The 122,500-nt window shown below is 34.3% G+C and overlaps 8 protein-coding genes, 1 non-coding gene and 5 pseudogenes across 11 annotated transcripts; 4 read left to right on the forward strand and 10 right to left on the reverse strand.

Moving 5' to 3' along the window:
- Positions 1–4,876: 4,876 nt before the first annotated feature.
- On the reverse strand, positions 4,877–7,986 carry LOC120178460 (annotated as a pseudogene).
- A 754-nt stretch (positions 7,987–8,740) lies between these two features.
- On the forward strand, positions 8,741–11,940 carry LOC120178450 (annotated as a pseudogene).
- Positions 11,941–13,462: 1,522 nt separating this feature from the next.
- Positions 13,463–32,294, reverse strand: LOC120178452 (glycerol kinase-like). The gene is made up of 4 exons (XM_039184292.1): positions 32,010–32,294; positions 31,642–31,863; positions 30,334–31,300; positions 13,463–13,927 (listed from the first exon to the last, which is right to left on the reverse strand). The coding sequence occupies exons 1-4, from the start codon at positions 32,138–32,140 to the stop codon at positions 13,682–13,684; spliced, it is 1,566 nt and encodes a 521-aa protein (XP_039040223.1). The 5' UTR covers positions 32,141–32,294; the 3' UTR covers positions 13,463–13,681.
- Positions 32,295–39,404: 7,110 nt separating this feature from the next.
- On the reverse strand, positions 39,405–40,170 carry LOC120178453. The gene has a single exon (XM_039184293.1). The coding sequence runs from the start codon at positions 39,911–39,913 to the stop codon at positions 39,413–39,415; it is 501 nt and encodes a 166-aa protein (XP_039040224.1). The 5' UTR covers positions 39,914–40,170; the 3' UTR covers positions 39,405–39,412.
- Positions 40,171–41,900: 1,730 nt separating this feature from the next.
- LOC120178451 (TNF receptor-associated factor homolog 1b-like) lies at positions 41,901–49,810 on the reverse strand. 3 transcript variants are annotated; one of them, XM_039184291.1, is made up of 13 exons: positions 49,695–49,810; positions 48,895–49,110; positions 48,118–48,229; positions 47,778–47,866; positions 47,608–47,676; positions 47,403–47,532; positions 46,741–46,899; positions 46,013–46,361; positions 45,513–45,625; positions 44,551–44,698; positions 43,823–44,286; positions 43,536–43,740; positions 41,901–43,439 (listed from the first exon to the last, which is right to left on the reverse strand). In XM_039184291.1, the coding sequence occupies exons 2-13, from the start codon at positions 49,064–49,066 to the stop codon at positions 42,108–42,110; spliced, it is 3,342 nt and encodes a 1,113-aa protein (XP_039040222.1). In that variant the 5' UTR covers positions 49,067–49,110; positions 49,695–49,810; the 3' UTR covers positions 41,901–42,107. The 3 variants fall into 3 exon arrangements, with proteins under 3 accessions (XP_039040222.1, XP_039040220.1, XP_039040221.1); XM_039184289.1 differs by having other exon boundaries at positions 48,892–49,110; XM_039184290.1 differs by lacking the exon at positions 49,695–49,810 and having other exon boundaries at positions 48,892–49,445.
- A 2,509-nt stretch (positions 49,811–52,319) lies between these two features.
- LOC120178478 (serine/threonine-protein kinase BLUS1-like) lies at positions 52,320–54,041 on the forward strand. The gene has a single exon (XM_039184310.1). It carries the CDS (start codon positions 52,359–52,361, stop codon positions 53,889–53,891), a length of 1,533 nt encoding a protein of 510 aa, XP_039040241.1. The 5' UTR covers positions 52,320–52,358; the 3' UTR covers positions 53,892–54,041.
- A 9,644-nt stretch (positions 54,042–63,685) lies between these two features.
- Positions 63,686–64,246, forward strand: LOC120178483 (transcriptional regulator SUPERMAN-like). Its single transcript, XM_039184313.1, has one exon. The coding sequence runs from the start codon at positions 63,686–63,688 to the stop codon at positions 64,244–64,246; it is 561 nt and encodes a 186-aa protein (XP_039040244.1).
- A 3,381-nt stretch (positions 64,247–67,627) lies between these two features.
- LOC120178467 lies at positions 67,628–70,268 on the forward strand (annotated as a pseudogene).
- A 5,948-nt stretch (positions 70,269–76,216) lies between these two features.
- LOC120178484 (AT-hook motif nuclear-localized protein 20-like) lies at positions 76,217–77,464 on the reverse strand. Its single transcript, XM_039184314.1, has one exon. The coding sequence runs from the start codon at positions 77,102–77,104 to the stop codon at positions 76,277–76,279; it is 828 nt and encodes a 275-aa protein (XP_039040245.1). The 5' UTR covers positions 77,105–77,464; the 3' UTR covers positions 76,217–76,276.
- A 2,574-nt stretch (positions 77,465–80,038) lies between these two features.
- LOC120178485 (bet1-like SNARE 1-2) lies at positions 80,039–83,195 on the reverse strand. The gene is made up of 6 exons (XM_039184315.1): positions 83,122–83,195; positions 81,884–82,040; positions 81,260–81,316; positions 81,121–81,180; positions 80,929–81,014; positions 80,039–80,313 (listed from the first exon to the last, which is right to left on the reverse strand). The coding sequence occupies exons 1-6, from the start codon at positions 83,133–83,135 to the stop codon at positions 80,289–80,291; spliced, it is 399 nt and encodes a 132-aa protein (XP_039040246.1). The 5' UTR covers positions 83,136–83,195; the 3' UTR covers positions 80,039–80,288.
- Positions 83,196–83,838: 643 nt separating this feature from the next.
- On the reverse strand, positions 83,839–86,066 carry LOC120178487 (annotated as a pseudogene).
- A 17,151-nt stretch (positions 86,067–103,217) lies between these two features.
- Positions 103,218–103,610, reverse strand: LOC120178486 (uncharacterized protein At4g14450, chloroplastic-like). Its single transcript, XM_039184316.1, has one exon. It carries the CDS (start codon positions 103,557–103,559, stop codon positions 103,233–103,235), a length of 327 nt encoding a protein of 108 aa, XP_039040247.1. The 5' UTR covers positions 103,560–103,610; the 3' UTR covers positions 103,218–103,232.
- Positions 103,611–106,666: 3,056 nt separating this feature from the next.
- LOC120178501 lies at positions 106,667–106,793 on the reverse strand. The gene has a single exon (XR_005521518.1). It is a non-coding gene; the product is annotated as a U11 spliceosomal RNA (small nuclear RNA).
- Positions 106,794–107,384: 591 nt separating this feature from the next.
- Positions 107,385–115,108, reverse strand: LOC120178468 (annotated as a pseudogene).
- Positions 115,109–122,500: the final 7,392 nt, after the last annotated feature.

The following is a 122,500-nucleotide window of genomic DNA, read 5'->3' on the forward strand; positions in this document are numbered from 1 at the left end:
ATCCAATTCCATTCTATTGAAGAAGAGATGATGAAGATGTAGGAAACATAACATTTTGTATCCATATCCTACACATATTCGAATATTTCAATATCATGAAACTTAGGCATCATATCCCAATTCTAGTAACATAATACAGATGTTCTTACTGCAGCTTCACCACATAAATCAACTGCTAAACAGAAAAAGAAACAGTAAATCATAGCAAATAAGAAACGATAAAATCATATGAAAATTCTGATGAATGCAGATGCAGAAAGAAGAAGAATAAAATTACAGGAAAAAAACCAAAGCTGAGAAGAAAGAAGCATGATCTATGGCGACCGACGATAAATATAATCCCTTTGGCAGCTTATTTATATAACGTGCACAGGAAACGAAGAAATGCTAATTAAAGAAGAGAAGAAATTGTTTTGAAGCTAAAGTGGGTGCCGCCATGGCCATGGATCAGCAATCTTGTTTGGAACTGCAAGTTGCAACAGGTTTGATGGAAATGAAGGTGGATTCCAAGCTTTTTGAAGGATTCTGCAGCATGAGGTACAGGTATGCCACGTTGATAAGTATATAATGACATCCCAAGTGACCAAAATAAACACATAACAGGGTAAAACTATCATAAAAGTTATCAGATTACATTTTGATTCATATACTCGGAAAATAAGTATATTAATCCCTTATATTATAATCATTAACAAATAGTCCGTCCGAAAGCATGATTGACTTTATAAAATTCTAGGAGTGTCGAAGTTATAAAATTTTCAACGGCGACAATAGATGACATTCAGGAGACGACTGTCTAGGGAAATGAACAGAAAGTTCGATGAATCATTCGTAAAATGTTTGTTTATTAAGATAAATAAATAAATATGAACAAAATTTTTATGTTAATTTAATAAACGAATGAACACAAATATTTGATTCGTTTACATTCAGAAACAAGCTCGTTTACCCATTCTTTTTCCTTTTATTTTTCACATTTTAAATATTGGTGAAGGGACTAAGCTGAACACTAGGTGAATTTTGGAGCTCAAACTGTGAAACCTAAGAGAATTAAGAATTAAAGTTGTAATTCCACCATTTTTCTTTGACTTGTGAATTAAAGTATAGGAAAGGGTGCGGATGGAACATGTTTGGAACACTAAATGAATTGAATATAAATATTTTAAAATAAATAATAAACAAAAAATATAAATGTGACATTAAAAATTTAAATGAACAAAAAATGATTATAATATCTTTAAAAATAAATAATAAACACAAATATAATATTATTGTTTAAACTCAATTATTTACATCCTACAACCGTGACTGCAGCCTCCTTGATTCATATGTGTGTGTATATATATATATAAGAGATTTTATCCACTAGGATATGGAATTGGATATTATTATTTTTTACTTTTATATTATTCGTAATATTTGGTATATGGATAATGAATTTGAATTTATATTTTTTATATTTCAATCTATTTTATTTATGTATATCCAAATCATATATTGAATTATTTATCTATTTTTACTTTTATAATTTTATTTCATTAGCTTACTAAATTCAGGTATTTAGCATATATAAAACAATAGATAATTCGTTTTAATTGATTAATTGTTTTTATAAATTTTGATTTAGAATTTTTTTAGTTATCTTTAGGAATAACAATAGGTCGGATTAGGTTTTTGTTCCACCTGAATTTCATCCGAAATCAAACTTGAATTTTCATATAAAAACATGCACCTTAAATCGAACCTATTTTTTTAAATAAAAAATAAAATCGATTTAAATTAGAACTCGTCAAGTCCGAATCAAAAATACATCCCTAATTATACGTCCATACGTGGGACAGTTTGATCGGTGACCTCAGCCGGAAGGGTATCTCGTCTAACCATTTTAGGGCCCAATTCTGTTGATCAAATTTACTTGATTTATTCAAATGGGCTTTCAATCTAATGTATGAACCTCAAGAAAATATAATGTTGAAAGTAGGGCCGTAAATATATCATGCAAATAGCAACGAGTTATTCGAGTTTGATTTGATTAAAGTTCAGTTAAATTTAAATTGAGTGAATTCGACTTGAATTCTTAACGAATCAAAGCAAACTACTTAATATCCGACTTGGAAAACTCACGAGCAACTCGAAAAATAGTATATTGAACTTTCAATGTTTAAATTAAATTATAAATAATATAACGTTTATATGTTGTATTTTTAATGCAAAATAAGATTTTCATGTACTTAAGGTTCAAGTTTGTGTTCGAGTTTGAGTTTCAATCGAGCTAAGTCTGAGAACGTTTCTAGTTCAAGTTTTTTCGAGCTCGGGTCGAGCTTCAATTTTTATTTTGAATTCAAGTCGAGTTTGTCAAATTTAAGCTCATGAGCTTTTGAGTCGAGATCAACTTTGAACTTTTCGAGTCGAATCGAGCATAACAATATTCGAACTTAACTAAACTCGTTAACAACCCTAATTGACTGTGTATCCTTATTTTAATAATACAGGGTGAATACAATGTAACACTTGTTAAGAATCTTTTTAACTATTGACAATACGCACACACTACAAACGTAACTATTCGAATTCAGATCCTCTAATAAAAACAATATTTTCTTTACAATCGAGACCAATCGATAAATTCAAATTATATTTAAAAACCTCATCTTTAATTTTGAAAATAAAATAAAATAAAGGTAATATGACTTTATGGAGCGTAGGAATCACTTTTGTTGTAATGCATACTCAAGATGTCTCTCATGTCTTTTGACCACTCTTAATTATTATTACAATTAGGTTTCTCCATATGATGTCATTTCTTATATTATTACAATTTGTTTATACTTTTTATTTTAAAAAATAATTAATTTGATTTTTAACGATAAATTTATTTTTAAATTGTTCGATATATATTATCTTATAAATTATACATTAAAAAGGTGAGGGAAGGGTTATGATTAATGGGGCAGTCATAAGGTGAAAAAAAGGAGTAAATTGAAAGCTTTACTTTGATAGGGGAATATCTCCCTCTCATGCAACTAGTAAAGTTAAAGCTCCTCCTAACCTTATATTCTTTGCAACTCTCCACAAGCAAAGCTAATTTAGAACACAAAAAAGAAAATCAACTGCAAAAAGATCAAACATAGCTTTTTTCTTCTTTAATTTCTTTTTTTAGACATGTTTTCGCACGATATGATTGAACTCGATTCGAATTATTGTTTTCCCGATGAATTAACAAATAGAGAAAAGGCTTAAGAGAGTTCAATGACCATTTTACAACAATTGGATAAATTTAATGATAATTTTATAATAATTCGATAAATTTAATGATTATTTGTAACATTCTGATGATTATTTTGTAATAGTTTGATATAGTGATCATTTTATAACTTTTGAAAGTTTAATGACTAAAAGATCGTTCAAGCATAATCCAGTGACCTTTGGAGTACTTTACCCAATGCTTATTATCACTTGAAAATCCAAAATTCTTTGGGAATATGGTGAATACACATACACACATATATCTGCAGGCATTCTTCTTAAGAACATCATATCAATAGCAAAGATTCCAGGGAAAATTCAAGAACAATCCCTCAAATTTGCTTCCAGTAAGCAAAAAACGCATTATGAAAAAATGGATCAAAACTAATCTGACATTTCAGTGCTTAAAAGCTTGAAAACACTAACAAGAACAGCAGCTACTGACCTAAGATTTTCATCAATGCAACAAAAAGAAAAGGAATATCAGGGTTTCAACCCTCTAATCGTCTGGTTAATCCATGCATTCACGACCCTCTTCTCCTGTCCTTAATATGGGATTGGATTCACGAGATATCTCAAGTTAGGGGGAATGAAGCCTGGTCCGAGATCATTTGAAACGAATCGTGAGACCCTTCGAAATGAATGATCTCGAACCAGACGACATTCTCCTCAACAGTTGAAGACTTCCAAGAGGAGGAAAGAAAATAGAGATGCAAGCAAAGGAACAATAGGCTGATCGATACTTTGATTTAGCCATGCAATGATTCTTCATTTTTATTTATTTTGGTGCTTAGAGGGGCCTTTTTATTCGTGAGGATGAGGATCTCATGATGTGGCTTAGATGACATAGAATCCCACTTTCTATCCCCATATCTTTGCTTTTTACACTGATTTCAAGTATTTTTTAACTTTGATGTTTGAATTTTGTAAGGTTTATATTCACGGTTCATGATCATTTCTCTTAATAATGTCATCTTTAACATTTGAACATTTATTCACTTATTACCGGGAATGTGATTCTTCCATTCCCTTAGGTATTGTTATATTATCGGTATTTTGGACTAAAATGCCCTTAATTTTTTTTTTCAAAATACAATTCTTATGTCGTTGAATAAAAAAATTCTACGAAGGTTAAATTGTAAATTTATCCTTAAACTATTTTAGATTTACAAAAAAGGTCCATAATTAGAATTTTATATGAAGTCCAGGGGTTAAAATAAAATTTTACCATTTCATTAAACATATTATCTTTTCAATTTTGTAAAAAAAATTATATAAATTTTATGAATTTAAAATTTTTAAAGAAATATATAAATTAATTATAGTAAAATTATAGTATAATTCAACTTGTTAAAAAACAAATATATAATAATGACAATTTGGTAAATATACATCCTAATAATCTTTTATTCCTTTAACCAAACACTGTAATCTTACATTCCTGCTAAACGAACCAAACACAATAATTTGCAACATTAGGTAATGTTATATTCCGGTAATCCTATTACCGCCGGTAATCTTACATTCCGTGAATCAAACGTTCCATAAAGTAATTATTTATTACTGGTTTTGAAAAATTGGTAGAATATTGGGGTCAAAGCAATTGCTTCTTTTAGCATCCTAATTCTCATTATTGTCCATATTGCATTTGATGATGAAAATCAAATAGCTTTTTCAGTAGTGGAAGGAGAGCAATCAAAGCAAGCTGTAGCTGTATAGTCACAAACTGACTTGTCCGACACCTTTGTTATTCAGATTGGCACGAGATATTAGGTTTGTAGATGGGCACTTGTGACTGTATATTGCATCCGATGGCAAGATCTCCATGCCAATCCATTATAGATAGACCAAGAGTAGACAAGGAGCGACCCAGGGGGTAATCTTTATCCCTCAATTGGGCTTCCAGGCTGCCCCCATAAGCAAGATCACCACGACCAGTCATAGCACCTCCAGTCATGACTACCTGGAACTGCTTATTAGAAATCAATTTGTCTTCAACTTTCACACCAGCCGACAGTGCATCACCCAAGAGAGTAACCGAGATTCCTGCTGTAGCCTTATTCTTCTTGAGATTACTAAACCTGGTATCGCTGCGCAGTGTATAGGCTAAGTCCTTTCCAACAGTCTGCATATAAAAACCCACTGAAGTTGCTTTACCTTCCCCATGCTTTAAATTTTAAAGAACTTGTCAATTCCATTTGGACATTGGCATCCCTTTTGTCCTTGGTAATCTGGCCAGAAAATGAAATAGGAAGTTTATCTTTACCAACAAGCAGTCTTTCCACATTAATACCTTCGTAACCTACATCATGATCCCAACCATGAGTATCTAGAACAGGCCTCACAAGCCATGGGTTGGATGAATGAAGGGAACGATAGCGATGAGTAGAATTATCAGAATCAAAAGAAGCAGGCAACGCTAAATCTGGCATGGGAGCCGGAACAGAAGAAGCACCACTGTTTTTCTTCTTCTGCATTTTCACCATACTCACTTGGCAGATCCTTAGCTGCAGCAGCCATTTTCTTCATCATCTTTCGCCGCTGTTTCTCTTCCTTCAGTTGCTTTTTCATAAGAAGTTTTCCCTATATTCTAACTCATCAAAATATGCCTTCTTCTGAGCTTTACTAAGCTTTGCTATTTGTGCTTTAGTCAACTGCTTCAAAGGTGGCAACTCATCATATTCCGGTTCTTCCTCAGAGTCTGAGGATTCATCCAAATCATCATCTAATCCATCCTCATCACCATACTGCTCTTCAGGCAGGTTAACTTGTGGTCTTGATTGAAGAAGTGATGAAAGAAGGAAAGGTAAAGGAGGTGCTCTTGTTCGAGTAGCAAAAGGCTTTCTTGTAGGAGTATCTTGCAACTTCAAAAGTGTATTTGCTTCGGCCAGAATTTTTGATGCAAAGGAAAGAAACAACAAATGAGGCTTCCAGACCTGCCCATTAGGTAATACTCTCTGACCTGCCCTATTTGTTCTACATGCAGAGTGATTCTCCACTAACGAAACAGGATTCATGAGCCGCATATCCCCAGCTGCCTGACGAATAGCCTGCTGGACAACATGAGAACGTTGAGTGACAAACATGTCATAACTAAAGCAGTACCATTTGGACCATCAGGTGGAGCAGAAGCTGCATGAGTCAAAACTACAATTGCATTAAACCATATAGATGGACCAAAGATCTCAGTGATGGTACGCAAGAGGGGCATATCACCAAAATCCCTGGTTTGCATGTCCAACCTATCAAGGTACAATACAATATCTGGAGGTGTTTTCTTAATGAAACTTTTAACAGAGTGAAGGATCTTCTCATTCTGGCATTGGTCAGACCAGGAAGGAAGAAGGCCTGGTGTATCAATTACACGGACCTTAATACCATGTACTGTGCCCACAACATCCTGAACGTTCTTTGTACCTGTCTGGAAAGCATCGGTACCAAACTTGACTTCATCAAATATTGAATTGATAGTAGCACTTTTACCAACTCCTGTCTTCCCAAGCACCATAATTGTACAGGAGAAATCCAGAGGTTCATTTCCAGCGGCCTCAAGCTGTTCTGCCATAGCACTTGCAAGGCCAAAGCTGAAGACACAGACACGGCCCCCATTTCTCCCCCAAAGCTGCTCAGCTAATCCAAGACTGTACAGAACCTGTGCCACAACAACATTATGGGGAGTCTGCCCAAGCCGATTTGCAAGCCGCAAAACTTAACCCTAATCAACTGTAGCTTTTCACGTGTCTCATCACTCTCCTCAGCCTCAACATTACCAGGATCTTCATTTGTTGTGAATGTGCCTGAGAGACACTTCCATTTCCACGAGGCTGCTGCACCACCCTGGGTGCAGGGTCCAATAGCGGAGCAGCACGCCCAAGGCCAGCAGGATGAGAAGGGGTAGCAGGATTTGTACATTTAACAGGTGTTGACGATACTGGAGCTGGTAGAATTTCACGTTCTCTAGACACATCCTAAACTCTTCAGTTTTGGAAGACAGAGAAGATCCTGGAGCATGTTGCACTTCCTGCTCTAGAGTCACTCTGGTGCTTTGCTTATCTTGACGATCTTTCTCTGCTTTCTTTTCAGATTTTTCGGTCAAAAAATGAATATCTTGAGCCATTTCATCAGGAAGCCAAGATCGAAAACCATCATGAAGCTCTGTTCTCATATCAGTTTTACCAACCTGAATCTGCTCATTCCTCTCACTTGTGGACTTTTCCGTATAAGATAAGTTTCCGGATGCAGAATCAACTGTCCCTTCCACAGGTTTACTTAGCTCAGAGCCTCAGACATCGTATTTTTCAGTTCATCAATCTCACCATTACGCTTTATGTCCCTTGCAACTGATGAATCTTTTGCTTCACCATTCATGTTATCCTCCACCTCCTCCGCAGCAGAAGTGTCACCTGCTTTTTCATTTTCATCCCCACCATCCAGTGAATCAAAATCAGATGTGGCACCTTTTACTTCCCTACTCTCTGTTCCCATATCTCCCATATCAACATTAGCTGACTTGTCATTCACAGTTTCAATGACTTTGTCATCTTGAAGCTTGAAAATCATGCCAGCTGAAGTATCAGCAGATTCCAGCACCTTTTGTTCTTGATAATTAGTAGCCATTACATCCTCTCTTGACTCCTCACCCTTAAACTTAGATCCTGATTTCACATCTTCCTCCACCCTATCACTTTACAAAAGTGTTCAACTTTCATCAGCCAATGTTCCCTCTAAATGTGCCTTATTGGTATTGTAACACCCCAACCCGCACCCGACCCGGATACGAGTCTGAGATATCACATTGACTTTTTAAAACAATATTTATATAAAATAACAGAACATTTGAACTTGTATTAATAAAATATAATCATATATTGTTGAATTATGTTTCATTATAACAAATTTGAAAAAATACGTTTTCATGAACAGTACTATATAGTATGAATAGTATTATATTGTATTAACAGTACCGTGAACAGTAATGTACAATATTTCCTGGCCACCATTCAATTCATCAGTCTTTCCTCCCATTTCAGTCCCTCCATAGTCAATCTTATCCAACACCACACAACCCGAACTCGAACTCGAACCCGACCCGACCCGAACACAACCTCTAAAAAATTCGACCCTAATTCGATTTTTTTAAAAAAATCCAACCCAATTGGGTCGAGTCGGGTCGAAACCTGTCAGATTCGGATCCTGTGCCTATCCCTAATACTACGTCATCAATGTAACAAAAATTAATGCCTGGGTCATTATTTTATGAAATAATTGATCATAAATTATTACAATATAATTTTTAAAAGTTTAATAGATAAAAGTAGAAGAAAATTAAAATAAAAGTGACCATCAGTGTAGTTTATCCAAAAAATAGAAATAAAATTTCTTTTACCCGACCTATTCTCAGCTCTCTTCAGTAAGCCTGCCGCCTCTGTGTCCCAGCCTCTTCCTCTCTTTGAATCAGCCCTCATCCGCCTTCTCTATTGTTGCTCTTTTTTAACTCAGGACATTAAAGAAAAGAGATGCAGCACGACGAGTGATATGGCAAGTAATAAGACACAAACACTGCAGTTTCATGTCCAAGTATAATTCTCCCCTCTATTTTCTCTTTAATCTTTTTTTGAGCTTTGATATGGGTACCATCTTTTTTAATGTTTTTTTTCTTTGCAGAATCTCTACTGGTATATTCTGTAGAAACCCTTATAACGTAACTGGGATCTGCAATCGTAGTTCCTGCCCTCTTGCAAATAGTCGCTATGCCACTATCCGTGACCATGATGGTAACTCATCCTTCTTTATTAATTGTATCTCTCAGAAAATTAGGGAAACGAGAAGAGGATTTTACTGGGTTAGGTTATATTAATGGTAATGCATTTTTGCTGCGTTAGTCTCTGTTCCGTCAGATACATACAATGTGTTAAATTCATTAAAATATATCTATTTCATCAGTTATCACAATTAAAATGAAGCATCGTGATTTTTGCGATTTGGCTGAATGATTGATTGCTAGAGAATGAGAGTGTCTGCCTGACTGGGTAGTCTGATTGCTGTATATTTGAATTTGAGCGTGATTAACTTGAATGGATTTTTCTGTCGTGCTCTTATGCAGGGGTCTTTTATTTATATATGAAGACTATAGAAAGAGCTCATAAACCCAATGATTTATGGGAAAGAGTGAAATTACCCAGAAATTATGAGAAGGCACTTGAAATTATTGACAAGCATCTGGTATTCCATCTCTTCTCATGTTTTACATTTCTACTAATTCATAATCCTTTTCTCTTAACTTTGCTTCTCTGTTGCTAAACATGCTTTTTTTTTTCTCTTGTCATTAAGATGTACTGGCCTAAGCTCCTTGTTCACAAAATAAAGCAGCGTCTCACAAAAATGACCCAGATGCGTATCCGCATGAGGAAACTTGCCTTGAAAACAAGGTTCCCATATGCTTTCACTTTTATTTATATATTGGTTTTGATGTTTGTCTGGAATTTAATAGATGAAAGTCATAGAAGAGAACTTTATTTCCTTGGAATTTACCTAAGGTGCTTGCTGAAAGCTTCCTTCCTAAACTTCATTTCCATTCATCATATCTTGTTTATTTGTTTGCCGTACTTTGCATTGGGCTGAACTTTGTGGGTTTTAGTGGGAGTTTTGTACCTTTCTTAAAAAATTAAGTGACGACGGCCAATTTTGCCACTATTCCATGGTTCAATATATAGTTTTGCTACAATTCTATTATTTTCTTTGGTTTTGGGAGAAAAAAAATGGAATTGGATATCCCCTTAATGTAAATGACCGATTTTCATTGATTCTGTCATTTTTTGTGTTAAAATATCAACTACTTGGAAGTATAGTGGCAAGATTTAATGACATTGAAGTAAAATGGCCGAGTTCAACTCTAACCCATGATATAGTCAACAGTGACTATTTTGGCCTTAATACCAAAACTTATTTTAATTGTCATTTATTTGTTTGTGCTGGATTTCTTTTTATCATTATTAGCTGTTATCACTTTTATATTTTCCCATAGGGAGAAGATCATGACTACACCCAGAAAGGAGAAGAAGAGAGGGATAGAAGGGAGGAAAAGGCTGAAAAGGCTGCAGTTCTGGATAAGGTTATAATCTGCTTAATTGCTTATCCTGATGTTTTAGCATCTCCAAATTGGTTTTAACTAATACCTCCACAGGCAATTGAGAAAGAGTTGCTTGCAAGGCTTGAAAATGGAATTTATGATGGCATATACAACCTCCCCTTCAATAAATTCCTCCAAACTCTTGACACAGATGAACTGCAGGCTGAGGATGAAAATGAAGAGGTTTGTGTTATGCTACATATTGTTGTATGGGACCTGAGTTTCTTTTCCCTTTCCTTTCTCACTGCTTGTTTTCTGGGAATAAGCAGGAATCTGAAGTTGAATACGTTGAGGGCAACTTTGAACTTGAAGAGGAAGATGACATAGAAGATTTGGGTATGAAGGATTATCACATTGGTGATGGTATGACTCTTGTCTGTGTTCTCAGTACTTGTACATGATGTGATATTGCATGCATAATATTAAAAATGAATGTTTATTACACCATGTTTGCTTTTTTCCTATCTTAGCTATTGTCTTTTGAAATGGTATGAGCTACATTTTTGTGACAATATTATCACACCAATTGCATACCATGTGCCTGAATAAGAAATTCTGCATATTCATTTCTGCTATGGTTGAAATTTTTATACAGATGAGTTAGCTAATGATGATGATGATGAAGAAGAAAATGCAATTGAAGAAAAGAGAGTGAGAAGTAAGCCTAAGTCTGCCCATGATAAGTCCGAGAAAGATGAGTTTGGTAAAAAGTTGAAAAAGAAACCAAGGATCCATGTTGAGGTAAGAATCCTTGTCTATATCCAACTCTGTTTTCTGCAATCATATATGTATTCTTTCATTTTTATATGTAGATATCCATGATTTTTTTAGACTGTATTTTATTCATGTGATAGTCTAACATCATTAATATCAATTAAGTGAAAAGCCCCCTCCCCCCTTCCCTTTTTTCTTTTTAAATAATGGTGATTCTATCTATATGTAGCTTGAGAACTTTCTTGTAAGCATTGTGCAAAAAGATTTATATGGCAGACTTTGATGTCTAATGATATTAGACCGTTTGTCACATCTGGAAAGAAACATTGTGTTGATTTCTGGTGCACTTGGAATCAGACAGATATGAGCAGTGCAAGTAATTTTGGTTCATGGCTAGTAATGATTACCGTTAAATTCTGTAGCTTGAGATACACTTTTTTACATACATTGTATATAGCATATTATTATTATTACACCAGATCCACCTGTTTTTTTGGTGTTTTTTTATGGAGTTCCCCTCCTAGTAAATGATACGTTCATTTTGGGATCACTGGCGATCCTGAACATATTTATAGAATATGGTTACTAAGGCCATTCGCATTGTATTTTGCATTTACCAGGTTGAACATGACGAGGGTGGTGAAAGGCAGAAAGTAAGCTTCTGAGTCGCAAGATCGATGGTATCATTCAACAAGTAGCATGAAGGGTAGATTACTTATAAGTAAAGAACGTGGAAAACGAATTAAACTCGAGGAGGCCTGCTGTAACAACCCCCCGCCCATAAACCTCTAATACCAACTTCGGTTAAAAGAACACTTAGGATAGAAGAATGAAGAAGTGGAGAAGAGTTTTTCATTGTTATTTTTTTGGGGTTTTAAAAATTTTGTTGACCTTATTGGAGTACTGGTTTGTTTGTTTAATGCAAAGGGATGTGGAATTTATTAATTACGCAGAGAGATTGTTAATTGCTTGCAATGCAGCTTTGCTTTTTATACTATTCTGTTCCTAGTTATCTAACCAGAATCTCTCTCAATTCCCTTTTCATAACGGCACAGCGCAGCATCCAGCAACCTCAATGAAGATTATCTACTTGATTTTTAGGGGGAAAATCTCCCTTTTTTCTTTCTTTTAACATAACAGATAATTTCTCTGTTATTTATGGATATTCTTATTTAGTAGGACAAAGGACAATATGCTCACTTTCCAGGAAATGTTAGGTTCCTTTGTGAATCAGTTTACGAGAATGTGATTCTTTTAAATGATAGTGAGAAATTGAAAGAATGTGATTCTTTTGAATAAATGGAAAACTAATATCATATAAGATTATGGCTAAACTAATTAATGCTTTGTTGGTAATAAATATTTTTAAAAAAGGTAAAACTAATTTCATATTCTTAACAAAATAATTATAGGCTTAATGACTACAACTTACAATCCATGCTTTTTCAAACATCAGCATGTGAAAGTTATTAAATTTTACGTCTTTTAACACATGTTTTGCCCCTTTACTGTAACTTAACTATCTGTTCAATTATACTTACATCATGTTGTCTAGAGTGAGCAAGACTCGATTTAATTTGAAAATTTTGCGACGTTAAAAACTTAATTCAATTTGTAGTTTTATAAGATGTATTAGACTCGAAAAAGTTTTAAATTCGAGTTGAATTATAAAATAAAATTCAAATAATTCAAAATTTGGTAATCAGTGGATTAATTTTTAAGTTCGAGTTGAATCCCTCAATTCTAAATGATATATGTACAATGCACATGGGAAAAAATGAATATATATATATATATATAATTATTTAAATTATAATCAAATAGTACCATAATATTATAAATATTTATTATTAAATCTAAATAGAAACTCGAACAACTCAACTTGACTTGATTCAAATTTCATAAACTCGACTCGATTAGAAAAAATTTCAAATAAAATTTAAGTTATGAAATAATACTCGTCAATTCGTTTAATTTAATATTTTTTAGCTCGATTCAAATACTCACCTCTAATTATGTTATCACACGAGTCCATTTGGATAACCTTAGACTCAAATTACAAGGCCTATAATAGAGTTAGGAATTCAAATTTAATGGTTTCTCCTCAACAAGACATTATTTCGAGAATTAAATCTTGTTTCAAACCTATAATGGAAATTTATTGGTTTCTGTTTTTTCTTGAAATCCAAATATAGTAAATTATTATTTTGTCCTCCACCCATTTTTACGGTTTTATTTTGGTCATCCAACTAGTTTTTTTTAAATCATACTTAATATTATGTTTCGGTCATCCGCTGTTCAACAATAAACGAGATTACTAATATGATTTTTTTTTATTGATAATGTAAAAGCATAATATAGATCACTTAAATATGATTAACAACACATAATTAAGATTTTGGCAGTCATAATAAGAGAGTTATGTTGAAAGGAAAATCACTGAAGTAAAGCAATGACTACAACAATATTACATTAATCATTTTATTATAATTTATTCAGTTGAATGCAGAACCATTGTTTTCTTGTCTGTAAAAAATCTACAGAAAATATTAGTGTTACAATGAAGTTGAAACAGAATTCAGTGTTGATGTATCAACTTTCGAGATCGGCCAAACCGAATGTTCTTTCGACAGCTTTGCACCAAGAATCGACCTTCTTCTTCCTCTTTTCTTCGCTTAACGTCGGGGAGAATGTGGTTGAGGCGTTGAGCTTATGACCCGAAGCAAAGAGTTCATCTTCTTTCCACACACCTACAGCTATTCCAGCAGCATATGCAGCACCAAGAGCAGTTGTTTCTATGTCAGCTGGTCTCACCACGGGGCTTCCCAACAAGTCGGCCTGCGATCGATCAACCACGATTAAAACACAAAATCAGATGATCGGATGAAGAGAGCATGAATGGTTCAGATAGTCTCTTTGATTTTATACACACACACAGAGGTATGCATTGCAATGCAGCTGAGATTCTAAGAAAAACTTCCTTGATTGCAAAACAGTACTGAGCCAAAATGTATAAACGATGCATCAAGAACCTATGTCATGGCCCAGGTTGAATGCTTACTGAAGATACTATTTTTTATCCATTTATTATTATTATTATTATTAGTATTTATTATTATTATTAATATTATTATTATATTATTATTATTAATAAATAATTACAACTGGACCGGCCCAGTTACAAGCCAACTAGAACCGGTCCAGCCAACCAGAAACCCTAAAAGGTTTCAGCTAGGGTTTCTAAACCCTAGCCACACGCCAGCCGCCTCTGATGCTTCCAGATCCCAGCCGCCGCCTCACTGCCAAGTGGTCCAATGGTCCACTGCCGACGCCTCCGCCGCTGCCACGTTCCGAATGAAGGCTCCAGAAGATCAACGACGGCCGTCCACGCCAAGGCTACGGGGTGAGTCACCACTGGTAGTCCGGTGACTCACCAAAGCCCTCTCTTCGGACCGGTCCGATGACCGCACCGGTGGTGGCTATAAAAGCCACCACCCACCTGCAAGACAAAAAGAGGGACAGAGACCGCAAGAAGAGAAAGAAACAGAAAGAAAAATACAGAGAAAAAAAAAATAATAATAACAACAACAACAACTACCAACGATCCCAGTCCACAACAGCAGAGCAAAAATAGAAAGAAAAGAGAGAAGAGAAGCTTACCAAGGAAGCTTTGACCACCACCGGAATCACTGAACATCGTCGGAAAATCAAAAATACCGAAGGTATATTTACAGATCTGCTCCGATTGGGAGCCATTTAAGGAAAAAGAACATCGGAACCGTCCTTAGGACGGTCCGATCTATCTACTAGTATAAGAATAATTTTTTTCGGCCACCGGATGCGGTGGCCGGCGGTGACATTCACGGCGGCACACGGTGGCCGACCGATGACCGGCTTCCCTCCGGTGAGGGAAGCTAGAGAGAAGGCAGAGAGTTTGAAACTCTCTCGGTTTAGAGAGAGAGAAGGAAATGAGGAATGAAATGGTTGGCCCTTCGGGCCAGCCGATATTGGACATTTATAGTCCTTCCCGAACGACGTCGTTTCGGGAAGGACTATGCGCGTAATTACAAAATAGTTAAATCCCTTCCGCAGTCCTTAGTACTTGTAAACTTTACATTTTAGTCACTAAATTGAATTTTTAATATTTTTTAGTTCAGTCTTCGAATTTTAAATTTATTCATTTTAGTCCTTTTTATTAAAATAATATATTTAGGATAAATAACAGATTTAATCCTTTAATTTTAATAAATAAAGTTTTCATCCCTAGTTCATATTTTTAATTAATTTTATTTTTAAATTTGATTTTTAAATAAATTCATTTTAGTCACTAAGTTATTAAAATTAGAAAATAAAATATTTAATCCCTATAATTTCAATTAATTAGGAATTAGATTTAATTTTATTCATAATTTAATTATTTTATATGTTTTCATTTTATTGTTTAAAATATATTATTTTAGTGATATTTTTATTTTATTATACTGTTAAATATTTTTATATATACATATAATAAATATTTTTGATATCGAAGAAAAGGACAGTCTTAATACAACTGGATGTCCTATTCTGATATTTTATAATTAAAAATTAAATAATATTATTTAAAAACTAATATTTATCAATATCAAAGAAAAGAGCTGTCTTAAGGCACCTAGAAGTTCTTTTCGGATATTTTTAAATAAATAAATATTTTTTTTACAATTTTAAAATTATAAGATTATAAATTAAATATATTTTTGATTTTTTAAATTTTTAATAATAGAGACAATTTATAATTAAAAAGTACCAATTTTGGGCGTTGTAGGGGTGCTAATCCTTCCCTAAACGTAACCGACCACGAATCCCTGTTTATTATTAAAAAGAACGAATTTTTGGTTATAAAACGCAGATCAGTTCATCTTTTAAATATGGTTTTCTTAAAAACTATTTTAAAAGAAAATTTTTAGGTATTCGACCTACCTGATTCAAAAGGTCGATGGCGACTCACCAATTATTTTCAAAATTATTTATTAACATCAATTTCCCCTCCAAATTATAATATTTCGTGCCCGGACGAAAACCGGTTACGACAGCTTGGCGACTCTGCTGGGGACTTGTCAAACTTCAAAATTAATTATAAATTGTCTCTATCAGTTAGAAATTAAAAATTAATATATTAATTTTTAATTCTTTTCTTTCAAATTTTTTATTATTTATTATTTTTATATATTATTATTTATTATTTTATTTATTTATTTTATTCAAGAATTAATTATTTTATTTGTTTGTTAGAGGTTTGAACATTTCTCCTCACACACAACACTTGCATTGCATAACATAAGCTTTCTAATCAAGCTTGTCCTTTTTTAAGTGGGAGTGAAAGCGACGTCTTCGTGAGAATTTATTCTCCGTGTCAGACCTAGCAAGTAACTTTCGGGGTTCATATGCTCTATGTCTTCGTGAGAATTTATTCTCCGTGTCAGGCATAGAGAAATGTGTCCCCTTGAATTGAACTCGATCCGCTTAAGTCTGTAATGGACTAGGATTGAGGGTTTGACAGCCCAAGGGGGCATCAACAAGGACAATTCGAGTACCTTTACTCCTAGAACTGAAAACCTGCATATAATAAACCCTAGAAACTCTCCCGATCTGAAACTATGCCGAAATTTTGTCAGTAGGTATACACAAAGGAGAAATAAGCTCTAGCTTTTAATTTATTTTATTTCATTTTCTTTTTCCTGAATAAATGCATGTGAACTAGAAATCGTGCAGTTAAATTAAATTTTCCAAACAAAGCATGGAACTAGAAAGCATGAGGTTAAGATTTATACATTGATATATAGTTTTTTTTTAGTTGGTACTAACTATTCTATTTTTTTTTCATGTATATTACATTGCTCTAATCCGTTCATATTGATTTCTTTTGTTTGCATTACATGATCATGGCATAACCAAAAGGTGTTGACTTAAAAGACTGTTCATCATATTGGAAAGAAATCGTAAATGGACAAAAAGTTTTATGATCAAACAAAATATGATGCGGCCAAAGAAAGACATCCTGAAGAAACTACGAGGATCGAGGGAAGTTCTGTACATAGAGAACCGGTTATATTAATACCAAAAGTATTAATCAAAGATCCTATCAGATTGATACCAAAAGCAATCTATGGTAAGAGCATCAGTCAGGGCATTCAGAGTAGTGGAGATTTTTATGAAACCCAAGCATATTATTTGAAGGACTTGAACGACCAAAACAAGAAATTGAGCACAGAAATGAAAACCATGCATGAAGATTTTCAAAAGATCAGTCAAGCCTTTCAAAATGCTAGCCTAGGAGGTACCCCAGAAGAATGGATAACAGGGGTCACCAAGCTGAAAAAGAGCTGCAACATATATGAAGATCTTGTTCAAGAACTTCTTGGACAGAAAAGATCTCTTACAAAGGAAAATGAGCAACTCCGAGAAGTGACACAGAAAATGAAAGAGAATGTCATGGAAGAGGTTACAGTCCAGACAAGCAATATGTCCCTTAAGTTGATAGACTAATTTGGCTTTGGAGAAGTTAGGAATGAAATATATCCCTATATGTAAAGTTTTGTTTTATGTACCGAAACTTTGCGTTCAATGAAATCTGTTCTAAGATGATCACTCTTGAGTAACACCTTTTCATACATGCATTTGTATTTTGCATTTGTACATTTTTACGTTTGTATTTACATTTACATTTTTAAATTTACATCATGCATTAAAACATATTTAATTAAATAATAATGTTTATTTATTTTCAATATCAAAGAAAAGGGCAGTCTTAATATAACTGGATGTCCTATTCTGGTATTTTAAATAATTTACATTTACATTTTACATTTGCATATTTACATTTGGCATTTTGCATTTGTATTGCACAATTTGTATTCTTATTATTACATTCACATATTTACATTTGCATTTAGCATCTTTGCATTTTTTATGTCATAATACATTAAAACATTCATTCATTAAAATAAGGATTTCAAATGAAGTGATCTTGGTTTTTCCTTGAAGCAAGAACGCTCAGCACGACACAAGAAAAATGTTTAAAGAAACTGAAGATAGGCTAGCCAAATTGAGATAAAGCAGAAAGAAATACAAGAGGAATTGAGGAGCAAGTTGGCACAAATCGAAGCTAATTCTCAGATCGATCTACTGAACAATATGAAAGAAATGATTGATAAGCATTTGACTGCTGGAAAGAGTCTTGTTAAAAACCCCACAAATTCTTTGGGTGTTACACCTGTTCATATTCCTGAGTTCACCTCTGTACCCCAGGAAATTCAATCACCGATTTACTTCGCTGTTAAGAACTCACAATATCAAGCTGAAGCTTCGTTCCCCGCTGATTGTCCTATTACTTCTGAGTTAAAGTCAGATAAATTTGTAATGAGGTCCTTGACTCAAATGAATTAGTTGAAAAGAAAAAACTCATCCAAAGATTGAAAAATGTAGAAGAGGGAATAAAATCTAAAGAGAGGGTTGAGTCATTTTATGGGTTTGAAGCCAAAGAGTTAAGTTTGGTCCCTGACCTAATTATCCCACCAAAGTTCAAGGTTCCAGATTTCGAGAAGTATAATGGGACCACATGCCCTTCATCTCATATCACCATGTACTGTCGTCGCATGACTGGCTATGTGAAGAATGAAAAGTTATTGATCCACTATTTTCAAGATAGTTTATCTGGACCTGCTTCCAAATGGTATAATCAGCTAAAACGTACTCAAATACGTTATTGGAAAGACTTAGCTCAAGCATTTTTGAGTCAATACAAGCACATGACTGATATGGCCCCTGATCGAACAATGTTGTAAAGCATGAATATGAAGTGTAATGAAAGCTTTCGATAATATTCACAACGATGGAAAGACGTTGCTTCTCAAGTACATCCACCATTGACTGAAAAAGAGTTCACTACTTTGTTCATTAGCACATTAAAATTTCCTTATGTTAATCACATGATAGGCTTGTCCCTAATAATTTCTCTGACATCATCATAATTGGAGAAATCATCAAAATGGCTATCAAGAATGGCAAGATAAGAGGCTCTGACAATACTAAAGTCAAGAAAGAAGCTGGGGTTAATACAGTGAGGTTTTATTCAGTTAAACATGGTGCCAAATCTTATAGAGTGATCAAGAAGAAAAAGAATGTGCAGGGATTTCAATTTCCTCCCTTCCACTGTTCGAGTGAAAAGTTGCATCCAAAAATGCTCTCAGCCAGATCAATTACTCCACAACTTGATCAATCACAGTGGCCGCCAAATGATAATTGGACCTATAAGGAAGTTCCTTGGATAAATCAAACTGGAATTCCAAATTGATCAGCTAAGGTTCCTGGTAACCTTAAGAGAAATTTCCCAGACCCTTTAGAGCAAGCAATTTAAAAATATAAGGTAAAAGAAGGGGTGAAGGTTCAATGTTCAGAAATTGTTTCTTCAACAGAAACTAATATAACCAAATCCTATGAAGAATATTGGGCACAAGAAAATGGGAAAAGAAATCAAAAGGCTCCCATGGATGTAATTTGAGATTGGCTTATAGGTCTAAGAAAGAATGAGGCAGATATAACCCAGAAGACATCTCAGATACCTATATCAGATTTTCCGAAAACCAATAAGGCAAGGGGAAACTTAAGGAGTCTGGTTAATACTACCCCAGTTATAGCTGAAATGAGCATTCAGAACCCCCTCAATAACATGAGAGCATTCATTTGTTCAGAACGATCAAAGAAAGTGATAGCCTCGCGAGCAAGAAAAACTCTAAAGGTATTTCAAGAATCTATCTCAGACATGTACCCTCATTTTGTTAAAGGTCAATACATTACACCAAGATTGGTGAAGGTGTCACCAAGTCCTTATGCTCATTGCTATGATCAAAATAGCTTCTGTAATTTTCACTTGGGAGTATCTGGACAGTCAATAGGGAATTGTTGGTCACTGTTAAAAGAAATTGAGACACTCGTTGATAAGGGAGTCTTGACACAAGAAATGATCAAGAAATGGGGGGCAAATAAGGATAAAGATCCTGGGCTAAGTACACACCCAACATTAGAGGAATAATGATGCATAAACAAGTGGAAATGTTATCTACCACTGTAGTACTTTCTATTTTCCGCATCTTGTTTGAATATGTTTTTTGTTCCTTTCTCCACTTGTTGTGCAATAAATAAATGTGTGTTACTTTTATGGTTATGAGCAAGGAATCAAGTTTTAATCTTGAGATTATTGAGTATCAAGTAGATTAAATATTCTTTTAAATTTTCAAGAGTTATAGATCTATTGGCAAGTGATAAAATTATATCTTCCATATCCCATCCAACACCAATTACTCGACCTTTACCAAAACCAAATCCTGACACTACATTTATCTGAGACTCTGCAGAAATGTCTCTACCTGTTTTGAGACACAAACTCTAGATGTTTACCTTCTCGGGTAGAGTCGGTTGATTGATGATACTACCTTCCACCATATACATGACTTTATAAGTCACACATTTGTCTTTTCGAACACAAAACCATCATAAATTAAAAGACCTCAAAAGAACCAAACTTTCAATTATCCGTGAATTTTACTGCAAGAAGAGACGAGATGAGGCATCAAGAACAAACTCATTGATGATAATTTCGAGTGATTAGGGCATACTCAAAGAAGAAGGGGAAAATGATTGATTGAAATAAATATATCATGCATTAATTACATTTTTTCATGTGAATAAAGTTAATCTTGAATATTCATCCCCCTGCGGATACCTCTTTTTACAAAGGTTTCTGTGTATGAAATGAGGAACGGCATTGTTTCATTTATCCTTTTATATATATATAAATATATCATTTGTTGTCCCCACTTGAGCCTGAATAATTTTTCTTCTGATTCAACCCTAACCAAGGATCACCCTCCACGTTAGGGGGCAAGGTGAAAGATATTTGCTCACAAGAATGAAGATTGTCAATACAGTTTTATTACGGAGACAAGTTTCCATGAAGTCATGAAAGTTTTGAACTACAAAGTATGTCAAATACAGAGTGCTTGAAAATCAATCCAATCAAGAATAATGGAAAACCTCCAAAATGCAAAAGGAAAAGGAGGTACTCAAAGCAAGTGAAGTATTATACTCATCCTGCAAAGAAAGAAGAAAAAAAAAAGAAAAAAAAAAAAAGAAAAAAATTGAATCAAGATGAGTGATTTATTGAGTCTCAAGTTACAAGGTTGATCAAGTACAAACAAGAAGAGCAAGAAATGCTAGAGATATGATAAAATGGAAATGAATCCAAAAATTGGCAGTCTAGAAGGATCCAGATGATGAAAAAATCCCCAACAAAACAGATCCAAGTTAAGCAAGGCAAGGTAATGGCATCAGAATGAATTGATCCTTGGTTTGATTACCCTTAAACACTTATTTGGGCCTTTTTATTCCTTTCTTTCGTAACCATAAGCCATGGCCTACGTTACGTACCCGAAAAGTCCATTTTAATCATACATGGATTTCTAAGTAAAAGAGAATATCTTTAGAATTCATTCCGCCTCTCAAGATTGATTTTTATTTGCAAAAATTGGTTTTTAAAATCTTTAATACATGATATGAAAAATGATAAAAGGGGGGTTCAAGATGTAAATTTTTAAATAACATCTTAGAACCAAAGGAGGATTCGAGTTGAAAACCTGAAAAGGCGGCTCGAATATTGAATGGTGCAACAACGACATAAGAGACGATCTTAAGCTCTTAATAAAGCACCACACATCTCAAAAAACGTTCCTGAGATTCTGGAAACGAGAAGCATCTCTACAAGATGAGTATAACAACCATTTCTTCAAGTTAGTGGAAGCCCGAAGCGACATACTGAACCAACTTGAAAGAACCTACTTTACCAAAATCAACCTACACCTCAAATCAGTCAATAATTTTGACACTTGCCATAGGACTATGATTTTTGAATGATTTAAAAGTGTAGTTGATTTATTTGATATTCATTAAACTCCTTGTTTATGATTCGATTATATTGTGAACCTGAAAGGGGTAATACTTTGCAAAATTCTTTCATTCTTCAATAAAGAAAGGAAAAAAAAAAACATTTTCAAACAGTACAGTCTCAAATGAGGAAGGTCCTTAAAGCAATTGTTACTTATTCTACCTCTGTTGTAGAAAAAGAATGAACGAAGCCAGAATAATGAAGCACTTCACATTTTTGAAGGCAAGTGGTCCAAGAAGCCAGAAAGTCTGGAGAATTGAACTTGTGACACTCTCCTATGACATTATTAGCAGCTCATCAAGAAAGATTATCGTTTATCTCATGCTGAGGGCAATAAGCATCACCGGATAGATTATTTTCCCCAACCATCAATTCATGTTCTCTAGAAGATTACATTATAGAACCATGAGCAAGTCACTACCTGCCCTCTGGTTATACCGTGATGCTGGCTCAAGTCTTGATACATCATTGCTATTTCTTCTATGCCGATCACTTTCTTTGTCAAGATGATACCCATTATGTCTTTCAGAAGATTGCTGAATTTGAATTTGAGGACTTATTGTACAGAATAAGACATTGGAACAAATTCGACATTTGTATGCTGTACAGGATTCCAAAAGTTGAGATAACCAGTTTTACCATCAACTAAACCTTTCCATAGTTAAGGAAGAGTGAGATATGGAAGTGTGTATTTTGGAGCAGCAGAAGAGACAGCTGTCGTAGCAGTCATTACAAGAAAATGCACCAACAAAAATCTTCTAGTTAATCATGATGATGTTTATGCTTCCGGTAAGATTGTTACACGGGATGCTACCGACAACAAGGTCGAATCCGCCAAATCTATTCATCAATTGCTCTAACCGATCACCATTCAGTTCTTGCACCTCTGTTTTCAAAGATATACTAAGACAATAGAAGGCGATCTTTGCAACACTGATTCCAGCAAAAAGAAACAAGACATTGATATCACTGGGAAACATGTCTCTAAACAGATCCTTATGTATGGTTTTTAAGGAAACCTAGAAGTATTTCCACCTCATCAGGTTCAAGTGGAGCAACTTTATTCCTTCCAACCCATACTAGATTCCATTTTCAGCACTCATCAAGAACAAACTTCTGGACACTCTAAGGTGGCTCATTGTCATAAGCTTCAAGAACCTTACAGATCCTTTCTGTCAATTTGGCACTTCCTGTACATGTTTATAAACAGTCCAACTTTGTTTTTGGATTCCAAGAAGGCCTCATTTCTTTGTCAATGGAAAAGCATCAGCACATGGAGGAAGCAGAATAAGAAAAACTCTGTTCTTAATTGGCAGATTATGAATATAGCCTATTTTCAGTGTGACAGCATGAAAATGCTTCGAATCTACAAATTCTGGCTTTACATCGAGTCAGTACTGTGATATCCCAGTCCAAACATTAAATGGAACAAATGAATTTGCTCATAGCATCTTCTGGAAGTGTTCTTTGAGTTATCTGATCTGGTTTGGCAAAACCAATCATTGAATTTAGAAGATGAATTTGTTCATAGCATCTTTTGGAAGTGTTCTTTGAGTTATCTAATCTGGTTGGACAGAACCAATCATTGAATTTGGAAGATGAATTTGCTCATAGTAGAAATAAGGAGACTCAATAGCATCTTCTGGAAGTGTTCTTTGAGTTATCTGATCTGTTTCGGTAGGAACCCCAGAACCGATCATTGGAATTGAAAGATGAACTGCATGATCATCTTCATTAAGAAGCTTCTTTTCAAGCTTCCTATGCTTCTTCCTTTTCCACAAATCATAGCCCAAGTTTCACCTTTGCTTGTAATTGGGATCATTGCATAATGGCTTCCTATCTTCTACCATAAGAAGTGCATCAGTAACCTTAGCCATTTGATCAGCACATATAAAATCTATCAATTCTGCAATTGATGAATCTGAACCACATCTCTCCATGGTTATTGAAGCCTCAGCCTCTGAGAATCCCATTTTTGTCAAGTATAACAGTTTACTCTCCTCATCAGAATCAGAATTCATGATTTCCTCGATATCAGAAGAACTATCAATATCTGTGAAATCATCCTGAAAGATCGCTTCATAATCAGATGAGTTGTTATCAGGATCAACATGTTGCATGGGTGCGAAATTTTGATATAGCTTGTACCATTGTATATGTAGTATTGCCATTGCATCAGATTACTGTTTGCATAAATTGGTTTCTCTCCCACAGAAAAGTATATTTCAGAGATGGCCTTCACTGAAAGATGATAAGCCGCTGTGTCAGCCTGGAACGGATTACCAAGCTATTTTTACTACTCTGTCTGATTAAATCCCTCTAGATTCAGAAAATGGTCACCTCATTCAGAAGACACATATCTCAGACATTTCCGTCAGAATGATTGAGTACTTCTTAAGTTTGCGACAACATAAAGAGAATTCCTCCAGTTACTTGACAACACTGCTGTTTAGTGACACCATAATGAGAGCATTCAAGATAAACAGATTTGGGGCACGAATAAATCTACAAGTACCTACAACAGTGCATTGTCAAAATTAGACCTCATGAGGGTCATGATATTCCAGTCAAACAGACATTAAGAATAAATCAGAAGCAGAATATTGGGGCATCTCGAAAGCCCATTTCAGACAGAAATGTTTCATGTGTGACATCTTGAGGGCTCATTTCCACCAGAAATAGAATATTGAGGCATTTTGAAGGCTCACAACAATATGAATATTTGGGCATTCTTGGAGGCTCATCTCAACAAGAAGTAATGTTGAGCATACTTTTAGCATCTGTATCAGCAAATGTTGGGACATTTTAAAGGTTCCTTCAGACAGATCCATGTGGGGCATTTTGAAGGCTCAGATTAACAAGAAGCAAATGTTGGGGCATGCTGAAAGCCCATTTCAATCAGAATCAAGAATGTCGATGCATTATGCACGCTTGTATTAGCCCATGTTGGGGCATGCTGAAGGCCCATATCATCATGTGTCAAGATCATTGACTTGAAAAAATATTTCCAATGAGACAGAAAGATATGAAGAATGAAAATGGTGAAACAGTGACAGTCGAACTGACTATATATAATTGCTTCGTTCATCAGGCAGTTACATTATGATCATGTTGTTGAACAAATGTTTACTCAGCAAGTATGTTTTCAAAAACCTAATCTTCTTAACCGTATGTCACATGACAGTGTGTTCTTTGATAAACTACATTACGGTTGCATGAATAAAGATGATCCCCAGGCAGACTACTCGATCCAGGGTTCAGTTCCTCAAGATCTCAGCATTCAATTTGGCCTTCTGTGTGTCGGTGATAATTGAAAATATTTCTTTGAGATTCCTAGCAAATAGTTTCAACCATACTATTGAGATTATGAAGCTGTTTTTCACATCAGTTTTTGCTTGCTTGATGACATTGAAAAAGGAGACTTGACTCTCACTTATATTACTGTTATTCCCGTTGTTATTTGGGATCATCATTGCTAGCCAAGATGAATTGAGTTTCCATCTATTTTGGGTTTTATCATGTGTGTTTCATCCCCAGCAGCAAGAATTCCACGAATATCTTTCCATACATAGCTCTTATAGTGGGTGTGTTTCTAATTCTTACAACGCTCATTACAGGAGAAAACGTGATCAATATCACACTTGCCCTTGCTCGAGATGATATCAAGATCAGTTGGTATCTTTTATTTAACTTGACACTAGCATATATCGTGAATTTGACCAACTTTTTGGTCATACCAACATCTCACTTATATCCCCACTGAGTTTTGTTCTCAAGTGATCTTGTGATATCATACAAAAACTTTGAACACAAGGCAAAGAGCTTCAATAATTGAGAAATCTGAGCAGAGTCCACAGAAAAGGATGAATGTGTTGTCAAATGTTTTACATCCCACAGAAAAGGATGAATGTGTTGTCAAGTGTTTTACATCTAAGCTGAAACCACATGAGATGAAGAATATGTTATCAAATGTTTTACGAACCAGTTATTCTGATGTTGAACCAATGTTGTGATCATATGGTTTCCATTTTTGATCCAAGATGAAGTTTGTCTTCTTCAACTTCAAGATTATAAGATGAGATATGATGAAGATTTTTTTTTCCGCAGATGGAGAGCTGAAATTTTAACCACAAGGAACCAATTAAATATGGAGACATGAAATGAATTGAGATAAATCCTCCTTGTGATATGTTTCAAGAGTCGAATCAGAACAAACTCTACTCTCCTAATTAATCCCTGCTGAGTCAGGCATATCTACATCTACACTCTTCAAAGATGATAGATTCTCTTTTTAAAGATAACAGATTCTCTTTTCAAAGATGAAAACTTTATGGGATTTCTACACAAGTCCAAGCAAAGAAAGTTGGTTTTATCCAAGACAAAATGGGGTATCAAGGTCATAGTTCTGATTACGACAAGAGTTCCACAAACGAAACAATTCTTCTGAGACTTTCATAAAGCAAAGAAGACATAAAGATACAAGTTGATCAGATGGTTCTTCAGAAATTCAAGCTTGATAGCATAAGTTGCTACACTGATATCCAGAGGTGAACCTGGCAATAAATGATGAAGTGGAGGAAAATCGAGTTCACCACTTTGAAGTCAAATGAAGATTGCATCACCATTCATGCATCATATTTAGACATTTTCAAAATAGGAACATTTTTATTCATTTTATCCATGTTGAATATTTGACAGGAATTTTCAAAGATTTTAGCAAAGATTCAAATTCATCATTTGGTGGATCATCATTACCAGAGAAGGTTCATAATGAGAAGAACTCATCTGAAGAAGGAAGAAGAAGTTCATAATGAGAAGAATTTGTTCAACCTTTTACCTGAATCCATCATTTGGTGGATCATCTTTTCCAGAGAAAGTTCATAATGAGAAGAACTCATCTGAAGAAGGAAGAAGAAGTTCATAATGAGAAGAATTTGTTCAACCTTTTACCTGAATCCATCATTTGGTGGATCATCTTTTCCAGAGAAAGTTCATAATGAGAAGAACTCATCTGAAGAAGGAAGAAGAAGTTCATAATGAGAAGAATTTGTTCAACCTTTTACCTGAATCCATCATTTGGTGGATCATCTTTTCCAGAGAAGGTTCATAATGAGAAGAACTCATCTGAAGAAGGAAGAAGAAGTTCATAATGAGAAGAATTTGTTCAACCTTTTACCTGAATCCATCATTTGGTGGATCATCTTTTCCAGAGAAAGTTCATAATGAGAAGAACTCATCTGAAGAAGGAAGAAGAAGTTCATAATGAGAAGAATTTGTTCAACCTTTTACCTGAATCCATCATTTGGTGGATCATCTTTTCCAGAGAAAGTTCATAATGAGAAGAACTCATCTGAAGAAGGAAGAAGAAGTTCATAATGAGAAGAATTTGTTCAACCTTTTACCTGAATCCATCATTTGGTGGATCATCATTACCAGAGAAGGTTCATAATGAGAAGAACTCATCTGAAGAAGGAAGAAGAAGTTCATAATGAGAAGAATTTGTTCAACCTTTTACCTGAATCCATCATTTGGTGGATCATCTTTTCCAGAGAAAGTTCATAATGAGAAGAACTCATCTGAAGAAGGAAGAAGAAGTTCATAATGAGAAGAATTTGTTCAACCTTTTACCTGAATCCATCATTTGGTGGATCATTTTTTTTTCCAGAGAAAGTTCATAATGAGAAGAACTCATCTGAAGAAGGAAGAAGAAGTTCATAATGAGAAGAACTTGTTCAACTTTTTGTTTAAATTCATCATTTGATGGATCAACATGGCCAAAGAAAGTTCATGAATGAGAAGAACTCATCTGAAGAAGGAAGAAGAAGTTCATAATGAGAAGAGCTTGTTCAACCTTTGTTTGATATCATCTGAAGAAAGAAGAGAAAGTTCATAATGAGAAGAACTCATCAAGAGTTTATTCAACCTTTTGAATGACTCTATCACAGAAAGGAGGTCATCATCATCCCCAGCAGAGAGTTCATAATAAGAAGAACTTATTTGGAGAGAGAGAAGAATTTACTCAATATCTCCATTATAATCAAAGTAAAGTCAAATGGATAAAAAATTTTATTATCTTTTCATCTTTGCCCTATTCTTGTTAACACAAGAATGAGCAAAGAGGGGCAGCTGAAGATACTATTTTTTATCCATTTTATTATTATTATTATTATTATTAGTATTTATTATTATTATTAATATTATATATTATTATTATTATTATTATTTAATAAATAATTACAACTGGACCGGCCCAGTTACAAGCCAACTAGAACCGGTCCAGCCAACCAGAAACCCTAAAAGGTTTCAGCTAGGGTTTCTAAACCCTAGCCACACGCCAGCCGCCTCTGATGCTTCCAGATCCCAGCCGCCGCCTCACTGCCAAGTGGTCCAATGGTCCACTGCCGACGCCTCCGCCGCTGCCACGTTCCGAATGAAGGCTCCAGAAGATCAACGACGGCCGTCCACGCCAAGGCTACGGGGTGAGTCACCACTGGTAGTCCGGTGACTCACCAAAGCCCTCTCTTCGGACCGGTCCGATGACCGCACCGGTGGTGGCTATAAAAGCCACCACCCACCTGCAAGACAAAAAGAGGGACAGAGACCGCAAGAAGAGAAAGAAACAGAAAGAAAAATACAGAGAAAAAAAAAATAATAACAACAACAACTACCAACGATCCCAGTCCACAACAGCAGAGCAAAAATAGAAAGAAAAGAGAAGAGAAGCTTACCAAGGAAGCTTTGACCACCACCGGAATCACTGAACATCGTCGGAAAATCAAAAATACCGAAGGTATATTTACAGATCTGCTCCGATTGGGAGCCATTTAAGGAAAAAGAACATCGGAACCGTCCTTAGGACGGTCCGATCTATCTACTAGTATAAGAATAATTTTTTTTCGGCCACCGGATGCGGTGGCCGGCGGTGACATTCACGGCGGCACACGGTGGCCGACCGATGACCGGCTTCCCTCCGGTGAGGGAAGCTAGAGAGAAGGCAGAGAGTTTGAAACTCTCTCGGTTTAGAGAGAGAGAAGGAAATGAGGAATGAAATGGTTGGCCCTTCGGGCCAGCCGATATTGGACATTTATAGTCCTTCCCGAACGACGTCGTTTCGGGAAGGACTATGCGCGTAATTACAAAATAGTTAAATCCCTTCCGCAGTCCTTAGTACTTGTAAACTTTACATTTTAGTCACTAAATTGAATTTTTAATATTTTTTAGTTCAGTCTTCGAATTTTAAATTTATTCATTTTAGTCCTTTTTATTAAAATAATATATTTAGGATAAATAACAGATTTAATCCTTTAATTTTAATAAATAAAGTTTTCATCCCTAGTTCATATTTTTTAATTAATTTTATTTTTAAATTTGATTTTTAAATAAATTCATTTTAGTCACTAAGTTATTAAAATTAGAAAATAAAATATTTAATCCCTATAATTTCAATTAATTAGGAATTAGATTTAATTTTATTCATAATTTAATTATTTTATATGTTTTCATTTTATTGTTTAAAATATATTATTTTAGTGATATTTTTATTTTATTATACCGTTAAATATTTTTATATATACATATAATAAATATTTTTGATATCGAAGAAAAGGACAGTCTTAATACAACTGGATGTCCTATTCTGATATTTTATAATTAAAAATTAAATAATATTATTTAAAAACTAATATTTATCAATATCAAAGAAAAGAGCTGTCTTAAGGCACCTAGAAGTTCTTTTCGGATATTTTTAAATAAATAAATATTTTTTTTTTACAATTTTAAAATTATAAGATTATAAATTAAATATATTTTTGATTTTTTAAATTTTTAATAATAGAGACAATTTATAATTAAAAAGTACCAATTTTGGGCGTTGTAGGGGTGCTAATCCTTCCCTAAACGTAACCGACCACGAATCCCTGTTTATTATTAAAAAGAACGAATTTTTGGTTATAAAACGCAGATCAGTTCATCTTTTAAATATGGTTTTCTTAAAAACTATTTTAAAAGAAAATTTTTAGGTATTCGACCTACCTGATTCAAAAGGTCGATGGCGACTCACCAATTATTTTCAAAATTATTTATTAACATCAATTTCCCCTCCAAATTATAATATTTCGTGCCCGGACGAAAACCGGTTACGACACTTACAATGTCGATCTGAAATTCGCATGCCAAACTGGAATGCTTAAATTCATTGACAGCAACAAGCCATATAAAAGCTAGTGAAAAGGAAAACAAGAAAACAACAGGTAAAGAGAGCTCTAACCTGAATTTGCATCAAGAGGTTGTTGACAGTGGCACCTCCATCCACCCTAAGCAAGAACTCTCCCTTTTCAGTCGTAACCTCACCCTTCTCCCCTGCATCTTTGTGCATTGAATCCAATACATCTTTCACTTGAAAACACATGCTTTCGAGCACCGCACGAGCAATGTGAGACTTGCTTGTAAACCTAGTGATTCCGATGCAAACTCCACGGGCATCATCTCGCCACCATGGAGCAAACAATCCATTAAAAGCAGGAACAAAGTAAACCCCACCTGTGGAATCGACTTCCGATGCCAAAGTTTCAATCTCACTTGCAGTGGAAATTATTCCAAGACTGTCTCTTAGCCACTGAACTGCAGCTCCAGCAATAGCAATAGATCCCTCTAAAGCATAGTTGGTCGGTGCTTTTGGACCAAGCTTGAATGCAAGCGTGGTTAGTAGCCCATGATTTGACTTAACAGGCTCAGTACCTGTGTTGAGCATGATGAAGGCACCAGTTCCATAAGTGCTTTTGGCCTCACCCTTTAGGCAAGCTTGACCAACCATTGCAGCATGCTGATCACCAAGACATCCTGCAATAGGAACATCAAAAGCAGGCCACCCTTTGCTGATTTTACCGATGAACTCGGCATTACTTACGATTTTCGGAAGAATTTCAGCTGGAATTCTGAGAGTTTTCAATGTGGTTTTATCCCAATCAAGGGTTTTGAGGTTCATGAGCATAGTACGTGATGCATTAGAGACATCGGTGACATGTAATCCGCCATTTACACCGCCTGTTAAGTTCCAGATTAACCATGTGTCTATAGTTCCAAACAAGGCATCCCCTTTTTCAATAGCAGCTTTAACCTCTTCCTTGTTCTCCATCAACCATAGCAGCTTCACTGCACTAAAATAAGTGCTTAAAGGCAAACCACATGATTCCACAAAATGTGTTCTCCCTCCTGGTAGTTCTTTCTCCAATTTCCTAATATGAAGATCAACTCAAACATCAATTACATACAACTCAAACTAGGCTATTGATAGCAAACTAAAGGAATTCATGATTACAGGAACCCAGGGAATATAAATCAAACCAATTCCAAGTATGAAAAACATTTCTCGCTTATGATTGAAACCTATCAATAATCCAAAACTTTAACAACCAATTCAAAAAAAAAACAAAAACAAAAAACTGAGCAACATCAAAGATAAGGAAGGAAATCGAGATGAAAATAGAACCAGTAAGCTTTCTTATCCCCAAAACAAGAAAACAGCCAACAAAGAGAAAAAAACTAACGAAGGAGATTGATATAAGAAAAGGATTACCTGCAAATGGAGCTGGTACGAACATCCATCCAAACGATGGCGTTATGGAGAGGACAACCAGTAGATTTGCTCCAAACAACAGTGGTTTCTCTTTGGTTGGTCAATCCAATGGCTTTGAGTCCACTGTCAACATTGTGTCCATCAGCAGTAGCCTTGTCCAGTGCCTTTCTGATGCACGATCTCACGCTCTCCAATATCTCCATTGGATCATGCTCCACCCATCTAACACCCCCCACGAAATTCCAGAAAAAAAAAACAAAAGAAAAGAAACGCCAATAAACACATCAACAAATTCAAATCTTCAAGCGATATCAACCATGCCCAAAATGAAAAAAAATCGATTTGGAAGTAAGTATTGAAAGGAGTACCCGGCTTCAGGATAGAACTGAGTGAACTCGATCTGGTGGGAACCGATGATTCGAGCAGAATTGTCATAGATTAAGAACCGGGTGCTGGTGGTGCCTTGGTCGATGGAGGCGATGTAAATTTCTCCCGGCATTTTTGTTCTTCTCGGTTGTCGGTCAACTTGGATGCAGAGATGGGTGGCTTTTATATATATTGGAATGGTCGTAGGTGATTATTATTTAATTTTCTAGGAAATTATTTCCTTATTTTCTCGGGAATGTGGCCGAAAGTTTATCCAAACATCTTTCAAATCCAAGAAGAAAGGAAATCATGTCATCTATAATTGTGGATAACCTCAAAGCGATTATGGCAGTGAAATTGAATACTAATTTCATAATCAGATTTGCAAAATGTTTCCTTTTATATTTGATTTTGGGTTTAACGGATTCTTCTTTTTGTTTTTATTTATCACAATGAATATACTAGAAATGAGTAATTCAAAGCACGAAGAGATGACACCTGTCGTCGACTTTAATTAGAAGGTAGTGTACACTACACGGTCCTCCCGTTTGGGATCAGAGAGGCCACGTGCGTGCCCTCTTCTTCAACTTGCATTTGAGTGTAGATCATTAAATTATTAACAAAGGTGGATGGTAATCTTTTAAGAAAATTAGATGAGGTCGTTAGAATGTTTACGAGTGAATTGAAATCTGTGAAAGAATTGGAATCTGTCAGGAATTAGAATCCAATTCTATATTCTGTTTGGTTCGCAGACATGTCAAATGAATTTGATTTCAGTAATGTAAAATGACAAAATTACCCTTCTTATTTTTTTTACTTTATTTTAGTTTGTTTTACAATTTACATATAGTAATATATTATAAAAAAAATTAAAAAATATTAAATTTTCATTTTATTGATTAATTATTCATTTTAATTAATTATAAAAATCATACTAATAAATATCATAAGTTAAAATCATCGCAATCAAAATATGTTAATAAGTTACCAAAAGATAGAGTAATATTTCGCTACATTCCAATCGGAGTATGTTAATTAGTTACCAAAAAATATAACAAAAACTATTTTTATTCAATATATGAATTAGAAACCCGACCCGACACGACACAAAATAATAAAAAATTATTTTTATTCAATAAAAACATTGACTTAATTGAAAAAATTATATATAGAGGGGTATTATTGTAATTATTCCTAAATATATAAGGTAAAATTATATATTTTTTTCGGGTCGGACCGATTTTTTTACCCTAAACCCGAACCCGACCCGACCCGAATATCACACTTAAAAAACCCGACCCGACCCGAATATATGAATTAGAAATCAGACCTGACTCGACCCGAAATAATAAAAAATTATTTTTATTCAATAAAAACAATGACTTAATTGGAAAAATATATATAGAGATGTGTATTATTATAATTATTCCTAAATATATAAGGTAAAATTATATATATTTTCGGGTCGAGTATTTTTCACCCTAAACCCGAACTCGACCCGAACCGAATATCACACTTAAAAAAACCGACCCGACCAAAATAAAGTTTCACCCGACCCGACCCGAATATATGAATTAGAAACCCGACCCGACCCGAAATAATAATAAAATATTTTTATTCAATATATAAATAAGTTACCAAAATATTGATGAAGGTAGTATGGTCAAATTTCAATTCCCTCCAACAAGGGAATTGAATTTCATCCATTCTTGGATGAAATTCACTTTCCCTCATTTGATAGAAAGTTGAAGCCATGGCAGATTCCAATTCCCTTGGAAAACTTGAACCAAACATGGGAAAGTGGTGTAATTGGATTCTAATTCCCCCCAATTCCAAGGGATTCCATCCAACCAAACGCCACCTTAATGTATTTTTTTATTTAATGCAACCGTTTGAAATATTTTTTTTAAAATTCAAAAGTATCCATACTTCTAGGTTCATGTGGATAGGGGAGTTCATCAATTTTTTCAAAAATCTCGATACTTTTGATATCAATTATTGATATTTTAAAAATTCATCAACTTTTTTAAATACTAAAGTCTTGATAACAGTCATCAAATCTAAAATTCTAAAGTATCGATATCCTCAATATCGGGTATTAATAATTTTCCTGAATAGGTATAAATACATATACATTAAACCGCTACCAATTTCATCATAATATGATATTTATTTTAAAAACAAATTCCACCCAAAGATAAGTAATATATTAAATTGCTACCGATTTCATTAAACACAATTTTAATATTAGGTGCAACCTAATATGTTGATAATCTTTAAGTAATTATTTACCTATTTTTTTATTGTCGGATTTCTAAGGCTCCATATGCTTAAACTTTGGTAAAATATTAGGCGCTACCTAATATGTTGATAATCTTTAAGTAATCAACATATTTTGTTATCGTCGGATTTCCAAGACCCTATCAGCTTAAAGTGGTAACATATTAGGCGTTACCTAATATGTTGATATTATTAATAATTTCCAAGGCCTCGTCAACTTAAACTTTGGTAACATATTAAACCCTACCTAATATGTTGATAATATTATCAAAAAAATAAATAATTTCCCTATTTTTTTATCGTCAGATTTCTAAAACTCAATCAGCTTAAACTTTAGTAACACTTTAGGCGCTACTTAATATGTTGATAGTATTATCAACAAAATAAGTAATTTACCTATTTTGTAATTGTCGGATTTCTAAGACTCCATCAACTTAAACTTTGGTAACATTTTAGGCTCTACCTAGTATGTTGATATTATTAATAACATAATAAGTAATTTACCTATTTTGTTATCGTTGGATTTTCTGATTGCATTTTTAACTGATCATCTATTTAACCGATCATATCGTTTTTCAACTATATTTTATCTGCCTCACAACAGAAGTTCCCTATTAAAATTTTTAATTTCCTAAGATAAAAAAAAGTTGTTAAATTTTAATAATTACAAGTGTTTTTTGATATATCGATTTCGAGCCTCATAAATGTTATAATTATGAACGTTTAATGTTAAATGATTGAGAATTATTTTAAACAAATATTATCTTATATTTATTATAAATTAATAAAAAATATTATTAGGCTCGAATGATTTCAGCAACCACCTAAAATTTTCAGCCTTGGATTTGGTGTAGCTGTTAACCAGCTTTTATTTATTCCTAATGAAATGTCTTTTTCACAGTTATAACTAATAAGGATCCTTTGTATGATTTTATTGTTTGGTCTTTGGTCGTTTGCCAACTTAACATTAAAATGGTACCTAATGATGTCCAGCTCAGTTGGTAGAGCATAAGGCTCTTAACCTTGGGGTCGTGGGATCGAGTCCCACGGTGGGCAATTCATAATTCGGAGGTCTCCTACGGAAGCTGCTCTCAATCTGATGTTGGGGGCAACCTATTATCATACCTCCCCCTTATCACATTACATATGGGAATAAGGGTCGGCTAATTTTATTTGATTTTTAATACGATATATTAAGTAAACTTATTGAGTGACATTAATGATTAAAAGAATAATATTTTTATTTGAGGTTTTGAGTTTGAACAGTTACGTCTGCAGGGTGTATGTTCATTGTCAATGACTAAAAATATTATGAACAAATAATACATTATAATCATCCCAAATTATTTAATAAATATATTAAATGAAACAATAAAAATAAATTAATATTATATGGTCGTTCGGACAGACAATTTACCTATAGATAAATACATAGAGGAAGTATTTTTTTTAATTAATTATTGACATCTAATTTATTGATCGATTAATTCAGATCGAATTTTTCAAAAATTCATAATAAAAATGACATTCTCAACGCAGTTTTGCACTATTAGCAAACATAGAAGAAACATTTTTAATACACATTTGAAACTGAAAGAAAGACTTCGACCCTCCAAATTACATGTGCAAGAGACCTATTTCCCAAGTCCAATGGAGAAGGCTAGGCCCCCAAAGTTGTTAAAATTATTGTAATTCTTTGTTTTTTGATAAATAAAAATCACAATTTAATCAATACTTTCAATATTTTTATGTTCTTTTTAAATGTTCCACCCACATTATAACCATTTGGTCCTTATGATATTTATAAATAATTATTTTCTTATATTTGAAATAAGCTCATCAAGTCCTTGGACAATGGAAATAAGTACCCAATATGTTAATATTACTATATAATATCAAAATAAATGTATATAATGTCACATGAATACTTATTTTTTATATTCTTATATAACATATAACATCTTAAAATAATTATATATATATGTTCTCAAAAGATGGCTAACTTCATATTTGATTTTGTTTCTTTGTCTATTTATGACATTTTTAGCTTAAATGAAAGATAAAAACTGAGCTTATAAAAGCCATTCATGAAAAGGAAAGACAATGCCTAGAGAAGTTGAATATATCTATGGTAGGAAAAACTAATAAAGGACACAAACAAATCCTTTTTGAATCAAGTGATTGGGTTTGAGTTCACATCTGGAAAGAACAATTTTCAACTCGATAAAAAGGATTTAGTTGGATCTCGAGGAGATGGACCTTTCCAAGTGTTACAATGTATCAATGAAAACACATATTGCATAGATTTACCAAGTGAGTATAGTGAAAGTTCTATATTTAATATGACTAATCTTTCTCCCTTTGGTGTTTCATATGGAGGTTAAATCCTTTTGAAGATGAGAATGATGCGAGTATCAAGGCTCATATTCAAGATCATAGATGTGATAGACTAACCTTTCCACAAGGCCCCATAACGAGGAATAATTTGTATGTCTTAATTCTATGTTGATTAGATGATGGAGATTAAAGATCATAGTGGTTTGTGGTTTTACGAATTTCAAATATAGGATTGAGTTTAAAGTGATTTAAGTCAAATCTAAATTGATAGAGTGGTAGAAGATAATGAGATGAATTCAATAATATATTGAATGATTAGAGAAGATGGTAGAGAATGATAATTGTAACATCGATGTGACATATGAAAAAAACTATAAAACTATTATCTTCAAATGAAGAAGATAACATAAAAAAATGGCATAGATGGCATATGGATTTTATATCATTAAAAAAGCTAACAATATCAACACATGTATTTGTCATATCACCTTTTCATTTATGATTTAACACCTCAATGATTAAAATGGGAGCAAATCAAAAGTTTAATGAGTAAAATGAATCTTTTTTAAATTTTAGTGACCAAAATAAGAGTGGGAAGAAAATTGAATGAACAAACTTGTAATTTACTCTTATTCTATATTGTTTAAAGGTAAAATTACACGGTTAAATCATTCCCTAATTTTACAAAAGTCATATACTTTGAATTGGAAAATAAATTATTAATATGATATTATAAGAAATATTATTCTATTAACCCATATCCATTCCCTCTTTTACTAGTAATGCAATTATTTAAAGCTTATTAACTTTGTTTTCCTTGTGATGGAAGTTAAAGACATTTTCTTTCACATTTATGTTCGAATTTATTTCACGGAAAATGACGTACGAAAAATAATTTGATCGACGGAAAATAACTTAATGATGAATAGAAAACAAGACCTTTTTCAATGCCAAGGCCAAGGTTAACCAGCATTTATATTTGAATTAAAAGCAATGCTAATTGTGAAGGAAGTGAGATGGTATACAGAGCAACTGCTCTACATGGAAAAAGCAAGTTATGGAACACCAAAAAGAAGTTAGATTGGTGGTTTAGCAAATCCAATTGCTCAAAGTTAACCAAAAATTTTAAGCCACAATCCCTTTCGACTAGAAATTTTGCCAACACTAATGAGTCATTTTCAGCTCAGAAAGTAATCTTTTGCTATTATATCACCATATATATATATATATATATATATATATATATATGGAGAAGATCCATTTATATTGTGTGAAACTCATTACTTTTATACGAAAATATAATCATCGGATGACTCTAAATAGGTGTCTGAGATTAAAACTTCGTGCATTAGTATTATCCTCTCTTTTGTAGCCATCCATTTAGATTCATCCGATGGTTATTTATATAGACACAAAAAATAATCAACACTATGTGCTTTACACTCCATTGGCATCCTATTCTTTTTTTTTCTTTGAGACCTTTTCATGATGATGCTTGCATAACTAAGCAAAAAACAAGTGTCTACATTTCATGCAAATGCACAATTTCCACCTTAAAAAAAAGCATCCCCTTAATGGCCCCGCTACTCACCTTTATCTTCATTTTTCACCTCTTAATGGAGGCAAAAGCCATTACTCTAAATTCACACATTACCAATAAACCAGACAATTTGAATGCACAAATCTTCACAAGGTTCAAAAGGTTTTGATAATGGTTACAGCAAACATAGAAAGAAATTATTCATCCAAGAGGGTAAACTATAGATGATAATGATTATAGCAAACATAGAAAGAAAGTGTTCATCCAAGAGGGTAAACTATAGATGCACCCGACCTATGTTAGCCCGCCACTCGTCCCGGTACATATCCCTATACAGATATCTGAATAAGGGTCAGACATGTTGGACACGATACTCCAACAAAAATAAACATATGTGCTACCTTTCCCCATCAGCTCAAAACAAAGTAGGACACCTACGCTCAGATTTATTGAATTGTTCACAAAAGTGAACTAGGAGTCTCTTTAATTTGTGAAAGATTACAACAAATAAGTTTTTTTTATACATGAAAAGGCTATAACTTACAGATATTTCACACATGATAACAAAACCGAAAAAAGCAACAAGTCTTGGCAACTCAAAGGAAACATGATATATATTATTTAGAGCAGTCACAGGAAACCAAGAGAGCAAACCCTTTTCTCCTTTAAAATTGGACGACTCACCGTAAACACAAAACAGCATCCGAAAAAACAGCATATGAAATGTAACACGCATGAAGAGAAGATGCTATAGCTTATCAACAATGAACCGGATGCTTACTTCAGATATATTTTTAACCAGGCTGAATGACTTTAATTATTTTTTTTGCAGTATACCATTTTTAGCTCAACGGTTGGTGCTGGTCCTTTCCTTCATGATAGAAGCTTAACGTTTGGCTTGCCTTGAATGTCAAGCTCTGAATTGCCATATAAACCAAACCAACAAAAATGTAGAAAATGGTTATGGTAGATCACAAATATGACCATGAACTAGCAGAAAACAAACAGAATAGCAAGATTGCATATCTATATTGCTTAAAACATAAGGAAATTAACGTGTTTAAGTGAACACACATTTCATTGTTGCACTTTAAATATAGCAAGATTAACATGGAAGATTCATTTGTTCTTTCTAAAGCTCAACAGCTATTTTTGATGATAAATAGACATCTCAAGCTACAGCTTCTAGGGAGAATCGAATAGCACATCAAAGTTATTTCAGAAAAAGAATACTAATAAAAAAATATTTCAACATATCTTCTTAAATTTATCTGTCTTAAGCTTTCCCCCTGCAGTAAGGTTCAGTTTTTCATTATAGAGTTTTGGCAGCTCAGAAGCTTTTTCTTCTTCATAACAATAGACAAATGTCTTAAAGAACAACTCATCCGGAATATCAAACATCCTCAACAACAATGCTTTTTCAAACAAGCCCTTTGACACAAGGTCTTTAACAAACAAACCCCTTGGAACAATTCTCTTCTCCATGCTCAATCCTAGCAAATTCGGTTGTTTAGCAACAAGTGAAGCCTGTAACCCCATTACATTTACAAGGAAATCCATCACTGCTTTAATTTTATCCTCAGAAGTAGCCATTACCGAGGGATTTCTCCTGAAAGCTTCTAAAATCTCTTTCTCAGACCAACCGCACTTTTTATAAACATCAAACTCTCTCTCCCAAGTGGATTTGCTCATCGAACCTAATACACAGACAGCTAAAACAAAATTAAACCTCTCAGGATAGAACCCCATTTTCTTTACTTTCTCTACATATTCTTTGAACAAAACCGGAGCAACACAGAGTGGAAAAGGAATCCAACGAAACCCTTTAGTTATGTTAAGTTCAGGCACTCCATTTTGCCTCAAAACATTGCAATTAGGCAAGATGTAAGAATCAACATCATATTTAAGAAAACGGGGCCGTGCAATTACAAAATCAAGGGCGTCATTATCCGATTTAAACAGATTGCGAAGGAAGTTAAATGAAGGGACAATTTTCTTCTCTAAGCTAATTTAAAAAATATATGGGTATTTAGATAAGAATCTGATAAGAACAGAGCTTGAGATGCCTCTTGACTTCAAAAACTTAATTTTTGGCAAAAGGGTTTTCTCAACATTAGAGGAAAGCAAACATGGCATCTTCCCGATAATGGTTGCAATTTAGGGGTTTCGAGAATTCACGGTCCTTTAAGAAGAAGAAGACAGAGTCGGGTTGATTTGGGGTTTCAAAGTTGACATGTTTGGAGGCTGATAAAGCAGATTCTGGGGACAAGTTTTCATGAGGTAAGGGACTGTAAATGATTGTTGATTTGAAGAGGTTGAGAATGAAAGTGATGGGTTGTTTTCAATAATGTATAAAAGATTTGTGGCATTTGAAAGCTTTGATCTTGATGAGTATCCTCCCATGGAGGATTGTTTTAGTGAGAAAACTCAACACGGGAAACTGAAAATTATGGTGAGAATAGTGAATGAGAAGATGGAGTCACGTCACCTGCTCTGGAGAGAAACTTTGTGCTATACCAAAGAGAAACACGTGATATGAATTCCAACTGAAGAAATCAACCTAGCTTCATTTATCTGATCAACGGCCGCCGGAAGTTCAAGCAAATACCTAGGCATTTGAAACATGATGGAAAACGTACTAACCTATCCCCAGGGTAAGTCGAATCCCCGCTGCCTCCTTGAAACAGAGATGTCCTAAACCGCTAGACGACGGGGGCATATTTGCCCGGTTCCTCAAGTTCAAATAAAACAAAGTATTTAGTCACCGCAATTCATTTTGATCATTAAGTTATTTTTTCTTTAAAGTTGAGATTAAAATACTTAATTCTAACTTAAAAAATTAATTTATGAGTTATTTAAATTTTATCTTACACATCAAATTTTATTTTAAATTCTTTAAATTATATTAAATTTATAAAATTACGAATCAAATATTAAAAAAAATCGATTTTTGAAGTTAAGTCAATTTTACTCGGCCCTGCCACATCCCCACGTGTTTCGCCATCTGTGCAACAATCAAGATCTAGAAAGAATCCTTCAAAAAAAAGGAAAGAAAAAGAATCACCTCGCTTTTCATATTGAATTGTCACATACTGTTTTGCCGATCGAGAGATTAAAGATTTCCTCCGGTTCGCCTCTCCGGAGACTTCAAGAGGAAGAAACGGAGATTGATGATCCAATACATGTGATTGGACAGAGTAACACGGTGGATTCAACACAAAATCTGTCTAAAAGCAGAGAGAATAATAATCCAAGACAGACCTGAGAGAAAATCGACCGTGATTACTCTGTCCAACCAAAGGAACTGGATCCGAACACAAAATCCTTCCATGAAGCAATTCTTTTGATCTGAAGAAGCCAAGCCAAGAGGAGATATCTGGTTTGGTGTTTAAAACGGGCTTTTTTCAATCTTGCCTTGCTCCTTACTAGAAAAAGGTATTTTTGCTTCATATTTTAATTATATTTTTCAGGGCATATTCGTTTTCAATGGTTAAAATATACTTCAAATCCCTATAGTTTTGTACGATTGATATTTAATCCCTGAAATTAAAGAGAACACAAATTTGGAATGTATTTCAATAATTTAAAAACCCCATAAACTGTCTAAATCTAACTAAGTCCAGAATTTGTTCACAATCTATTCATAGTATAAGAACTAATGGCATAATTTAACCCAATAAACTGTCTCGAGTTTTGACATTAATGCTAGGCAAGAATCTTAAGGAGAAACTGAAGCTGAAAAGAAATAGAAGAAAGCTATAATAAAACTGTAAACACTTGATGCAAAGAAGCAAATAACAATCTTCTACTAAAATGTATTTCCTTGAGAAAAGATTACAAACTCACTGCAAATCTAAGACCCAACAAATTTTCCTCAAATACATTATCAAATTGGCCGAGTAATCGAATCGGTTCGCAACTTCGGTCCTTGGTTACCCTTTCTTTAGCATCCATTGGAAGGTCGGAATACTGTATAGCCATTGACGTCACATGTCGGACTAAAATACTCTTGGCTGTAGTATGGGTAACTATCACCATATGCATTCCTCATCCCGAGTGAAGATAGATCGGAAAAGGCGGTTGGCCACTGGGTTGGGACCAATCCACCAATTTGTCCATTGGCATAAGGTAGGGGGCTGGCATGCAGAATAAAATCCCTCGGTGTATCAAAATGGTTGCCCGAGGAACCGCTGTAACCTTGTTGGAACCCATCGTCGTGGAAACTCCATGCTCGGTCAAACCTGCATTCACCACTCGAGGGTCCCATCTCACCTGACATGCCCAAATTGGATGGAAAAGAAAACTGCTGGTTTAATAAATGTGAGCGATAACCAAGAGAATGGAACCCTGATCCCGCCCTAACTGCTCCCCCAACATTGTGTTCCTCATCAAGCAAGTCGTTGATGATATCAAGATGTGGAAACTCATCTCCCAATACACCTTGAGTATGATGTTGGGATGTAGATGCTGGAAGCTCAGCAAAGATGCGCTCTCGGGTTACATTATGCTCGGAATTGTACAAGTCAAGATTTTGGATCTCACTAAGCAATGAAGGATTACTTCTACCACCATCCCTTCGATAACTCTCCAACCATTGGGGTGCATTTGGCAAAGTATCCTTAGTTGCCATGCCAAACGGAGAGCATGACTGGGCAGAATTCGGCTCCACCCGGTCAGAACTTTTGGGTATATAAACCGATGCAGATACCAAGGCAGCTGGTTGCAAGTATGCTGGTAGTGGGTTGACTACTGAGCTAGGGGAGTTGGGATGAGTGAAACCAGATGAACTAGAAGCAACATGGTTACCCATTATGGCATTTCTGTAAGATTGAGGCACATACCTAGTAGCAGGTGACGGGTCAGGACCTAAACGACCAGCTGCACTAACTGAACGAGCAAGAAAAGGGGTTGTTTGAACCATAGAAACAACAAGACCTGTTGGCCTAGGACGAGGAATTAGAGGAGCACTTGACGGCCTCGACACCACAGGCACTTGTGTGGTCATAGGTTTATCAGCCGGTTTTGGAGCTGCAGCCTTCTGAAACTCAGATTTTGATATACCAGCCATTTGGAATGATGTATTTGATGATGAAGGATGATCACGCTGTTGCAAGGTGTTCAGCATTGCCTTGCTAACTGGAATAGAATCCAAACTGCTGGCACTCCTGTACTCTGACCTAAACTGAGCAGAAGGTGGCAGATTTATCGGAAGGCCTCTCGGAGAGGATGGTATAGCAGCTATCTTCTCTTTTGGTTTTTCTAAATCAACTTCTTCCTATTACATTGAAAAGATAAATGATAATCATATATAACTGTAACAGTATCCCCAAGAGAACATTAAGAACTAAGAGATCAAATAGAAATATATCACCTTTGTAACAGAGTCCTCCTCAGTCCACTTTGTCTGATTCAACAAGGAGGAAGCAGCAGCCTCGGACTCAGATTCACCAGCCTTACTATTTTCAGAAACATCATTATGGTCCCTTGCATCAGGTGTAGGACAAGAAGTCTGACTATTAGTTTCCGCACTCCAACTACTGCCATCACTTGATATTTTGCTTTGGTGGTTCTTTCCTCTACAAATTTGAAAAGCCAGATTAGATAACTACCTTTTCTTCGCATCCAGGCACATGGAAAGAAACCTAAAAAACACTTTACCTGCTTGGTGATTTTTTATTTTGGTTGCTTGAAAATGAGTTCCATTTATAGTGCCCATTCATTATCACCGATGGTACTGAATCTGTTGAACATGTTGATGAACTATCATCCATTATAAATATGCTCCTGTTATCAGCTACTCCATTCGATACACATGATAGTACGGTTATGCCACTGCTACTGGCTTCTGTGGGAGGATGAGCTTCCGATGTATCAGTATCCCAGTTAACAGGACTAGCATCTCTGTCTTCTGAATCGGGCTGAAGAACTTCAGTAGCACCATCAACCAAGTCAGAAACATCACCCGGTACATCGGACTTTTCAGGCACTGGCTGCACCTCCGCAATTATAGAGGTTTCCTTATCATCATCTGGGTGGTTTCCTGGTTGCTTCTCCTTTTCTGCCACAATAGCCTTCTCCCTCCTTTTATCTTTTCCTTTACGATTGTTCCGTTTTTGCTTAGCCTACATAAACAGAAGAAATGTGTTGCATCAGAAGAAAAAGTGTGCTATCTACACTTAGTTCTTTCAAAATGGAACTAAAACAAATACACTTCAAATTGCTTCCGAAACTAAATTAGGGGATCTTTATGACAATCACCAGAAAATAAATTTGGGAAAATGTAAAGTTTATTTTATTTTCTTGCACTAAGGTGGTCCAAATCAAGTATGCATTCCAATATTTGCAAAGAGCCCACCATGGCCAAAGAAAAAATAAAGGATTTATACCTGCTTTTTCTTTGCCTTTTTCTCCTTTTCAGATGCTACTCGTTTGGTCTTCTGCTCACTTTCAGCTAGCCATGCAGCTTCTTCACGAATGAGTTCTTCTTGCCTTTGCAGAGCAACAGCTTCCTGGTAGGCAACTTCTATTTTGTTGCTGAATGTAAGCAAAGAATTAGTGAATAAATAAGGGTATAGATAAGTAAATATCATTAAAATCCTACTAAGATTGCAGCATAGACGTTTGGGATACAACTGAAATTAAGAATCTATCTCTCCAATATGCTGACCAAAAAGGTATATCTAAAGGAATCCAAAGCCATGATTAACTGCATCACCACCTGAATGTCCACAAAAATCCACCAGAAAATAAGATAATACGCCATGTGTTAGAGAAAACTTAAGTTTACAAAGACATTGACCTTTCACACAGGAGAATACATTGCATCTTGAGCATTCACAACTCCGGATAAGTGGATATAGGTATGCCTAGTGCAACAAAAAGCACAATCACAAGTCCCTTTTTTTCTGAAGTAAACTAATTTTGTAACAGGATCTGCAAGCTAAACTAAATTGTGAAGGGAGAGCAAATGAAGTCAGCAAAAGGAAAATTCTAATGACAAGTTCTGTAACAGCTCAAAATTAAAACAATGTATTATGCCATCAAAAAGTCAACTTATATTATTGAAAAATCAGTTAAAATTTGCATTTTTAGAAACAGAAGAAAATGTTTAGTAAAAAACAGGAGCCAACAAACCATTTAAGTTATATAGCAGCTCTTATCAAATATATACCCTCCATTTGTTAACGTGTCATCCCAGACCAAACAAGAAATACTAAACTGTACATGAATCATCTGTTTATAGAAGCATATAACTTATATGGTCGATCTTAGTTATAAGCATACATAACAGATTTCCACAAGAAATAGAAAATATCAGCAATCTATTATTTGTTAAAATGTATCAAACCTGAATATATGAGAAAGAACAAAAATTTCCACTGTCCTGTGACCCAATTCTATGAGATGCCTTTCATCATGTTCAATCGAATCCTTGTTGAAATCCTCTCCAGAATTTCCATCCTACACTAAATGAAAAGGTTTGCTGAGCAAGGAAGAAGATGAAACACTATTTTCTTAAAATAAAAAAACAAATACATATTCAAGTCGAGGGTAAAGGCTCTGTTCTTTGTTCCTGTAAAAAGAATAACAATATGACAAGCCCAGGGCTTGAATTATCTTTCTCAGAAAAGCATATGTGAACACAACAGTAGCTTTCAGAGAATAGAACGTGTCTGTTTATAGGCGTCAAGGACCCGATTCATGCATTTGGAAGAGAAGTTAAAAATTCCACTAAAAATGTTTTCAATAGTTAAGAAATTTCAAAAATGGAACATTGCAAACTACTCTTCTAGCTTAAACTGAATGTTCTTACTCATCGTAACCTACCATCAACATTTAGAACCTTACCTTTTTTCGGTTCTGAGGACCTTTTTCATCTTTTGGAGGTAATGGTTCCAAAACAGCCCTTTCTAGTAGTAGTAGCACATCATCCACTAATACAAACATATCTTTTTCCATGCAAACAATTGGAGCTGGCATTTCTTCAGCATCCAATAATTTTGACTTCGCTTTCTTTATCTTACTCCGTCCTTCAAGAGCCTTCAACCCACTATAGAGTGAATCCATTACCAAAGTAGATGTCACTTCCTTCTCTATAAAAAAGTGCTTCACAACTACTTTCAGAATCATATCTTTTTTCTCCCTGGACATTCTGCGCCTGGAATTTTGGTCTATCCCCAACCAGAAAGCACAAAAGCTGCAACAATTTCAAACAAATAGTTTAGAGAAAAAGGCAGCAAAAGGATAAATGTGATGACCCAACGAGAAACAAAATCATCAAATATAATCCAAAACATGCATAAGAACTCAAAATATTGATAATACGTGATAAAAAATAATTGAGTCCAAATTTAAATCCTATGGGCAAGTCAAGAAGGAATTTGATGCTACAACATAACAACAAAGAAAAATATAGGTAGAAAACCAGGCAAAGATAATAGGTACTACAGAAACCAATTCATAGGAACACATTCAAACATAACATACATTTCAAATAAAAGGCTGTACGCACAAACTGATATTAATTGACCTATGTGAGTAATAAGTCATTAAAGGTACTGAAAAAAATCATTTACCTTGACCACTTAGCTTTGTCCTCTATGAACTTCCCTAGATTGCTTCGTCTGTCATCCAAAAAGCGGTGACAAATTTGCTCTACATTTGTCAAGTATACCCTAACAAGTTCTCTCCTATACTGATGATCAAGGCAACGAAAAGGCTGGTCTACTTTTGCCCTGCAGATTCAAAATGAAATATTTAGTTTGCTCATCAAGAAGGAAAATATTAAAAATTAATAAATAATAATAGATCATATTACACAAATTAACACCACAAATCAACTTGTCTGTAACATACCAAGGCCTTAATTTCAGAATGAGGAAACAACTCCATGCAAGGAACCTTCTTATACTATACTGACTGATTACTAATCCAGCTTCTTCGTCAAAGATATAATACAATGGCAGAGTAAAACAATTATCAACCAAAAGTTTCACCCGAGTCTTATATTTTCTGAAAACTGGGATTGCAAAGAAGTCGTATTGATAAGCATGAAGAATGAAATTCAAAGTCTATATTTAAGTTATTGCTCATAAACAGCAAAAGGAAATTGGAAGGACTTACTTAACTACAAAGGCTATGCAATAAAGAAATGAAGATCAGAATGAAGGACCAGTTGCCTAAGCATTGAATGAAACACCGCATGCAGAAGTTTGTTTATCAAAAAGTTACTGAATACCTGATAACTTGAACTTGAGCTTTTATTATTAGTGTGTCAGATTCTATAAATCCATCATAAACTTTTGAGAGCTCCATAAATTTTTTCCACCCCCAGTCATGCTCTTTCTTCCAGAATCGATGTAAAGTATCTGCAATCCATAGCAAGTTGTTTAGAGATCACAATCTCTGTTAGTCCTACTTAAACAATATTTGAACCAACCAACCTGAATATTTTGATTTCTTTGGATCTTTATTCACAACAGCTATTGTAAACTGTGCAAAATGACTCCAACCTGTCTCAGAATAAAGAGAGACCACAGAATTTCAACAACATAATACAAGAGTATGATAATAAATCCAATAAAAAATTCACTGACATCCAACAATATCAAACCTGGAAGAAGCTTGTCATGATCAGCAACACAGAGAAACAATGAGAGATGATTGCAGACATCACAACCTTGTGGATAAATTAAAATGTACCTATCATTGGCAAACAGTTGAAGTCAAAACTAAGGAATTTGGTTGATAAAAACCCATGTGTTTCTTTTAAACCAACAACATAGACTAAAGTTTAAAATATTTATACCTTTTTTGTTTACAAGCAAATATACTCCACGTATAACTCCAAAATGATATGAAAGAACGGGAATTCCAAAAATGACAAATTATGAACTATGAATTTGACAAAGCAAAGTAGAAACATAACAGCCAATGATATACAAAGCCCATACCACTTGTAGCCGCCAACTTCAAATGCATTACTGCGAAGTTCTCTTTTGTTTATCTGCGAAAAATTTTCAATCTTCCATGTATACTTCCCATATAATTCAGAGGGTTTTGGCCCTATAAATAAGTAAATTCAGCTTAATGAGTTTTTATCATAAAATAGGAAGAATAGAAAAACATATTCAAAACTATTCATACTTAAAATGGCAATATAAAAAATTGTGGTTGAGAAAACCTGTTAACAATTATTCCCTAGTCAGCTTAATTTGAGCAATTTTAGTGCACTCAAATAGTTCACAACAAACACCATCTATTACCATGTTAGCCTATTCACCGCTTGTGTTATAATTATATGGTCTAAGACCATCAATGAGTTAGAATATTAATTTAATAGGTAAACAACAGTAAACAAGTTAAAGCCATCTATGTTAAAATTAATCTCCAGAAAATTTTGGCTCCATTTAACAAGCTTCACTAACCAAATTCATTAACTGTAACTACAATTCTAAGTAATTTATAGACATCAGAGACCCCCCTCAGTAGCATTCCAAAAAGCAAACAGTAACAACAGACCACCTAAAACTGAATGCAAGCCGATTTATTATCACGACACTACATGTTTTTTTATCGCTTGGTGTTTTCGACATTATAATGGAACAATTCAATCTAAAGGTTGAATTGACATTGTAATGCTTGACAATAAACAGACAAGCAAACAGACACATATTTTAAAGAATAAAGAGCATTCAAGTGAACATGAAAGGGATCCAAAAGCATACCACCATCGCCATTGTCAGAGTCCCAGTAAAACAGTGAGGTTGAAGGTGTTCCATTTTCTACCTGCTCAGAAGACCGCCATTCTGCCAACGCCTCCCCTGATAGGCAATTCTGCCTGCTTGAACTCCCCTCAGAATACCTTCCCACTCCACATTCGTCAGTTGCAACCCCAGCCATTTCGCACTTCAAGCTCCTCCTCACACAGCTTCAGCTCCGCTTGGCTATCCAATCAAAAACCCAGATAAGAAACCACTCAAAACAATTTAACCCATAAACCTCCCTTCGAAATGCAGAATAATTAGAAATATCGTTGCCATACAAGTTTCCACCGTTCTCCACAAAATTACCCCTTAAACCAACTGATACAGATAAGATTTGTATGCTATTGATATCAAAGTTCTACAAAAATTCAAACAATTAGCATAAAACCATATAAGCTTTCAAAGATGATCATTAACTTAATTAAACGAATTCAACTAGTACAATCACTGAAAACGGAATAAATACAACCCACCATTGAAATACAGGAAAAAATAAAACTCTCATTAGAAAACATTGATAAAATCAACACTCCAGCTTAACAATTCTTATGATACAATCCATAACACCCAAAGTAAAAGAATATAAAAATAAAACCCAATAACAAGAATCACAAACCCAGTTAAACCCCGGTAGATAATAACGATCACTATATTGAAAACCATAATAAAAATCAAACCCTAAAGATTAACAAAATAGTAACTAATTAAACGAAAATCAATAAGACACCGACTACATAGCATAAATCGAATGGTGAAAACGAAACTGTAAATGGAAGAGTCAACAGAGGGTTTCCACCCTTTCTTTTTTGGTGTTGAATGGGGGGCTTTGGCAGCTCCTTTGAGATTCTAGAGAGAGAAATGAGAAGAAAGGGAAGCAGTAAAAGAGAGAGAAGAAAAGCCAGCAAAATATAAACTTTTTATATTTATAGTAGTAATTTTTTCCCTAAATTGCTATTTGTTCATATTTTTTCTTTGGAATAGTGATAAAATATTTTACAAAATTAAAATAAAATTTACATCAAAGGAACTATTTGAAACACGATACTGTAAAATTTAAGTTCTATACCATATCTATGTGAATTTAATATAATATATTTGAATAATTTTAAATTCTAATATTTAAATTTAATATCAAATTATAGGTATTAAACCATAAAACAGGAAACAAATGATATTAATATAATTTCATTTAAGTAATATGTTTTTTCACCATCGATAACAATCTTATATGATTAACTATTTCATACTTTAATAGTGTAAAATAATTATTCCATAATTACACATTTAATCCTTATTATTTATGTTTTCTATCACTTTAATAATTTAATCCTTCAATCGATGATAACACATGTCCCCCATTGAATTAACTTGGAAAGTCAAATTAGGAATGGCAACGGGTCAGATTTGGGGCCATCCTCGACCCCGACCCGATCCCCGTCGGATTTTTTATTGGGACGCCCCGTCGTGGATTTTTTTTGCCCCATCCCCGAACCCGAAAATATTATATATATAATTAATATAAAAATATAAAATATTATATATATAATTAATATAAAATATATAAAATATTATATATATATATAATCGGGGCGGGGAGGGGATACCTTGCCCCGTCCCTGAACCCGACCCAAAAAAATCCTCGATACCCGACCCAATATCATTCAAACCCGATCCGACCCGAACTTGACCGGATTTCGAGTTTTCCTGTCGGGTTCAGGTAATTCTTCCATCCCTAAGCCAAATGCAGCATAACCATTATTTAAATAGGATTTGGCTTGCGAGTTTATGATAATAAAATTGTCATAATTTACTCAAATTCGCTTAAATTTAACACACGCTTTAAAAGTAATTATGAAAATAAACGTTGAACATATACTTCAATTAAAAATAAATTTAGACCCTTAAAGAAAAAAATGATATAATTTAACACTTATCTTGTATTGAAACCTTAAACTAAATAGAAATTGTTTTGATTTTCTTTCCTTTGAACTTGCAAAGAAACAAAAAGATTAGTAGGGATAGTATAAATCTCCCTTTTTACTTCTCACGGATATTAAAAATCATTTGACTAAGGATAAACTTACATTATAGTCTTTTAATTTTAAAATATTTTAATCTCGCACCTTTAACTTTTTATTTATTCATTTTAATTCTTAAATTTGATAATTTTTTAAGATGGTTAGGTACATTATTTGTAGAACTTGGCAATTGTTCCCATCTTTGTCCCTAAACTTAATTTATGTCTCGTGTTTGTTTTAATCCTTAATGGAATTCAAGTTCAATGGCCAGGTTAAAAAAAGTTATCAAATTCTGGGATTAATATGGACAAAAAAGGAATCAAGGACCAATATAAGAAAAAGTGAAAGTTCGATAACTATGGACCTTAAAATGTTTTGGATGAAGTTGAATAGAACGACAAAAATCAGGGATGAAATGTTGCTTTATCCCTTTCAATAACAACGGTGGGACCACAACGACACCATCTAATGTGATGAATTTATTTCCCTAAAAAGTTTTATATCTTTATATTTGATCTAAATCAAAATTTAAAAAAAAAATACTTCACTTAAAATACAATTTATTTTTTGAGATCAAAAGTTACACTAAAATCGATATAAATATTTATAATTTTATTTTTTATTAGGGAAAGCAAAAAAAATTGAAAAATATATTTAAAAAATATCATTGTAATTTCCTTTAAATATAGAATAAACTATGTATTTAATCACTCTCATATTCTCACGGTTCCATTTTGGTCATCAACTTTTAAATCATACTTAACGTTATGTTTTAGTTCTATTTTGATCACTCTTTGTTAAAAGACTAACATTGACGTTGATGTGTCACCATAAAATAATGTGACATTATCATTAAAAAATAAAAAAAAAATATCATATCACCAGTTTTGTTTATCTTTTATCGACAAATGAACGTAACATTCGATATGATTTTGAATTAAAAAAATTAGTTGAGTGACTAAACGGAATTACAAAAATGAACGAATGACTAAATAAGTAATGTATCATTAAAGATATAAGAGAATATTATACTATTATTTTAGATTGAGTTAAGTTATTTTTTTTTATTTGGTTTAAACTCGAAATTTACCCGAACTCAATTTTCGTTAAAAGAAAACAGATTCAAGTTTATAAAATCATATCAAATCTATCCTTTTTATTGAATGCTTGAAGTTGAAACCTGGGTTTCACTCTCTCTTTTGTCACAAAACAGATGAAAGTAGTTGTAAATTTCACATGCATCCATCCTTTAAATTCATTACGACAATGGCTTTCCTTTTCAATCCTCACAAGAAAACCGCTTAAAACCCTTTCTTCTCCCTCTCTCTTTTTGTCAAGAATCCTCCAAGAAAAAGAAAAACCCAGTCTCAAACTAACAACCAAAACAAGAAGAAAGAACTAACAACAATCATGGCGTATGAACAAGAAAGCCATCATCACCCCAAGGTTCAATTCCCGTTAGACCCGGATTCCTACAAGATCATCGACGAAATCGGCGTCGGTGTCAGCGCCGTAGTTTACAAAGCCGAATGCATTCCCTTGAATTCCACCGTCGTAGCCATCAAAGCCATCGATCTCGATCAGTTTAAGGTCGATTTTGACAAAATCCGACGTGAAACCAAGACCATGTCGTTACTTTCTCACCCCAACATCCTCAACGCTCATTGTTCCTTCACCGTCGGCCGCCGTCTCTGGGTGGTGATGCCCTTTATGTCCGGCGGTTCGCTACAGTCGATTATATCGTCTTGTTTTCCCGACGGCTTATCCGAGCAATGCATCGCCGTTGTCCTCAAAGAAACCCTCAATGCATTATCGTATCTTCACAACCAAGGTCATTTACATAGAGATATCAAAGCTGGCAACATCTTGATGGACTCGAACGGGTGCGTTAAGCTCGCAGATTTTGGGGTTTCAGCTTCTATTTATGAGTCGAATTCGGGTTACGGATCCGGTTCTTCGACGTCATCATCGTCGATGATGCTCAGCGACATGACTGGAACCCCGTATTGGATGGCCCCGGAGGTGATTCACTCGCATACAGGGTATAGTTACAAGGCCGATATATGGTCTTTCGGTATAACCGCGCTTGAATTAGCCCATGGGAGGCCACCTCTGTCCCATTTACCTCCTTGGAAATCCTTGATCATGAAGATCACCAAGCGTTTTCGGTTTTCGGATTATGAAAACAGCAGCGACAAGCACAAGAAAATCTCAAAAGCATTCAAGGACATGGTCGCCGCTTGTCTCGATCAAGATCCGTCGAAGCGACCTTCGACGGATAAGCTTCTGAGACACCCTTTCTTCAAGAGTTGTAAAGGGAACGAGTTTCTCGTGAAGCATGTGTTGCATGGATTGCCTAGCGTTGAAGAAAGGTTTAGGGTTAGCAAGATTCATAACAAGGCTAACATTGATGATGACATTGAAGAAGAATCAGGGTCTGAGCTTGTTAAACACAGGAGGATTAGTGGGTGGAATTTCAACGAAGACGTGTTCCAGCTTGACCCGGTGTTCCCGGGCGAGTCGTCGGTCGATGACTCTGTCGTGAAACAGGTTCGTTTTGGCGGTGAAACCATTATTTCGGAAAGGGTAGTATCCGAGTCGAGTAGCTTGAATTTGAACTCACCGGAGGGGCAATCGAGCTTGGTTAGTACACCGCCAAGCGAAGAACAACAACAATCCGATAACACCGTCAATGCGGAAACGATGGTGGGGGGACTAATGACATTGAAGAAGAGCTTGGATGATCAAAGGCAAAAGGTGACTGATTTGATCAACTTGTTTGGGGGTGAAGTGATCAACAAAGAAGATCAAACTATGCAATTGATCGAGAAACTGAGGCTGGAACTGGAAGCTGAAAGGCAAAAGAACTTTGAATTGGAGATGGAACTGGAGTTCCTCAAGTTTCAGGTTTCTGGTGCATCAAACACAGATGACAATGATTGAACAACTTTGGACAAATTAGTACATTTGCTCTAAAATTTTCAATCTAGTTTTAGTGTTGTTGTTTTTCTTGATTACTTGGAACCTGTTCTTTGTCTGGTTTTAGTGTATCGCATATCATGTATGAAGTTGGAATTGAGAGATTGTGGGATGTTTTAGTTACTTTCTTTATGCATAATTCTTTGTTGCGTGATACAAATTAACCTTTTAATAATTTTTATCAACTAAATAAGATATACGACTACGGATTGAAATAGTGAATTCTAAATTAACCTATCTATATATATTATTTTCGACCATCTTTTAATCGAACAATGTCATGTAATCACAAGAATATCAAATATATGAGTTCTTTATCTCTTTTAAGGAATATTTTAGTTTTATTCTATCTTCTCCGCATTCTCTCCTCGATTCAAATGATGAATTCAAAACCCAAATCTTAATTTTATCACTAACAATATAATCATTAATTCTTCATCTAAATCATAAAAGAAGAATCGCTATACAACTGCAAATATCCCTTTATATATATTACACATCAAGTTTCCCTTTTGTTTAAAGTTGTTGAAACCAGACCGAACCAACTTAATCATCCAAAAACTAAAAACAGGGGTAAAAAAAAACACCTGAATAGGGTACTCTATATACTTTGGGCCATTTCCCTTTCTAAAACTTTGGCCCATACCTATTGAATTATCAGCATTATCCAATTTAGTCCATCCACTAAACCTTACCGTGAAAACTGCAAAATGATCGTACTATTCCCCCATGGGAAATTGGAATCTGCCATCAAACAAGAGGTATGAAGAACGAATAGCAAGGGACCGTGATTCAGATTACAAAAGAAAAACACATTCAATCTCCATTCTGAATTCTCCCATCTGTCAGTCTTTCTCACTCCATAATCTCAATGTGTTCAACACTCATCTTTCCTGATTCTACTTTTCATCTGCTTTTTTAACCACAAACAAAAGTTGACGACACACAGGGCCGGCCCAATACACGTGCCAGATGGGCGACGGCCCAGGGCAGCATGTAGGGGGATGGGCATCAGTTTTATGCTGGTGGCGCATTAGAAGTTGGTCATCTTGGAATTTCTGGTGCAGTAAACACAGGTTTGTTTGTTAAAATACTTTCAGTTATCACTACTACTTTTGATCTTATGTTCTAAAATGTTACTTTTTCTTGTTGAAGTTTTATACGATATTTCAGTTGTTTTGTTATTTGACATTTCGGAATGCATTAATGCTTGTAACCTGATCTTGCAAACCTTGCCTTATTAGTTATTTCTACTTCCATGAGACATATATATTTTGATATACAAATTTCAGATATGAATTGGACCGGGTACTCTATAGAAAAATAATCAGCTAGTTTTATATGAGAACCAGTTTATGCACCCCAACCCCAAAGCATTAAACCCCCTACATGTAACACCCCCAACCCGTATCCGATCCGGATACGAGTCCGAAGTGTCTCATTGACTTTTCAAACATTTATTCGTATAAAATAGTGAGTAATTTAAAAACTTTGATAACATTTAACTTATTCAAAACCTTTACAAAATATATATCAGAGTTCATACAATTTATGTCTTTAGACTACATGCCAACTACACTCTATATACAGTACATATATTTTCTGATCTGACATTTGGTAAGGAAAACTGACCTGTCTTGCTCCGCATTACTTTTTACTCTTCTCGAAACCTACGTGTGAAACAATCACACGCTAAGTCGAAGACTTAGTGAGGCATAACGACTTATAATGCACTTCATAACATATATCAATACATGCATGTTCTGTTCTATCATGTTATACCAATTCCATGCATTCTTCGTATCATATAAAATCATATCAGATTAATTACAGTAAATACATACATACACATAATCATCATTAACAGTTTCATGTAATCACATACTTTTATTGTTAACCTTTCAATCAAACACTGTACACACACAACATCATATGGTTCACGTAACACATTTCAAACCACTTATAAACCCATCGTATACATATCACATTCAGTATTCTTGTTTAATCACTTTATTAGCCCATGTACACTAGTGAGAACTTAAGGTATGTGAGTACATTGAGGTTGTGCACACATATGCTGTCACCACAGCTCGATCAATGTCCCGAAGGACAGTCCATAGATTCCGAAGAACCTAGGTAATCAGTCCATATGTCCCGAAGGACATAGGTAAACAGTCCATATGTCCCGAAGAACATAGGTAAACAGTCCATATGTCCCGAAGAACATAGGTAAACCCTCGACCCTTGGCATGCCAACTATACCCTAGCTCTCATATCATATAACATGGGCATTATCATTTATAACAGTTCACATTACTTATTCATATGCTTTCTCTTATAAACACATATCTTTTCTTTTCAGCCACGTATCACATGTACGTGTAATCATTGATCTCATAATCACATGTTCCTTCTTTTCTGTCACATACCACATGTATGTGTAAACATATATCTAATATCATATGTTGCATGTAATCACATAGATCTTATCTCATAACATATACTTGTTTTCACATATATTTCATATCATTTCTTATACCATCACATAATCCATTTAACATACATAACATATCATGTAACATATAATAGAAATACCTATAAGTCATATCACTTAGAGCACATAAAAGAACAGATCAATTCATATAATCAAGCATACATACATGCATATTCAACTCATGCCTTTAATCATGAATTCATGTGTAACACTTCAGGAAATAGACTCATCGCAAGTCTTATTTCCATCGCACATCATATACTATTGAATATGCACTCACCTGGCCTCACTAGTCAATTCCAATCTCTTATCTTTCCCCTTGATCGATCTTACTTGTCAATGATTCCGGAACTTGGTTAGGCTCTGAATCTTTGCCTTGCTCTCCCACGTATGAAGAAGAAGAAAGGAGAAGAGAACTCTGGATGTTTATCCAAATTCCCACGTTTATATTACCTTAAAAAGAAATATAAAAATCTTTCTGGTCAAATGACCATTTAACCCTTAATTTCCTTTAATAATTACTAAATAACCTTCAATATATATTCAAATAATCATTGAACTATTTCATTCTTCTACTTTAGACATCAAATTCTGAAACTTTACAATTTGATCACTAACCCGGTATTGAGGATGTTACAAATCTCCCCTCCTTATAAGAAAATTCGTCCTCGAATTTTCACTGCACATCTTAATAGGAACATATCTTCTAATGTTCTTATGTTGCTTCCCTGACTTATTCTTTCTTGTCATCATCAGAAACTTACTTTTTAATCCTTTAGTTTTCCGACTATCTTTTTCGTTTATACCTTCATCTTCTGTTGTTTATCATAAACAATAACCAGTAATACCAATCCATTGTTGTGTTTTCTCTCATTCGATTATGCATTTTTCCTTTGACCTTTCTAAAATTCCATATAATGTCACTCATCACGTTGACAGTAACATTCATCTCATCACTCTATATCAAAATTGTCCTCTGTACTTCCATATTTATCGTATCTAATTCTTTTAAATCAATCCCTTTCATTTCTTTACTCCTTATTCCTTATACATAAATCACATATTTACTTTCATATTCACATACTCTTGTCTTATCACTTATACTCATCTTTATGTACCAATCTTCATTGCATCCTCATTACTCTGATAACCCATTTCTTATACATAACTTCATTCTTTATCATTTCTTATACTTGTATTTTCCTTCTTGAAGGTTCCATGCAAATACTTATCTCTGTTTCTACATCATATCTATCTGCTCAGAATATACAACTATATTCAAATTCACATCATAATCAATTAACTCCACTATATCTTTCCTCCAATCTTATAACTCTTGCACCTTTACTCTGACAGCTAGATAATAACTTTTGTTCAGTCTAGGGCACAAGCCCTCTTATACCAATCATATACATTCTTTCCAATCTAAATTATCTCAATATTCGCTTACTCAACTTATCAATTTCACCTCTATTCTCATACATCCTGAAATTTCTTTTACTCAAACTCAACATTCTGACTTCCTGTGTCCTATAATCTGATCATCGATATACATATTCTCAAACTCTTATCAATCCTCAGCTTTACTTAAATATACAAATTCTTACTTCCTTTTCCTTTACTATACCACATTACTATGATCCAAATATGCAACTGTATCCAGATCCATTGCGGATTTGGTTATCATATCCTGACAATATCTTAAAATCTTATAATTCCAGTACATTTTTATCACATACTCTAGTTAGCCAATGCTAACTCTTTCCATCTTAACTGCAAACCCTTATCATAAACATAATCTTGTTCATGCGCAATACTATCACTTCGTTTCAAACTCATAAGCTCTGACTTTATACATCTTATACACTTGTCACTGATGCACTTATCCTTGAGTTCTTCTATACGTACTCATCACGTCATTAGATCTTTTTAACATTCTTATGGTGACACCTATTCACCATATTCTATCTTATCCACATAATAACAAAACTACTCTATATCGTGTTTCCGATTCCAAACGATGAAAACTTTCTATCATTATTCAGATATGATTTCAGCTTTCTGAAATCAACTTTTGATCTTACTAGGCATTTCCTGAGGTATCCGCTCTTCATCCTGCCTGGCCAGGGTAGGTGAATAGCTATCACAATCAGGAATATCACCTTTCACTTACTTCGAAATTATCACGATCGGATTTTCTACTGTATTAAACTATTCTTATTCTATTAGCAAGACAACATATTCCTTACACTATCAGATCAGAAATTTTTCAATCTATGTTGGCATGTACACCTTTTATGACACTTTAGACTTCGGTTTATGCCGAGAATCGGCTAAACCTTAGCTCTGATACCATTAAATGTAACACCCCCAACCTGTATCCGATCCGGATACGAGTCCGAAGTGTCACATTGACTTTTCAAACATTTATTCGTATAAAATAGTGAGTAATTTAAAAACTTTGATAACATTTAACTTATTCAAAACGTTTACAAAATATATCAGAGTTCATACAATTTATGTCTTTAGACTACATGCCAACTACTCTATATACAGTACATATATTTCTGATCTGACATTTGGTAAGGAAAACTGACCTGTCTTGCTCCGCATTACTCTTTACTCTTCTCGAAACCTACGTGTGAAACAATCACACGCTAAGTCGAAGACTTAGTGAGGCATAACGACTTATAATGCACTTCATAACATATATCAATACATGCATATTCTGTTCTATCATGTTATACCAATTCCATGCATTCTTCGTATCATATAAAATCATATCAGATTAATTACAGTAAATACATATATACACATAATTCATCATTAACAGTTTATCATGTAATCACATACTTTTATTGTTAACCTTTTTAATCAAACACTGTACACACACAACATCATATGGTTCACGTAACACATTTCAAACCACTTATAAACCCATCGTATACATATCACATTCAGTATGCTTGTTTAATCACTTTATTAGCCCATGTACACTAGTGAGAACTTAAGGTATGTGAGTACATTGAGGTTGTACACACATATGCTGTCACCACAGCTCGATCAATGTCCCGAAGGACCAGTCCATAGATTCCGAAGAACCTAGGTAATCAGTCCATATGTCCCGAAGGACATAGGTAAACAGTCCATATGTCCCGAAGAACATAGGTAAACAGTCCATATGTCCCGAAGAACATAGGTAAACCCTCGACCCTTGGCATGCCAACTATACCCCTAGCTCTCATATCATATAACATGGGCATTATCATTTATAACAGTTCACATTACTTATTCATATGCTTTCTCTTATAAACACATATCTTTTCTTTTCAGTCACGTATCACATGTTCGTGTAATCATTGATCTCATAATCACATGTTCCTTCTTTTCTGTCACATACCACATGTATGTGTAAACATATATCTAATATCATATGTTGCATGTAATCACATAGATCTTATCTCATAACATATACTTGTTTTCACATATATATTTCATATCATTTCTTATACCATCACATAATCCATTTAACATACATAACATATCATGTAACATTATAATAGAAATACCTATAAGTCATATCACTTAGAGCACATAAAAGAATAGATCAATTCATATAATCAAGCATACATACATACATGCATATTCAACTCATGCCTTTAATCATGAATTCATGTGTAACACTTCAGGAAATAGACTCATCGCAAGTCTTATTTCCATCGCACATCATATACTATTGAATATGCACTCACCTGGCCTCACTAGTCAATTTCAATCTCTTATCTTTCCCCTTGATCGATCTTACTTGTCAATGATTCCGGAACTTGGTTAGGCTCTGAATCTTTGCCTTGCTCTCCCACGTATGAAGAAGAAGAAAGGAGAAGAGAACTCTGGATGTTTCTCCAAATTCCCACGTTTATATTACCTTAAAAAGAAATATAAAAATCTTTCTGGTCAAATGACCATTTAACCCTTAATTTCCTTTAATAATTACTAAATAACCTTCAATATATATTCAAATAATCATTGAACTATTTCATTCTTCTACTTTAGTCATCAAATTCTGAAACTTTACAATTTGATCACTAACCCGGTATTGAGGATGTTACACTACAACTTTAGTGAAACCTGTGGAATAACACTTAAAACGAAACGACATGACCAAACATTTCTTGTCATATAAGAAACATGAATTTAACTTTTTCTCAATTTGCAGCTGACTTGATTTCCTCACAAGTTAAAAGAAAACAGATTAAACGTTTTGCATCTGATGTGTTAAATGCTATCTTTCTGCAATAATTCCCTTTGGCACCATTTTCTTCTGGTTCCAAGTTGATTAAGTTCTTTAATGTTATTCAATGATTAGCCCATCTGAGGATTCTACAGGGATTGCTTCATTTGAGATGGGATACGAACGTTGGATGGAAGAACAAAATAAACTAATTTGTGAATTCAGGAGTGATTTGAACGCCCAGATAAGTGATATAGAGCTTAAAATGCTTCACCTAGTATTAATTCGTTGCCTCTTAAAATGCTTCCGATCTGAAAAACACAATATTGTCAAAAGTTGCCATGCAATGTTACATTCGTAGTTAATAAAACTTCACCTAGTATTTTTACAAAGTCTTGAATATTGATTATCGTAAAATAATAGAGGTTTTTGCTTCAAAAAATGCATGAAGGTATTGTTTTAGCTGATATTTGTAGCCTTGTAGATTTTGGTTTGTATTAATATTAATATTGTTCGACTATAATTTCTATTATATTTTTGTTTTAAAAAAATTATTTATGTTTGTCTATTATACGGTACAAGTATAGAGGCATACAATTATTATCTCGCACATGACTTATTGGACCGGCCCTGACGACACACATCTACATCTTTATTCTTATAATATATAATATTTCAGATTTTAGTTCGTGTGTCTGTTGTTGGTAATACTCGGGAGTAAAAAATATGTAATTTCATATTGGAATGAGAAGCGTTTCTAGATGAAAATTTTCCCTTTCCTTATTCGATGTAAAGTGATAAAGCCCTTGCACGTGAGCAGTGTCATCCTTATCGACAATTAGGGATGGCAAACGGGTACAGTTTTACGGATTTCGCACCGCATCCGCTCCAATTGGAGCGGGGATGGGTATAATTTTAACGGGTAATGGGCAAGTGTGGATTTATAAAGTGGTACCCGTCGTGGGTGGTGGGCGGGTAATGGGTTTGAGACATTACCCGCCCCGCATCCGCCCGCCCCACATCCGCCCACCTAGTTAAATATCTATTAAATTTTGGACCATTGAATTTAGGTGTAATTTTAGAGACTAATTTATAAATTTTAATGTGTATAATATAACATATAATTTAACCAAATATTAAGGATATTTAGTCTTTAATTTGGTCTTTAATTAGGGAAATATTCGGCTCTTTGATTAAACCCATAATCCTACTAACCACGTCACTTTCCATGTTCTTTAGCCCATGCTATCCATCCAAACATAAATTAGCCGTACTATATGCATTAACATCAAAAGCAACAGTTTCCATGTTCTTAGCCCCTCAAAACCCATATTAGGCACACTATGAGCATTAACATCGAAAGAAACTCAACAATCCAGCTCTGCGACTACATGCTCCCTACAATCTATCTCCATAACATTCGTAGAGTCACTCCTCTGACAAATTGAAGCATGCGTTGCTACCCCATCACGAACTGTCTGGGAACCAACTCCAACATCCCATTAGTTTGCTGTCAGGCGGGTCTAGATGGGTATGTCGCTAGTGGGTAGTGGGTGTGGGGATGGATTTGAAAATGTACCTGCGTGGGCGGGTGTGGATTTGAAAATTTGTACCCATCATGGGTGGTGGGCGGGTGGTGAATTGAAAAATATTAGGTGGGTATGGGGATGGGGAAGGGGGTATCCGCACCCGACCCACCCGTTTGCCATCCCTATCGACAATCAATCATATTCATATAAAGTGTTCTCTACCTATCCATTTAAGAAACTAAAATAAAGAGTGATCCCTTTGAAGCCGAGACACTAGCGTGGTTGTGATAGACTAGAACCCTAAAACTTAGTTAAACTGCAACAACATGTGCAAAGGGAAAGGGACGGTAAGCTGTTCACATACACTGTGGGTAAACACTGCAATTTGGGGTACAGAACCTAATAAAATGTACAACCATATTTAGAAAGGCAAAGGGATCAGCTGATTGGCTGCCAGTTCTTCAATAAATCTTCAGCTAAATGAGGCAGAATCTTTTGTTCAAACCGGTTTCTCTGTTGAAACTCCATCTCTTCCATCTCAAGAAATAAGGAAAAGGGAAAGGATGGGTGCACGGAGATTACCCTCCCTTTGAGATAAATCAAAGCTTTTCTGAATGACATGAAATGTGCACCCATTACTTCCGTTTTCAGCATGCAAAGCAAAGGTGGAGCAAAAGTTGAATTACTAATATTCTCCTTTTTATAGGCTTGAATATTCTATCTATCGAATGGAGTTGAGTCTAAAAATTTCAAGTTAGTCAGAGTTGCTTGTACTATTTTAGGATTTAAATTTTATTTAAAAAAATAGAGTCGAGTCAATTTTTTGAATTTATGTTTAAATTTAATTATAAATATTAATAATGTTATAGTTTGAATTAATCCAAATTATAATATTATTTGATAAATAAAATGTGATCTAGAATTATAAAATATATTTATAATTTTATTTTTTTTAAAAATTATTTTGAGGGAAAAGTATTGATGGGAGTGTAAAAGAGTGAATGAATTGATAATAAGAAATTTGCAACAACAAAAAAGTACAATAAAAAATCAAATTGAAAAAAAGTAAAGTTGAGGGACAAAATTATAAAAAATAATTATTAAAAATAGAAATTGAAGTTACATATTTTATCGTCCTGAAGGAGCGATTCAAATTTAATCAAAAATAAAGTTAAAATAACACATATTTAAACTTATCATTAAATTTTCATTTTTAAAATTTTTTAAGTCAAATCAAATGTATTAAGTTCGAGTTTGAATGAATGGTTTTTTTAATCTATTCTAGTTTTGCTCCGCTACCTATTTATGCTAATGATTTCGTGTCTTTCCTAGTTCCTACATATAGTAATAGTTCATGGCCTGTTTTCTCGTTACTTTAATCACCTTCTTCTCCGAGGTCGAGAAACCAAACTCCATTTCGTTGCCATATAATCTCAGCTATTAGCTTAGACTTTCATATTAGCTTAGACTTTCTTTTTTCCTTTCGATCTTCACTCGGTTATCAATGGAGAAGAGTTTTAGTAAAAGTTTGAGAGACCACCAAAGTGTCACCAATAAAGCCATCAATGGCGACAAGCTCAAGGATTCTTCATGGAACTGTAATAAGAATCTATGTGGGTTTCCATGGCAGCCGAGATCTTACACTTGTAGTTTCTGCAAGAGGGAATTTAGGTCGGCTCAAGCTTTGGGTGGCCACATGAATGTTCATAGGAGAGAAAGAGCTAGGTTATTGAGATACTCACCTCCTTCTTTTCTCAACGTTAACTCTAACCCTAACCCTAATTTCTCATATTCTTCTCCATCTTCACCATCTTATGGTTTCCCTTGTGAAATGAAGAAATGGGGTGGCGACGGTAGCTTCACCGGTCCTCTGAGTTCGAGGGGCTCGGATTCGACATACATGAAGGGTGCAAAATCATGTTTTGGAGTCAAACAATCCAACGATGATGGTTGCAGTGATAAGTTGACGAAGAATTCAAAGTTGAAGATGAAGATGATGAATGAGATTGTAATTAGTGATTCCGATGAAGATTTGGATTTGGAACTTCGATTGGGATGCTCTTAAATACATGTAAGAACATTATGTTTTAGGTATAATGCTTCAAAAATTAAATGTTTATCAATAGTATCAATCAAATTAATAATTATTAAATGTCGTCTAACAATAATCTTTGAATTAATGTTATGATGATATTTTATGATCTAATTTGGAAATAATGAGGATATAGTTTTTGAATTTATAAAAAATAAAAAAAATAATATATACTCATATATTCCAATACATATATTATTATACATTTTATTTTATCCAAAAAAATACATATATTAAATGACCCAACGAATGCGTTTGATGTAATTAGGTTATTAGAGATATGGACCGTCAAATTCAACATTAACAAATGTTGACCCAATTTGACTTTGACTTCATCTAATGCAAAATAATAATAATAATAATAAAAATAATAAATAAATAAGAAAGAGTTCTATGATTAATTATCAGTTGATTTAGAGAAATATAATGTTGTTTTGAATAAGATTAACAGTTTGAATTTTAATATTGCAAATAAAATAAATTGAATTAAGAGGATTTATATTAAACCTTTATAGTACTTAATTTTTACTAATGAACGAATAGATTAGATATAAGTAATTATAAAAATTTAGAAAAACAAAGATTTTATTTAATAAATATTTAAATTAAAAAAATATAAAATGTCATTTATATCCCCACCCCGTAATAGTTTCGCTTCTGCCAAAAACTAATTCAAATGACGTTAAATGTTATTAATATACATAGATCTATAACTAATGCATGTAATTTTATTGTTTTAAAGGGAGAATGCAATTGAATTTTAGTCACTTATGTCGTCGATTGTTGCCTTTTTATATTGAACCGTTCATTTATGTCAGTTCGATAACTTATGACTTAATAAAACGAACTAATTTTTAATTTAACCTTTGAACTTCAGATTAAATTAAATATATCCATTCAACATTGAACATGGACATAAACAATGTTAAACAAGGAAATCACATTTTTAGGACCATAAATCATGATATGTGAAGCTCTAATCAAAATAAGGCACCAAAAAGCAAAAGAAATTTATTGCAAGACAAGAACGCCTCCCCAGCAATTGACTTTCCCTAAAGAAGAGCCTTTAATCAAAGATTTCCGTGGACAATATCTGGTCTTCACACCCCCAATTTCAATTTGTTGTAAGAGGAAAGTCATTTTAAGTCTTTTTGTTCATTGTATTTGCCAAATTTGCATCATTATAGCACTGTGCATGAAATAATCTTGCAATAAAATAATAGGGATAAAGAAGATGAGGGATTTCTATGTTCAATTTATAAACGGACGAACTGATAATTACAATATGTTTCAGCCTAGATCGGAATAACTTTCAATATGATTTATATACAATAGGACTTAAACTAAAAACATTTGGATTGAGAGCTCACACATGACAATTATGTATGGTTGTGACTCAAATCTGCACGTTAAAGAATTCAAGACCTTAGCCTTACTAACACACAAGTTTGAGGATGTTATTGAAACATTTAAAAGTTAGGGAACTAATACGCAGGGACGGACCCAGGATTCCAACTTAAGGAGGGGGTAAAGTATAATTAATTATAAAAATGAGGGGCAAAGTATAATTAACCATAGAAATGAGGGACACAATCAAAATAAACTAAAATTTGGAGACCTAATTTAATATTTACTCATATTTTTTAATAACAAAAAATTAAGGGTAGTGGGCCTGCTTCGTCCCTCCTAATATCGAACAAAGATTGTTGTTTAAGGATGAATTTGAAACATTCAAAAGTTTGAGACACAATTTAAAACGAGTCATAGTTTAGAGATGTGATCAAAATGTTTAAAAATTTTATAGACTAATTTATAATGTAAGTTCTAATTTGGATATACGTGATGCAATCAACTCTTTTTCTCATATTAGTACTTAAATTTGTTTTCGATTTATATTGATGTATGAATTTATCAATTTTTTTATATTAATTTTTTGACGATATTAAAAGTAATGATGTGATATTCTTAAATTATATCACGTGATCATGAAAAATAAAGATATTAATAATTATAAAAAGTTTGTAAAAAATATAAAAGTATATACTAATTTTAAAATAGAATTTTGTAAGAAAAATATAAAAGATTATACATTTATTACATTACACGAAGATATCGGTAAAAAAAATAGATAAATTTAAATACTAACATGGATAAAAAAATTAAGAACCAATGTGTATAAAATAAACAAATTCAAGGACTAAACAAGGGATTAGGTATTTCAAGCATGGGTGTAATGAAAACGAGACGCAGGCTATCCTCAAAACAAACGTTCAATTGAATTAAAAAAATTAAAATTAAAGTTAAAATAAAATACATTTCCATTTACATGGGAAGTTCTACAGTGTCGTAAGTTTAAAAATTATTAAAATAAAATGTTACCGGTTTTGTTATCGTTTAAATAATAAACTCGATAAAAATTACCTAAATTTTTTTGATAATTACCTAAAATATTAAATTAATCCGGTCATTTCTTAAGCCTAATAATATTTTCGATATTTTTTTTTAAATTTTTGTAAAAAAACATCCAATAATAACAAAACGGATAGCGCGTAATAATATTTCTGATAATTTTTATCAATTTTATTATTTAACACAATAACAAAACCGATAACAATTTATTTTAACTATTATTTTAGTATGCCGCACCGGAGGTATCCCCATTTTACATACAAGAAAGACTGCAGAGATTAGATTGGTTTCCAGCAAAACGACAAAAAATAAATTAAATTTAAAAACAAACATATTAATTAAAACAAATCTTTTTTGGTAGGAGAAGGACGTTTTGGTTCAAAATGGCGTCTAAGTTCTCTTCATGTACGAAAGTGGGTCCCTCTTCTTCTGCTTCTTCTCCTTCCTCCTCACTCTCTCTCTTCCATGGAACCAAGGAGCTGCTTGTTTGAGGGAGGAAAAAAAACCCTCTGAAAGAGGACCCAAACCTAAACCAGAGACACACACAACTCTAAAACAGTGTTCTTTAGCGTGTCTTCGGTGTTGTTGTTTGCGCGGTTCAAAAGAAAACGAAAAGCTTTCGAATTTATATACACATTTAAAGTGATCGAATTCGGAACGTTAAACAAAGACTTAAGCTTTGGAGAGTTATCGAAATATGTGGCTTTTGGCTTTGCATGTCATAGAAAATCAAAAGATCCGAAAGGTGGTTTCTTTTTACTGCCCTTCTTCTGGTTTCTGAGTTTTCTTTTTTGTTTCTGATTTTCAGCCTGCATTTCTGGGGTTTATCGGACGAAATGGGTTGTTTTTTGTTTGGTTCCTGGTTTTTTTTCTCCTGCGTGGGGGCTGCTCTGATCATTAAATGACTTTTTGTTATAAATTCCATATTTTTCTGCGTTTTTCCATTGCAGGCAATGAGTATTGAGGTTTGGAATTACAATGTCATTGCTGCAGAGAGCTGTAAAGTGTTCCCTAATAGCTTGATGTCTGTATGAATAAATGGATTAAACGAAAGGGTAGAAACAGTTCATCTGGATGCAATGTTAAAGGCATTAGCTCCCGGGTTGTTGATTTCTTCGCTTCTGTTATCGGCATCCGCCACCGCCGGCTTTCCTCGATGTAATTGCGATGACTAGGGGAGTTTATGGAGCACCGATGGCATCTTAGAGACTCAAAGAGTGAGTGATTTCTTGATCGCCGTGGCGTATTTCTCGATCCCTGTCGAGCTGCTTTACTTTGTTAGCTGCTCGAAAGTGCCGTTCAAATGGGTCCTCTTTCAGTTCATTGCCTTCATCGTGCTCTGCGGATTGACCCATCTGCTCAATGGCTGGACCTATGGTCCCCATCCGTTTCAACTAATGTTGGCTCTCACCGTGTTCAAGATTCTCACGGCGTTGGTCTCGTGCGCCACCGCCATTACGCTCATCACGCTCATTCCCTTGCTTCTCAAGGTCAATGTGAGGGAGCTTATGCTACGGAAAAAGGCTCGGGACCTCGGCCGAGAAGTCGGTATGATAATGAAACAGAAGGAGATGAATCTGACTCATGAACTCAAAGCTAGAGACCATTCATATAACTTTACCATTCCGATTTTGGATCCGGATGTTTCGAGGATTAAACAAAGTGATGGAGTGAACATCCTTGATATTGAGTCAGCTCTGGCCACTGCAAGCAATGGAGAATCTAGTGAGCCAGGACCAGTGGCTGCAATTCGGATGCCAATGCTTCAAGTATCCAATTTTAAAGGGGGAACACCTGAGGTAGTGCAGACATGCTATGCGATATTGGTTTGTGTTCTTCCGAGCAAACAAAATAGGTCGTGGACCAACCAGGAACTAGAGATGGTTAAAGTAGTTGCTGATCAGGTAGCTGTTGCGCTCTCTCATGCTGCCGTTCTCGAAGAGAGTCTCAGCTCATGAAAGATCAATTGGTGGAGCAAAATTGAGCATTGCAATTGGAACGACAGAATGCTATGAGGGCAAGCCAAGTTAGGAATGCCTTTCAGAAGGTGATGAGTGATGGAATGAGGAGGCCAATGCACTCGATTTTAGGCTTGCTTTCGATGATGCAGGATGGAAATCTGAATAACGATCAACGTATTATCGTCGATTCAATGATGAAGACCAGTAATGTGCTATCGACATTGATAAACGATGTGATGGATATTTCAACGATGGATAGTGGAAGGTCCCCATTGGTGAAGAGATCTTTTTGATTACATTCCATGATAAAGGAAGCCGCTTGTCTTGCCAAGTGCTTGGCTGTTTATAGGGGTTTCGGCTTTTCAATTGAGGTTGATAAATCCCTGCCCGATCTCGTTTATGGTGATGATAGGAGAGTTTTTCAGGTGATACTGAATATGGTCGGGAGCCTATTGGATGGCAACAGCGAAGGCGGAACCGTAGTACTTCGGGTGTTCTTGGAGAATGGTAGTCAGGAACGGAATGACCAGAGACGGGCTGCATGGAGGCACAGCTCTCTGGATGGAGATGTACATATCAGGTTTGAAATTAGGATCGAAAATAGCAACTCTCAGTCAGAGGGCAGCTCGATTTCGGAGGTTAAGATCAGTGGGAAAAAAATTAACAGCCATAGAACCGAGGAACGGTTGAGTTTCAACGTTTGCCAAAAACTAGTGCAGGTAAGAATGCTAACTTGTTTGCCAAGTCTGCATCCGTTTTTCGATCACTAGCTTATTGCATGCTTGTTATGCGATACTTGTGCCATATAATGCTAAGGCTTTGATGCTTAGATCCATTAAGATTTGCTAGGCTAGAGGTGTTAATTGTTTTTACCACTGATTAATGTAAACCCGAATTTTACTCGGTGACGAAGCATTACTTATCGATTAACTTGTTTTTCGTGATTTAGAACAAATGTGTAGCTGATGCATGGGAACATCTGGGTAGTACAAAATCCTCAAGGTTCTGCACAAAGCATGGCACTCGTTATTCGGTTTCAAGTCCGACCATCCATCAGTATAACAATCAACGAGTCTGGAGAATCTTTAGACCAGCCGTGCTCCAACTCCCTTTTCAAAGGCTTGCAAGTTTTACTTGCCGACAACGACGACGTGAACCGTTCCGTGACTCGGAAACTTCTCGAGAAGTTGGGATGTAGTGTCTCCACCGTGTCATCCGGATTTGATTGCCTCAGTTCCATCGGGCCAGCCTCATCTCCTTTCCAAATCGTCTTTTTGGAGCTTCAGATGTCCGCGTTAGATGGATACGAACTTGCAATGAGAATCCGGAAATTCCGAAGCCGTAATCGGCCGTTGATCGTTGCCATGACCGCTAGCGCCGAAGAAGATATATGGGAAAAATGTTTGCAGATCGGAATTAACGGAGTCGTTCGGAAACCAGTGCTGTTACAAGAAATCGCCATCGAGCTTCGGAAAGTCTTGATGCAGGCCAACAAAGTTCAAGTCACAGAATCATACCGTGCTTACTTGCATCCAGATTCCGATCAAAATGGTACCCAAAGTTGGCTCCCGTTTTGCCTGTTCTCCCCGAATCAATGCGCTCGATTTCACGTTCGATTCACATAGATAGTTTTTCAGATCTAATCAAATTAACTCCTGTTAGAATCCTCTACAACACATCACTCTTGATAAAAACAGATTACATGCACAGCGCAAAGAACTAGATTAAAGATGAAAATTATTGCAGATCTTACAACAGTTTCTAAATCTCTCATATGCTACCATTATTCGGGTTTCGTATAGTATAAATGGTGCTCATATATGAACATGCATTCGATACGAAAGCGACAAAAACTACAAAAATCCAAGAATGCAGACAACTGAATTCAGAAGATATGATGAATCAATGGCGGCTTTGGGAAAGTGGGAATGATGTGGGAGAGAATGGGGACATTTATGGCCATAGCTTTTGGCGGTGTTTTCATTTGCTTTGCTTTCCAAATTCATGCACGAACACTTACACTTTTAGTACGTATAATATGGAGCCATTTTTTTAAAGGTCACAGTATTATCCTAAACTTACCTATTTAGTCCTTTCATGTCCTATTATCTTAGAATTGGATGTTTTACAATCGAGATGACGTATAGAATCATTTTGACCCACAAAAACAGGAACTGTCGCCCATCAACTTCCGTAAATTCCAAGTATTGTTTTCATGATTATGTAAAAGACAAATTCTGGGTTGCTTCACTAATGGGCTTTGTTTCCATTAGAGAAAAAAAAAACCCCTCCAAATAGATATGTTCATTTACTAGTTATAAGCAATCTATTAAGTATGAATAAGATTAAGGATTAAAATTTTAACGATGTGAATTGAGTAAACTGGATTGGAAATATATTATTATAATGATATTTTATAGTATTCGATTTAGATTAATTGATCTATAGAAATAGTAAATCTAAATAAATTCTTTTTATTGTTTTGGTGGTTATTTTTAAACTTTATCCATAATTCAATAAAACTCAAATCAAATACTATAATTTAAATTGATTTTTTTTGTTTTCTCAACTCTAATATTAAACCTATCTATTAGAGATCGTGACTTAAATTCTGTTATGATTTGATCCAAAACACTCGATGTGCAATCCGTTTGATGTATATATATATATATATAGAGAGAGAGAATATATAGTGAACCTTTATGGATCATAGGGTTTTTATCTTTTCTTTTGATTTTTGTTTAACCGGTGACGGTACTAATCTTAATATTAATTGTTGATTATGAGTGATTATTATTTTTCTTATTTATTTTTCTTACTAAGTTCTTTATTTTTATTGAGTTTTTTCAGTTTTAAATAAGAATCTCCGGTTTTGCGCTTTTTTTCTACTCTTATGGCATACTTTTTAAATAAGAATCTCTGTCTTCCTTATGATTTTTGGTACGTTTTTTGCATACCCCTTCGTCCGTGTTGGTGCTCGTACAAAAATCCTCAAAATATTTATTTTTTGATTAGTTTGTCGGTGGTCACATATTGTCAGATCCACTCTTTGGTAAAAGGTTGTTTGCTGGTATAATTAGAATTGTGGAGCGAAGAAACCTGCCAAATTGTTTAATTCTCTCACCACTCCTTTATCACTTTGTAAAGAGTCTCGTTTGATAAAGACAATGAATTTTATGAAGGTTACTGAATTCTTTTGATGTTAGACGTCATTCTCAATGAAAAGTTTCGCTTTTCTTCATATCTTTTCGTTTAATAATTTCGGTTTATGTATGAGTTTTTGTGTGATTATTATATAATTTTGATTTATTCCATTATTTTTATTAATGGACCTTGATGCACATCTAATTCATACTTCCATATCAGGTACTGTAGAGGCAAGGGCGACCCTCTCAACCTAGTTTACTTCATTAGCAAATATCAGGGTTTGAACCATTGACTTGGCTTACAAAATCTAATGTCTCAACTCACTAGACCAACTAATTGTCTATATAAAAAAATAAAGTAATTGATCTTTGAAAAAAAATATATAATTGACCCTATAAATATATAGGTGAAGTAATTATTTAAGGTGTGTGATTATAGAGAAACAATAAAACATTTAGAATATCATAAATCCTTTTGTATTTAGTTATTTTTGACATTTTAATGAATTTTTTCTATATAGTTTTTTTTTCATACTATATTTCCATTCATATATATATATATATATATATATATATATATATATATATATATATATATATATATATATATATATGTTTATATTTACGATTTTGTTGTTGTTACCTTTCGATTTTTGAATTTTCATAATATACGTTTAAGGAATTTCATTAGGTCATGTAATTACAAACAGAAACAGCTAAAATCATTATATAAGTTAAAATTACAAATTATTTTCTAAAGCCGGCAGTAAGCCCCAATTTGTGTTCGTATTTGCTTCATTGTTGACAAATTCAAAATAAAGATGGTGAGTTGTCCCTTTGATTAATTTATCACTATCTTCACCATATTCTCACAGCAGATATCAGAGTTCGAATTCATATAAGATATAATAATATTATTATTTTTAATTACTCGACTAATTAATGAATCTCTTGTATATGATATAAAATCCAAATTTTATTTAAATATAAATGACATATAAAGCATATACTATATACACCTAAATTGTCATTAATTAATAGGTGAATTTTCGAAGTCAAAGCCAACTGCCGGTGAACTGGAACACTTAATATTATATATATAATATAATATAAAATAGTGTAATTATCAGTGCTAATAAAATTTGCTGAAATATTGGAAAGCTACACAATTTCTAATTAATTATATTCAACGCTGTATTTTCAACTTCCAACTTCGCATCTTTGAATAATAAAATATAATAGTATTTTTATTAAAATATTGGATAGTTTCATGGTTTACGAAACTTATATAATGTTGCTAATAATAAATTTAATAATACATGCTTACCATGCAAGCCATTAATTACTTAACATTTGACAGTATTTTTATCAATGTTTGTTTTCTGTTTCCTGTTATGGATGTTTAATTTATTTTCAAAAACATTTACATTTTATAATTATTATTATAAAATAAATAAATTGTCTGCACTGCAAAAAGAATTATTTGTTAATAACAATTATGGGTTAATTAATTTATTAGATCTAAACAATAAACAAATATATGTGTACAGCTAAAGTGATTGTCTTAGGAACTTTTCAGCACTATTTATTTGATCATCAAGAAAATTAAGGACCAAATAAACATAAATTGTCAAATTCAAGACTAAAAAATAACTTCATCCCAAATTAAATTAGGTTAAAAAATTTTGACTCATAGGCTGCAAAAGGATGATGTGTACTCCACGACAAAGGGAATTGGTGCCATTCAATTTCAGCATCAAACATGGACTTCTCTTGAGTGATGTGTGCTATTACCCCACGACTTGGATCTTATTTTAGATTTAATCATTTGATTAAAAATATTAAAATATTTGGATGGTCCACATTTCATTAATGCAAAGACTTAATTAGTGGATCCCCTCTCAATTTACAATAAGCTAAGTTGGCCAAAAGAAACTCACTCTCCCTATGTGTGTGCAACAAGTGGTAGGGTGCCAACATTTGGAAAGGCAAATGGAACAGAAAGGAGAATATATATGTGTTTTAATTGGTCCTTTGGGTTATAAAATAATTAATTAAAATTGTTTTTTAATAATGTAATTATTGCATAAAGATGGGGTCCATTTGGTGTTGTGACTTTAGTGTTGGAATGATGTGCCCAAGTTGTTAAAATTAGGGTAACTTTTTTTATTAGGGATTATTAAGTGTGACATGTGAATTCATGTGAAGAGGGGCCTTCATGTTCTTTTTTACTTGTTCTTATATACCCTTATATGATCTCTTGAGTGTGTTAATAGGACATTATCTTAAAATATTTTGATTAGAGTCTTTTTATCATAGTGCATGCATTAGATGGAATATACAAGTTTTTTTATCATTTTAAATATGAAAAATTATTTCATACACCTATGACTGAAAAAATATTCCTTTCGTCCCAATAAATGTATCTATTATTGACTTTTTAAAAGTAAAAATTTTAAATTTTGACCATGATTATTTTAAATATTTTAAACAAAAATATATATTTAAAAACTACTTTATTTAAGGTTTTTAAAATATATTTTTCGTATTTTTTATCAATAATAAATTTTAAATAATAATGTGTCAAAGTTAAAAAAAGTTGACCAAAAAAGTCAATAATAGATATATTTAATGAGACAGAGAGAGTATATTTTATAAATGGGATTTTAATGTTGCCATGTGTCTTACTAACGGTTTAGGATTATAGAACTTAGGGTTTAGATTAAGATTTAATTTGCACAAAATATTGTCACATTAAAAATCTTACCAGAAAAATCTAGTGGGATAAAATATCAATTAAGAGAAAAAAATATAATTCATATTTACTTCTCCTTATGACAACTTCATATTTACTTATCTTTGGGGTCGTGGGATCGAGTCCCACGAAGGACATTTCATAATTCGGAGGTCTCCTACGGAAGTTGCTCTCAATCTGGCGTTGGAGGCAGCCTACTATCCTACCTCTCCCTTACCCCATTACATATAGGAATAATGTCAGCTAATTTAAAGATCATGAAAGAAACTTTAAGAAAATATTTTGATGCTTCATTATTTCAATTTAGTTATACATTCTGAATTATCTTGAAAAAAGTAATTAGTATTTTATCTCATGAAAGCAAATCGTATATCTTTTGAATATGTTAGGTCAATCATAGTCAAACACAATCTCAACTTACTTTGTGCATACAAATATTATTTCTACATGATTTAAAGATACATCAACTAATGTTCGAAGATCCAAAGATAATGATTTTATAGCACTTAAATAGTATTTTTGGAGCAACTAAGATACGATACTTATAAACCAATAGGTATACTTTAAGGTATTCAATTGGTCAATCTTATGTATTAAATCTCTCTACGATCCTTTCGATATATATTAATTTATAAATAAATTTGACATCTAAATATAAATTTATACAAATCTTTACTATTCTATATGTATTCATTCATTGATTAATATTTTTATAAACATATTTATTCAACATACATGATATTAATGACATGATTTAGCGTTTAATTTATCCCCAGTTAATAAGTTTTGGATGTTTTCGAGCATTGTTTAATTAAGATTTAATTAGGTTAGATGTCAAAATCAACAAATTAATCAAAGTCATTAGAAGATAACTGTTTTGAGTGAAGCAAATCACCTTTGTTTGATATCAATAGGGGAATTTGGGAGAGTTGGGAAAACAATTTGTTTATTAATTCAGTTTAGACAACAATTTGTTGAACAGATCAGCAATACATTTTTGGAATTATTTGTAATACGTGACCTAATCATTGATTTTTAAAATAAAGATTAAATAATAAAATATTTATGCACCAAATGAAATGAAGTTATGTCGTCAATTTATTATATGCCAATTTGAATCTTACGTGTTTAAAAATAATTCGTATAAGTTTTGAACTATAATTTAATATAAAAGTTGCAAGTTACTTAAAAGAGCCATGATGAAGAATGGAGGGAAGTAAAGGGGTGGTGTAATTATGAAATAAAAGAAATGGCAAAGACACAAGAGCCATACTCCCAATGGAAGAAGGTCAGGCATGTGGGGCTGTTAAAGCCAATGCCCAACCTGCCTGATTCATCAGGAGCCATTGCAGCTCCCTTCAAGCTAATGAACAAAGATAATAATGTTTAAGGTCTAAACCCTGAACCTTAAGTAATATAGATGGTATAGATGTACTTTGTTTATAATTTTTTTTTTTTCACAGTCGATGTAAGAGATAATAATCATATAAGATTGCAGCATGGTGTTTGTAAAGTTGCACAGAATAAACAATTTGAAAGAAAGCAGTCTGTAAGATCATATTTTATGTATTATTGCAAACACAAAAGCATAGGGAAAGAGAGTTTAATATACAATGAGATCGCCCATAGGTGTTTATCTTTAAATCTCTCTATCTTTAAATACAAATTGCACAAACCCTAAATTAAGTCTCACTCTCTAATTTTATATATGGAAGATGGTACTTCCAATTTACTAGTAAGGTGCTCTCCCATGCGCCCAAGAATAGGGTTCGTGACCTAGTTGCCCTCCATTGGAGAGTAGGTTAGGAGGCAAGTTGTATATTGGAAGTGAAGATGGATCCGGCATACCCGTGTGTGGGGCGCCACTACTTCCGATTGCCGGTGGTGAATCGGTTCCACCCCCGCCTTGGATCTGTCCTCCGTGGCCGGCGCTGACGACTTCTTCCTCGTCTTCCAAAGGCAATCTTTCGTAAGTTGCGTTGGAAAACGTCGCTGAGATGACCATAACCGGACCGGCAGCGATAAGTGAACCTACAACGCTTCCTCCAACGACTTGTCCTTGACCTCCGGCTAGGTATACGGTGAGCCCCGTCGAGCCGGGAGGAGCCGGTCCGGGGAGAAAAGCCCCGGTTAGAGACAAAATTTCGAACCTTCCATGAAGAGCAACCACCGCACCGGGTGCTGCTGGTTGTCGTAGGGTAACATTTGCAACCGAGCCACTGCCGCTAAGCACGCAAACACCGCGTTGTCGTCTCCGAGCGAATTGTGCTATGCTTTCGGCTACATCGGTACCGCTTGCTACTTCCATGACATGACTACGGAGCGCGTTGGGGCTGTCCCTGGTCACGAAAATAGGCGGTTTAGGCTTGTTTTTGGAGCCCGGAGGACGGCCTCGAGGTCTACGATTACTTACCTCGACCGCTCCTTCTCTAGGCTCATCGCCGGTGTCTCTATCTTCATCCTCAACACCTCTTCCATCGCTCCTATTTTTGCTTGCGTCGTTCGTGGAGATTTCGATGTCACGTTTGTTTAAAGCTGGTGAGTTGCCTGCCGGGTCCATGCCCGGCAGACTCACCTGATTAGCCCACCAAGGATTCGCCAGTGTTACGAAAATCGAATTCAAACACACAAAGAAGAACACAAACACAGGAACCGGGAATCAAAGTTTTTCAAAAGAGTTTGAGATCAGAGAGCTAAATTCAACAAGAAGAAAAATAGGGTTTGAAGCATAAAACAAAGTTGTAGGAAAAAAGAGAATTAGATGCAAATCTCAAACTGGGAATCAAGTAAAGCTAGAAGAGAACCAAATTAAGCCGTGTGATGAAGATAAATCAAAAAGATCAACGACCCAGAATTTGTTTGATGAAAATCAAAGAACCCTTGATAGCATCAAACACAAAGAAAGAGAGGAGAGAGAGAAAGAATAAACTAAAGCAGTGAGATATATTAAAAATTTGCAGTATTTAAAAGAAGTGAAGGAGGAAAAAGAAATATTATTACAAAAACTTAAGACAAGATTGGATCAAATGTTCTTTTCTCCCTTGTCTAGGTTGAAAACTGTGTTGTGTTTTCATTTAGGGTGTTATTAGGTACGTGTGTTATTTTCTTTTATAATTTTAATATAATAATTTATTTAAGTTCAATCAAATTAAAAAAATTTAGATGGATTCGGCTCATAACGTCATCCTTGGTTCCAGTCAATAAGATCTATCCATCTCATTTTTTGTCCAATGTGAATCTTCACTTATTTCCTACATATAAATAATGAATGAGTAGTTATTTAGAAGTTATTTTGAGATGAATGAATATTTATTGTCCATAACCATAAATGACGTGGTGAACCGACTCCATATGATAATTTCTCACTGAATTAACTATTTATTTTAAATTAAATGATATAGAATTTGATATCTCATATAAGATTTAAATTTTGAGTTTAAAAAATTATTTTAAAAGAGTTTTATCTTTTATTTATGACTCGGCTTCGTATTTAATCAAAATTTATTCGAGTATCGAACACTAAGAGTTTTCTTTACTATTATTTTTCATCTCTATACTCTTAAACTATTATACAATATAAAAATTCTTTAAAATGGTAATAGATCCGATGATATATAGAGGAAAATGATATTTTTATAAATTAGAATTGTGTAGTCATTGTATTTTTTTAAATGGATAATATATTATAAGCTCTTTTTAAAATATTATTAAACAAAGATTATTTAATGAATTGTTATTATATAAGAATTTAGAATTAGAAATGATAATTTATATAATTGTGTTCTATGTTTTTATTAAAATATGTTGTTCTCAAGTTTAATATATTTTATATTTATATAAACTATAATGCACCAAAATTATATTATATATTTTTCTAATATCATGTTTTTATTATGTTCATATTATATCCAAATATTTATCTATATTATATTTTGAGTTTCTAAATGATTAATATTACAAGTTAATCATATATCAATTCAATCGCACAATGATCGAAATATTTATTTTTTAAATGATAATAATATTATTATATTATAAATTTCTTTTTTAATACTTTTATATAATTTTTAAATAAATGTTTTAAAATTGTTATTTAAATATCAAACATGCAATTTTGTATAAAACTTTTACCCTTTCATCGGTGATCATTCAATATAAAATTTGATAAATATATTTTTATATAAAATATTTTCATGCTTAACCCTAACTAAATCTGGTAAAATATATTATTAGGATGAAATTAAAGCTTTCTTTTAGTATCAACAACCAGTTGGTCTAGTGGGATGAGGCACTAGGTCCCTTAAGCAAGGTCAGGGGTTCGAATCCTGGCTTTTGCGAATGGAGCAAATTAGGTTGGGAGTGTCGCCCTCACCTCTGTAGTACCCGATCTGGATTAATCGATCAGATACCAGTATTTAATTAAAAAAAACTTTCTTTTAGTGTTTGGTAATATAATGGTTAAAATGAGGTGTGCTTGGTTGGAAATTAGGGTTTCGTGGGGTGGCGTGCGCGTGGGAAGGTGGGGTGCACGTCGTTTTCTGCAGCAAGGAAGCAAATGAGGGTTTGTAAAATAATGACTAATTACATTAAATATTTCTAAACTAATCATTTAACTTTAAAAATATTTTATTTACGTATTTAAAACATCAATGAATTTTTTATTAATTTAATCATTAGTTTAATTACTGTTTATTAAATTTTAGTCTAAACATGTTATGATGTATATTTAAAATAATAATCCCATTAAGTGGAATAAAGAAATTAGATACTTTGGGGTTTTATTTTATTGAGCAAATTGCAAAGTGTTTTATTATTGGATATGAGATGTATTTTCTTTTTGGTTGACACCACAAGGGTAATCTCATATGATCATGGTTTCTTTTGTATAATGGGCACCAATGGCTTGCTAGCAAATTTCATTTATTGATTAGACTGCTCAAACTAGATATGGTTTTTAGTCAAATATAATTATTAATTTTAAATATCTAAATTAAAAATAATTATAATACAACATAGTTAGCACTTGATTAATCAGTAATATTAATCCAATCACAGGCTCAATAATTATAAAAATATTATTAAGAGTGTCAACATCAAGAAAAAAACCAAAGAGTAACCAAATTTATTATATTAACCAAATATTAACAACGATCTGTCATTACGCCTTTAAAAATTATGAAAGGACCAAAAAGATGATCAAAATATAGTTTAAGAGACATTAAATATTAACTATTTGTTAACGAGACACAACAATAATTTTGTTATATTGCAATACAATTAGTGACTAAAATAAAAATGTACCCAAACTTTAACGTCCACGACCGTAATCTACCCACCGAAAAGAGGAAAGAGGATTCACTTCTATTTTCTTTTCCATACCGTATGGAAGTGTATACTTTGACGGTACATTGACATGAAATTAATAAGCTTTTAAAATAAACTCCTCCAATATGTTATTATTAAAATTAGAAGAATAAATAGAGTTTATATAAATCCCAATCCTTTCCGTTTACTCTGTTTCTTTCACATTTTTTTTTTTTTTTTTGCATTTTAGGTCAAAAAATTGTCTGCTGAAATCAACATTACAAAATTCACACGTGGGGGTTGCCTTAAACAAGTTGCAAAATGATTTGGAATTTCTTACCGGAAGCGGTATCGGAATCTCGAGAAAACAAATAGGATTTTGGAGCATTGACTGATGTTGTTGTAGATAGACCGACTCGACCTCTAAGAATTGTGGTTCTTCAACCACGGACATACCGAAGCATCCTGCATACAGAAAACTGTCAGCAACATCAAAAGCTTCATTCAAGACATACTCATAATGTTCATGTCTTGTATGTAAAGCCCAAATCAAGAAGAAAAACACGTTTTCCTAGTGATTTTTAAGGAAAAGGGGAGAGTTTTGTTTCGGCACATATACGGTCGTAATCAAATAGGCAAGAATGCGTCAACCGAACTACAGGGATGAGGCAATGAACTCGTATTCAAGTCTTCAGTTGACACTAACCCCGGGTTCAATCCTTCGACATACCCTACCCCCTACCCCCAGTCAAAAAAATAAATTAGGCAAGAATGTACCGAGAATTTTGCGGAGTTGATGATGCCATTTCAGGTGAAAATCGTTCAGGATCATACAACATTCAAAGATGCCATTTATCACGTGGAAAACGAAAAAGGCTCCAACTCGTTAAATTTCGTTACTGACTAGCTATAACTAGACACAAGTAAGTTCAACTAATCATGCAATCAACTTTATTACCTTAAATCGTTGTTAAGATAAAACATCTTTAAAGCAGATAAAGCGAAAAAATGCCTACGTTAAAGCACAAAGCGTGAGAATTCACAATCATCAGTAATGAACTAAATATGCCATTCATTTACCTAAAGAGATAGTATATAACTAAGAAAGAAACCACAAAGCCTGCCACCAGTTTACACATTCTCCTGCTGGACTTCTTCTCAAACACCTATAGAGCAGCAGTCTCATACTATTAAGCCAATTTTTATCAGCAACAGAAATCGAAATTAAACAAACATGAAGCCAAAGTAGAAGAGCAGATCTTGCTTAGATACCTTCTTAAACCGATCCATGGTGCCAGACATTACGCCCCTTGAAGCATCCATGCTATTTCCCTGATTTATACCAAACACCATTAAAAGCAAGACTTTTTCACAAAGTTCAAGTTTAGACATAGCAAATACAACTACATACCATACGGTCAAGCAAACGATTATGACTCTCCACTTCATCATGTATATCACCTGTTAACTGTAAAGAATTTATGCATATTGGTAGTTAGTCAAAAGAGTGTAAAACATTTAATATCAGGGCATTTTCCCCCATCTGCTTGGTTTTAGTGAATACAAATTAATAGGAAGTCCAATGTATTTATCCAATACATACATTCCCCAGGCATTTTCATGCTTGAGAATCTATATTTAGTAGCCCACAAAATGACAGACAATGCACAATGTCGATTTTCTGAACAAATCTGCTTGAGCTCTCAAGAAAGGAAACCTAGCAAAGGGATTTATGAAGCTGGCTTATGAATTTTTTCTTCTTCTAAATTTTATTGTACTACTACTCTTTTGAGCATTTAAAGCCGGCTTATTATGCATGCTAATGCTATTGCTATTGCTATTGCTACATAAGGGAACTCATAGTCGGACATGTCCTAAATGCAAATCCCATAAAAGTCAAGAGTCTAACTACGTCCACAAGACCATTCACCAAACCTTGAAAAGAATGCAAAGGTTTAGATAGATATTCTTAGTAATTAACAAGTTGCGACTAATCAATAGAACAGCAAGGTGAACTCTCTTCGAAAGAACATACTCTTTTTAGAAAAGCAACTCTGTCATGCAAGCTCCCTATAGCTTTGTCATTGTCATGGTCCTTAATGTCATTAGAGAAAGATGAAGAAGCCCTGAGACCACCTTCTTCAAGATTATCTAGGCCATCAAACAGAGCTGATTTTGAAGAGCGGTGATCCCTGTACAAAAGATACACAGCCATAACTTAGAAAAACTGAATCGAAATAACAAATAAAAGTATCAAATGAATCTATAAAAAAATCTGTAAGAGAATATGCAGAGTTGATTATATCATATACAAAATAAGTGCATATAGTACTAGTACTAACTTGTGGTGCAAAAAATGAAGCTGTCAGCATAATTGCAAAAATATAAGGTGAAAAAGAACACCATCGATGTAACCAAATAACAAACAAAAAAGTTAGTGATATCATGTCCATCCAAAAGATAAAACAACACTGAAGAAACAATGTGGGAATCTTGATAAGGGGTACTAACATCTAAAAAAAGTTTAAGAATACAACAAGTCTCAACTATGACCAACTTTTCACAACATTTCCAAGATTAACACTTCATTGATGAATGATTGACCGGGAAGAAACTTCAAATGAAACATCAAAGGTCAACTACAAAGATCAAATCAACCATGAGTTCTCTTAGTTGCAAAAATTCAAGCAGAAACTCATCCTAGTATTGCAATTCTTATCATAGCCAAGTAATTCAATGAATCAACTAAACATACCGATTTCTTAAAGGATTGTGAGAGGATTATTCCTAGACGCCATGTAATAATCCCTAAAATCTAAGGGATCAAACCAAACTAATAATAAAATGCAAAGCTGAAATATGAAAATCATTCAGGAAAGGAGAAAAGACCATTTCTGTTACTAATTTCGTGGAGTTCCAACATTGTCGAGTGATTCATCATTTTAATGTCTAAACTAATCCAAGAAACTATAAAAACCTAGCAAATCCAACGGGATTAAATCTAAATGAACCTTGGAAATCACCAAAACCTAATGGATCAAACCAAGTTACAATCGAAAGCAAAGCTGAAATCCTTAAAAAAAAGACCATTTCCATCACTAACTTCAAAAGGTTCCAACACACGAAGAATTCATCAATTTAATGTTAAAAATACTCCAATAAATTAGAAAAAAGAGAGAACATAACAAATTCAATGTGATAAAATCTAAACACAAAATTAGCTGCAAACAAATCGAATCAAATACATATATATATATATATACAGAACCAAACCTTCTATAATTCATCTCTTCAAAATTTCACTTTTCCTTCTCCGGTTCTGGTTCTAATAATTTCACCGAGGGAATTTTTTTTTCTGTTGAACGTGGTGGTAAGTTCCCGCTTTATAGTCCTTGAAAAGCCCAACTATATAAGTATCGAAGCCCATATTTTGTACGGTCATTTGGATCAATGTGATATTTTCGATAGAATTTTATATTCAATAATCATGTAATTATGTTTAAATTAATGATATTATCTTAAGTCGATAATATGATATCATCAATATATAATAAATTATTAGTTTAACCTGTTTAAAATTTTAAATTGTGTATTACTTCTCTTCCATTCCTTGAATATATTGGAGATCGGAATGAATCCCCATTGCTGGTTTTCAGGCATTGGATAATCCAATTTTGTAGTTCGGTTCACACAAGAAGGCCCAACCCCCAACCTCATAAATAAATAAAGCATGCAACTTCCAGGAGTGCTTAAAACCAATGATGCTATGCTTCATGCATGGTTCAGGCGCCTTCATTGTCTCCTTCCATACTTTATGGGACAGCATGCTACTTTGATGCTAACTTCTCAGGAACACCATTTTTATAGTTAATGTCAAGCCTTTCGTGTAATCGAGTAGAGTCAAATGCCGAACCAAAAACAACTAGGAATACAATGAAATGTCTATATCGACTAAAAACATCATTCGTGCACCATTAGTCCTCACAATGGTAATCCAAACAAAACTACAAGTCACTGCATTATCATGTGACCCAATCGATTTCATTAGTCTGTGGTATACGGGGACACAGGTAAGCGTAAGAAACCAGTAAAGAATGAACAGAAAGAACATATTTCCATACCTAAAATACTTCAGGCTTCGATTACAAAACGCCTTTCATGTGTAAGTATTTTGTTGAACCTCCGTCCGTCTTCACGTGACTACGAGGATCAAGAAAAAATACCCTACATGGCTCTACATGTATTCATAGTAATTTCAACAATGTAATCAATTGAGATAAGAAGTTCCACATTGCAATTGCCACTCCACGCAGTCCTCGAAATCGAAACTGCTGGCACAATCCAACAATGCGTTTTGCTGATGTTCATAACGACATATATAATTCAACCCGACGAGAAGCTCACAGATGGCTGCTTCTGTCTTTTCTCTATTGGCAAAATACAATGTCTGGAGAAGGAGAACGTTCGTCCGAGTAACGATTTGCTGCTGCTCGAAGTTCCGCTCGCTTTGCCATCGGATCATGTTATGTGCCAGTGGAGCAAGCCAGCTTAATATCCCGTCCAGAGTTTCTTTCCAATCATGAGCCAACGGAGCATCATATATCGCCATATTCTTGACATAGGACTTGAGATTAGTCCTCAAAGACAGTCTCAAACTTGTTGGCAACATCTGATACAAATCGTCTCGAGCTTCTTCACCAACCAAATGAGGGTACCGCAGCAACTTCTCGATGACAATTATTACATTAGCATAGTGCAAGGCAAGAGCCGAACCTCCAATGGTGGATGGTGTAGCATATGAAGCTAACCTACTTTTAGGACCAAATTGTGCATTACTCAACACACCACAATTGGATTGCCTGTGATTTCCATTCAGAGTATCATTATGTTGGGGCAAACAAAAGGGAGGAGATCGATTCAGCCGCTCTCTCTTCAGCCTGTCATTTGCAACACTACAACAACCCGAAATCCGTCTGCTTTGGTCATCATAATCAATGCTCCGATCATCATCATCAACGTACCTCAAAGCTGAACTACTCAAACTAAGGCAATCAACGAAAAGTCTCCCGGGAGTAGTTCCACAAGGAAAACTGAAATCCTCCATCCTACACAACCCGATTTCACCCTTTCGTGAATCGATCCCTCGATGCTTTGAACTCACTCCCCTTTTCTCCAACACACCCGTGGATATTTCCCCGGTTGATCACTCCCAACACCACTACTTTTACTAAGAGCCCGTTTCGACTGCCTAGAAACAACTTCTACTCTATCCGAAAACCGCCCAATCCTCCCACATTCACCATCTTTTCCTAAAGCAGATTCCCCAAAAACAGAAAGAATCCTAGCAAAAATAGTACAAACAGTCCTAGCCAACAGCTCGACAACTTTATCAAATGTCTGGTTCCAAAGTGAAACATCCTTAAGATGCCTAACATCTTGTCTCTGCCAAATCAGTTTCTGCTCGAAAGCTCTCTTACTTTCCTCATGAGGGTTTGCTTGAAACTTCTTAGTACTCTGTTCCAACTCATTCAGAACCTCCATTTCATTATACAACTTTGCAGTCAAAGTAACATACCTTTCCAGTTTTCTAACCATTCCCTCCATGTCTTTAACTAAAAAACGCAATTCTCTAACATCAATAACCCCATTCATAATATCTCGAAAACATGTTCGAAACCTTGCAAAGCTGGTTCATTACATCTTTTGCCTAGTCTAGACACAACATTAGCAACCCTGTTCAATTCATCTAGTTTTTCATCTAAAGCAAGGGAAAGAAGGTAATCCTCATCAGGCGAAATTAACTTGGAAATGCCTGGGGATTTCAAGATCTCGGATTTGAGCTTTGAGATCTCGGGTTCAGACAAAGATTTGTGGAAGTGAACGGTTTTGGACATGACACTGGCGACTTCAAAAGACAAGATTCCGATTGTTTCGTGTTTTTTGGATGTCGGATTGCTTTGGGTGCTCTTTTTTCTGGAAGTGTGGTCGAGGAGGAAGGCGTGTTTGAGATTTGAACTTACCTGATTTCCTATTTTGAGTATCCAAGTTTCTGCTACCATTGTTGAAGAAGCTTTGTGCTGCTGTGAATAAAGATTCAGACTTTGGGGGTTTCAAGAGGTTTGAACAAAACGATTTCGTTTGAGAATTCAAAATGGGGTTTTTGCAAACAGAAGAATCGAAGAAAAAGGAGAAGACTTTGCTCTTTTAAGTTTCATTCGAAAAAGACCAGATGAATGTGGTCTGGGAGTTTTGAAAGTATTACTTAAGTTCGCCATTGCACATTCAATCATCCCTCTGGTTTTACCATACTGTCCCTACTTAAAAAAAATATGTGCACCCCTAATTATAATTAAGCTTAAAAAATAAAAAAAGGTTTTTTTTAATAGTATTGAATTATTACTAGATAATATTCTTTTAGAATATTTCTTAATTGTTAACAATGTACGTATATCATGTAAACATAATTGGTTGAATTTGAGACATCTAAAAAGAATAATATTTTCTATTATTATTAAGATCGTTCAATGAGTTCAACAAAATAAAACGTTAAATCCTTTAAATAATATTAAAAACGAAATAAAAGTTATTCTGAAATTTTGAATTAAACAAACTAAAATGGAACAAAGTCCATCCAAACCAACAAATCTAAAGAGTAGTTTAACTCAATTATAACAAAAATATTACAATGGTTTTCAAACATAGAGCCAAGAGAGTACATGCAAAAGAATAAAGGCAAGTGCATTAGATTTGTCATAGATGATTAGTTAGGGTTTTTTTAGGTAAAAAAAAAGTAGACTTGATATAAAAATAGGTGTCCAAATTAATCTTTTTTTTCTATTTAGGTCCCTAAACTATTTTTCGATCAATCTAAATGTCTAATGTTACAAACGTTATCATTTTAAGAGTCCAAACCGTAGCAATTGTTAAAAAATTTAATTAAGTAGCACATATCATATTCTGATAATTTTGAAGATTTTATTTTTTCAAATAAATTATTATATTTTAAAAAAATTAAAAAAATTCAATCTCTAAACAATTTTTACTTTATTACTATTAAAAAAATGTGAAAAAAATCATAAACAAGTAGAAATTGTCAAAAGTTAACAAATAGTGGGACTTGTTTTGTATACTTAGCCTTAGGGCAACCAAAACTAGCCACATGGGGTTAGCCAACATAACCAAAACAAGTCAATTAAGAAAGGCTTCCCATGTTTCTTCCACTAATATAATCATGTCTACCTGTGGGCTTAATCTGTCTTTTTGGGTGAAGTAAACCATTCATTTAGTTATATTCAAATGATTATTTTGATCATTAAATTTTTAAAAATTACAAAATGATCATTAAATTTATGGAGTTATTATAAAATAATCATTATAAAGTTACATTAAATGTAAAAAATAGATGAAATTAATGATAATTTTATAACATTTTGATAAATTTGATAACCAAGTCGATTATTTAAACATAATTTACTGATTTCTAATGTAATTTACCTTTATTTTTTCTAAAGTGTTGGCTCCTTGTTTTTGACCTTAAGGGGGTGTTTGGTTCAAGGAATGTGGAATTCCCATGGGATGGGAATCCCACATTCCCATGTTTGGTTGGTTGGGAATCTCATTTCAGGTAATGTTTTATTACCAATAGTAGATTTTTTGTGGTATATTACCGGGAATGTCATTACCTCTCTTCCCTTAGGTATTGTAACATTACCGGCGTTTTGAACTAAAATGCCCTTAATTTTTTTATTTTTTTTTTCAAAAATATCATTCTTCTGTCATTGAATAATAAAAATTCTACGAAGGTTAAATTAAAAATTTATCCTTAAATTATTTTAGATTTATAAAAAAATCTATAATTAAAATTTTATATGAAGTTCAGGGGTTAAAAAAATTTACCCTTTCATTAAACCTTTTTTATATTTTTAATTTTGTAAAAAAATTATATAAATATTATGAATTTAATTTTTTAAAGAAAATATATAAATATTTTACAATTTGTATTATTATACAAATATATAATAAGGACAATTTGGTTAAATATATATTTCAATAATCTTTTATTTCTTTAACCAAACACGGTAATTTTACATTCCTGCTAAACCAACCAAACACAAAATACAACATTCCCAGTAATCTTATTCCCTGGTAATCTTTTATTCCCACTGGTAATCTTACATTCCGTGAACCAAACGCACCCTAAAGTTCAGAATCAATGTTGCTTTTTGAAAGGGAAAAAAAAGTACAGCCAGCTGCTGTTGTTTTTTTTCTATCTGTACTTTGTTGGGAATTGTTGCTGGGGTCCCAAGAGGAATATCAAGTTGAAATTGGTCCACTTCCTTCTATTCGATCATTTGTATATTCGTATCGTAATCATGTTTAAAAATTATATATTCATATAAAATTTACATTTAATTCGTGTCGAATAAATTTCGATCCTATTACATTGACCTAAAATTTAAATTTAAATTTCAATATTTACTATCATTCTTTAGGATACCATAGGTTTAACCAGAGATCAGCAGGCTCCTGATCTCCCTTGATTAAATAGAATAATTACTATTTAGGTCCCTCAAATTTTATTGGCAGTTCGAAAATCCAATCAATAGGGGGGACCCTTCTTTTTCAACCTACCCATTCAACGTAAGAAGAAAACAAAATTTAGTGGAGAAGATACGTTACGTACTCTCCACTGCTTTTCACCTGTAAGTTTGTGTTTGGATTTGGTCTCTCTTTATATGTGTAAGGAATAATATAAATGGAGAATGTATCTAAACATTTTGAAGCAAAAAATTAATATTTGGATGTCCCTTTCGTTTACGTAAGATTTATATTTTTGAATAATTTTTTATTCGAGAGTCCGATCGAAGACAAATCGATACATATAGGCAGAGGCGGGGTTAGACATGCACAATGTGCACGACAGAACAGGGCTCCGGAATAGCAAGGGCATCAAAAAGTTCACAATAAAGTTATTGATATTACCGTAGATGATTAAACTATAAAAAAGGAGCCAAAAAAGCTTTGTTCGAAGGAAGATATGAGAAATTTTAATAATTAGTACTATGCTACAGCGGTAAAATTTATCTCATTTTTTTAGTCTAATTCACTTTACGAAAAATGGCATCTTTTTAAGAATTTGCACATGACCTCTAACTTCTTAGCCCGACCCTGCATATAGGTGTCCATTTTTGAGTGGATCATCCTCAATGAAGCCAAAGTTATCGGAGAATTTGGGTTCATATAATAATCAAAAATGAGAAAATCGCCTCAGTGACCAAAAAAAAGTTATAATATACGATTTTAACCAACTTTTTTTGGATTTGCCAAAATGACCAACAAAATCGCAACGCGAAATAAAAATCGCAACGCGATCCCCAGAATCGCAAATCAGTTTCCAAAATCGCAACGCGATTCTTGAAAATCGCAACGCGATCCCCAGAATCGCAAATCAGTTTCCAAAATCGCAACGCGAATATGAAAATCGCAACGCGAACATATAAATCGCAACGCGTATCCGTAAATCGCAACGTGTATCCGTAAATCGCAACGCGTATGGGTAAATCGCAATGCGTATCCGTATATCGCAACGCGTATCCGTAAATCGCAACGATAATACATAAAATCGCAACGCGTATCCGTAAATCGCAACGCGATATTTAAAGCGCCATTATAATCGCTACGCGTATTTTATTTTCAAATTACAAAAAGAATATTAAGACAAAATCCCGTAATCGCAACTCATAACCTAAAACCTAAAATCACAACTCAGTCCCATCTCCATCTCTCACTCTCTACGGCGAAGAAATTCGTCCCCATCTCCGAAGATTTCCGTCCCCATCTCCGGCGAAATCCCTCACAACCATTCACGGTCAGAAATCCCTCACAATATTCAGAAATGGAAAATCAACCTCCGAGGGTTAGTTTTTTTAATTATTTTTATTTTGAAATGTTTGCATTATTGTAGGTTTTTCATATTGAAACTGATGATAAGTTTACTGGTCATTTCAATAATAGATTAACCATTTCACTTAGATTTCATTTCGCGTTACGATTCTGTCGTTGCGATTTTCATTTCGCGTTGCTATTCTCTCGTTCCGATTTTCAAGTTAGTATTTGTCTTTGTCTTTGTTCTGTCTTTTGGTTGAAGTAATGCAATCCATTCAAGTTTCAATTTGCAGAAGAGTCGCAACGAGATAAATGAAAATCGCAACGAGAGAATGACTGTCGCAACGAGAGAAATGAAAATCGCAACGCGAAATGAAAATCGCAACGAGAGAATCGCAACGCGAAACCAAAATCGCATTGCGATTTTCATTTCGCGTTGCGATTCTCTCGTTGCGATTTTCATTTCGCGTTGCGATTCTCTCGTTGCGATTGTCATCTCGCGTTGCGATTCTCTCGTTGCGATTTTCATTTCAACCAAAAGACAAAACAGTGTTGCAAATTTTAGTTTCAAGAATAAACTACTACTTTTTATGTTTATTGTTTTTGGTATATCTTCACAGTGTAGTTTTTGGTATATCTAACTTGGTATGTTTATTGTTTTTGTAGAAATTTTTTTCGGCTCAATTGACCTTGAGAAATAAAGTCAGCCTGGCCACTACAATTGCAAAGAAGCTTTCACCTGCTCAAAGACAATTGTTTGAGGAAACCTGCTTCGGGCCATGGCTGAGAGTACAGCATCCGGGTGGAGATGCTAATTTGACCATTTGTGGCTTCAGACCATGACATCAAATCTACCCGACAGTATACAACGTGGTGAGGAAGAGATATGGTTTCATTTTCCACCAGCGTATACTTGTTTTGGGCGGAAGGAGTTCTGCTTAATCACTGGTCTACGATTCGGACACGATGATGTAGGCCGGTACACTCGTCATATCGCCCGCCCATCATGGTTATCCCGGGTTTTTCCGGATGAGTCAATGGAGAAGCCGAACCTACATGTCGACGACCTGAAGAAATTGTTTAATAAGAAAGCTGGTTTCACTCGGATGGATGACGTCGATGTTGTCCGAGTATGCCTTCTACTACTTGTGTATGCCGGCTTTTTAGGCAGAGAGGCCAGACAACCTATTCATCGGGAGCTAATAATATTGGTAGAGGACCTGAATGCATGGAATCTGTTTCCGTGGGGTTCGTATATATGGAAAGCTACCTGGACTAAGTTGTCGTCTGCCTTTGATGACCGCAAAAGTTTGCGGGGCGATGGGTCCAAATACACTTTGTCAGGCTTTGTTTGGGCCTTTAAGGTAAGAATTTCTATATAATGTTTCTAAAATTATAATTAATTATTTAACAATTACTAATTTTGTTATTATATTGTTTGTAGATTTGGATATTCGAGGCTTTCCCCAGCATGCGTACATATGCAATAAAAACGTCAAATGATATTCCCAGGGCTATTTCCTGGAAGAGGAAAACTCTGTTGGATTGGGAAGACTTAATACCATATGCCACAATAAATAATGTAAGTTAACACAAATACTTTCATATATATATAAACAAGTTATTAATAGTAGACGTTTAACTTTGTTTGAGTTTTTATATTTTAGGAGGCTAACATTCCATTACAAAGACTGACACCCACGGAGGAAGAGCTTGCCACTGATTGGTGGCAAGCTAGTCAGAATTTTTTTGATGGCACGGATGATGAGCAGCATCCACTTCCTCCAATTCGAGAGCCATCACCTCACCTAGAGCCATCACCCGATCGACCCGACTATACACCTCTAGAACGAGAGCCATCACCTATCCCGTCACATCATCGAGCCTCTTCTCCACCATCACCTCATGATAGGCGACCGGCAAAGATGCCACGACTCCTATCTCCCTGTTCTCCACCTCCACCTCAACGGGATGAGTCAAGGGAGTTACGTGATGAGGTCAATGCCTTGCGTGAGGAGATCGGTACTCTACGCGATAACGATGGTGCATGGCGTGTGGAGGTGTCAACTTTACGTGGTGAGGTTGCCGCTCTACGTGAGATGATAGTATCGTTGCAGAATGAGGTTCATACTCTACGCAACGAGGTAAGTTTAAGATTTTCCATATTTAACTTAATGATAAATTTACTCGTAATTTCACTTAGATTAGCCATTTCACTTAGATTGCTTAGTAAATTTATTCGGTTGCTGCCAATTCTGCTAAACTGTGTATTCTTTAACACTGTGAAATAGTATTTGTCTTTGTTTTGTCTTTTGGTTGAAAGTAAATTTGTTCGGTTGCTGCCAATTCTGCTAAACTGTGTATTCTTTAACACTGTGAAATAGTATTTGTCTTTGTTTTGTCTTTTGGTTGAAAGTAAATTTGTTCGGTTGCTGCCAATTCTGCTAAACTGTGTATTCTATAACACTGTGAAATAGTATTTGTCTTTGTTTTGTCTTTTGGTTGAAAGTAAATTTGTTCAGTTGCTGCCAATTCTGCTAAACTGTGTATTCTTTAACACTGTGAAATAGTATTTGTCTTTGTTTTGTCTTTTGGTTGAAAGTAAATTTATCCATTCAAGTTTCAATTTGCAGAAGAAGAAATAGTTTACTTTCGCAACACGAAACTTAAAATCGCAACGCGAAACCAAAATCGCAACGCGAAATGAAAATCGCAACGACAGAATCGCAACGCGAAACCAAAATCGCAACGACAAGATCGCAACGCGAAACCAAAATCGCATTGCGATTTTCATTTCGCGTTGCGATTCTTTCGTTGCGATTTTCATTTCGCATTGCGATTCTGTCGTTGCGATTTTCATTTCGCGTTGCGATTTTGGTTTCGCGTTGCGATTTTAAGTTTCGTGTTGCGAAAGTAAACTATTTCTTCTTCTGCAAATTGAAACTTGAATGGATAAATTTACTTTCAACCAAAAGACAAAACAAAGACAAATACTAACTTCAGGGTATTAGTTTGAAACATATTTTTCTTTGTTATCTGATGCATTTTGTGAACTATGATAGAATAATGACTTGGGTGAATACAATGCAAGTTTGAAACATATTTGTCTTTGTTTTCACTGTTTAAATATCATGTCTGTTTATTTACTGATTTTTGTATTTAATTATTTAGCGGCCCGATAGAGTGGATGCTTTACGTCGGGTTATGCTTGCACGACGGAGTTCACGCATCAGACAGCGTGCACGTGCTATTAAGTCTCCGTACACCCCAATAGTGCGAAGACACCGCAAGAAGAAGCCCGACTCGCCTGTCATCCCTCAAGAGTCCACTCCTATCGTTGAAGAGGCCCCCCTATCATTCCTCGAGAGTCCCCTCCCACCGTTCAAGAGGCCACTGTCATCATTGAAGAGGTCCCTCCCACCATTCAAGAGCCCGATTCACATGGCGTCATATGTAGGCTTCTTGAGAAACCCTCTGACGTGCCGGACATGATGGATTCAAGTTGGCTCTTGTATGAGTTACCGGCCAGTACCATACCGGTATCTGAAGAGGAGAGGGAACAACTACCGGACACAATTCTGGATAACACCCTTTGGGCTAAGACCGCTGTTGATTTTATCTACATGAGCGGAGCCAGGGGTGTTTCACTGACATATGCAAGCTCACCGATGATATCTATTTGTTGCTTGATCGGTCTTGGTGGGGCGTATTATTAGGGGTCGAAGACAATGGCTATTTCGATGGGGGGGTAAGTCTTATATTTTTCTTATATTTCAATTTGATTAATTTTTTTTTAAATTTATGTAAGTCACTAATATATGTCTTTTTTTGTAAAACAGCATTTCGATGCGTGGGTGACACGTCTTCTAATAATAAGAAACTTAAGAAAAATAAAAATATACGATATACAATTATGCCGACGTCTTTTCACGCCGTTCACTTGAAGAATGCACGAAATGAATCATTTGATTTGGGCAATGGACAAGCTAAACTTTATCCTGCATGGTGGGAGGTCGATAAGGTTAGTATTTATTTTAGATTGAGTTTAAAGGTTTTATAAAATAAGTGCGCAAATGAATGAATTATTACTTATGATTGCAGGTGTTTATCCCTGTTTTGGAACGTAAACATTGGATTCTCGTCGAGCTTCAGCTCCCATCCCTTAAGACAATAGTGTATGACAGCATGATAAATTACATATCATTGGCTGATTTAAGAGATGTTATTAAGGGATGGAGCTCTCATTTGGCTAAATTCTTGGATGCGATCAATTATTGGACTCGTTCTGGAAACAAGAAGCCAAAGAAGCTCAATATTACAGTTATTAGAGACGAGACCGCGCCACAACAAACGAGCGGAGCCAGAGGAGATTGTGGTCCTCTCGTATGCTTGGCGTTGGAGCGTTTGACGACGGGAAGCATCAAGTATCTACCTCCCACCGATAGAGATAGAGCTGCAGTAGGCTTGTGGTTTCGGCATTATATGGCTAAATCGATATATACGAGACGCTGCCTACCTGCATCCGCGTTATAAAAATGTCAATAAACAATTGGTAAGTTTATATACTTTTGGTTTGAAAATGTTTGGTTAAGTACCTAGAATTCAATAATTTGCTGTTTGTAGGTTTTAGATGTGTAGAAAGTGTTGTTTGAGCAAATGTTTGGTTTCTGCAGGTTAATCTCAGAAGTGAACTGCGTGAAAATGATGTATGGCTGCAAAAGTTGATTCAATAGTTTAATTGATTGTTTTTTGATTGTTTAATTGATTTGTAAAAGTTGATTCAATAGTAGATGATCGGAAATAAGAATTATTGCTTATTTTTTGATTGTTTAATTGATTTGTAAAAGATGATTTGTAAAAGTTGATTTGTGTAATTGATGCGAATATAATTCTTATTTGTGCTTGTTTAATTGATTGAAATGTAATGGTTGATTTTGTTGATTTCAATCTGCATTATGTTGAAGGCAAAATTGACTATCGCAATGCGAAATGAAAATCGCAATGCGAAATGAAAATCGCAACGAGAGAATCGCAATGCGAAATGAAAATCGCAATGCGGAAATGAAAATCGCAACGAGAGAATCGCAATGCGATTTTCATTTCGCATTGCGATTCTCTCGTTGCGATTGTAATTTCCGTGTTGCGATAGTCAAATGCATGCCTAATAGTGATAACAACTGAATAACAAGAGTTGGTTAAGTCAAAATGGTTGGCCTGAGTCATTAATTCAACTGAAAATGTTAAAAGTTCACACATAAAATCCACATAATACAACGTTTGCATTTAAAAATCACCTAAGTTAACAGTCCCAAAAGGTGAAGCCAATTGTGATTGGGATTTTGAAGATGGTTGCCTTTTGCTTGACACCATATGAGCTTTGGATTTTGATGAGGATCCATATTTTGGTAGAGGAAAAGATGATTTTGATGGCACTGGTGATCCACATGTCAACCTTGTATGACCACTTTCCTTGCACCGACTACATGTCGATCTCTTCTTCTCTTCACCCTTAGACGGTATACGATCGTGACTTTTTGGTCGGCCAGGTAGCCTTCTGTCCATGGCTGGTGGCAAAACTGTTTGTAAGTCATCTGGTATGTCCCACTCAGAAGGATGTGGAATAGGGTAGACAATCTCGGCATAAGTCTGTCGATAAACTTCTGTAGTGTAGCAATCCATAGCGTATGCGCTTGAATCATCTTGGTTTAAATGAAGAGCAACTTTTATAACATGGCCACACGGATAACCAGATGTTTGCCATTTCATACAACTACACGTCTTTGCATTTAGATCGACTAGCCCATTTAAGTTATTATCCAGTACTTGAAACAAAGTGTTTGAACATGGTTCAACTCTCCATGACGTTGACTTCACAACACGTTTCGTTATCTTTTTTTCAGTCCATGGTGTAACACGATGTTCCAATGTTCCTGTAAATTTAAATAAACAATACTTAGTAAAATATATAAATATGATAAGTTACGAATTCAAAGAAATAATACCTGCATGGTTTCTTTTCTTGTAGTACCACTGTTGAATAGAGGCTCGAAAAAACTCCATTAACATAGTAATGGGTAATTTCCGGGAATGACGACTTAGAGCGTTGATTGATTCTGCACTATTAGACGTCATGAAACCATATCTTGCTCCAAGTTGATGTACTCTTGACCATCTTTCAAACCCGACATCTTCTAGTGTTTGAGCACACTGAGGCAAAACACGTCTTAAACAATTTATATGCTTATTGAAATCCACTTCCCGATAAGCTTTTACAGCCTTCCAGTATGTCCATTTGTGCTTTTTTATACCAGCAGACCTTGATTTTAGATTTCTATACAAATGAACACCACAAAGTCCATGAAAAGCATCTGGGAAACACCTTCTAACAGCGTTGTCAATTGAGTTTGCCCTATCGGATATGATTGTCAGATTGCTAATAGGACCTATGCAATCCCTAAGATGCCCCATAAACCATGTCCATGAATCAGAGGTTTCAGATTTGCCAACCCCGTAAGCTATTGGCAATATCCCATTGTTAGCATCCATGGCTACTGCTAATAAGTTTACTCCAAGGTATCGACCTTTCAAATGTGCTCCGTCAACTATAATAACTGGGCGCATGCAAGTAATAAACGAACGAATCTACAAAATAATATACACAAGAAATATAATCATTTAAATGTGAAATGCATGTAACTAACAAAAATGAGTCAACAAAATTATATTGATTTACTAACCGTAGCACCAATGGCGATAAACAGCAACTCAAAGCGTCCATCTCTATCTGTTTTGATATGAGTTACCGACCCAGGATTTTTCAGCTTTAAATTGTGACAATAAGCCGGCAGTTGGGCAAACGATGCTTCTGGCGACCCCCTCAACAATTCCAAGGCATAACATTTGGCTCTCCAAGCTTGAGAATATGATATACTAATCTTGAACCGAGCATTCATGTCAGTCATAATTTCATGTCCCCGATATACCCTGCCATTCAAAACATTAACTCAGCCAGAAAACCACCCAACACCTTTTTGTTTGCCTGTCTATGGTGAGGAAAAACTTGGGTTCTTGAACATGTATGTTTATCAATAAAAGTCCTAACTTGAAACATTTTGCAATCTTTTATTCTCTTTGCAATCAATAAAATCATTACACACATGGTCTGTTTCTTCTTCTGAAACATCATCAAAATCCGTGTATTGACCAATATCAAAGTCCGGATATTGACCAAGACCAAATTTCGAATACTGACTAGTACTCACAATTTTTTCTGTTGGCTCATCATCGTCTAACTGGTCAATACGAAAACCGGAATTTGGTGCTGAAAGTTGATTGGGATTTGGATTAGAGAAAGGTTGTGGGTTTTGAGAAAAACTTAGTTGATTACTACCCGCTACTGACCCAACAATACTACTTCTAGGTTCAACAACATACAATGTAACATCATCTTGTGAAACACTAATGTAAGCAATGAATCGTTCAACATCTTCATTGTCGGTTAACAAATAAACTTTACCATTTCTCTGATAAGATAGCCTAAATCCACTTAGGGGCTCTAAATTCAATTTATTTGAAACACGTAGCATTAGAGTTTCATAAGTTAACTTTTGTAAAGACAATTTTAGTTGAAGATTCATGGGTAAAGGCATATATTGTAAAACACCATGAACATTATCCCATGACCCTCCAAAACACAAATCTATCCAAACATGATCAACATTAGATGATTTCATGGTTGTAAATTAATTTACTAAACAGACGAGCTGCGAAACTAAAACCTGTTGCCGGATTGGGAAGGATGTCGTTGGATATAGGAACGGATGTCGCCGGAGAGAGTGATAGATGGAGATGGAATGAGTTGCGATTTAGGGATTTAGTTTATGATTTCAGTGTTATATACCCAAAATTTCAGTGTTGTGATTTACAGATTCTCGTTGCGATTTACGGATTATCGTTGCGATTTACAGATTCTCGTTGCGATTTACGGATTATCGTTGCGATTTACAGATTCTCGTTGCGATTTACGGACTATCGTTGCGATTTACGGATACGCGTTGCGATATACGGATACGCATTGCGATTTACGGATACGCGTTGCGATATACGGATACACGTTGCGATTTATGTGTTCGCGTTGCGATTTTCATATTCGCGTTGCGATTTTGGAAAATCGCAATGCGAATTTGTACTATCGCATTGCGATTTTCAAGAATCGCGTTGCGATTTTGGAAACTGATTTGCGATTCTGGGGATCGCGTTGCGATTTTTATTTCGCGTTGCGATTTTGTTGGTCATTTTGGCAAATCCAAAAAAAGTTGGTTAAAATCGTATATTATAACTTTTTTTTGGTCACTGAGGCGATTTTCTCTAATAAAAAGTCTATCAAATTGTAAACTCTTTTTAGTAATTAATCAAAATTTAAAGGTCCTTTTCCTTAATAAACGTATCTTTCTCGGAAAAAATGTCACTTTCTTGATCGACGTTGTGTTTCAAGGTAGAATTAGGGTAAGAATTTCAGTGTCTTGTCATTAAAAAGGAGTGTGTGTTTGGTCTCTTTGTTAGGGATTGGGTTAGAATTTAGATCTTGAATATTTGGATAAGGCTATGAGAGTAAATATGACATTAATTTATTGATTAAACGTATTGTGTAAAATAATAATGTAATAGAATATTTTTATTAACGTATTATTTTCAATCAATAACTGAATGTCATCGAAGAAATAAATTTTCGAGATGTTATTTTAAAAATCAAATATTTTATAGTGTTATTTTTTTATAGATATCGTTAATTTTATTAAAAATAAAAAATATTCAAATTATAATGAAAGTTTACAACCACATCTGCAAATTAAATATATAATAAAAATATTTTCCTAAACACAAGAAAACTAACTACTTAAGATCATACAAGGATCATACAAGTAAAATGTTAAAAAAAACTTAATCAAATAAAGTCGAACAAGAGATAAATACAAATAGATCTGGCTGTATCGAAAAACGGACTATAAAATAGAATAAAACTATTGAAAGACCACCGACATACCATGAATTAGAATCGAGCGATGTGAAAATACCATCCACGAAAACAAATAACATATCCAAATTCAATCCGAGAGTTCAAAGTAGAGAAAAATTATCATGATAACAAATAAGCGTCATCTTGATCAGTTGTAGCAATATCAAATCCAACCTTGAAAAAATAAACAAAAACAACGGTCAAACAACTGAAAACATGTCATAGAGACAAAGAAAAACGTGCGATAAAAATAAAAGAATACATGCCAAAAAAGTAGAATTATTAAGAATAAAAAACAAAAAAATAAAGATATACTATAATAAAACAAAGGAAGAGTAATGAATATCGACAGACAGTCGACAACAGATATCAATAGTTTAAATCGATCATTTTTACTGCACTAATTTCATATATATTTTTTCAAGCATTACTTCAAATCAATAGTTCTTTATACACAAGTAATTCTAGAGTATTCAAACTTTTGTCATTTTTAGAAAATAAATACTTTTTTTTTATTTTAAATTTTATTTTTATTTATTTTATAAAAATGAAAGATAGAAGCTGTTTTTAAGCCAGCCTTTTGAAAGAATAAAAATGTACATGGGTGATCGTACCAAAACACAGTTCATGCGTGACCAAAAACTATTCCTCCAATGACAAACATAAGAAAATTCCCAAAATCTCAAATTTAAATAATCACATTCACCTCCAATTCATTTCTCTCATAAGAAACAGTAGAAGCAATCCATGGAAGAAACAAACACCACCACCTCCTACGAAGCTCTTATTAATCACTTGTTCGACGATGATTTATTTCATGCAGATATCGCATCGGTATCTTCGATTCTGTTTACGATTTGTAATGTTTATATAATATGTGTGTACAAATTTTCACGCTTATGCTTGATGCAGGTAAATTCATCAATTTTCTTTCCAGAAGAATCCATAGGAGCTCAATTGTTCCATGATGAAAATGGATCAGTTCATGAATCGGCTAAAGATCCGAATCCTGGCAACACTGCAGCTCACTGCAGCTCACTGGAGCGTCGGCCATGGTTGAAAGAATCCGATCCAGCAAATTCCGGTAAGTTGTGGTCGGCTATTGAAATTATGGTCTCGAATACGATTCCGGTTGCATTGTGTTCATGGTGGTTGTAAAGTGATCCTATCGTGATTAATAATTAATACACCATGCATGCATTTCTTTCTCAGGTAATGAAAAAGTACAGCCAAAACCCAAGCTACAATATACTCCAATGGTTGGTCCTCTCATTCATTGTTCCAATCTTCGTTTTCCTTTAAGTATTCGTATTTTATACTTGTGTCGATCGAACACATCGTTATCGATGAAAAACAGAGGAAAATCAATGTTATTGGTGTCGGACATGTACTCGTGTCCGACGTTCATGTCTATCACATAGCTTATATTGACTTGTTTCTTGTTTCAGAAGAAAAAGAAGCAACATTACATTAAAGAGAGAACATTGTACCAGAAAGTAATGGAGGAAGTGGCGAACAAAACTCGTGACGCTTTCCTTAAACATTATGGTGATGATTCGGTTCATATTCGATTCCAACAGGTAAAGTCTAATTTATTTGCCGAATTTAAGTGTATATCCAATCATCTGGTCTGTGATGTTTCAATCTCTTTTACCAGCTATGGAAGTCGAAAATGACAAGTAAAAAGGTTAAACTAGGTCATCTCGCCGGAAAGTTACGAACTGCAGGCGTTGCAAGCCGTGTCGATGATCTTAATTATCCGCGGTACGAAAGGGTGGACGAATGTGGGAGGGGAAATGGGAGTTTCAGTAAAGAAAAGGACCCTCAGCTGGTATGCCTGCAATTCAATTAATGTTCTATACACCTTTGTTAAAGTAATTGATGCCCTCATCAATTTACTTAGCATCGTCTAATTTCCGTGTTCCGGTCCACGAGTCGTGTTTTCAGGCACCTTCACGGACGACTGCATCGATTCCACTGCAAGGACAATCCATACAATTCCAATTCTTCCCGGCTGATCAAGATGGCAATGGAAGAATTTCGAAATCAGCTGCACATAGGAAACATCGAGAAGTTGGTTCTTCCAAGGTATGTACATGTATATATATGCATATGCATATGCATAAGACTGAACTATACTGTGGGCTTGATTGTGATGTGTTTGCTTTAATGTAGCAGCAACAACCAAGTAGACCATGGCTTGAAAATGCTGGTATAGTACTCTAACCTGAAATGCATAACTCAATTATATATATATTCATTCATTCATGCTTTGATCATTTGCAGGTTCCGAAGAACCGAACCCGAAAAAACTCAATCCGCGAAATCCGGCAAAGGTTGATCAGACAATGTTCTCATATGACCAACTTTTATTTCCTATGTTACTCCAACTCATATCCGACACCCTCGTATCTGATATGCATATCTAGATACGAGTAACCTACGACGACATCGATGTTTTCGGTTTGTTGTGACCCTCACTATGCTGTTATCTTATTTACAGAAGCAACAACTGCATCAACCTTGGTTGAAACAAAATGAGAGTGGTGGATTCAAGCACCAACAAGATGAGGAAAGGGATAGTATTTTACAGTGCTTTTTAGATCAAATGGTTTGTGTATTCGAAACTTAACATTGATTTAAACATGTTCATACCGAATACATACCCGTACCCGACACTTACATATACGATGTTTCTGCAGCTAGATTGACAGAGCAGGATGATTTGCTTCAATGCAATGGATAAGCTATTTATGAAGGTAAGTTTTGACACTATATTATATACTTACTGCATCTTTTTTTTTTGATAAAAAAAATTAGCCGACCCTTTTTCCCATATGTAATGAGGTAAGGGGAGATAAGATAGTAGGCTGCCCCCAACACCAAGTTGGGAGTCCGTGGGAGACCTCCAAATTATGAATTGTCTACCATGTGACTCGATCCCATGACCCAAGGTTAAGAGCCTTGTGGTTTACCAACTGAGCTGGAGTGCAATTTTTTTGATGATGTTTTTATTGATTTTTCTCTCTTTTTCTTTTGCAGTATTTCAAAGGAAATCTCAAGAACAATGTGATGAACATGTAATTGTGGTTTAATTTGAGATTCTATTAGATTCAGACTATAAATTATCTATTAATTTTAGGCATTGAAGGGTAATAATCAAAGCACTGAAATTTGGTCCATTTGGATGTGATTTGTGAGAGGGATTTGATTATGATTCTGACAAAATTAATGCTGCAAGCTGGATTTCCCCAAATGCTCCCAAAGGGCATGTGCTGTGTGTTGCCTTTGTAGGGCTATCATTCAGCTTTCATTATATTATTCTTTTGGTAACTCAACTTCAAATCATTTTAATTTGATTAATCAATTTTTGAATTGTTCTACTATTGATAATTCGGACGTTAAATAAAAAATAACATTATGACATGATATGTTTTTTGGGGTGAGCGTTTGATCGAATCAAGTTAGAAATTTTCAAGTTATTCGTGTCGACGTATTTTATAACTGAAATTTAATTTAAAAATTTTTCGAGTCGAATGAATTTATAAAATTTGAGTTGAGTTGTTCGAGTTTCTGATTAAATTTAATTATAAATAGTTATAATATTATGATACTATTTGATTCCAATTTAAATGGTTTTCTATAACTATATACAATACATACATATATATATATATATATATATATATATTTCATTCCAAATTAAATAATTTATAAAATAAATCACAAATTTTAGATGAACATAAGTTAAAAAAGGAAGGTTTTTTAGATATACATAAGTTAAAAAAGGAAGGTTGAAGACGATGTAATTGACTAAAATTATTGTCTAAGACTAAAAAGATTAATGACGATAATTACAATTATTGCTCAATACTTGAAACGACAAAGAAAAAAAGTCATTTTTAAGATAATTAAAAGGGTAAATTACACGTTTAGTAACTGAATAAAAATGACATCGTCTTGATATAAGTAATCACGTCATAACGTCATTTAATTATTGAACAATAGAGTGACAAAAATTTCAATATGTAAAGTTCAGTGAATAAATTAAAAATATTAAAAGTACAATAAATGAAATAAGAGATAAATAAAATTTAGTTACCAAACATGTAGCTTATCCTAATTAAAATTTAAAGGTAATAGTTTCTGTATAATTTATAGAACATTACTGCCTTGATCATTCAAACCGGATCTGGTCATATTAATAATAAAACCGGAAAAACAAATACTAGTCCATCCCCATTTTACCCTTTGAATTGAAATATCATTTTCGTTTGTTACCTTTCACTTTCCATCATTTTCTCACTTCCCAAGCAGGAAAACAGTAAAATAAACGAAATTAATGGAAAGATACAAAACTGTGTTTAATCAATACTTTTGAACGTTAAAGGAAGTATAATAATATGAACAGATTGTACAAAAGTGGTGACTTGCTCACGCCGTTAGATCTAACTACAGTTTCTTTCCGTCTTCGTATACACAACTAAACCGGCACAAACGACGGCACCAACTGTGCCGGCTCATAACAAAACGGCGCCGCTGGATGCTGCCACATCTTCAACACAAGCTTCTCAGGCTCCGTTTTCCGGCTCTGTCGCGGAGGCTGTTCCTGAAGCGGTGACTCTTCCATCCGATCAATCGAGGGAGGGGAAGAAGCGAGCGGAGATAAGAGAGGGATCGCAATGTTCCAGCTCGAAACCGGACTTATTTGTAAGGAAGCCGGAGCCCGACGTTGAAGTCGGCTGGGCTGCCGCCTATATCCAGCGTTGACAGCGGTGGTTTTCTTTGTCGCAGTTGACATGGATGGCATTCTGGGGTTTCAGGCGATAGTCAATGGTTTCTTCGTGATTGATTAGAGACAGAAATTATGGCAGTTTACAAATTGTTGCTTAGCTTTTGGAGGGCTTTTATAGGAAGAAGGGGGCAAGTGGAACGCACGTGTAAAGGATAAGCTTAGCTGGAAGTTTACCCTTTACATATGGCTTGGATTTGGCGCTTCCTTTTTTTTCCTTGACTTTGACTGTTTTTTAGTATATTCCATTTATTATCCCCATGGTTTTTTTAAAATAATTATATTCTTAACCTTTTATGTAATTTATTTTCTAAATTAAGAAATTAAATTAATTAAAATAGATTTTTTATCAAATTAATCATTAAATATTAATATATATTATAATTCATATGATATATTATAGTTTTGTCACATAGACTTTATATATATATATAAAATAAAATTTTATTCAAAATTAATAAATTTATAAAATATTACTTGACAATATGATATGTGATTTTAATTATAAAATTAATAAATTTAATAATTAATGTCGATAAAAATCCAAATTGATAAAATTTTATATTATAGAAATATACTTGAATATAAAAAATAATATTTTAAATTTGAGAGCTCATGATACTTTTATTGTATTCATCGGTCAAAAACTTCTCTTCTAAACAACAACAAAAAGATGACGTGGGTGGTTGAGCTGACCCCACAGCTCGCAACTAAATACCATGGGTGGGGTACGGTCAGTGTTTTCCACGCGCCGCTGGATTTGGACCACCCAACGCTTACGGGGACCACATAGAGCAATAATGCTTCATATAAACATTTGCTCCAAATAATTTCATAATGGTTTATTTTGAATTTCACCCCTCTAATTTGTAAAAATAAAAATTTAATACCTTATTTTTTGGCATAATGTTAAAAATACCCCTAATGTTTGAATAAATAATAATTTTGATCCTTATTCTTTTTTTGGAACATTTTGGCCCTAACGTTTCGTTTTGGAGAAAAATGTTCATCCATGGATGGAAACAGTTAGTTAACAAACATTTAACAATTTAAAATATGAGTTTTTATTCTAAAATTAAACATTAAGAGTCAAAATAGTTTAAAAAAGAATAAGATTAAAGTGACTATTCGATCAAACGTTAGGGGCCAAAATATTACAAAAAAAATATGGGCCAAAATAATTATTTTGATAAAATTAAGGGTTAATTTTGACATTATACCTTTTTCAGTATAATCGTCTTACATTGGACCAATTGATCGATTCAACTAAATTTAGATAATGCAAAGGTCTTGGAGCTATTGTGTAAACTAAAGTTTATACAAGAATGTCTATTTTAATTTCATGTGTTCTATTTAGAGTTTAAGAATAATTATTTTAAGTTTTAAGGTTTATAATGTAAGACTTATATTTATAATTTAGGGTTCAAATAGACAAGAGTGTGTAAACTTTAGTTTACACAACTAGGGTATAAAAAAGCACTTCTAAATTTATCATTTTTCATAAAGCATAATGACAGAACTATAATAATTTAAATCAAAAGATAAACTTCTTAGTTTGATAAAGTAGAGGGATGAAATTCAAATTAGACATTTTCTATACATGCATACCATATTTGGGGTCAATCTAACGGTTAGGACATCAGTTACGTGGTCAATTGCAAGCCTCGTCTGACTGACACGTTACTGGTAGATTTTATTTTTGGGCGAATCATGAATGGACTGAGTTATTTCATTTATTTAATTTCTAATATTTGGTGCATAAAGACATAAATAGTAAAGAAATTGTTGACATTCTTTGAGGTTCTAGGTTCGAGTATCAACAATACTCAAGCGATATAAGTTATCTTTGCATATATATTATCTTGTATTTATCTTAAATTAATAAAAATTCTAATATTTGTTAGATTACATAAACTTTTATAAAATTAAAATAAACTAATTTAAATTTTATTATCAAATTTAGGTGGAATTTACTCAAGGGTAGGACCGCCATTTCAGAATATTTCAAAGGGCATTTTTGATAAGATATTCTACAACTTTATTTATTTATTTATTTATTTATTATTTTTCCTTTTTTTCATTAATAAAATTAGTTTTATGCTATGATTTTTTTGGTAAATAACGAGAAAAAACATTCTACTGCTCTATCCTAAGACGATATCATCATGCAAGAGGGGAATAATCGATGATTATTCTTTCCACATCGTCGAAGCTTGCGCTCCTAGCCAGTTTGTCTGCAACCTTGTTTCTATTTCGGTGTACATGTTGTATGGGAATCTCTCACCTCCGGTTAATAATTCCTTGTATATGTGATGAAACTATGGTAAGCGAAGCTTGATTATTGGCATTTCCTTTCAGTATCCTTACAGCATTTAAGATGTCCACTTCCAGTATTAGGTGTCTGATCCCCATATCCCAGGTGCATACAAATCCAACGTATATTCCTCACAGCTTGGCCTCCAGCGTTGAACCAATTCCCAAGAACTTCTTAAACCCGAGTTTCCACGGGCCAGCCTGGTCTCTTACTACTCCGCATGCCGTCTTACCATCTTCCTTCCTCCGGGTTACATCTGTGTTTACTTTGTGCCACCCGTCCGGTAGTGGCTGCCAGACTTGTGGACCTGTGCTTGTAACCACTGACGTTGGGTCTGATTGCTCTTCTCTTTTTATTTCGCGGATAGTCATGGATACTAGTCTACTTCGATCGAGGATGCTAGCGTCGTTCTCCGTCGGATTGTTGAAGGCGATTGAATTTCTGGACAGCTAGACATTCCATGTAATGGATCCAAATAGAAGGTCCCACTCCTTACTCTCCTCTGAGGTTTATGCTATGACTTTAATACAGTCAAAAGATACTATTGAATGTTGATTTTGAATGGTAAAAAAAAAAGATTTTAATAATTTCTTTTCTTTTTTAAATAATGGGTTGAGAAAAACATGCTATTAAAATAGAAAAGGAGACAATAATTAATTGCCATTTGATAACAACAACAAAAATTTATAAAAATGAGCTTCATGTTCCATTTCCAATGGACTTGACTATACTATGAAGAAGCCCCTCGTAATAACAATTTTTATATTTTAGTCCCTCACTTAGTTACATGGCATCAGCATTGGACTGGAAATGGAGGGTCGGCCGAGCGAGCCAACCCTATTGGACTCCACAAATTGTGTCGGCCATATGTCTTGATAGCCATACAGCACCCACCAAACGAGGGTGGGCGTGGCATATTTAGCCAACCGACCCTTTTAATTTTTCCATTGTTGTTTTTCAAGCTACTATATAGGCGAAGCCCTTACCATTCTTGAACTCTTCACTACATGTGGGAGCTTGTAGGATATATGTTACCATCTCATTAGGAGCCCGGTATCACATTTTGAAAAGACGAGGGACATTAATCTTATATTAGAAAAGAAAAGAGATGTTTAAAGATTATAAACGATAACATTGTAGTATTAGAGTGACCCTTGGACTAACTAACTTCACGTTGAGCCGGTAAATAAGGTAGCCGGAGTGGACAACTGTGATGATGACATATCACAAAAGCGTCACGAGATCGAATAGGAAGAATGTCACGCCTTGGAGGGACGAGAGACACTAATCCCATATCAAAAATAAAAAGAGAGGTTCTAAGCTTTATAAGCGATGATGTTATACATTCTATCAGACATGTCTTTTAGGAAGAAAATAATAATCTTGTAACACAGCAGCTGAAAACTACGGATACAGAGAGAGAGGTTTTGAGTTTCAAGGCAACATTATGTTAGAAACGATACTCGGTTTAGGGACGACAAACTAATCTGATGAAAAGTCATCTCCGTTGGCAATGGAAAATAGTGTGATACATGCTATACAAATTTGATGATGCCATTGCATTGATTGTGATAAAGATTTGGTTCTAGACTGCAAACTATGATGGATATACAAGTTTGTTAAAACACAAAAACAAACTCGACACCATACGCCATCGAGCAGTAGAAAGCATGTAGATGACCATTGCTTTTAGAGAAGTTCTCTTCTAATCTACAAGCTTTTAGGAATTTATGTAACACATTGCCTGTGCTTGAAGAAAATAAGAATCCTTGTATTTCCTGCCACTCCCAATGTGAATCCCGTTGCGGATCCAGTCGTCTCGATGTACCCAAGCATCCCGACCAAAATCTAGGACTCCAAGGATCTGTAATAATCACGGTAGAATCAAACATTTGAAGTAATCTCATTTTCTCATTTATCAACAACGGTATACATACAGAGTGATCTAACCACTCAATCTCGTTTAATAAAAGCAGAAACCTGCTTTTAGCTTCACGTCTGGTACTAATCCATGTAAAATATTAAAAACATCACACTTATGAGGATATTGCTTAAGCAAAGTCAATGACCAAATGCATTTACATTGTGCCAGAAACAAAAAGAACCCGGACGTGGAAGAAGAAAAAGGAGGGAGATGACTTACTGCTCCGCCTTTCCAAGCCACAAAAGTTGGGTTTGTTCTTGATTGCAAAACCTATTTCACATGTGAGATCCAAGCAGACCAAAATCATCATCCTTAGTTGAATGAAGAAATAGCAAACTATACGCAAGCAACACCGAACCACAATATTTTTCCTCAAGTTGAAATACAAAAAAAACTTAGTTAATCTAAATATCACCGACTGATGATATAATCTTATTGCCACTGAACAGGAATATTAAAATTAAATTCATCTAATAGCAAGATAGACAATATACTCGGATTCTAACCATGTCAACAATCTGACGCAGAAGACAGACATCACAAAAGTGAAGATTAAAATTTGGTGAGACTTACCTCAACAGTATGAATTGCTTCATTTGAAGGAATGGTATGCAAGACTCTGCAAGTATATAAAAGAAGAAATCAGGATAAAATAAACACAGCATTTTGAATATTACTAAGAAAAGGATCAAATTTTGGAGAATAGAAGTATCATCTTGTAAGGTATCTGCTAACCAAGGAACAAATTATAAGCATACGGGACAACTAATAAGCATCAAGTCCCACACACATTCAAAAACAATATTAAATTATCCTAGTAATTCCTGAGATGATTTTTTTTAATAAAAAAACAGATAAAAGATGCTTTAACTAAAGTTTCTATGAAGATAGTATGCATTATTACCACTTGACAGTCGATGCACTTATGCATTCTTAGTCAACAGTGCCACTATAGAGAACTAGGTATTTGACCTAGCCCAAGTACTCTTCAAACTTCATACTTTACGATGTAGGCTTCAAATAAACCAACTAAATCTGATTTACTATTATTTATTGAGCAGGCCATCACTGCATATATTAACTGCTATATGCTCAAAGTAATGCAAAAAGGGGGAAGAAAGAGAAACCGACCTCTCCTCCACAGCAGGAATGAGCCCATCTGTTAAAGCGACTCCACCAATCTGAAGTACAAAACCAGTTAAAAGTTCGATTCATAAATATGAAAGCGTAACACATGGTCTACATTCTTAAGTGTCTCACCAATTGTATGCTACAAAACAATTTTCTTTGCAAGTCTATGCGACCTGTCAAATGAAAATAAAAATCTAATAGTTAGGTTGGGATGGGGTATCATAGGTTATTAGAACATGCTGAACTAGCACTATGCAAAAACCTACCAGTTGAAAGAATGCTACTGGTTATGGCTTCCGCTAGGCCAACCTTCTCTTCTTTCTTAGTTCATCGGAAAAATGGATAGTTATCCCCATTTGTAACCAGCATTATTGCTAGGATAAAGACCATCTGGCATGTCAGATCTCTTGGGAATTCCATATGCCATGTTTCTCCAGCATATCTTCATAGTCATGAAACCTGGTGAAGCACACAATCAAAATAACCCTAAAGGAATAATTCAAAACTACTTCCAGAGAAGAGAGCAATATTGAACGAGCATTACTACCAAGAACGGGGTGGAGGAGGATATAAATCAGGAATCAAAGTGTTGGGTAGAACAAACCCATAGGAGGAACCTGTTTAAAACAAACTATCAGTGGTAAATCCTTCGGAGAGAAGAAAGAACGATGTCTAAGTTAAAACATACATCAGAGCAGTTAGCCTTGTCTTATGAGATCCTGCAGGCATGGCATCCTCATAAGAATGAACTACAGCAACAGCATCAAGTTCACCCTCCTGTGAAACAGCACATTGAGAAAGTACAATAAGAAATTTACACAGCAAAGAAACCTAAGAATACCAGGTACAGAGCCAAATGGTTCACCTTGATTTCACAATAGGACTCCTTTAGCCTGTTCAGCATCAATAGATCTATAGGCTTTGTCAATGTCAGTACGAATTTGACAAGAAGGGGGAAGAAAGAGAGACCGACCTCTCCTCCACAGCAGGAATGAGCCCTCTGTTAAAGCCACTCCACCAATCTGAAGTACAAAACCAAGTTAAAAGTTCGATTATAAAATATGAAAGCGTAACACATGGTCTACATTTCTTAAGTGTCTCACCAATTGTATGCTACAAAACATTTTCTTTGCAGTCTATGCGACCTGTCAAATGAAAATAAAAATCTAAATAGTTAGGTGGGATGGGGTATCATAGGTTATTAGAACATGCTGAACTAGCACTATGCAAAAACCTACCAGTTGAAAGAATGCTACTGGTTATGGCTTCCGCTAGGCCAACCTTCTCTTCTTTCTTAGGTTTCATCGGAAAAATGGATATTATCCCACATTTGTAAACCAGCATTATTGCTAGGATAAAGACCATCTGGCATGTCAGATCTTCTTGGGAATTCCATATGCCATGTTTCTTCCAGCATATCTTCATAGTCATGAAACCTGGTGAAGCACATAATCAATAACCCTAAAGGAAATAATTCAAAACTACTTCCAGAGAAGAGAGCAATATTGAACGAGCATTACTAACAAGAACGGGGTGGAGGAGGATATAAAATCAGGAATCAAAAGTGTTGGGTAGAACAAACCCATAGGAGGAACCTGTTTAAAACAAACTATCAGTGGTAAATCCTTCGGAGAGAAGAAAGAAAACGATGTCTAAGTTAAAACATACATTCAGAGCAGTTAGCCTCGTCTTATGAGATCCTGCAGGCATGGCATCCTCATAAGAATGAACTACAGCAACAGCATCAAGTTCACCCTCCTGTGAAACAGCACATTGAGAAAGTACAATAAGAATATTACACAGCAAAGAAACCTAAGAATACCAGGTACAGGAGCCAAATGGTTCACCTTGATTTCACAATAGGACTCCTTTAGCCTGTTCAGCATCAATAGATCTATAGGCTTTGTCAAAATGTCAGTACGAATTTGTGGCCATGTCTGATGGTGCCTCTGGGTCCAAAGAAGACATCTTGATATATCCTGGAAAAGTAAATAAAAATGAGAAATCACCAACGAAAAGAAACAAATGATATCTTTTAGTTTAATCTGAGGAAGAAAAGTTTTAGATGAACCTATAAGATAATGGGCATAAACAGATTTGACCAAACAAATATTCAATGATGAAGATTCAACTCTGAATGGAGAAAGCAGAGGGACAGAAAGAATTATGAATTCAAACCTCTCACCAAAGGGTAAAGTCTTCTCTGTATTAGGTAGAGCCACTCCATCCTGCAGAAAATAAGAGTTCTCAATAGCGTAAGACCGCAGCTCTCAAGTCTCAAATTAGTCATTTCCCAGTTATGCTACACTAATAGGACCAAGCTCAAAACAAATAAATTTCTAATTTGTGAGTAGTGTAGTCCCTTCAACCGAAGAAAAAGAATGAATCTACACAAATAATAAAAGAGATCTACTTATATGTGAACCAGTTACCTCAATGCAAATGACTGATGACACTTGAGCACCCAAATTTACAACACATGCTGTGATAGTCCGTTCCCAAAACTGCTGCCAGGCCTTCCTGAGATCATCATATTGATGCAAATATTTCAAAACAAAGATTAATTCTACTTAGAGAGCTTCTACTGGTAGAGCTGAATAAAAGAAAATCTCGTGAAATAATCAGTAAGACTAAGAAAAACTAATTTATCAAGACAGGATACCTTTTATCAGCAAGGTTCTTTGTTTATAAATTTGACTACTATGTGACAGAGACAAATCTTTGTAGATGTGTAAGAAGCCATACACATTCACAGATTGCAAATGAGTCAAAGAAGCTCAAGAAGGCACTTGTGTTCAATTCACATCGTTCTCATGAAGGAAAACAAAAGATCCATAATGGAGGGCCTCTATCATACCATGACAAACTTATAGCACACAGCCCATATATCCATCAAAGACATGTGAGTAAAAGCTAATCATACAAGACACATTGGTCGTCACTCTAAAAGATTTCTGACTTGCCAAAGTATCTGGCAAGTGCCAGTACTAACAACAGTAATTACGAAGTGCTAACTGTGCTGCACATCATTTGGTTTAATGCTGGTATTGGAACATGATTTATATTTACATATAATAAGTATGAGATGGATTTTTCACCTGGTGTACAACTGCTGAGCTAAAACGCAAGTCTCCCAGTAAAATAGATAAGATCTCCTTTATCTCTGCTTGTAACAGCCCACAAAATTTGAAGTTACCAAATATTCTATATAACCTAGCATTTAATTTCAGTTGCAAGAGATATAAGAGATAAATTAAATCAGACAGAGGAATGATCTTATTGACACATGCATAAACAGAATCTGGAATTTTTACCACAAGACATAGTACAGAATAAAAGGGATGAGATTAGCTACAATTAGAAAACGATAATCAATTTTATATACCACGATTATCGAAGTCTCTGGAACAACAAGAATAGCAGAATATAAGGTCCTTTCTTGGTGAGGGATATGCAATTTCTCTAACAAGATCCAGTCCCATAGAGCATGCAGATCTTCAAGGACCGCAAGATAAAAAGTAATTTTAAGAAGGTAATTATCGTTCTTTTTAAACAACCGTACACGTATCTCAATAGTTGGGTTCTTTTATCACAGTGTAAACAAAAATTGAGCAGGTTCAAGATGATGAATATTTAATTGCGGAAATGTGAATGTATGAATGTTGACAAGCATAGTGACAGCACCTGCTGCATGGGGTAGTGTTGCGAAATATTCAGATGACCTCTACGAATAAGACGTCTCAAGGAATATGGCTCAGAGGGAGGTATCCTTAGTGCTTCCTCACCAAATATGACCTCCCTGAACTTCTGTTCAACCAAAGTTTCCTTTGACTCGGTACCTTCATTTTGGACCGAGGACTCAGGTACCACACTTTATCCGATGAACTTTCTGCAACCCACCCATGTATAAGAAGCTGAAAGTAAAACTAAAGAAGTTGAACTTACAAAGGAAAATATTAAGAGCCACACTATCCGAAGAAACTGTCTAGAATTAGAAAAAATCAAGATGCACCACCAATACTCCATAGATCCACTCAAACAAGAAAAAGTGAGAATTTGACACAAGGCAAAAAATTTGGAATTTCTAATCACCCTGTGGCATTGATGACTTTAGGTCTTTCACATGTATATCAGTCCAAGTGAAGGTTCCATCTTTCCTGTTATTTGAGGATTATACCCATCAACACGTCCCATCTGCACATTAGCTTAAGTGGTTCAGTACTACCGCTACTACAATCTCCAATACGCCAATATATAGCTACCACCAGGTGTCATACTTAACTTCAGCTTAAAACCCTACCTTTCGCGGAACAGAAGTATTGGCAACCTCTTCATCAAGGAAAGGTATCTTCAACAACGATGCAATCTTTCCAACAAACATGAATTCAAACACTGGATTACCACATAAACAAGTAGAATAAAAAAACAAGAAAAAAAAAGTGAGACACATTCATGATCACTACATCATATGCTTTTTCACGCTCCATATGCTGCGCTGTGGTAACTTGAGAATTAAGCAACTGAAAACCCAAAAATCAATGAAAAGAATCAAAATTTTCATTCAAACAAACCCGAATGGAAAACAAGGGAAATGGTGAACAAGAGATAGTTAAGAAAAGAGGGGGAACCTGATCTTGAACATTTAACCTGGAGAACTGGTCAGTACGGCGAGCAATGCAATGAGGAACGCTGAAAGGAGAGTCTTGCTTAGCAAACCCTACTCTAATATTTGCAGAGCCTAACCAATATTAACAAGCAAATTAGTCCCATTTCCTAGTCGTAGGAATTTAAAAAATGGAGTGGAATCGTAAAACGAGAAAAAGGAAGACCTGGATGATGACGACGAGATTGGAGCCACGTTCAGCGAGGAGTTGAGAAGGAACAACTGTTTCAAATAATACTGCAAAAACCCAAACGATTAGTATAACAAAAGAAAAAGACGAAAATTTTCGAAAAAATATGAAAATTTATGGAAAGATATTAGGGTTTGATGGGGTTTTTCCTTTTACCATGAGAAATTAAAGGAACTGTAAGAATGAGCTTTTGTTCTCTTGTATTGTATTCGAAGAAATTTCAACTTGATTACTTCACTCTGAAACCCACTGCGAGATTTCCCAGTGTTTCTATTTCGTAGTGCAAGACCCTATAAACGGTGCCGTTTTAACGTTCTTCACATGACGCCAGATACAAAAAACATGATTTAAAATATTTATAAGATATCAAATAAAAGTTAATAATATATTTTTTTTCCAATTCTTTCTTTTTATTTTTAAATTTTTTAAGATTTTTTTCCTTGATGGTCTTGATATTAATAAAATATTATTCAAAAAATAAAATTATTCTATAGCCTCTCGACCTTCTCGTTGACCTTATTATTTAGTCTAAATACCATTTTTTATCTTTTGAGAGGATTGATGATTTGTTCATTGGGATCCCTATTTTCAATTATTTAACGATGAATGTTTAGCATTTTTATAAATATTATATTTAAATTTGAAATTTTAAATATAACAATCATAATTTAATAATTAAAATAGTTTAATTCGTGATTAAATATGAAAATATATCTCGAAAGATCAACTATGAACCAGGCTTTAAAACCAGATTTAATGATGAAAATTGAGAAAGCAATAATTGACGGAAAGCCCCCACTTTACTTTATACGGTTTACAACGCATTTAATATCATAGTGACTGTTCTATGTGGCCATACCTCGGTTAATGGTCCATTATTTTAGTCCCGGCTTTCTCACTGTCCTCCTACAGGACAATGTGGTGGTCTCCAAGTACTACATCAAAATCAATGGATCGATGTACCCCCGACTCCTGGTGCTCTGGTCATTAACATCGGAGATCTCCTACAGGCAAGTCGATGTTACTCCGACTCTTCATTTATCTTAAAGCACTCAATTGACACGACCAATTTTTCGTTTCAGCTTATATCGAATGACGGATTTACAAGTGTGAATCATAGAGTTTTGACAAACTCTGTAAGTCCTAGAGTATCAGTGGCAAGCTTCTTCACCACTGCTCTTCTGGCTGACTCGAGATTATACGGACCTATTGAGGAATTATTATCAGAAAACAACCCTCCAAAATACAGGGAAACCACTGTGAAAGCCTATATTACGTACTTCAACTCGAAAGGCCTTAGTGGTGCTTCACCTTGCCATATTTCAAGCTCTCCGAACTCGGCCATGGAGATCGAAAACAGCGTCTGGATCTTCAAAAATAGTTATGGACAAATGATGGTCTAATTGTCTATGTTTCTTATTTATAAACCTAAGCAGTAAGCAGCGTGTGACCTTTCTTTAAGTCTTCTTTGGCTTGTAGCTAAAAACTTGTAAAATGCATAATTTTCTATGAAGTTGAAATGATGGGATTGGTTAAAGTAAAGTTGAGTTTTCAGCAATAGTTGCCATATATTTGTGTTGAGTTAATCGAATGACGAAATTGGCCAAGAGGGGGTGAATTGGCAATAAAAAATTTGTGGAAGCTTTTGCAGAAAATTGAAAGTAATTGCATAGCGATTTACAGTGGTTCGACTTTCTCAAACAAAGTCTACGTCCACTACCTTAGCTATCCACACTAAGGATTTTCCAACAAATTCACTAATTTTGTTCTTTCTTTGAGGCCAAAGAGATAACCTTACAATTCCCTCAAGAGTATACCCCAACTCTTGAGAACACTCTTTTCTCAAAGAGAAGATTACAAATTTGCAAACTTACAAGAAAACCTCACAAGGTAAGATGTTTGCACAATTCTAGAACAAAGAAAAGAACACTCAAAGATGAATACAATTGAGCACAAAAAGTGTTCTTGAAAGCAAAATAAATATTGAATGAAAATAGGCTTGAAATGCTCAAACTTGATGTTTTGATGCTTTCTCTTGATTCTCTCTTGATTCTAGTTGCTTGAGTTTCTTGTTTTTTGATCAATGGCTTCTAAGCTGCTTAAATACACCTTGGATCACTTCTGAACGTGGGGATGATAGAGAGAGATATTATAGCCGTTTTAGTGTGAAAACATTTAATAAAACAGCTGGAGCGTGGGAGAATCGGTTCCCCTCATAGGGAATTGGTTCCCTAAGTGTAAAATTCAATATTTCGACCGTTGTACAAGGGGGGAATCGGTACCCCCTTGGGGGGAATCGGTTCCCTCCGAGCATTCTGGAAATCTCGAAGCCAAACCATTCAGGGGGGAATCGGTTCCTCCTATGGGGGGAATCGGTTCCCTCTGAGCAATCTGTAATTTTTGGCTTTGAATTGGTTCGAAATACTTTGTAAAATTATTTTGAAATTGTTTATGATTAAAACTTAATTTTACACTTAAGTAAGGATTAAAAGTGATTTTTGAAATATTGGAGTAATTTGATATTCGAATAGTTAATCGAATATACTTAGAAAATCATTTGGAAAATCTTAAATCCATTTAACTTAATTTGTATATCGAATATTAAAATGTTTCAACAATCTCCCCCTTTTTGATATAACAAAATTTTAGTAATTTTAAGATTTTTTGAAATCAAGTTTTGAAATTACTCCCCCTTACTTTAACACTTCTTCAATTTATCATGTAAAATATTTAACATATTCTTCTCCCCCTTTTTGTTAAATCAAAAAGACATTGTAAAACAAGGTTTGAAATTATTTAGCCAATTGATTTATTAATTATAAGCTTAAGCTGCTAAGATCACAATCAAAAGAGAGGTAGCCATTAGTTTAATAATCAATATTCATAAATATGTGATATGGCAAAATTGGTCATATTGCTAATGATGATGTAAATGATGCAAAAACGAATAAAACACACCAAACATATAGTTCACACTATCCATAAATCCAAAATCCAACAATCCACAAAATCAAACAATTCAAAATGTTGAAACAATTCATTTTGTTCAAAGTTTTAAAGTAAAACAAAATCAAGCATCCGGATCGGTAGGAGGAAACGGGCTCGCATAGCAGCCATTTCATGAGTTAGTTCATTGATACGAGCGTTGGTAGATTCATTGTTTGCACGCATCTCCCGAAGAATCTCTAATTGTTGAGCTCCCATTGTGGATAAATGAGGCTCTATAGAGGAAAAGTGCGAGTCCATGGTAGCGTATCGGAAATCGAATGTCCCATAAAGGATTGAAAATATAGAGGCATTTGATGTTGTGTGCTTGCTCCTCGGGCTGCTCTTCGGGCTGATCAGGCACATCTTCGGCTTCATCAATATCTCGCATTAGTTGCTCAAGCTCGGGATCTTCGTCAGCTTCGGGTGGAGCTTGTGAAGAACTAGCTCCCGGAGTAGAAGATCGAACCCATTCACCGGTTTCTTGTTCTTTACCCATCCCGCTCTCGTTAAGGAAAGAAGATTTATTTGTTTCTTAAGAGGAAAAACAGCATCTAGACCGACTCTAAGCCCAGCTTTGGAAAACAGATTACTAAAAAAGCAACCGTAAACTAGAGACGAACAGTGTTTCTTGTTAGGAACAAGATTTACGGTTTCAACAATTTCAGCAAAAATAATCTGAGGTAGGTTAATTTTAATACGGTTTTCGAAACAATGTAACCACCAAAGATCCAAAGCTCTAAGAGTAGAATAACGACCTCCGGATGGTCGAAACCACCAAGAAATCATTAGATGAAGAAAACGCTCATGTAGGTATAAGACACTCGCACTATCTCTTCTTTTATAACGAGAACCTAAAATTTGTTTTTCATTCGAAATACCATCATTATCTAATCCAAATGTATTGGCTATATATGCAGGGTCAATATATAAGAATTGTCCTAGGAGGTAGGAACGAATTCCTATGGTTTCTAACACATACTGCATTAGAGTAGAATATACGAACAAGTTGATGGTAAACGATGGGTTCAAGATCAAATAGTTTATCAAATTTCCATTCTTGTAAAATGGGAAGATATTTAAAATCGATAGCTAACATAGCTTGACGAGAAGGAATACGTTCTTCCCGGATTTTGTAAGAATCGAAATATTGATAATACCAAAATCGGTGATTCTAGACCCAGGATGATTAAAACACGAATTTTGAATAGTCAAGTTAGGATCAGTGGGATTGGGATTAGAAATTGGAATAGAAGGAGGATTTGGAGGTGGATTTGGTTGATGACTAGAACGACTAGATGAAGACCTAGGACGTTTAGGATTTGACATGGTGAAGGAAATCGGAATAGATAGAATAACCTGCAATTTTAAAACACATGTATGCAACTCAATTAATCCCAAAACTCAATTGAGTCCTCAATATTTCAAGGTTCTCTAAATCAATCCTAATGGGCAAAGTTTTGAGAAACTTTTGAAAAATATGGTTTTGAGAAACAATATATATAGTTTTCATAATAACAACATAATTTAATCAAAACACAATAATTTGAAAAATAACATTTTTTTTTATTTCGAAAATTAAAAAATTTGAAAAATTCTTGTGTTTTGATGAAATTAGTTGTAACATCTAGTTTCTAATCACTAAATAATCAATGCCGATCACTATTTCAACCTAGAACTAATTGAAACTAATCCTATGTTCAAAAATAATGAAATAAAGAGTTTAGAAAAATTTACCTTGAAAGATGAAGATTGAGGGATTTAGATGTTGTTTGCACGACTTTAATGATTTCAACAGGTTTAGAAGATGATATTTGAAGTAAATTCGATTAATATCGTCGATTTGAGACAAAATGGAGATTTGAGGGTTGTAGGAGATGAAGAACGGCGGAAGAGAGGGAGAGAAGAGGGTTTTGGGATTTTGGGGGTGTTCTGCCCGATTTTAACAGAACCCCAGGGGGGTATCGATTCCCCTGTGGGGGGAATCGGTTCCCCTTCAAAGGGGAATCGGTTCCCTCAGGGGGGATCGATTCCCTCTGCACCAAAATGCTAAAATCCGATTTTTTAAGCACAAAATGCTAAATTAATCTTTCTAGTGGTATTGGCAACTCATATATCAAAAATTAATTATGTTCAAACAATTAAATTAATCTTTAATCGATTTTTGAACATAAAATTAATTTTCACTAAGAATCACAAACTCCCCTAACTAATAGCAAGAATGCAATCAAAAATTATTATAAGCATTTTCAAGATTTATTAAAAGTGCTAAAATTATTTTAAACACTAAGTGAAGATAGGTTGGTCAAACCTAATTCTCTCCTAAGTGTCCAAAATCTTTCCTTTTCTAAGGGTTTTGTAAAGATATCCGCTAATTGGTGCAAAGTATCAACAAATTCTAGAACTACATCTTCCTTAGTGACATGGTCTCTAATGAGTGATGTCTTATTTCATGTGCTTAGTTCTAGAGTGTTGGATGGGATTTTTAGTGAGACAAATAGCACTAGTATTGTCAAACTTGATAGGAATGGTACCTACTTCAATTCCATAATCAAAAAGTTGTTGTTTCATCCATAAACTTGTGCACAGCAACTACCGGCTGAAATGTATTCCGCTTCAGTGGTAGATAATGCAACACAAATTTGTTTCTTTGAAAACCAAGAAATCAACATATTTCCAAGGAATTGACAAGTACCGGAGATGCTTTTCCTATCTAATTTGCATCCTCCATAATCCGCATCAGAAAAAGCATGCAAGCTAAAGCTAGAGTCTCTAGGATACCAAAGTCCTAAACTAGGAGTGTCCTTAAGGTATCTAAAGATTCTCTAACAGCTAGTAAATGTGATTCTTTAGGACATGATTGAAACCTAGCACACAAGCAAACACTAAACATAATATCCGGTCTACTTGCGGTTAGATAAAGCAATGAGCCAATCATGGATCTATATAATTTAACATCCACACATTTACTCCTTCATCTAAGTCAAGCTTTGTTGAAGAGCTCATTGGAGTGTTATGAGGTTTCCCATTTTCAAGTCCAAACTTCTTGAGCATATCTTTGACATAGCTTGATTAATGAGATGCCATCTTTTCTTTGCTTGATTTGGAGTCCCAAGAAAAATGAGAGCTCCCCCATCATGCTCATCTCAAACTCACTTTGCATTAGCTTAGAAAATTCTTGACAAGAACATCATTAGTAGAACCAAATATTATATCATCACATAAATTTGAACTACTAATAAATCTTTACCTTTTCTCTTTAAAAACAATGTAGTGTCAACCTTTCCTTTTAAAAAACCTTTTTCAATTAAAAAATTTGACAATCTTTCATACCAAGCTCTAGGAGCTTGTTTTAAACCATAAAGAGCTTTTGTCAATTTTAAAACATGATCCGGAAAATTTGAATCTTCAAAACTGGAGGTTGTTCCACGTACACTTCTTCTTTTATAAAACCATTTAAAAATGCACTTTTAACATCCATTTGATATAATTTAAATTCATTGAAACATGCAAATGCTAATAACATTCTAATGCTTCCATCCTAGCTACGGGAGCGTATGTTTCATCATAGTCTATGCCTTCTTGAGTATAGCCTTGAGCAACAAGTCTAGCCTTGTTCCTCACTATATTACCACTTTCATCAAGTTTATTTCTAAAAACCCATCTAGTACCTACAGTAGATTTATTACTAGGCCTTTCAACTAATGTCCATACTTTACTTCTCTCAAATTGATTTAATTCTTCTTGCATAGCCATAATCCAATGTCATCTTTTAATGCTTCTTTGATGTTCTTAGGCTATGCATGAAATAAATGCAACAAATTACAGATTTTCTAAGAGAATATCGAGTAGTTACCTCTTTTGATGGATCACCTATAATTTCACCATCCTTGACATAGTTGTACTCTCTTGGAAAAGATACTTCCCTTTCTTCAATGGTTGGATTCTCGAGGGGATCATGAGTTTCCTCATCTTTTTTTTCCTTTGATGATGATTCTCCAACGTCATGTCTAACGTCATTGCTTGTACATACCTACATCATCATTAACAGAAGAATCCTTCCTCGGAAGGGGATTATCATCGAAAACAACATGTATAGACTCTTCTACAACTAAAGTTCTTTATTAATACACGATAAGCTTTAGAATTTAAGGAATAACCAAAAAATTCCTTCATCACTTTTAGCATCAAATTTACCAAGATTTTCTTTATCGTGTTTAAAACAAAACATTTACATCCAAAAGGATGAAAGTAGCTAATGTTAGGCTTTTTTTTGACAATTTCATATGGAGTTTTCTTTAAAATTGGCCTAATCATTACTCGATTTACAACATAACAAGCGGTATTTGTGGCTTCCGCCCAAAAATATTTGGCAAATTATTTTCACAAAGCATGGTTCTAGCCATTTCTTCTAAAGTTCAATTTTTTTCTCAACAACAACATTTTGTTGAGGGGTTCTAGGTGCTGAAAAATTGTGGCTAATACCATTAGAATTACAAAACTCAATAAATCCAATTTTCAAATTCAGTTCCATGATCACTTCTAACACTAGTGATAGAGTAACCTTTTTCATTTTGGATTATTTTTGAAAATGTGATGAAATTTTCTAATGCTTCATCTTTAGTACTTAAGAATAGAACCCAAGTGTATCTAGAATAGTCATCTACCAAGACAAATGCATATTGTTTCCTCCCAAGCTAGTAGTTCTAGTTGGCCCAAAAAGATCTAAATGGATCAATTGTAATACTCTACTAGTTGATACTCATTAATAGATTTAAAAGAAACGCGCTTTTGTTTCCTTTAGCACAAGCATCACAGATTTTATCATTATCAAAATTTAGCTTAGGCAACCCTCGAACTAAATCACCTTGAATTAGCCGTTGCAAAACACTCATACTAGCATGTCCTAGTCTCCTATGCCATAACCAACTATCATGTTCATCCTTAGCAACTAGGCACAAATTAGTCATATCAATAGAATCTAAATGCACCATGTAAATGTTTCCTATTCTATGACCAACAAGCATAATCGATTAGATGCAATGTCAATAACTTTACAACCATTAATTTCAAACAAGACATTGAATCCCTTATCGCATAATTGACTAACTCAATAGATTATGCTTTAATCCATTCACATATAAAACATTTTTAATTTGTATGGAAGAGGTATTACCTATGTACCAATACCTTCAATGTGACCTTTTGAATTATCACCAAAAGTCACTTCTCCTCCATTTTTGACGTTAAGCTCAATGAACGGCTTTTGTCTCCGGTCATATGTCTTGAGCATCCACTATCAAGGTACCATGAATTTGAATTTGTTTCCTGTGCCTTGTAGCAATGCTCCTTTCCCTACAAACATAGATTAATTTGATTTTTGGTACCCAAATTCTTTGGGTCCATATTCATTAGTTTCCAAAATCCTAGTCCCCTTAGGTATCCATTTGTGAGGATATCTTTATCTTAGTAGTAATGAGTCCTTTAGGAACTCATATATTCTAAAGATTTTGTTCCAACTTATCAAAAGAAGTTTTAAGATCATAAATTTTCTTTTGATGATCATCATTGACCTTTGAAAGTAAATTTTGCAAATCTAATTTTTCTTTCAAACTCTTCTAGTTTGATTTGCAAATCTTTGATTTTACTTTCAAGATCATTGTTGGTTTTGGATATGAGTTTATTTTCATTTTTCAACTTTGAAACATCATTTTATATTTTAAAAATAATTTCTCATAATCCGAAGCCAACC

This window comes from Hibiscus syriacus, unplaced genomic scaffold (genome assembly GCF_006381635.1).
Source record: "Hibiscus syriacus cultivar Baekdansim isolate YM2019G1 unplaced genomic scaffold, ASM638163v2 tig00112350_pilon, whole genome shotgun sequence".
NCBI classification, from domain to species: Eukaryota; Viridiplantae; Streptophyta; class Magnoliopsida; order Malvales; family Malvaceae; genus Hibiscus; species Hibiscus syriacus.

Excerpts from the sequence above, each read along its gene's own strand:
- LOC120178452 (XM_039184292.1), bottom strand. The coding sequence starts at position 32,140 with ATGCCGGGAGAAATTTACATCGCCTCCATCGACCAAGGCACCACCAGC. Across the intron at positions 31,864-32,009 it reads CAGTTCTATCCTGAAGCCGG|ATGGGTGGAGCATGATCCAA; the intron begins GTACTCCTTTCA and ends GGGGGGTGTTAG. Across the intron at positions 31,301-31,641 it reads CGTACCAGCTCCATTTGCAG|GAAATTGGAGAAAGAACTAC; the intron begins GTAATCCTTTTC and ends TCTTCATATTAG.
- LOC120178453 (XM_039184293.1), bottom strand. The coding sequence starts at position 39,913 with ATGGGGTTCTATCCTGAGAGGTTTAATTTTGTTTTAGCTGTCTGTGTA.
- LOC120178451 (XM_039184289.1), bottom strand. The coding sequence starts at position 49,066 with ATGGCTGGGGTTGCAACTGACGAATGTGGAGTGGGAAGGTATTCTGAG. Across the intron at positions 48,230-48,891 it reads CTCTGACAATGGCGATGGTG|GGCCAAAACCCTCTGAATTA; the intron begins GTATGCTTTTGG and ends ACTTATTTATAG. Across the intron at positions 47,677-47,777 it reads TCATGACAAGCTTCTTCCAG|GTTGGAGTCATTTTGCACAG; the intron begins GTTTGATATTGT and ends ATTCTGAGACAG.
- LOC120178478 (XM_039184310.1), top strand. The coding sequence starts at position 52,359 with ATGGCGTATGAACAAGAAAGCCATCATCACCCCAAGGTTCAATTCCCG.
- LOC120178483 (XM_039184313.1), top strand. The coding sequence starts at position 63,686 with ATGGAGAAGAGTTTTAGTAAAAGTTTGAGAGACCACCAAAGTGTCACC.
- LOC120178484 (XM_039184314.1), bottom strand. The coding sequence starts at position 77,104 with ATGGACCCGGCAGGCAACTCACCAGCTTTAAACAAACGTGACATCGAA.
- LOC120178485 (XM_039184315.1), bottom strand. Across the intron at positions 81,317-81,883 it reads GAGTTGCTTTTCTAAAAAGA|TTAACAGGTGATATACATGA; the intron begins GTATGTTCTTTC and ends AATTCTTTACAG. Across the intron at positions 80,314-80,928 it reads GTTATATACTATCTCTTTAG|GATGCTTCGGTATGTCCGTG; the intron begins GTAAATGAATGG and ends TTCTGTATGCAG.
- LOC120178486 (XM_039184316.1), bottom strand. The coding sequence starts at position 103,559 with ATGCCATCCATGTCAACTGCGACAAAGAAAACCACCGCTGTCAACGCT.